This window comes from Loxodonta africana, chromosome 4 (assembly GCF_030014295.1).
Source record: "Loxodonta africana isolate mLoxAfr1 chromosome 4, mLoxAfr1.hap2, whole genome shotgun sequence".
In the NCBI taxonomy this organism is placed as follows: domain Eukaryota; kingdom Metazoa; phylum Chordata; class Mammalia; order Proboscidea; family Elephantidae; genus Loxodonta; species Loxodonta africana.
In genome coordinates this window covers 142,930,738-143,052,917 of record NC_087345.1, presented here as the reverse complement: position 1 = coordinate 143,052,917, position 122,180 = coordinate 142,930,738, and the positions used below count along the sequence as shown (strand labels likewise).

Genomic DNA, 122,180 nt, shown 5'->3' with positions numbered 1-122,180 from the left:
AGAAATCAAAGAAACAACTGACAGATCCAATTCCCTGAATATTTAACACTGTGTTTCTTAAATTATCTTAGGCCTTAAGAAATGTTATTAATTTGATATACTTGACCCTCTGAAATGTTTGAAACACAATGCAAGGTGGACTTAGAAAACACAAACTGGTCCTGAGTATTTTGATATCTTATGCAAAACCAATAATAAAATAACTAATACATTTAGTAAATGCAATTCTTAAATTTTCCAACATCTTTTAAAAACAGTGTACACAAAATAGCATACTGCTAACAAAATTTGTTAACATTTAGAAACACATTTCACAAAAATGTACATTTACTTTCTATAATTTTAGGGATGCAAATTTAATCATTAAAAACTGAATTTTCATGTCAGACATTTTGTTGAAAACTTGGGACAAAGTCTTCTGAAGCATTCGCTTGTTCAGGACCAGGGTATACTTCCCAACACTTAAGCTTGTAACTGTTGCTTCTCATGGCCACAGTTGTCTGTCATATCACCTGGGTTTTCTAAGGCCACTGGATGTTTTAGTTAATTAATTAAAGCCCATCTTAGTTTGCTCCCCTGGGAAAGATAGGGATGCATGAGTCGAGGTCTAATTAAAGCAGAAAAAAGATAAGGAGATGTAAGGCTCAAGAGGTTATCCTATCAGACAAATTCAGAACTGATCACAAAATAGGCCCAAATATTTAGGATTCACTCTTTATGTAACTATGTTTAGTATTCAGGCTCTTTTCTTTGTGCATTGCTATCATTCTTAGCTCTTCTATCTGTATTATCCTCCTTCATGAGCACTGATTTCTGCTCCACAGTGGAAATCTCAATCAGGCCAATTCAGGTTTAACCAGACCAATTAATTAATTGAGTCACTTCAGGTTTAAAATTGGTCACATTCAAGAAATTTCCCCACCTAAAAAATATATACAGAGGCAACTGCATGCTCCTTCACTTCTTCCCATGATTTTTTTTTTCTTTTTCTTTTTCTGGCCATATCACCCTGGGAAGGCTGCCAACTCTATTTTTTTTTCCCCCTCTCAGTAAATTTTGTGTTCACCTCAGGACCCACAGAAACTTTTGCATCTTTTCCCATCTTTTTATTTTGAGATATTTCAAATTTATCAAAAATTCAAAAGCAGAGTGCAATGAATGCCCATATACTCTTCACTTTGATTCACCCTTGCAAATATGTCACTATATTTTTTCTCTTTCCATATTTCCTTATAAGCCACCTGAAAATAAGTTACAAAATCGCATGTTGCTCCTATACGCTTCAGCATGAATCTCCCAAGAGCAAGGACGTGACCACAATACCATTATCACACTCAAGAACACAGTAGTATTACTCAGGCTATAGTCCTCATGTCAATGTCTCCAGTAGTTGCAAAAATGTCTGTCTTAGTTTGCATTTTCCCAGAAGCACACCCTGAGATAAGGATTCAAGTGAAAGTAGTTTATTCAAGAGTTTATACCAAAAAACACCAGAAAAGGGGTGAGGAAGTAAGACAGAAAGGGGGAGGGAACTAATAAAGAGAGCATTATCAAGGAAGAGACCACTCAGATAACCAATATAATTCCAATGGGAAATTCTAGGAAAATTTATAGAACATGCAACTCCTCAATACAATGTTTATTCTCTTCCAGGACGACATAGGTATAGGTGACTAAGAGTTTCTCAATTAGATCTGTTCTTAAAGAAAATTTCACTGATATTCTTTTAAACAATTAACTATGAACCTTTGTTTGTAGCATAAGGGTAAAACATCACCATTTTCCAAGACTTGTTATTCTTTCTAATGAAAAGTTGTTGTTCTTAGGTATCTGTCTTAATTATCTAGTACTGATATAACAGAAATACCTCAAGTGGATGGCTTTAACAAAAAAAACAAATTTATTCTCTCACAGTCTAAGATTCTAGAAGTCCGAATTCAGAGTGCCAGCTCCAGTGGAAGGCTTTCTCTCTGTGTCAGCTCTGGGAGAAGGTCCTTGTCATCAATCTTCCCTTGATTTAGGAGCTTCTCAGCACGGTGACCCCAGGTCCAAAGGATGTGCTCCCCTCCTTGTTCTTCAATCTTGGTGTCATGAGGTCCCCTGTCTCTCTGCTTGCTTCTTTCTTTTATATCTCAATAGAGATTGACTCAAGATACAACTTAGTCCTGTAGATTGAGTCCTGCCTCATTAGCATAACTGATGCTAATCCTGCCTCATTAACACCATAGAGGCAGGATTTATAACACATAGGATTACCACATCAGGTAACAAAATGGTGGACAATCACACAATTCTGGGAATCATGGCCTAGGCAAGTTGACACACATAATGGGGGATACAATTCAATCCATAACATTCCGTCCTTGGGCTCCCAAAAATTCATGGGCTCGTCACATGTAAAACACATTCATCCCATCATAGCACAGCAAAAGTCTTAATTCAATTCCAAGGGCCAAATCCAAAAATTCCTCTTCATCTGTGGAATATAGAATAGAACAGAATAGATTAGAAATCTGCTTCTAAAGTACAATGGTGGAACAGACAGAAGGTAGACGTTTCCATTATAAATTGAGGGAAAAGAAGTGATAACAGGCACTAAGCAAGTCAGCAGAACACATTACATTGGCTCTCAAGACTTGAGAATAATCTCTGTTCTCTGAGACCATTTTGGAAATGGCCCTGCATTCCAGACTCTGGGTGTTGGCCACACTCTCCAGATTCTGGGTGGAAGCTCCTTGGTCCTGGGCTTCAGCTCCATCTTCCAGGTCCAGTGGAATGGCAACCCTGTTCCCTCAGCTTTTGGTGGCACCATTCTCCTAGTCCATCTGAGTGGTGATCCTACCCCCTCAACCCCAGCAGGCCCTGTTCTTCTGCCCCTTGAGCATGGCAGCCTCACCCCCTCAGCTTTGGGCAGAAGATCCAGCCCCATCCCACTGGCACGCGTGACTGGCAGCCCCACACTCCAAAACCAAGTTGGTGAAGACCTGACTCTTTGAAATCTAAGAGACTGTGGCCCCACCCTTTGAAATCCCAGAGGCCATGGTTCCACCCTTAAAGACCCCAGAAATCATGGCCCTACGCTTTGAGACTGAGGCAGCTCTGCTTCCTGTGTTCTTTGTCTCTTAAGCTTCTGCTTCCTGGTTCCTTGGCCTCTTGGCCACTGAGGTCTTGCCATCCTCATCTGCACTGATCAGGCAAGTGTTCCATAGCCCTTTAGCTCTACTGATAAGTGCCTAAATTCACCCCACTCTACCAGTAAACCTCGGCCAGAAGGCAATCAGCTCTCTTGCTCCATGGGTTAGCAAATCTAGCTCCACCAATAATTCCTGGAGGCACCCTACTGTAGCAGGAAGCCTCCTGTGCAAAGACACTCAGCTTTCTTGCTCCATGGGTCAAGTCCAGCACTGTCCATGTTGGTCTCCTGGTTTTGCTGCCACCATTTTTCTGCTGCTGCTTTGTCTGCTTAGCCTCCGGTATTACAACTCTCCTCACTTCTTTCTGGGTTCTCAAAAGAATTGTCTTTGATGCCCATAATTCCACCAACAGTCTCTTCAAAGCAATCTAGGCCTTTACTATTAGGCACTTTAAAACTCTTCCAGCCTCTACCCATTCACAGTTTCAAAACCACTTCCACATTTTAGGTATCTATTAGAACAACATCCCACCCTCTCGGTGCCAAATTCTTAGTTTCTAGTGCTGCTACAAAAGAAATACCACAAGTGGATGACTTTAACAAAGAGAAATTTATTCTCTCACAGCCTAAGAGGCTAGAAGTCCAAATTCAGGGTGCCAGTCCCAGGGCAAGTCTTTCTCTCTCTGGTTGATTTTTATCTATCTTCCTTTGGTCTAGGAGTTTCTCAGTGCAGAGGCCCCAGATCCAAAGATGCACTCCCTTCCTGGTTCTTCGTTCTTGGTGGCAGGAGGTCCCCTTGTCTCTCTGCTCACTTCTTTCTTTTATATCTCAAAAGAGATATAAAAGATACAACCTAATCCTGTACATTCAATCTTGTCTCATTAACATAACTGCCTCTAATTCTGCCTTATTAACATCATAGAGGCAGGATTTAAAACATATAGGATAATCACAACAGATGTCAAAATGGTGGACAATCACACAATACTGGGAATCATGGCAAAGCCAGTTTGACACATATTTTGGGGGGACACAATTCAATCTGTAACAGTACCATCAAGTCGGCTCTATTCACAGGGACCTTATGGATAACAGAATGAGATGTGGCAGAGCCCTGTGCCATCTTCATGATTGTTGCTACGTTTGAGTCCATTGTTTCTGCTATTGTGTCAATTCATCTCACTGAAGGATTCTCTCATTTTCGCTGACACTCTACCAACCATGATGTCCTTTTCTACTGATCGTTCTATCCTGATGACATGTTTAAAGTAAGCAAGCCAAAGTCTCACCATCCTTCCTTTTAAGAAGCGTCCTGATTATATTGCTTCTAAAACTGATCTGTTCATTCTCTGGAAAGCAATAGTCCTTTGCAAACACCACAGTTCAAATGAGAAGTTGGGGTAGTATTTATCAAGGTTTGCTACTATTCTGGGTTAATTGTCCACCCCTCAAAATTAGATGTTAAAGTCCTAACTCCAAAACTTCTGGATGTGACATTATTTGGAAATAGGGTCATTGTAGGTGTAATTAGTTCAGGTGAGGTCACTGTGGTTTGCTCTTATCTCTTTAAGAGTGGTATCTTTATAAGAAGAAGAGAAGAGAGAGAGACACACACAGACACTGAGAGAAGACAGCCATGTGGAGGTATTCTGTCACAAGCCTAGCAATGCCTGAGGCTAGGAGAAACTGCAATACACAGGAAGCCATTGCCCCTAGAGTCTTTGGAGAGAGTAAGGCCCTACCAACAACCTGAATTCAGACTTCCAGCCCTCAGAACTGTGAGAAAATTAATTTGTAGTTTTAAGCACTCAGTTTCTGGTAATTTGTTAGGATACCCTCCTAAAACAAATACACTAGCCTAATGCCATCTTAAGGAGCCCTGCTAGTTCAATGATTAAGCACTCAGCAGCTAACCAAAAGGTTGACAATCCAAATCCAACCAGTGGCTCCATGGGAGAAAGACTTAGTGATCAGCTCCCATAAAGATTAAAACCAAAAACCAAACCCAGTGCCATCGAGTCAATTCCGACTCATAGTGACGCCATAGGGCAGAGTAGAACTGCCCCAAAGAGTTTCCAAGAAGCGCTTGGTGGATTCGAACTGCCAACCCTTTGGTTAGCAGCCGTAACACTTAACCATTATGCCACCACGGTTTCCCCCATAAAGATTACAGTCTGGAGAACCCAATGGGCAATTCTACTCTGTCACATGGTGTCCCTAGAAGTTGAAATCGACTCAACAGGACCTAATAACAAAAACAACAACGCCATCTTAACCCCAAACCCAAAACCCACTGCCATCAAGTGAAATCTGACTCATAGCCACCCTATAGGACAGAGTAGAACTACCCCACAGAGTTTCCAAGGAGTGCCTGGTGGATTCAAACTGCCAACCTCTTGGTTAGCAGCTATAGCACTTAACCACTAAGCCACCAGGGTTTCCCATCTTAACCTGGAAGCCACAAAATCACCTACCTGGCAAAGACCTAAATGACCTCAAAACCTAAATGACTTAAAACCTCTTTTGAAGCAGAAGAAAGGAGGACTGAATGGTGAGGGGGCTAACTGCTGTAATGGGAAGAGGAAGCAGGTGACGTCCATGTTTCCTCAAAATGTTATAAGGAAATCTAGGTAGTGATGGCTTTAGATCACAGACTATGAATTTCTCAATCTCATGAAATCATAGCCTCTGTTGATAAAAGAATCACATCCAAAGGTACAATTCTAAACCCCCATGATTCAAGAACTCAGTCTGACTCAGGTATGACTCCTGAACTTAAAATGCTTACAAGCCAAGTGTATCTAAATAGGACTGTTGACATTCCGGTACACTGCAATCCAGTTAATGGAACAAGATAAGTTTTTCACTAGAATACTAGGAATCATGGTACCTGTAGCCCATGTGATCTGCACTTCAGCTTGACCTTGAAAATATGAGCGTGCCTGGGAGAGTATTGCACATATGAGCATGACATATTGCTGGGAAAAACAAAAAATTACTTCTCTAGCCACCTCTACTTTTTAAAATGACTGTCTAAAGAGCATATATTATATAGGTTGATTCCCCTACTTATTTTGCCAAACAGAGCAAGACCTGGGGAATCCAAAAGCTCTCCATCCCAACCTACCATAATCCATTGTCACATTCTTGGAGGGAAGAAAGAGAAAATGAAAGCAGGATGGGAAGGCTTTTCAAAGGATTTGCTCCTCTTGGGGGCTAGGGATGAAAAATTAACTTGTTTTTCTCACCATTCATGCACTTATTTCATGTTATAGCCTGAATTGTGTCCCCCAAAAAGATGTTGAAATCCTAAATGGTTGGTTCCTGTGAATGTGACCTTATTTGGATATAGGGTCTTTGCAGATATAATTCCCAAGCATGAGCTCATACTGGAGTTGAGTGGGCCCTAATTCAATATGGCAGGTGTCCGTCCCTTTGAGAGGAAGAGAAGAGACACAGACAAACAGACATTAAAAAAAAAAAAAAGACGTCAGCTATGTGAAGAATGAGGTGGAGATTAGAGTTTGCACTCACAAGCCAAGGAACATCTGGAGCTAACAGAAGCTGGAAGAGATAAGAAGGATCTCTCCCTAGAACCTTCAGAGAGAGAGCATGTCCTTGCAATATCCTGAATTCAGATTTCTAGCCTCCAAAAGAATAAATTTCTGTCGTTTGAAGCCACTAAATTTGTGGCATTATTCACAATAGCCTAAAAGTAGAAACAACCCAGTGTCCACCAACAGATGAATAAATAAAGGGCAGCCTACACATACAATGGAATACTGTTCATCCGTAAAAAGAAATCAAGTTCTGATACATGCTAAGACATGGATGAACCTTGAAAATATTATACTGTGTGAAATAAGTCAGACACAAAGGGACTAATATTATATGATCCCACTTGTATAAAATATCTAGATAGGCAAATACATACAGATTGAAGCTTATTAGTGGTTACCATGGGCTGGAGAAAGAAGGAAATGGGAAGTTATTACTCAAGAGATACTGAGTTTTTATTTACAGTGATGACAAACATTTAAAAATGGATACTGGTGATGGTTGCACAAGATGGTGCGTGTAATTAGTGTCACTGAATTGTACACTGAAAATAAAATACAGATAGCAAGTGATTTGTTATTTATACACGGGTCAAAATGACCACAGTGGGAAAACTGTGTGACTGCTCACATCCTGGGAGAGGCTAACAGACTTGCTTACAGTTTGCTACAAAATGCAAAGCCCTTAGCCTTAGGTTCTTCACTGAAACCAAATGCATTCCATTCAATACCACCGTGTAGTCCCATCAGAATAACTTAAAAGATGTGAAGACAGTGCCACCATGCTAACATCCCTGATGTTTGCTGAGCCTTGAGTAATAAGCTGCCTTGAACTGATCCACTGAGTCTAGTTCTGTGCTTTAGGCAGTTGTGCTATGAAGTAAAGGTTATTACCCAATGTGGAAAAACAAACGGCATTGATTAGAGATCAAAAGTACAAACAACCATATTTTCTGGAGCAACTTCAAAAGCTTGTAAGCAAATAAGTTAAAATAAATATTCAGTTCACTTACCAACTGTCCTTGATCTGATTGATTTTGAAAGACAAATTTTAGTGTTCATGTTTTGACTTCTTTTAGACACTCACTGAAAGAATATGCCCATCATTCATCTGTAGAATGAGAAAAGGATCTCTGAATTGGGGAGCAGAAAAAAGAAGCAGGGATCAGCAGACAGGAATCAACAAATCAACAACGACTGGTATATAGTAGGAAAATTATTTCCCTATTCATCACTTTTCCACCTCCCAGCCAGGTGGAACTCCAGGTACTGTGAATTGGGGAGGTGGCCCCAGGAAAGGACTAATACTCCACCCTTTTAAGAGTTTATTGCAGAAAATAAAAATAGCACAGGCAAAAACTTCAAATTCTGGGGAGAGCTGACAAAGTTAACACGCTCAAAAATTCCAATACCACCCTCCCCCCTCCAAAAAAAAATGACACACAAAAAGAAATGATGGCCCATCCAAATGAACATGTTAAGGTGACTGAAATTGCATCTATAGAAGTTCCAATAACTAAAAAAAAAAAAAAGGATGACTATAATACAACAATGTTAAACATAATTACAGAGTTAAGGGAAAAGGAAGACAAACATATAAAAGAAATGATAAAAACAGTGCAAAAACAATGCGAAGATCAAAAAAAAGAGAGAGAGATGAAACCAAACATACACGTTACAACTGAAAGAGACAGTAACTGAAAAGTGAAATGCAACGGAATAATTTAACAATGTATTTAATCAGGCAGAAGAAAGAATGAGTGAATTAGAGGATAATAGAGTAAAAATTACAGAGGCTGAAGAGCAACAAGAACAGAAAGTCAAGAAAGCTGAACACAGCTCAATGGAATTATGGGAAAACAACAAGATACCTAATATACACATCATGGGAAATCCAGAAAGTGGTGAGAGAGAAAGGGACAGAAAGTATATGTGAAGAAATAATGCCAGAAAATTTCCCCAACCTAATGAAGGACATGAATCTGCACATCCAAGAAACTCAAAGAACCCCAAGCAAGATAAACTCAGAGACCTACACCAAGACATGCCTTAGTTAGGCTCTCAAAAAGTAAAGATAGAGAATTTCTGAAAGCAGTGACAGAGAAGCAAATATTCACATAAGAAGGATCCCTCATAATATTAAGTGACAATTTCTCCTCAGACAAATTGGAGTCCAAAGACAAATGATGTACTTAGGGTGCTGAAAGAAAAAAAAAAAAAAAACTGTCAACCAAAAATACTATACCATGTGAAACTGTCTTTTAAGAATGAAGTTTAAATTAAAACATTCAGAGACAAACAGAAGGTGAGAGAGTTCATGTCCATCAGACTGGCCTTACAAAAAACACTAACGGGAGTTCTGCAGATGGAAACCTATAACAATTAGTGCCTACATGAAAAAAGATCTCAAATAAACAGCCTAACTCTACAACTTCAGAAACTAGAAGAAGAAAAGGAAACTAAGCTTAAACCTACCAGAAGAAAGGAAATAACAAAAATCAGAACAGAAGTAAATGTAATTGAAAACAGAAAAACAATAGAACCAACAAATCCAGAAGTTGATTCTTTGTAAAGATCAACAAAATTGACAAGCCATTAGCTAGACTGACAAAGAAAACAGAGAAAAGATGCAAATAGCCAAACGAGAAATGAAAGAGGATACATTACAACTGATCCAATAGAAATAAAGAGAATTATGATAGACTGTTATGAACAACTGTACAGCAACACTGAACAACTGTACAGCAACACACTGTTCAACCTAGATGAAATAGACAAATTCTTAGAAGTACACAGCCTATCCTAACTGACTCAAGAAGAAATAGTCTCAACAGACCCAGAACAAGTGAAGAGACTGAATCAGTGCTCAAAAACCTCCCTACCTGGTGGGAAAAAAAAATCCTGGACCAGGTGACTTCACAGAATTCTACCAAATATTTGGAGAAAAATTGACACCAATCCTGCTTAAACTCTTCCAAAATGTAGAAGAGGAAAGAGTACTCCCTAATTCATTCTATGAACCAAACATAACCCTGATACCAAAACAAGTCAAAAATAACACCAGGAAAGAAAGCTACAGGCCAATATCCAGTAGGAATGTAGATGCAAAAAAAATCCTCAAAAAATACTAGTGAATAGAATCCAATAGCATATTAAAAGGGTCATACGACAGGACCAAGTGGATTTATTCCAGGAATGCAGGGATGATTCAACATTAAAATATCAATCAATGAAACAAACCACGTCAATAGAACAAAGGAAATGAACCACATGATCATTTCTATGGACGCAGAAAAAGCATTTGATAAAATCTAACACCCTTTCTTGGTGAAATTCCTCAAGAAGACAGAAATTCTATGCGGGCAGCTCCTGTCTGTAGGGAAGATGAGAAGGCAGAGGGAGACAGGAAGCTGGCTGAATGGACACAGGGAACATAGGGTGGAGAGAAGGAGTATGCTGTCTCATTAGGGAGGGAGCAACTAGGAGTACATAGCAAGGTGTATATAAATTTTTGTATGAGAGACTGACTTGATTTGTAAACTTCCACTTAAAGCACAATAAAAATAAACAAAAAAATAAAATGTTCTACTTCCACTTTGGTGAGCAGCATCTGGGGCCTCAAAAGCTTCTGAGAGGCCATCTAAGATACATCATCTGGTCCCATCCCATCCAAAGCAAAGGAGAATGAAAAAAAAAAGACACAAGAAAAATATTAGCCTAAAGGACTGATAAAAAGGACTGATAGACTACATGAAACACAGCCTCCATCAGACTGACCGCAGAAGAACTAGATGGTGCTGGGCTACCACCACCGACCGCTCTGACAGGGATCACAGTAGACAGTCCCGGACAGAGCGGGAGAAAAATGTAAAACAAAATTCAAATTCACAAAATGTGATCAGACTTACTCATCTGACAGAGCCTGGAGAAGACCCTGAGACTACGGTCCCCAGACACCCTGCTAACTGAGAATTGAATTCACTCCCGAAGTCCACCTTTCAGCCAAAGATTAGACAGGCCTATAAAACAAACGTAACACACGCGAGGAATGTGCTACTTAGTTAAATCAAGTATATGAGAGGAAATGGGCAACATCTGACCAAAAGCAAAAATGAAACTGCAGGAAGGGACAGGAAAACTGGATGAATGGACACAGGAAACCCCAGGTGGAAAGGGGGAGAGTGCTGACATATTGCAGGGATTGCCAGCAGTGTCACAAAACAATTTCTGTATAAATTTTTGAATGAGAAACTAATTTGCACTGTACATTACATTTGTACCTAGCACACAATAAAACAACATTTAAAAAAAAAAGAAGAAGAAGAAGGTCAGTGGTTACCAGGAGCCGGGAAGGACGGGGCAGGAAGGAATGGAGTAGTTAAAAAAAAAAAAAAAAAGAGAGAGAGAGAGACCTTACCAATAAAAAGTAATGAAGGGTAATGATATGAAAAGTAAAAAAAAAGACTGAAATTCTTCAATATGATTTAGGGCATACATGATAAGTCAACAGGCAACATTATACTTAATGGAGAAAAACGGAGAGCTTTCCCCTTGAAATTGGGAACAAGACAAGGGTGCACGCTCTCACTGCTTCTATTCAATATTGTATTAGAACTCCTAGCCAGGGCAATAAGAAAAGAAAAAGAAATAATAGCTATTCAGATTGGAAAAGAAGAAGCAAAATTATCTTTATTTGCAAATGACTTGATGCTATATACAGAAAATCCCAAAGAGCCTGCAAGAAAATTCTAGAACTAATAGAGGACCTTGGCAAAGTTGCAGGGTACAAGGTCAACAAACAAAAATTAGTTGGGTTTCTATACACTAGCAATGACAAATCTGAAAGGGAAATTAAGGAAATGGTTCCATTCACAATAGCATCTATGAGAATAAAACACTTAGGAATAAATTTAGCCAGAGATATGAAGGACTTATAGAATGAAAATTATAAAACACTGGTGAAAGAGATTAAAGAAGACAAACGGAAAGCTGTTCCATGTTCAGGATTAGAAGACTTACTGTTGTTAAGATGTCAATACCACTCAACGCAATCTGTAGATTCAACACAATCCCAATCAAAATTCCATCAGCCTTATTTACAGAAAAGGAAAAACCAGTCATCCATTTTATATGGAATGGTAAAATACAGCAAATAGCTAAAGCAATGTTGAAAGAGAAATAACAAAGTAGGAGGACTCACTCTTCCTGATTTTAAAACATATACAGCTACAGTAATCAAAACAGCCTGTTACTGGTTAACAATAGGCACAGACCAACGGAATAGAATTGGAAGTCCAGACATAAACCCAAACATCTATGGTCAAATGATTTTTACAAGGGTGCTAAGAGCATTTGATGAGAATTAATGTCACTAAATTTTACGTGTAGAAATTGTTGGATGGGGTATATTTGCTGCATATATAAAATGATAACAATAAAATAAATTACATAAAAATCAAAAAGATACAAAAGGAGAAAAAATCCTAAGAATAATAGATAGATACATAAACCCATTATTTTCTTCCCAAAGAAAAACAAACCAAAAATACAGAATAGACACAGAGACACACACCAGGGTAAGACATGTGAGGAAGACTACATAAGCAAAGGAACACCAAGGATTCTGTGCAGACACAGGAAACTAGCAGAGAGGCCTAGAGAAAGAATTGACACAGCTGAAACCCTGATGTGAACATTTATCCTCCAGAATTGTAAAAATAAAATTTTGTTGTTCCAACCCATAGCGACCCTATGTACAACAGAACAAAACACTGCCCAGTCCTGTGCCATCCTCACAATCATTGTTATGCTTGAGTCCATTGTTGCAGCCACTGTATGAATCCATCTCACTGAAGGTCTTCCTTTTATTCACTGACCTACTTTACTAAGCATGATGTCCTTCTTCTGGGATTGGTCCCTCCTGATAACATGTCCAAAGCATGTGAGATGAAGTCTTGCCATCTTTTCTTCTAATGAGCACTGTGGCTGTTCCTCTTCCAATACAGATTTATTCATTCTTCCAGCAGTCCATATTATATTCAATATTCTTCACCAACACCATAATTCAAAGCCTTCAATTCTTCTTCAGACTGTCTTATTCATTGTCCAGCTTTCACATGCATATCAGGTGATGAAAACACCATGGCTTGGGCCAGGCCTTAAAGTGACATCTTTGCTTTTAACACTGTAAAAAGGACTCTTGCAACAGATTCGCATAATGCAACGTGTCATTTTGATTTCTTCACTGCTGTTCCATGGGCATTAGTTGTGGAACCAAGTAAAATGAAATCCTTGATAACGTCAATGTTTTCTCCTTTTATCAGATGTTGCTTACTAGTCCAGTTGTGAGGATTTTTGTTTTCTTTATGTTGAGATGTAATCCATACTACTGAAGGCTGTGGTCTTAGATCTTCATCAGTGAGTTATTCAAGTCCTCTTCACTTTCAGCAAGAAAGTTTCTGTCACCTGCATGTCGCAGGTTGTTGCTGAGTCCTCCTCTAATCCTGATGTCTCATTCTTCTTCATATACTTCAGCTTCTTGGATTATTTGCTCAGCACACAGATTGAATAAGTATGGTGAAAGGTTGCAGCCCTGACGCACATCCTTCCTTAACTTTCAACCATGTTCTGTTCGAACAACTGCCTCTTGGTCTAAGTACAGGTTTCTCAAGAGCACAATTAAGTGTTCTGAAATCCCCATTCTTCACAGTGTTATCCATAATTTATTATGATCCACACAGTCGAATGCCTTTGCATAGTCAGTCAATCACAGGCAAACCTTTTTCTGGTTTTCTCTTCGTTCAGCCAAGATCCATCTGACATCAGCAATGATATCCCTTGTTCCATGTCCTCTTCTGAACCTAGCTTCAATTCTGACAGTTCCCTGTCGATGTACTGCTACAACCATTTTTGAATCATCCTCAGCCTATTTTTTATATCATTTTTTTAAATAATATTTTATTGTGTTTTTGGTGAAAGTTTACACAGCAATTTAGCTTACTGTCCAACAATTTATACACAAAGTTTTCAGTGCCATTGGTTACATTCTTCGCAATGGGTGAACATTCTAAATATTTCCATTCTGGTTGTTTCCTTTCCTTTAATTTTGTTTCCCTGCCCCATTACATTCTCATCTTTGTTTTAAAGTAGTAGTTGACTTTTTGTCTCATACAGATAATTTTTTTAAAGAAGCACAGTACTCATGGATGGTATTCTTTATTTTGTGAGATAATCTGTTATTTAGCTACAAGGCAACCTCAGGGACTAGTTTCCTTTCAAGGTTTAAAGAGTTTAGGGCAATAGTATCAGGGAGTCCTCCAATTTCGGCTGGTTGTGTAATGGTTTTATTTTTTTAAGAATTAGAGGTTCTGTTCCACATTTTTCTCTCATTCTGTTAGGGTCCATCTATTGTATTGTGGTTCTGATCAGAATGGTTGGCAGGGGTAGCTGAGCACCATTTAGTTCTCCTGATCTCAGTGTGGATAATAGCGTGGTTCATGTAGACTACTAGTCCTGTAGACTAGTTTCTTCATTGAGTCTTTGGTTTCTTTCTTTCTCTTTTGCTCTGGATGAGTAGAGACCAAAAGTTATATGAGACCAAAAGTTATATTTTAGATGGCTGCTTGCAAGAGTTTTTTTCCTTTTTTTTTTGTTGTTGAACTTTAGATGAGGGTTTACAGAACAAACTAGTTTCTCACCAAACAGTTATACACACATTGTTGTAGGATATTGGTTAACAACCCTATGACATGTCAACACTCTCCCATCTCAACACTGGATTCCCTATTACCAGCTTTCCTGTTCCCTCCTACCTTCCAGTCCCTGCCCCAGGGCTGGTGCACCCCTTTACTCTTGTTTCGTTCCATGGGCCAGTTCGATCTTTGGCTGAAAGGTGAACCTCAGGAGTGACCTCATTACTGAGCTGAAAGGGTGTCCAGGGGCCATACTCTCACGGTTTGTCCAGTCTCTGTCAGGCCACCAAGTCTTGTCTTTCTTTTTAGTTAGAATTTTGCTCTACATTTTTCTCCAGCTCAGTCTCTGTCAGGCCACCAGGTCTTGTCTTTCTTTTTAGTTAGAATTTTGTTCTACATTTTTCTCCAGCTCAGTCTCTGTCAGGCCACCAGGTCTTGTCTTTCTTTTTAGTTAGAATTTTGTTCTACATTTCTCTCCAGCTCTGTCCTGTACCCTGTATTGTGATCCCTGTCAGAACAGTCAGTGGTGATAGCCAGGCACCATCTCATTGTACTGGATTCAGTCTGTCGGAGGCTGTGGTAGATGTGGTCCATCAGTCCTTTGGACTAATCTTTCCCTTGTATCTTTAGTTTTCTTCATTCTTCCTTGCTCCCAAGGGGGTGGGACCAGTGGAATATACTAGATGGTCACTCACAGGCTTTTAGGAACCCAGACACAACTCACCAAAGTAGAATGCAGAACATTTTCTTTAGAAACCATGTTATGCCAATTGAGCTAGATATTCCCCAAGACCATCGTCCCCACAGCCCTCAGCCCAGCAGTTTGGTCCCTCAGGGAGTTTGGATGTGTCTATGGAGTTACCATGACCTTGCCTTGTACAGGTTGTGCTGGCTTCCCCAGTATTGGGCACTGTCTTACCCTTCAACAAAGTTACCACTTATCTATTTTCTATTAAGTGTTCTTCCATCTCCACCCCTCCCTCGTAACCATCAAAGGTTGGTTCTTTTTGTATGTAAACCTTTTCATGAGTTTTTATGGTAGTGGTCTCATACAATATTTGTCCTTTTGTGATTGACTTATTTCACTCAGCATAATGCCCTCCAGATTCATCCATGTTATAAGATGGTTCACAGATTCACTGTTGCTCCTTATCATTGCATAATACTCCATTGTGTGTATGTACCACAGTTTGTTTATCCGTTCATCTGTTGATGGGCATCTAGGTTGTTTCCATCTTATGCTACTGGGAACAAAGCTGCAGTGAACATGGGTGTGCGTACATCTATTAGTTTGGAGGCTCTTATTCCTCTAGGATATATTCCTAGAAGTGGGATTGCTGGATCATATGGTATTTCTATTTCTAGCTTTCTAAGGAAGAGCCGTATCTTTTTCAAAATGGTTGTACCATTTTGCATTCCCACCAAGAGTGCATCTGAGTTCTGACCTCCCCACAGTGTTTCCAACATTTGTTATTTCCCTTTTTATTGATTCGTGCCAATAATGCCACGGTGAGATGGTATCTCACTGTGGTTTTGATTTGCATTTCTCTAATGGCTAGAGATCACAAGCATTTCCTCATGAGTCTGTTGGTCACTTGAATGTCTTCTTTGGCGAAGTGTCTGTTCATTTCCTTTGCCCATTTTTCAATTGGATTATTTGTCTTTTTGTTTCAGAGGTGTTGGATTTTCTTATAGATATTAGAGATTAGATCTTTGTCTGATGCGTAGTAGCCAAAAATTTTTTCTGGTCTGTAGGTTCTCTTTTCACTCTTTTGATGAAGTCTTTTGAGCATAAGAGTTTAATTTTTAGAAGACCCTAGTAATCTAGCTTATCCTGTGGAGCTTGTGCATTGTTGGTTGTGGTTTGTATCCTGTTAATGCCATGTATTAGGGCCTCTAATGTTGATCTTATTTTTTTGTCTGTGAACTTCATGGTTTTGGGCTTAATATTTAGGTCTTTGATCCATTTTGTGTTAGTTTTTGTATATGGTGTGAGATATGGGTCCTGTTTCATTTTCTTGCAGATGGACATCTTGTTTTGCCAGCACCATTTGTTAAAAAGACTGCCTTTTCCCCCATTTAATGGACTTTGGGCCCTTGTTGAAGATCAGGTGACCATAGGTGGATGGATTTAAATCTGGGTTCTCAATTCTTTTCCAGTGGTCAGTGTATCTGTCATTGTATCCATGCCCGGCTGTTTTGACTACCATAGCTGTATAGTAGGTTATGAGGTCAAGTAGTGTGAGCCCTCCTACTTTATTCTTCTTCTTCAATAGTGTTTTACTTATCTGGGGCTTCTCCCCTTTCCATACAAAGTTAGTGGTAAGTTCTTCCATCATTTTAAAGAATGTTGTTGGTATTTGGATCTGTATGGCATTGTATTTGTAAATCACTTTGGGTAGAATAGTCGTTTTCACAACATTCAGTCTACTGATCCATGAGCATAGTATGTTTTTCCATTTATGCAGATGTTTTTTGGTTTCTCGCAGTAGCGTGTTGTAGTTTTCTTTGTATAGGACTTTCCATCCCTGGTTAGATTTATTCCCAAGTGTTTTATTTCTCAGGGGCTATTATAAATGGTATTGTTTTCATGATTTCCTTTTCATCCTTCTCTTTATTGGTGTATAGGAATCCAACTGATTTTTTTATGTTTATCTTGTATCCTGCTACTCTGCTGAATCTATTAGTCTAGTAGTTTTCTTGTGGAGTCTTCTGAGTTTTCTAAGTATAGTATCATATTATTTGCAAATAGGGACACTTTAACTTCTTCATTGCCAATTTGGATACCGTTTATTTCTGTTTCTTGCCTTATTGCTTTAGCTAGGACTTCCTACACAATGTTAAATAGGAGTGGTGATAAAAGGCATCCTTGTCTTGTTCCTGTTCTCAAGGGGAATGTTTTCAGCCTCTGTCCATTAAGAATGATGCTGACCATTTGTATTGCACAGATACCCTTTATTATGTTGAGAAATTTCCCTTCTATACCTAATTTATTGAGAATCTTTATCAGGAATTAGTGTTAGACTTTGTCAAATGCCTTTTCTGCATCGATTGAGATGATCATGTGATTCTTTGCTTTCATTTTATTTATATGGTGGATTACCTTGATTGATTTTCTAATGTTGAACCATCCTTGCATAACTGGTATGAATCCTACTTGGTCATGGTATATTATTTTTTTGATACGACGCTGAATTCTATCAGCTAGAATTTTGTTGAGAATTTTTGCATGTATATTCATGACAGATATTGGTCTATAATTTTCTTTTTTTGTGGTATCTTTGCCTGGTTTTGGTATCAGGATTATGCTGGCTTCATAGGATGAATTCAGAAGTATCCCTTCCTTTTCTATGTTCTGAAATAATTTGAGTAGTAAGCTTTTCTCTGAATGTTTGGTAGAATTTACCAGTGAAGCCATATGGACCAGGACTTTTTTTTGGGGGGGGGATTATTTTTTATTACCTTTTCAATCTTTTCTCTTGTTATGGGTCTGTTGAGATTTTCAAGGTCATTTTGTGTTAATTTGGGTAGGTAGTGTGTCTCTAGAAATTTGTCCATTTCCTCTAGGTGTTCAAATTTGTTGCAGTATAGTTTTTCATAATATTCTGTATCTAAGTCATCTAGTGGTGCTATAACAGAAATACCTCAAGTGGATGACTTTAACAAAGTCCAGCAGGCTAGAAGTCCGAATTCAGGGCACCAGCTCCAAGGGAAGGCTTTCTCTCTCTGTCGCCTCTGGACGAATGTCCTTGTCATCAGTCTTCCCTTGGTCTGGGAACATCTCAGCACAGGAACCTTAGGTCTAAAGGAAGCACTCTGCTCCTGGCACTGCTTTCTTGGTGGTATGAAGTTCCCACATCTGTCTGCTTATTTCTCTCTTTTATATCTCAAAAGAGATTGGCCTAAGACACAATCTAATCTTTTAGACCTCATCAGGATAACTGCCACTAATCCACCTTATTACATCATAGTGATAGGATTTACAACACATAGGGCAATCACATCAGAAGGTAAAATGGTAGACAATCATACAAAGGAATTATGACCTTGTCAAGTTTACAGATATTTTGGGGGGACACAATTCAATCCATGACACTCTGTTATGATCCTTTTTATTTCAGTTGGGTCTGTTGTAATGTCCCCCATTTCATTTCTTATTTGGGTTATTTGTGTCCTCTCCTGTTTTTCTTTCGTCAGTTTGGCTAGTGGTTTGTCGATTTTGTTGATCCTTTCAAAGAACCAACTTCTGGTTTTGTTGATTCTATTTTGTTTATTTCTGCCCTGATCTTTATTATTTCCTTTCTTCTGGTGGCTGTCGGTTTCTTTTGCTATTCTCTATTTGTTCAAGTTGTGTAACTAAAGTTTTGATTGTCGCTTTCTTCTTTTTTAATGTGTGCATCTATTGCTGTAAATTGACCCCTGAGGACTGCCTTTGCTGTTTGCCTAAGGTTTTGGTATGATGCGTTTTCATTCTCATGTGATTCTAGAAATTTTTTTATTCCATCTCTGATTTCTTCTATTACCCAGGAGTTTTTAAGCAGGGTGTTATTCAGTTTCCATGTAATTGATTTTTTTTTTTTCCTTACTCTTCCTGTTGTTAATTTCTACTTTAATGGCGTTGTGGTCAGAGAAGACACTTTGTTTTGGATTTTGGATACACTTTGTTTTGGATTTTGTTGAGAGTTTCCCTGTGGCCTAAGATGTGGTCTATTCTGTAGAATATTCCATGTATTTTGGAAAAGAATGTGTATTTCACAGCTGTTGGGTGGAGTGTTCTATATATGCCTGTGAGGTCAAGTTGGCTGACTGTGCCCTTTACAGAAGAGCTAAATGGTCACTGTGTTGAGGTTCATTCTAGATGTTCTGTCCTTTGCCAAGAGTGGTGCGTTGAAGTCTCCCACTATTATTGTGGAACTGTCAATTTCTGTTTTCAGTGCTGTTAGAGTTTGTTTTATGTATTACGGAGCCCTGTCATTGGGAGTGTAGATATTTATTATGGTTAAGTCTTCCTGCTGGATTATCCCTTTAATCATTATGTCATGCCCTTCTTTGTTGTTTATGTTGAATTTCATTTTAAAATCTATTTTATCTGAGATTGGTATTGCCACTCCTGTCTTTTTTTGGTAGTTATTTACTTGATATATTTTTTCCATCCTTTGATTTTTAATAAATTTACATCTTTGTTTCTAAGGTGTGTCTCTTGTAGACAGCATATTGATGGATCCTGTTTTTTATCCATTCTGTCACTCTGTGTCTTTTTATGGGTGCATTTCAGCCACTCACATTCATTGTAATTATTGATAGCTATGAGTTTATTGCTGTCATTTTGTAATGCTTTTTTTGTGGTGCTAACATTTTCTTTGTTCCTCTTAATCTTCTGTGCTCAGTTTCTTTTGTTTGTGGATTTTTTTTCATTTCTTTTTGTTTTTGTAGATTTTGTTTTTATTGAGACTTTATGTTTTTCTTCTACATTTTGATCAGTAGGTTTGTTACCATTCTTTGTGGTTACCTTGAAATTTATCCTTATCTTCCTAGGTTTGAACCAGTCTATTATTACTTGGTTTCACCTTGCCTTCCACTCCATTAGAAAGTTTTATGCCTACACCATTTAGTCCCTTTTTATTGTTCTGATGTTGTCATTTACAGATTAACCTCTCTGGTTCCTTGTAATTCTTTTCTCTTTGGATAGTTCTTGAGAGTTCATTTCCTACCTTGGTATCTGGCTGGTACAATCTTGCATCCTAGATTCAGGCTGTGGTCTGATGTTGTTTGTTCTCAGGCAGAAGAACTCCCTTTAATAATTTTTGTAAATTTGGTTTGGATTTTACATATTCCCTTAATTTCTGTTTATATGGAAATGTCCTAATTTCACCATCATATTTGAATAAAAGTTTTGAAGGGTATATTATTCTTGTTGGCAGTTTTTCCCTTTCCAGGTTTTATATGTGTCATCCCATTGCCTTCTTGCCTGCATGCTTTCTACTGAATAATCAGAGCATAGTCTTATTCTTTCTCCTCTGTATGTGACTTTTTGTTTTTTTTTTAGTTGCTCACAGGATTTTTTCTTTGTTTTTGGTTCTAACGAGTGTGATTATGATATGCCTTGGTATTTTTCTTTTGGGGTCTATCCTATATGGGATTCATTGAGCTTCTTGGACTGTCAGTTTTCATCATTCATGATATTAGGGAAGTTTTCTGTGAGCAACTCTTCAATGATCTTCTCTGTGTTTTCCATTTTGTCTCCATGTTCTGGAATTCCAATCACTAGCAAATTTTTGCTTTTGATTTTCTCCCACGTAATTCTCAGGGTTTCTTTATTTTTCTTCATTTTTTTTTTTTTTTTTTTGATTTTTCCTGAAACAGTTGTAGCCAAGTGTTTGTCTTCAATTCTGCTGATCCTGTCTTCCATCATTTCAAACATGCCCCTCAAACCTTCTGTGACAACTGTCCATTTCTGAAATCTTGTTGTTTATCTTTTTGATTTCTAATTGTTGTTTGTGTATAATTTCTAGTTGTGAATTTATTTTGGCATTTTATCTCTGTATTAGTTTCCTGAATTATTCCATTTTTTGCCTGTATTTTCCATGAATTCGTCTGCCTTTTCCATGAATTTGTCTATTTTTTCCTTATTTTGTCTGCTTTTTGCTTCGACTCTTGGATTGCTCTGAACTTTAGAGATTTGAATTCCCTGTCAGGTAGTTCTGGTGTCTTTTCTTCTACTGGAAAGTCATCTGGTGTTTTATTTTGGACATCTACTGGACCCATCCTGTCCTATTTTTTTTTTATATGTTTTGATATTGTCTGCTTTCTTCAGGACATTTAGTAGTTACTTTTTTTCTTGATTGTAGATTTGTTTCTTTTGTCCTGCTTTTTTGTTTTATTTGGTTATGTATGAGGAGGGCTGTGCATTCTTTGTTGTTTGCTCATCTATAGTCACAATGGTTTTCACCTCCTTGTCCAATGAGTAGGGCCAGTCACTCAGCTGCAATGTAGTAGGGCAGGTCCAGCTGAAGGGGAGGGGCTGGGATGATTTGTTTGTGGCACATACTAGAGCTGAGAGGGTGGACTAGGAATCAGTCCTGAGCAGATTTCAGTAGGCCGTGCCTGTGCTGCTCGGGAGTGTGATTTCAGTACATGGCACAGGTTGGCAAGAAAGAGGGAGGAGGTTGTGACGTGAGAAGCTAATAAGAGTATGGGAAACACAAGAGAGAGGAGAGAGAAACAGGAGCCAAAAACAAATAAACAAACAAGGAAAAAAAGAAAAGAATGCTAAGGGAGTTTGCCATTGGAATGGAGACATGAGAAGCCAAGAAATGGAGAAAAGCAAAAAGAAAAGGGGGGAAAAAATAACTAGATAAAAATTTGGAAAAGAAAAGCCCCCAGGAGCCCCACCGGTGGGAACACGAAGACAGGAGAAGTAGCTCCCAGGTTGTGCAGTATAGCCTGGCTAGATGGTGTATAAATGTTACACAGCACCAGGTATTCAGGAGACAGGAAAAGAAGGTAAATATAGAGAGATGAGAGCTGAGAAATGAAGAAAGACAGAAATAAGAGAGGGAAAAGAAGAAAGAAAAAAAGGAATGCTCCCAGGGATCCCACCTATGCAGCTGTACAAATTGGGGGAATGGCTCCTAATCCATGCAGTGTAGCCCAGCTAGAAGGTGCTCCCAAGCCTTGAAAAGAAAAAGAAAACAAACAAAACAAGCAAATAAATAAATAAAAACTTCAGGGATCCCACCAATGTGGTGTCAAAGGCCAGGGGAGTGTTTCCCTGCAGTTCCACAGCCTTTCAAGAAGAAGAAAGATAGCACACAGAGCCAGGTGTTCAAGAGAAAGGAGGGGAAGGTAGTGGGAGGCATGGAAGAAACTAAAAGAAACAAAGAACCAACACCAGCTGGCGGGGAGGCGGGGCAGCCAGTGTGGGCAGGGCAAATCTAAGCGGCCTGAGGCCAAAGCACTTGCCTCTGAGCCAAGAGACTCCAGCTGGCAGGAAACAGAGGAGGCTGAAGCGGGGAGGGGAAGAAGGGTGTGGGTTAGGAAAGCATATATCTCTTGTTACCAGATGCTCTGTCTCCTGCTGGGAACTTCATGCAGCTGTTTTCCCATACTCCCTGTCCGCTGATCTCCGCTGTGGTTGGGGCAAATCCAAGCAGCATGGGCACTGCACTTCCTAGCCATGGGAGCCACGGCAGCAGCCAGGAGGCTCAGAGCTAAAGCTGCAGAGAGAAGATGTGGGGTGGGAAAGCATTTTTCGCTGGTTACTGGGTGCTTGGTCTCCTGCCAGGAGCTCTGTGAAGCTGCTTTCCCATGTTCACTGTCCGCCCATCTCTGAAAGGAGCCCAGGATGGTGGATCCGTGCCACTTTAGCTGATAGGGGCCTTCCGCACATATCTTTCCTCACTCTCTGTACTCTGTCAGTTTCTCATTCTATTCGGTGTTTGGCTGCATTCTTTATCTCTTCACTTGACACTTCAGGATCCTGGAATGATGTTTGTCTCTGCTTTACTTTGTTTTTTGGGTCTTTGTTGAGGAGGGACGGTGTGGTGCTTCTGTCTATGGTGCCATGTCAGCCAGAAGTTTGGCTAAATTTTAGCTGCGTGTGATATTAATGATACTGTTTGATAATTTCTACATTCTGTTCAATCACTTTTCTTTGGGATGGGCACAAATATGGATCTCTTCCAGTTGATTGGCTAAGTAGCTGTCTTCCAAATTTCTTGGCATAGATGAGTGACCTCCCTGTAGTGCTGCATCAGTTTGTTGAAACATTTTAATTGATATTCAGTCAATTCCCTGAGATTTGTTTTTCACCAATGTATTCAGTGCAGCTTGAACTTCTTCCCTTCAATACCATCGGTTCTTTATGACATGGTACCTTACTTTATACCAAGTTGAATTTGTCAGTGGAACTTTGGATTTTTTCACTGGGAGAGTTTGGTTTATCTAGAGAAAACATTTCGAGCTATCAGGGTAGCACACAATCTTATGGTGAAATTCCTCTTACTGAAAAAAAAATTACCCTCACTGAGCAGAGGCTGGATGAATACCCAACCTATGTTTGTAATGCATTTTAGTCACAGATGAGTCCTTCAGCATTTATCTTTTGAGAATCTGAGAATTTTCCTTAAAGAATAATGTAACTACATTTCCAGTAAAGGTTTTTTTCATTGTCATAACAATGTATGTCATCTGATGTTTTCACTTATTCTGTGCTTTGAATTGGCCTTCAAGCTACCCCTTAAGGTTGAGAATTTATAATTCCTGCTCCAAGACTTCATTCTTCCTGGAATCACGGCAGCGATGGAGGATGGGATTATATATCTGAAATGGGGGACAGGGTAGAAATGAAGAAAGTGGGGAAATATCCAAGACAATTCATGAGAGCTGCTCGTAGGACTAAGGATCACTCTGCTCACAGAGTCACTACAGTTTTTTGCGTTGCAGTCTATGGGAAATTAGAGTCACATAAAAATCAGAGGAGAAGCAGAGACCTCTACTGAAGGCTATTGAGAGACATCCCAGAATTGCTACGTGTGATATGTGGAAGTAGGTAATTCTGGTCCTAAGGCCAAGCCATTCCAACAGAAATTTTGACAATCTGAATATCCAGCTAGGCCAGTTGGGAGGCACCAGGATTTGGATCTTTTCAAACCTTAAATCCAAAGCTGTCAAAATAATTATTAGTTCAAGAGAGAAAAGAGAGGTGGCAGTGTCCAGGATATAGTTCAAGAGAGAAAAGAGAGGTGGCAGTGTCCAGGACATAGTTCAAGCGAGAAAAGAGACGTGGCAGTGTCCAGGAATTTCAACCCAGGTCAATGCCAGGAAACTTCTGAAACTCAAATTTTGTATTAAATCAGCAGTGATAATCAGAAATTTAATTATGGATGGACAAGCAACAAATAAGAAAGAAGAGCAGCAAGTGAGATCTGTGTCATGTGAAGAAAGGCAGTTTGAGAAAAAAGTTAGAGAGGAGCATCTGCAAGGAAATTCCTTGTATTCAGTTGTTCCGGTGTAGGTATTTTCTTTCTTTACAAGTAAACATTATTTTGTAACTAAAAATGTGATACACGGTAATTATAGAGAGGCGGGGCCAAGATGGCAGAATAGACAGACAGTTCTGGCCAGCCCTCTTACAATAAAGACCTGAAAAAACAAGTGAAACAATTATATTTATGACAAGCTAGGAGCCCTGAACATCAAAGGCAAAGTTACACAATGGGCTGAGCAGCAGGGGAAGAAGAGATGGTTCGGAACAGAAGAGGTTACCAGACCTGAAACACCAGGAGCCCTCAGACACCATTCACTGGAGCAGCTGCAGTGGGCTGGTACTAGCTTTCAGCCACAGTTTCCTCAGGGAGAAGCAGCCAGCCGCACGGCCTACTCCCACCTCAAGAATCAGAGAAGAATGGTGCTCTCGGCAAAAGCTACTTGCGTATATTTTACCACGACCCACCCCAAAGCTGGCTTCAGTGGCTGTTGATTTCTCTGGGCCTGAGATAGGCCCTGTTGAGTGCCTAGAGCCATCCTCCAGGTCTTTGAAAAGGCATAAATTCACAGTTTGGGGGAAAAGATAATTTGCAGCTCCACTAACCTGAGGAGCTCAGGACAGAAGCGGCTCCTGTCCAGGCATAAACAGTCCATGGACTTTGAGTACTTTCCCCTCTGCATGTACCTGTGTGGGTCTATTTCAGGAGAATAGGCCCTTGTTGACAGACTACACCTGTCTCAGCTGTGTGGTAGAGAGGTGGGTGTTTGACATTTGACATTGCTTTGCCTATTAAACAGGGTCCTCACCTACCCACATCAGGGGCCTAAGGACTGGTGGCTCCACTCTGGTCACCCAGAAAACTGCTACAGAGGTCCAAGGATAACTGGTACCTCCCAGTTCTTAAAATCAAAAAATTTGGTTGGCAATAGTCCATCTGCAGAACCCACCCATGCTCTAGGGAAGCGGGACACACTTTCCTCAGAGACAGATGGGGGAATATTCTCAGCCCCCGTCTTGTTTATAGCATGATGCCTGCTGCAACCAGTTACCAGTACTTACACCAACCTACCCTGCCCCGCTAAGGCTGTAGGACAGAGCCTGTACCGCACACTTGATGATCAGCTACCTGGACACCTAAGCTGAATTCATACAAGAAAAGTGAATAGACTCCTAGACTGATATACCTGATAACAACTTTACCCATCTAGAGACAGGACATCAGGGCTTCAAAGCTGAAAATAATCAAGATAGTTCACTCAAGCAACGCATTTGGGCATAACAAAACAAAACAAAAAGCTAGGATACAGTTACCAAACATAAAATTAACTAATACAATAACTTATACATGGCTCAGAGACAACAGTTAATATCGAATCACATAAAGGAACAGACCATGATTGCTTCAACAAGCTCTCAAAACAAAGAATCAAGGGATCTTCTAGATGAAAGTGCCTTCCTGGAATTACCAGATGCAGAGTACAAAAGATTACTATAGAAGACCCTTCAAGACATCAGGAAGGAGATCAGGCAATATACATAACAAACCAAAGAACACACAGATAAAGCAGTTGAAGAAATTAAAGAGGTTATTTAGGAACATAATGAAAAACTTAATAAGCTGGAAAAATCCATAGACAGATGGTGGTACAATCAGAAATTCAGAAGATTAACAATAAAATTACAGAAGTAGACAACTCAACAGAAAGACAGAGGAGCAGAACTGAGAATTAAGCAAGTGGAAGGCAGAATTTCTGAAGCTGAAGATAAAGCACTTGGCTCCAACCTATTTAGAGAAAAATCAGATAAAAGAATTTAAAAAAATGAAGAACACTTAAGAATCACGTGGACTCTATCAAGAGAAATAACCTACAAGTGATTGGAGTACCAGAACAAGGAGGGAAAACAGAAAATATGGGGAGAATTGTTGGAGATTTGTGGGCAGAAAACTTCCCTAATATCGTGAAAGCTGAGAAGATATCAATCAAAGATGCTCATCAAACTCCACATGAGATACATTTTAAAATAAATTCAATAAGACATATTATAATCAAACTTGCCAAAACCAAAGATAAAGAGAGAATTTTAAGGGCAGCTAGGGATAAACAAAAAGTCACCTACAAAGGACAGTCAATAAGAATAAGCTCGGACTACACGGCAGAAACCATACAGGCATAAAGGCAATGAGATGACTTATATATACAGCATCAAAGGAAAACAATTGCCAGCCAAGAATCACATATCCAGCAAAACTGTCTCTGAAATAAGAAGGCGAAATTAGGATATTTTCAGATAAACAGAAGTTTAGAGATTTTGTAAAAACCAAACCAAAACCACAAGAAATACTAAAGGGAGTTCTTTGGTTGGAAAAACAATAACGTCAGGTATCAACCCAAGAGTAGAACACTGACTGGACAGAGCAATCAGGTGTCAATACAGACAGGGAAATCACAAAAATAAATCAAGATTAAAAACCCTCAAAACAGGGAAACAGCGATGCTGTTATGCAAAAGAAGACAGCATTAAAACAATAAAGAGGGACTAAGGAATGTAGCCATAGATCTTCCATATGGCGAGGAAGACAAGGAGATATAAAGAAATAAAGGCTGGATTTAAATTTAGAAAAATAGGGGTAAATATTAAGGTAACCACAAAGAAGATGCACTAACCTACGCATTAAAATAATATGCAAGAACAAAATAGGGACTCAGCAGAAACAAAATCAACATCACTGAATAAGAGGAAAAGACAATATATAATCTACTCAGCACAAAAAATTAAGTAGGGAAAAAGAAACTGTCAATATCACACAAAAAAAGACATCAAAATGACAGCACTAAATTCATACCTATCCATAATTACGCTGTATGTAAATGGATTAAATGCACCAATAAAAAGAAAGAGAGTGGCAGAATGGATTGAAAAACACGATCTGTCTATATGCTGCCTACAAGAGACACACCTTAGACTTAGAGAAACAAACTAAAACTAAAAGGATGGAAAAAATATATACCAAGCAAATGACAGTCAAAAAAGAGCAGGCAGGGCTATATTAATTTCTGAGAAAATAGACTTAAAAGTTAAATCCACCACAAAGGAGAAGGAAGGACACTATATAATGATTAAAGGGATAATATGCCAAGAAGATATAACCATATTAAATATGCACCAAATGACAGGGCTGCAAGATACATAAAACAAACTCTAACAGCATTGAAAAGTGAGATAGACAGCTCCACAATTATAGTAGTAGACTCCAACACACCACTTTTGGTGAAGGACAGGACATCCAGAAAGAAGCTCAATAAAGACACGGAAGATCTAAATGCCACAATCAACCAACTTGACCTCATAGACATATACAGAACACTCCACCCAACAGCAACCAAGTATACTTTCTTTTCTAGTGCACATGGAACATTCTCTAGAATAGATCACATATTAGGTCATAAAACAAGCCTTAGCAGAATCCAAAACATTGAAATATTACAAAGCATCTTCTCTGACCATAAGACCATAAAAGTAGAAATCAATAACAGAAAAACCAGGGAAAAGAAATCAAACACTTGAAAACTGAACAATACCCTGCTCAAAAAAGACTGGGTTATAGAAGACATTAAGGATGAAATAAAGAAATTCATAGAATACAATGAGAATGAAAACACTTCCTATCAGAACCTTTGGGACACAGTGAAAGCAGTGCTCAGAAGTCAATTTATATCAATAAATGCACACATCCAAAAAGAAGAAAGGTCGAAAATCAAAGAATTATCCCAACAACTTGAAGAAATAGAAAGAGAGCAAAAAAAAGTAACCCTCAGGCACCGGAAGAGAGTAAATAATAAAATTAGAGGAGAATTAAATGAAATAGAAAACAGAAAAACAGTTGAAAGACTGAACAAGACTGAAGGTGATTCTTTGAAAAAATTAACTAAATTGATAAACCGTTGGCCAAACTGACAAAAGAAAAACAGGAGAGGAAGCAAATAACCCGAATAAGAAATGAGATGGGCAATATTACAACAGGCTCAACAAAAATTAAAAGAATCATATCAGATTATTATGAAAAATTGTACTCTAACAAATTTGAATACCTAGAAGAAATGGATGAATGCCTAGAAACACACTACCTATCTAAACTAACACAAACAGAGGTAGAACCACTAAATAGACACATAACGAAAGAAGAGATTGAAAGTAAATCAACAAACTCCCCCCCTCCCCCCGCAACAAAAAGCCCTGGCCTGGATAGTTTCCCTGGAGAGTTCTACCAAACTTTCAGAGAAGAGTTAACACCGCTACTACTAAAGGTATTTCAGAGCAGAGAAGGGGATGGAATACTCCCAAACTCATTCTATGAAGCCACCATATCCCTGATACCAAAACCAGCTAAAGGCACCACAAAAAAAGGAAAATTACAGACCTATATCCCTCACGAACTTAGATGCAAAAATCCCCAACAAAATTCTAGCCAATAGAATTCAACAACATATCAAAAAAAATAATTCAACATGACCAGGTGGGATTCATACCAGGTATGCAGGGATGGTTCAACATTAGAAAAACAATTAATGTAATCCATCGTATAAATAAAACAAAAGAATCACATGATTTTATCAATTGATACAGAAAAGGCATTTGACAAAGTTCAACATCCATTCATGATAAAAACAGCAAAATAGGAATAGAAGGAAAATTCCTCAACATAATAAAAAAAAAACTTTTTTTTTTTTAAAGGGCATATATTTTTTTTTTTTTATATTAAAGCCAATAGCCAATATCATCTGAAATGGAGAGTCTGAAAGTGTTCCCCCTGAACACAGGAACCAGACAAGGATGCCCTTTATCACCTCTCTTATTCAACATTGTACTGGATGTCCTAGCCAGAGGAATTAGGCTCGAAAAGAAATAAAGGGCATCCAGACTGGCAAGGAAGAAGTAAAAGTATCTTTATTTGCAAATGACATGATCTTATACACAGAAAACACTAACGAATCCTCAAAAAAAACTACTGAAGCTAATATAAGAGTTCAGCAGATTATCAGGATACAAGTCAGTTGGATTCCTCTACACCAACAAAAATAACATTGAAGAGGAAATCACCAAATCAATACCATTTACAGTAGCCCCCAAGAAGATAAAATACTTAGGAATAAATCTTACCAGAGATATAAAAGACTCACACAAAGAAAACTACATGACACTACTGCAAGACACCAAAAGAGACCTACATAAGCGGAAAAACATTCCTTGCTCATGGATTAGAAGACTTCAGATTGTAAAAATGTCTATTCTACCAAAACAATCTGTAGATACAAGGCAATTTCGGTCCAAATTCCAACGGCATTTTTAATGAGATGGAGAAACAAATCACCAACTTCATATGGAAGGGAAAGAGGCCCCGGATGAGTAAAGCATTACTGAAAAAAGAAGAACAAAGTGGGAGGCCTCACTCTACCTGATCTTAAAACCTATTATACCACAGTAGTCAAAACAGCCTGGTACTGGTACAACAACTGATACATAGACCAATGGAACAGAATTGAGAATACAGACATAAATCCATCCACATATGAGCAGCTGATATTTGACAAAGACCTAAAGTCAGTTAAATGGGAAATGACAGTCTCTTTAACAAATGGTGCTTGCATAACTGGATATCCATATGCAAAACAGTGAAACAAGACCCATACCTCATACCATGCACAAAAACGAACTCAAAATGGATCAAAGACCTAAGTATAAAATCTAAAATGATAAAGATCATGGAAGAAAAAATAGAGACAACACTAGGAGCCCTAACACATGGCATAAACAATATATGAAATGTTACTAACAATACAGAAGACAAACTTGATAACTGGGAGCTCCTAAAAATCAAACACCTATGCTCATCCAAAGACTTCACCAAAAGCGTAAAAAGATTACCTACAGATTGGGAAAAAGTTTTTAGCTATGACATTTCTGATCAGCTCCTGATCTCTAAAATCTACATGATACTGCAAAAACTCAACCACAAAAAGACAAATAACTCAATTAAAAAATGGGCAAAAGATATGAACAGGCACTTCACTAAAGAAGTCATTCAGGTAGCTAACAGATACGTGAGGAAACGCCCACGGTCATTAGCCATTAGAGAAAGGCAAATCAAAACTACAATGAGATTCCATCTCACTCCAATAAGGCTGGCATTAATCGAAAAAATACAAAATAATAAATGTTGGAGAGGTTGTGGAGAGACTGGTACACTTATACACTGCTAGTGGGAATGTAAAATGGACCACTTTGGAAATCGATTTGGCACTTTTAAAAAAAGCTAGAAATAGAACTACCACATGATCTAGCAATCTCGCTCCTTGGAATATATCCTAGAGAAATAAGAGCCTTTACAAGAACAGATATATACACACCTATGTTCATTGTAACACTGTTTACAATAGCAAAAAGATGGACGCAACCAAGGTGCCCATTAACGGATGAGTGGATAAATAAATGATAGTATATTCACACAATGAAATACTGCCCTTTGATAAAGAACAGTGGTGAGTCTATGAAACATTACATAACGTGGAGGAATCTGGAAGGCATTATGCTGAGTGAAATTAGTCACTCGCAAAATGACAAATATTGTATATGATCACTATTATAAGATCTCGAGAAATAGTTTAAACAAAGAAGAAAATATTTTTTGATGGCTACCAGAGGGCGGAGGGAGGGAGGGAGGGAAGAAGAGGGACGTTCACTAATTAAATAGTAGATAACTATTTTAGGTGAAGGGAAAGGTGACATACAGTATGGGAGAGGTTAGCACAACTGTACTAAACCAAAAGCAAAGAAGTTTCCTGGATAAACTGAACACTTCGAAGGCCAGCGTAGCAGGGGCGGGGTTTTGGGGACCATGGTTTCGGGGGATATCTGAGTCAATTGGCATAATAAAATCTATTAAGAAAACATTCGGCATCCTACTTTGGAGAGTGGCACCTGGGGTCTTCAACACTAGCAAGCAGCCATCTAAGATGCATCAATTGGTCTCAACGCACGTGGAGCAAAGGAGAACGAAGAACACCAAAGACACAAGGTAATTATGAGCCCAAGAGATAGAAGGGGCCATATAAACCAGAGACTACATTAGCCTGAGACCAGAAGAACTAGATGGTGCCGGGCTACAACTGATGACTGCCCTGACAGAGAACACAACAGAGAACCCCTGAGGGGGCAGGAGAGCAGTGGGATGCAGACCCCAAATTCTGGTAAAAAGACCAGACTTAATGGTCTGGCTGAGACTAGAAGGACCCCGGAGGTCATGGTCCCCAGACCCTGTTGGCCGAATACAGGAACCATTTGCAAAGCCAACTCTTTAGATAGGGGCTAGACTGAACAATGGGATAGAAAATGATAATGGTGAAGAATGAGCTTCTTGGATCAAGTAGACATATGAGACTATGTTGGCAACTCCTGTCTGGAGGGGAGATAAGAGGGCAGAGGGTGACAGAAGCTGGCCAAATGGACACGAAAAGAGAGAGTGGAGGGAAGTAGTGAGCTGTCTCATTAGGAGAGCAATCAGGAGCCTATAGCAAGGTGTATATAAATTTTTGTATGAGAGACTGACTTGATTTGTAAACTTTCGCTTAAAGCACAATAAAAATAATAAAAAAAAAAGATTAAAAAAATAATTATAGAAAACTTTGATAGTAACCGTAGGAGAATAAAAAATCACACATAGTCTTACACTCAGATGTAATTGCTGCTAACAGTTTGGGGCCTTGCCTGCCCATTAATACACGTTACTTCACCAGTTAGACATTATTCATACGCATAATACATACTCTGCTTTTCTAATCAATATATTAATATCCTTTCATTTTTAAATTTATCTGAAATACATTATTTATGTGTTCAATTTTTAGTAGTTTCATGATATTTCCTTGTATCAGTGCATCTTAATGGCCCTTGTTGTTGTTGTTGTGTGCCCTCATCCAGTCCTTTCCAACTCATAGCAACTGTATAGGACAGAGAACTGTCCCCATAGGGTTTCCCAGGAGTGTCTGTGGATTCTAGCTGCCAACCAGGGCTCTAGCATTTTCAAATTCATAGCAATATCAGTAGATTCTGATTTTTTTTTTTCATTTGTAAATACTGCAAAGCAAGTTCATAAATTATATACGATATTTGTCTTCATTTTTGGCTGCTTTATGGTACTTTTCCAGAAGCTGTGTAACTGGGTGAAAGGTATAAACCAACTGTGTTTGCATATTGCAAGACGGTGTTGAAAAACTGCTAATTATTTACACTCCAGAAAGCACCATGCCAGACTGCCTTTCTTTGTTGAAGCTTTACCAAGACTGGATATTTTTATTACAGAATAAAGAAAGCAGAAAGAAATATAACTTTGTAGATGGGAAAATTAAAATGATAATTTTTCTTTTAATTTCTGCTTTTGATTCTTTACTGAGAGTCTGCTTTTTGAAAATAGCTCATGAACCATTTGTTTAAATTGTTTGTGTGCATGTGCTTGTACTGGTGTGTGTGTGCGTGTGGTTCAAGGCATTTAAATGTTTCAGATGATGCACGCACAATCAAGAAGGGGCATCACCATCAGCAAAAACAAAAGAGAGTTAGTATATGGAGGTTTCTAGCATTGCTGTGAGTCAGATGCTACTCGAAGACAACGGGTGTTCTTTTTTTTTTTTGGTCTAACAAATGGTCAGTGCTTATTCAATGAATATCTTCTAATAATTTCGGATAATGTGTGGTAGATTCTAAAGAGAAAATTTGTTAATCCAAGATATTAGTGACCTCTTTATGATTATAGAATTATTAAGAATTCTCTTTGAAAAACAAATTAGTCCAGCGGGGACAATTCTATTTGTATTCTATGGAGTGCTGCTTTAACCTTGGCCCCTCGTACACCCCAAGAGGTAAGAGATGACCAGGGCAGTTGGAGTGTTGCCTTCCTGTTGCTCATCATTCTGGGGAAAGTGGCGGTGGGGGGGAGTCTCTGCTTAGTCAGGACAGTGGCAGGAGATGGATCTCAATTCAAAAATCAGTGTGTGAAACTAAATGATGGTCACTTCATCCCTGTCCTGGGATTTGGTACCTATGCACCAGAAGAGGTAAGGATAGGGGTCTTGGAGTTGAAGATTCAAATACAAACAGCCACAGGACAAGTGGGAGCCGACCTGGATTGTCACATCCCTGGCTCCTGGTTGACTCTGGGGGATTCACTGGGGTCTCAGTTTCACCAAGCTACAGATAATCCATGGGCAAAGTGGTAAGGTAGACCGGCTTCATTCAGTGCTTCTGCGTCTGATGTGTGGTCACCTACAGATTATCTGGGCATTGGTTTTTCCTCCTACTTCCATGGACATTACAGCTTGTCAGAAGAGATGAACCTCAGCAGTGAAGCACACTGCCTGCCAGCTGCTTTGCATTGAGACGGTTTGCAATGAGAGGAGTTTCTCTGTATAGTTCTGTAACCCAAGAAACCTTTCTTCCTACCAAGGAGACATGATGCACAGCAACCTTTGAGGTAAAGCATCTTGGAAACGAAGGTGCCTGAGAAATTGCGGGGAAGAATTGCAGTTTTAGTGCTGAGCACCAGACGATAAATGGTGCACCTGGACTGAGCCGAGTTTCCCTGATATTTCTTTCACTGCTGGGAAACTCATCCTGGAAGGAAAGATGACCCCTTTTTAGGGGAAATGCTACAGTCTTAAAAGACCAAGCCTTTAATTCTTGGTCCTTGTTAATGTACCTTAGATTTGAAGCAAATAGGAAGAGTTGGTCCCCTCACAGAAGAAGGAGCAAAAGGGACAAGTCACTAGACTAGAAGCCAGACAGTTTGCATTCCAGATTTGTCTTTCAGACCACTTAGCTTTGTGACAAGGGACTAGGGCTTAACTTTTGGGTCTCATTTTTCTGGTCTGTAATATAGAAGGAAATATAGAAGAAACACTGTGACGGACATGTAACATATTTCCTACTTAGTAGTACAAAGGACGATGAGGGAGAGGGAGGGTTCAAGGATAGCCCTGAGGCTTCAGACTTGGTAACTTCCTCAAGCTTGTACACCTAAGGAAGGAACAGGGCTGAGAGCTGTCAGAGGGCAGTAAGGACTGAGTATCTAGTTCCTGGTGATTAGGTTGAGAAATAAAGCTTCTGTAATACTTAAAAAGACATTAAAAACATTTTGTTTTATTTTTCTTTTCATCCTTTATCAAATACACTCTAAAATCAGTGTCCAATTTTTAGTAGACAAGTTATAATTTTAAATTTGACTGTTATCATGCCCTCCCTAATTTAATTGGCCTTGGCTTTCTGGGCAGACACCTACTTTATTAATCCCTTAAGTCTACAGTTAATTTCTTATGTATGGATCTATATTCCACACTATGCATTTTACACCTACTATTTAGCTCTTTTATACATATTGAGTGGCTGTGTACAGATGGGAAGCCCTGGTGGTGTAGTGGTACAAAAGAATAAATAGTAGACTTCCAGTGATGGAAAATTTCGCTTTCAAGTTTGGCCCTGACTGGCATCTAGAACTCATCATTCTCTTCTTGATAAGGGTGTTTGTGTCTAACTGCTTGCGCAAACAATGAAGTTTAGGCTGAATAGCTGCTGGGAGTCTGGCATTTTGGTATGTGCTAGGCAAAGAGTGCCTGTGTGACCAGCCCCAGTAAAAGCTTGGACGTTGAGTCTCTAATGAACTTCCATCAGACATCATTCCCCACATGTTGCCAAACTTCCATCCTGGAGGAATCAAGTGTAGTCTGTGTGACTCCACTATAAACTCTTGGAAGCTCATGCATGGTTTCCTCTGTACTTCCCCCCTATACCTTGTCCCTTTGCTGGCTTTGCTTCATGTCACTTCCCTCTAATAAATCATACTCCTGAAAACAATCATATGCTGTAAGTTATTTAGCCAATCTCCGACCAAAGAGTGGCCTTGGGGACTTCCAATGCCAGGGAAAAACTATCCCAGTTTCCTTAAACTGAAGGAATTCCTGGGATGCCCACCTTCATTTCTAAAAATAGAAAAGTTCCAAGCAAACTGGTGGATACCTTACATGCAGAACTACTACAAGATCTGAGGGAAGGGTTTATTCTGGTGAAGGTCATTGTTCGTTGCACCAGCTACCTCTCAGTTGAGTAGATACCTGAATACCATTTTCTGTTTCTTCTTAGGTGCCTAAGAGCGAAGCTGAGGAGGCAACTGAATTAGCTATTGATGCTGGGTTTAATCATATTGATTCAGCTTATGTGTATGAAAATGAAGGGGAATTTAGACAAGCCATCTGAAACAAGATTGCTGATGGCATTGTGAAGAGGGAAGACATATTCTACACTTCAAAAGTGATAAGCGTATGATTGTGTGAACATTTATGAAGTGATTGTGTATGGAAATTAGTTATATGATTGACTGAGTGCTTTACTGAACTATCCTTAAATTTTTTTCACACAAATTTATGTACTCAAACTAGCATCAAAAGAGGAGAGCGGTGATGACTTTCTAGTCATTGCTATACTCAAATTTCGTGATTTTAGCATGTTTTCTGGGCCTCATTCTAAAGCATTGTGATTTTATATGGAGACAGAATCACACAGATCCTTGGTCATATTACAGCTTTTCTTATTATCAGTGTGACAAAGCATAATTTCTTAACATTCTGAATCTCAGGACTCAATACTGATATTATATATACAATATAAGAGAGCTATTTGAATATTAAACAAGATACAGCTGATATTCTTGATTTGTGTCCGGCACATATTAATGAGTTCAAAATATTTTTTCCTTCAGTAAACTACATGAAAGAGATATTAATTCTTCTTTTATAGGGTTGAACTGGAGATAGAATTGGACAACATTTGTGAAAGTGTTTTGCATACTTTATTAAACATAATTCAGATGATGGGCATAATTATTATTTGATAATGATTTTTATCTCTCTAGTTATTTCCTTCTATTTTTCAGTAGATGTATATTGAATGTACTCAATATACTTTAATAATAGCCTTTAAGTGAGTAGGTCAGATAAGAAGAATATCTAAAAAGAAAGGGAATTTTTACCCCTGTGGTCATCTAGTTTTTAACCAATAGAAAAATATCTAAATATTAGGAGAAGCAAGACAATAACTTTCTACAAGTTGAGCACTAAAGTCCTTGCAAAGTAGATGGAGGCCACCTCTTTGTCTGTTACCTGAAATGGGGCCCCCCCAGCACAGCTATTTTTCAGTGTTCTCCACTGTATTCAATCCATACAAGTAATTCCAATACTTTAAGCTAGTTTAATAGGGCAGGGTTTCTATCTCTTTTAGGTATACTCATCATATTTTTCTATTACATTTCAAAATGCACCCTATATATTTTAAAATATCACAATAAATGACCAACAGTCAAAAAAAACTTAAATATTATATTTATTCCTACTGATTACAGTCCAGGAATGACCTAAGTTTAGCTTATGTTGGCAAACAAATTTTAGCTTTGAATTTGATAAACAAGTAACAATTCCCATGTCATCTGTTTCTATATTTCTCCATTATATGGCCTAAAACATTAATCAAACAAAACTCCCTTCTTGCTCTGCAGCTTTGGGCCACTTTCCTTCGGCCAGAATTGGTTCAATCAGTCTTGGAAAAGTCACTGAAAAAACTTTAGCTGGACTATGTTGATCTCTACATTATTCATTCCCCAATGGCTCTGAAGGTTAGAAATTTGTATAATTAAACCTATTTCACTTCCACTGTCAGTATGAACATCATCTTGCATGGATGGTTGAATTATGTTTTTGTTTGGAAGGCATATGGATTATTATACTGGGGAAGAACCTAAAATAGTAATTCCTGATTCTACATTGACCCCATTTGGTTCATGTGCCTACCTTTGGACCGTTGTGTATTTAGAGGGATAAGGAACTCTGATTACAGAGTTATAGCTCAGTCTGGCTTTATACTGCAATCCATTGTTATGAAGATTAAAGGCATGTGACTTATTGCCTTTCCAGGTGAAAGAAAAGAATTTGATAAATATATATATATATATACTGGTCAGACAAAAGTAATATAAGTCAAACACGCTGTTGTGTTCTGTGCTGTCAGTTTCTACCATAGAGACCCTGTGTACAACAGAACGAAACACTGTCCCATCCTGTGCCATCCTCACAATCATTTATATGGTTGGCACTATTGTTACAACCATTGTCAGTCCATCTCATTGAGGATCTTCCTCTTTTCCACTGACCCTCTACTTTACCAAGCATGATGTCCTTCTCCAGAGACTGATCCCTCCTGATAACATGTCCAAAGTATGTGATACGTAGTCTCGTCATCCTTGCTTCTAATGAGCATTCTGGTATTACTTCTTCCAAGACAGATATGTTCGTTCTTTTGGCAGTCCATGGTATATTAGATATTCTTTGCCAATACCACAATTCAAAGGCATCAATTCTTTAGTCTTCCTTATTCATTGTCCAGCTTTATCATGCATATGAGGCTATTGAAAACACCACAGTTTGGGTCAGGCGCACCTTAGTCTTCAAGGTGACATCTTGGCTTTTCAACACTTTAGAAGGGTCTTTTGCAGCAGATACGCCCAACGCAATGTCTTTTGATTTCTTGACTGCTGGCATTGATTGTGAATCCAAGTAAAATGAAATTCTTGACAACTCCAATATTTTCACCTTTCATCATGATGTTGCTTATTGGTCCAGTTGTGAAGATTTTTGTTTTCTTTATGTTGAGGTGTAATCCATGCTGAAGGCTATGGTCTTCGATCTTCATCAGTAAGTACTTCAAGTCCTCTTGAAGTATGTGGGTTATTAATATGTCTTCCTCCAGTCCTGATGCTCTGTTCTTCTTCATACAGTCCAGCTTCTCATATTATTTGCTCACAATACAGATGGAGTAAGTATGGTGGAAGGATATAACCCTGACCCACACCTTTTCTGACTTTAAACCACGCAGTATCCCCTTGTTCTGTTTGAAAGACTGCATCTTGACCTGTGTATAGGTTCCTTATGCGTACAATTAAGTGTTCCTGGAATTTTGATTCTTTGTAATGTTATCCATACTTTCTTATGATCCACACAGTCAAATGCCTTTGCATAGTCAATAAAACACGGATAAACATCTTTTTGGCTTTCTCTGCTTTCAGCCAGGATCCATCTGATATCAGTAATCATATCTCTTGTTCCATGTCCTTTTCTGAGTCTGGGTTGAATTTCTGGCTGTTCCCTGTCAGTGTACTGCTGCAGCTACTTTTGAATGATCTTCTGCAAAATTTTACTTAAGTGTGATATTGAAGATATTGTTCGATAATTTACACATTCGATTGGATCATCTTTCTTTGAAATAGGCATAAATGTGAATCTCTTCCAGTCAGTTGGCCAGATAGGTGTCTTCCAAATTTCTTGGCAAAGATGAGTGAGCACTTCCAGGGCTTCAACCATTTGCTGAAATATCTCAATTGGTATTCCATCAATTCCTAAAGCCTTATTTTTTACTAATGCCTTCCGTACAGCTTGGACCTCTTCCTTCAGTACCAAGGGTTCCTGATCATATGCTACCTCCTGAAATGGTTGAGTGTCGACCAATTCTTTTTGGTATAGTGACTTTGTGTATTCCTTCCATCTTCTTTTAGTGCTTCCATAAACCAAGAGGAAAAAAGAAAAACCCGTTGCTGTCGAGTTGATTCCAACTCGTAGTGACCCTATAGGACAGAGTACAACTGCCGCATAGGGTTTCCAAGGAGTGCCTGGTGGATTCAAACTGCCACCCTTTTGATTAGCATCCATAGGTCTTAACCACTACACTACTGGGGTTTCCATTGTCCCCATAGAATCCTTCAGTATTCAAACTCGGGCCTTGAATTTTTTCTTCAGTTCTCTCAGCTTGAGAAATGCCAAGGGTGTTCTTCCCTTTCGGTTTTCTATCTCCAGATTTTTGCACACGTCACTATAATATTTTGCTTTGTCTTCTTGAGCCACCCTTTGAAATCTTCTGTTCAGCTCTTTTGCTTCATCATTTCCTCCTTTCGCTTAAAATACCGGATGTTCAAGACAACTTTCAGAGTCTCTTCTGACACTTATTCTGGTATTTTCTTTCTTTCCTGTCTTTTTTATGACTTTTGCTTTCTCCATGTATGATGTCCCTTCAGGTCATTCCACAACTCATCTGATCTTCAGTAATTAGTATTCAACCTGTCAAATCTGTTCTTAAGATGGTCTCTAAATTCAGGTGGGATATACTCAAGGTTGTACTTTGATTTTCGTGAACTTGTTTTAATTTTCTTCAGATTCAGCTTGGACTTGCATAGGAGCAATTGATGGTCTGTTCCACAGTCAGCCCCTGGCCTTGTTTTGACTGATGATATTGAGCTTTTCCATCATCTCTTTCCACAAAACACTCTGCAAGTATTAGCACCTGAAGAGTTGTTCCACCTACCTTATGGAGCCTTAGTGTCCCAGCTCTAGATGTACCTCAAAGCATGGCTAAGGGTACAGACAGTATTTTGTGACATCACTGTAATGACTGCTTTTATTTCAGCTCAGGGAGGAGATGCTATCAAAAGATGAACATGGAAAAGTAATGTTTGACACAGTGGATCTCTGTGCCACATGGGCGGTGAGTGCTTCGAGGAGACAGCAAAGATGAGAAAGCTAGGAGAGGGTAAACCTGGTTCACATCTTGCTCATGTGTGAACCTCCAAAAGTCAATAGGTGGCCCTTGACCTCAATTTTCTCAACTTTCAAGTAAGAAATTTCTACAAATTATGTCAAAGTTCTGTTGGAGTTCTTGAGTTCTACTTGTTCCTTAAATAGCATTTTCCTGGTCATACTAGAATGGAACCTATATTCTGAAAGGAACCTGACCCAATCCTAAGGTTACTGGCACAGTAAGCCAGTAAAGCTACTCTTAGAGGATGAAAAGAGAAAAATTTTCGAGCTTATCTAGTAAAACCCCCACTGCCGACAAGTAGGATACAGGAAATTGAATAACAAATTTAAAGTTTATTTATATAACCATTTCTATTAATCATGTATTCCCAAAACTGATTGGACCAAATTTCAGAAAAGTGTAGATATTTGGAACATCAAGTACAGTCCTATCTCCACCCTAAAGCTCTCGTAGAAAGGACAGTAAGGTATTTATAAATTTTATGGCCTTTTTCATAGGCTTTGAGGAACCGAAATTTAATTTTTCTAAAATATCTTATTCTGTTTAATAAATATGAATACTGGATTATCTATTACTCTAACTAGGTAGCAGTGTCATGTCTGGCACAGACTTTCATTAATAAGCTTAATCTACCAGAACAACGTGTGATGTTAACTCAGTAACTTCCAATACCTTACCTTCCCCCTAGTGTGCCATGCAATGCGTCTGACAAGTGAAACTCTTCACCTATCATGGCAGGAGATTAGAGAGATATTTCCCATAAGTTTCCTCACTGGTCTGACTACCTGCCTGATGCCTGACAGGGAATTTGGTGTGTTGTGTGATGAATTAATTTATGTCTTACCGCTTCTCAACCTATTTCCTTTTGGAATCCAGCTGATGACATTCTGACAACCTTGCTGTATTTTATTTACCTTATATTGACTTGGGAATCCTGGTGGCGTAGTGGTTAAGAGTTCACCTGCTAACCAAAAAGCTGGCAGTTCAAATCCACCATGCACCCCTTGGAAACCCTATGGGGCAGTTCTACTCTGTCCTATAGGGTTGCTATGAGTTGGAATTGACTCGATGGCAATGGGTTTGGTTTTTGGTTTTTTTATATGGACTAAGGATTGTGATATTCATTTATTAATAAAAAATTTATGAAGAAACTTTTGTGGGGGGAGGGCAGGGGCATAGTAAAAAAAAGTACCTGCCCTCAGAGATCATATGTCTAAGTGAAAGGAGACGAAAAATAGGTAACCACAAAAAAAAAAAAATAAAAAAGTAAAAAGCTAACTATATAATTTGTCGATGGTGATAAGTCCATGGGAAAAAATTAAGCAGCTATGGTGAGAGGGGTGGGGAATGTTGTGGGGGAAGTGTGTGGGTGTTGGTATTTATGTAGTAAAGGCTTCTAAAGAACTTTCATTGATATGAGGACAGTTGAACCCAAATCTGTAGTAAGAAGTGACTTATGGGATTTCTAGGGGAAGAGTATCTGGACAGAGAGGACAGCAAGTGAAAACCCCTTCATACGATATAGTGCTTTTGTGTCCAAGGAACACCAGAGTCTCTCATAAAGCTGGAGGAGAGTGAGAAAAGATGAGTTCAGAAGGCAAACGGATGTCAGATTATGGCAAGCCTTATATGAATGACATTGGCTTTGACTCAGTGCAACCTTGAAAGCCATTAGAAGAGTTTTATCTGATTTACTTTATAAACGCATCACTCTATATTTGCACTAATATGTGAGATGCTTGCCATATATAAGTATTTTAATTTAAATTAATTAAAAATCAATAAAACTTAAAATTCAGTTCCTCAGTCACATAATTCAATAGCTCTATAGTAACATGTGGCTAGTGGGTACCCTATGGTACAGTGTGCTGTTATCATTAGGCACTATAGAGTTGGTTCTCACTCATAATGACCTTATGTACAACAGAACAGAACACTACCTGGTCCCGAGCCATCTTCACAATTTTTCTTTGTTTGAGCCCATTGTTACAGCCACCATGTCAGTCCATCTCGTTGAGGGTCTTCTTTTTCACAGACTCTTTACCAAGTGTGATGTCCTTCTCCAGGGACTGGTTCCTCCTGATAACATATCACCAAAGAACATGAGACAAAGTCTCACCATCCTCACTTCTAAGGAACATTTTGGCTAAACTTCTGTACAGTATAGACATGCACTATTTATATCATCACAGGAAGCTCTACTGGATAGCATGTACCCAAATGCTGTGTGCATGCTGAACTGGGGGGATTAAGAGCAGAATCAGAAAAGCCAGAGAGTAAGTTTATAAAATAATTCCGATGAGAAATGTTGGGATAAAACTGTAAAGGTTGTAAGATCTATTCTGGATCTATTCGAAAGCAAAGATGACATGATACTCTGGTGGACTGAAGGAGGTATGTGAAACAAAGAGAGCACTAGTTTGAGTCTGAGGTCCTTGTCCTAAAAAAATTACTGGTGGTGTTCGCTTTGAATGAAACAAAGACTGCAGGAGAAAAGGGGTGGGAGGGAGACCAGAAGCTCAGTCTTTGACATGTTGACTTTACAATGCCTAATCAGACATTTACAGGGATGACGAGTAAGCAGTTGAATCTGGGAGTCTATTGATATATAGGTAATGGGGTAAGTCTAGGATATAGATATCAATTTGTGAGACTTAGTAATGTAGATAGTATTTAAAGTCATAAATATAAACAGATCATTAGGGAGTGAGATGAGATAAAGAAGCAATGAGGTCTAAGGACTGAGCCCTGGAACTCTTAAATATTAGCAACCAGGCAGATGATGGGATTCTTGCAAGAGGAGCAGCCTGGGAAGGAAGAAGAGACTCAAGAGAGATCAGTATTTAAAAGCCACATGAGAAAAATTTTCTCAAGGGAAAAGTTAATCAACTCTGTCTAAGTCTGCTGCTGAGCCAAAGGAAATATACCCAGTTGGCTTTAGAAATTCATGACCCTGACTAGGGGTGTTTTGATGGATTAGCCTGGAGGGGAGCCTTACTGGAGTACGACACAGAGAAGAAGAAGAGAAAATTGAGGAGAGTATACGATACTGTCTCTTATTTTCCTAAGTATGAAATACTAATTTTATTTTTGTTGTCATCATCTTCTTCCAATTTTCTCTGTATAACTTTTGCACTTCATGATAATCAATGCCAGCCAGTTTCGTGGTCATTTCTAGAAAGTGATTTCTATTAATGGGGTTCTATCTCACATTTGTTCTATGGCCAAATCACACAAATTCTTCCTCACAACACCTTCCTCCCCAGGCCTTGGAGAAGTGTAAGGATGCAGGGTTGGCCAAGTCCATTGGAATGTCCAACTTCAACCGCAGGCAGCTAGAGATGATCCTGAACAAGCCAGGGCTCAAGTACAAGCCTGTCTGCAACCAGGTGAGCCTCCTCTGCCCACCAGGGCTTCCTCTGCTTTCTGTTCTTTACATCCTTTTATCTATAATTATGTCTGATATCCTCTCCTCCTGTTCTTCTCACCTTTTTGAACCAGAAGTTTCAATAGAGTAGAACCTCTGTCTAGTAGAGCATTGATAGGATCAGACAGGTGTAAAGGGTTTGTGTGGTTTGGATGCCTGAATTCTTTTTCTTAATATGTCTATTTTCAGAGGTTCTTAACCTATAAAGCACACACACACACACAAACGATAACCAGAAACTATTAAAGTCCTCTGGGTTAAAGGGATGAAGTTACTAGTTTACACTGATGGTAAGACAGAGGAAATCAACTCTAAGGAACATTTAGCAATATGATGGGGTAGAGCTAGGAACTGACTAAATCTTGGTCTTGTTCTCCTTGACTTCCATTTTTCTGTTTTTCCAGACACTTGCCACATACATACCTGTCTTTGCTATCTAGTGCTGCTGTAACAGAAATACCACAACTGGGTAGTCATAAAGAACAGAAATTTACTTTCTCACAGTTCAGGAGGCTAGAAGTTGAAATTCAGAGCATGCCTCTAGGGGCAAGCCTTCCCTGTCTATTTCAGCTTCTAGTATCTGCTGTAATTCTTGATGTTCCTGGCCCTGCAGATGCATCTGTCTCTGTTATCTGCCTTTGTCTTCCCTCTTGGTGTGTCTGTGCCTATTTTGACCTTTTGTAACACAGAAATGATTATGTTTAGGATCCACCCTATACTGCAAGAGTCTCATTAACATAATAAATGGAAACCCCAATTTTCTAAACAAGACCATATTTATAAGTACAACCTTTAGGTTTCCAACACATATTTTGGGGGGACACAATTCAATCCGTAACAAGACCTCAGCATACATCTCAAAGGATGAAAATATTCACTTGGACACTCACATTTCATTACTATTTCTAAGCAGATTGATGGTAATTTTCTAGTATAAAATATCCACTCAATATTCAAATTTCCCCATTTTTTTCTAAAAATCTTATACATTATTTGTTTTAATTGGGGTCCAATAATATCTCACATATTACTTTTCATTATTTTTCTCAAGCTTTTTTAATCTGCAACAGTCTCTCAGCTCTTTTGTATCCCATAATATCCAAAAGGGGTTATTATCAAATATTCTGGATTTACCAGATTATTGCCTTGTGATATTAGGTAACTTGCTTCTCCAGTCCCAGTTTCTGTAAACTAGAAGTTAGAGCTGAAGACTTAATTAGGTTCAAGTTAGATGTTTTTGGCAATAAAATCTCATAAGGTGTTGTGTCCTTCAAATTGCTACCTACTAGGAAGGACTTGGAAACCCTTGTGGCATAGTGGTTAAGAGCTATGGCTGCTAACTAAGAGGTCGGCAGTTCGAATCCACCAGGCACTCCTTGGAAACACTATGGAGCTATTCTACTCTATCCTCTAGGGCCGCTATGAGTTGGAATGGACTCGACAGCAACAGGTTCGGTTTTAGTTTTAGGAAGCATGTGTTGGCAGATGGTCCCACTATTAGTGATGTTAGATTTCATCACTTGATTAAGAATGTGGTAGCCAGATCTCTTCTTTGTAAACATATGTTTTCCTTTTGAAATTAGCTAATAATATGCTGGTTGATAATTTGACAACAAAGAAAATCACCTTCCCAACAAATTTACACTTAATGGTGTAGTGTCCATTGAGGATTTTTGCCTAAATCAGTTATTTTGATTAGATCTATAAATAATGATTTTCTATTTTTCTCATTCTTTGCGCTTTCTTACCTGATATTTTTCTATAAAACAAGAATATTTTCTATCAACTCAGATAAACTACAATTATTTCTATAGGATACAGTAAATATGTAATTCTTACCCTTTAATTATCGATATTCATAGAAAGCAATTACTCTGGTAATCTTCTTCAGTAGGAACAAATTGTTCTCAGTCTCTTTCTTTCTCTTGCTCTCACTCTCACTCTTTTTCTCTCTCTTTCTCTACCTTTCTGTCTGTCTGCCGTTCATATGAATTTAGAGATTTTCTTTTTTTATTCAGTGTATTAGAAATTACTTTATTCTTTATTCCTCTTGATGCTCAAACCTACCCACCAAAGTTTTTTCCTTTGTCCTTCGAACATGCACTTGTAAGTCTTTGAGTACTTTCATGCTTCTGGCACAATTTGATGTCCACAGCTAAGAAATTCTTTCCTCATTCAGATCCATTATTACCCTTCTCTCTTGTCTTGGAAATCTACAGGTGGAATGTCACCCTTATCTCAACCAGAGCAAATTGCTGGATTTCTGCAGGTAGAAAGATACTATTCTGGTTGCCTACAGTGCTCTGGGATCCCACCGAGACAAAAGGTGGTAATGAGGAAAACTGCAAGATCAACCAAAACACCATTACTGAAGAAATCTTTTTATTTATACCATATCCTATATCCTGGTGTTAAATCTCAACTGCTTGGGGAAAGTAGGGTGAGCAACTTCAGAAGTACTTTTTTATAATCCCATTACCCAGTCCAATGTTTTTGCATTATATGTCTGGTTATAGATAGCCAATATAAAAAAATTTCTGAGAATGAAAACAAAATTAAAAACAATACTAAAGATTTATTATTCTATTAATGATTTGAGACTAATCTGCATGTTCCAAAGAAATCTGGCAGTATTGGGGCTAACGTAGTCAGAGAGGAACAAAGAGAGTCCCAGAAGTGCAGGTGGTTTCAGCCCGTTTCCTAGAGGTTCACTACAAGTCTTTGAGATCCTTTCTCCTCTGAAATGTCAGTTTACTTTAAAAGACTAATGTTGCAGTGTTTCAGTAAAGGAAAGGTGGAGGAGGGGGTCCATGCCTCCTGAGGGGCTGCAGATAGCAGGGCTGGGTGTCTGTTTGTCTGGAATGTGGGCTAAGGACTCAGGTTGTTAGTTTACACTTAAATCTAAAGAAGCGACCTAGTTCATTACCTCTAAGGGCTAGGTTACTGATTAAATTAAACTATGTCCTGTGAGACCCAGGCATTCAGCCAAATTCTCCTGGCTTGGCATATGTGTCTCTAATTTGTAGTTTCCACATCAATAATACATGTCTACATTAAAATCTATACATAATTAAAAAACTGAGACAAAAGACATAAGTTCAAGTCATGATTGTGACACTTTCTTACTGATTAAAATATTTCAAGTAGTGTCTTCCAGAAGGTTCAGTCATATTTAAAATCAGGAAAATAATAATTAACTCCTAGGTCTATGAGGATAGAAACAAATTATTATCTGAAAACATTTGGAAACTTCTGTGCAAATGTTACACACTATGATTAAGGATGAGAATGAATAGTGCCCATTTGGGGCCTACTCAGTTTTCACCAATATCTTAGAAAAATTAGAATAAAAACTATCCAAGCCTTCCCACTCTCATTCCCCTTCCTCTGGGGCTATACCCAGAGAAGAAAAACACCCAATGAGAAGTAAAAGGGGAAATCCAAGGACCTAGGACCATTGTTTCCAAACTAAACCTATTGCTATCCAATCGATTCCAACTATTACAACCCTCCAGGACCAAGTACAATTGTCCCCATAGAGTTTCCAAGGCTATAAATTTTCAGGGAAGCAGACTGCCACATCTTTCTCCCAAAGAGTGGCTTAGAACCACCAGCCTTCTGATTAGCAGCTAAGCACTTTAACCACTGTGCAACCAGGGCTCTTTCTTTCAAACTCAAGAGAACATCAGAATGGCCTGGAAGACTTTTTGAAACACAGAATGCTGAATCCCCTTCAGCTCTGTTCAACACATCTGGGTGAAACCCTATAATTTGCATTTCTATCAAGTTCCCAGGTGATGCAGGTGATGCTGGTTCAGGGACCACAACTGGAAAACCATTCGTCCAAAGGAGATCACCTTAGTTTTAGAAGACTCCTGACGAACCGAAAACTCAGCTTCATGTGTTCAGCATTTCTGCATTTCCATCCAGGATGGACCAGAGCTTCTCCGTTCTCTTGGATGATCCAGTTCTTGGTGCTCTGGCTAAAAAGCACAAATGGACCCCAGCATTGATTGCCCTTTGCTATCAGCTACAGCGTGGGGTCGTGGTCCTGGCCAAGAGTTACAATGAGAAGAGGATCAAAGAGAACATGCAGGTGATGAGCAAGGCTGCGGTGTCATGGCGCCTAAGTTATAACCTTCACAGATGTTCTTCTTTGTAAGGCTCAAGGCAACTTAGGGCATGTTGGTTTCCCATGCACATATGCCTTATGTGCATTAACTAGGGTTTTTCTCCTTCTTGTAAAACAACCAGAGAGGCAGCATGTCTGGATGGAAAAGAATTGGACAGAAATCAGGAATTTTCACTCTAGCTTTCACTGCAATGTATTTGTAACTGCCCCACCTGCCTACCTACCCCCAACCCCTTGCATGAGGCATATTATTTTCTTCATTTTTAAAGAGAGGTAGTTGTATTAGGTGATTTTTCAGTCTCCATTACTCTAGGATTCTTTTGCCAGGAACCAGTTGAAGGCTCTGAGTCACTCTCTCCCCATACGTGTGCGCCTAACCAGATGCAATGGATGATCCCATCTTACCTACAGGGCCTTTAAATTGCAAAGACCAAGGTCCTGATGACAATCTCTTCCTCCCTGACTGCAGGCAGAAAGAGACCCCATTCCTGGGACAACAAAAATGTTATTATCTGGTGTATAAAACTTTTTGAATTTTATATTACATAAAAGATAAAAGGGAAAAGTAAGTCTCCCAATCCATTCCCCAGTACCCAATCGCCCAGCCTTCTTCTCCATACCAATCTCTTTTTTACTTTTCCTGTACAGCTTCCCAGATATTCCCTGCATATAAAGGTATATATGCTCTTTAAAAATTGCAGCAAACTACACAGACTGGCATAATATTACTCTTAAATGTTGATTTCAGAGACACAAGTTTTAACTTTGACCTGAGAAGATGCACAATTGCAAAGTCAAGCCTGTGCTGTCAATTTGAGAATTGTGTCAATTGAGCCATCTTGCTTGCCACACCTTTCTAAAATGTACAATGTTTCACAAACACAAGAGTATATAAAATGATATCTCTAGTTAAAACTATAACAATAAACTGAACACCTGAGGGTCATTTAGGTTATGAAAGAGCACATCATGCCCACCTGAAGCTCACTGATTGTATCTCCCTCCACTGTCGGTGTCCATTCTTCTAACTCTTGTAATAATCAATTGTTCCTTTGGCTGTTATTACAGTTTTGCTACTTAAGGGTATATCACTTCACATCCTTTTCAATCTACCTGTTATAAAACATTATGTAGAGAGGCGGGGCCAAGATGGCGGACTAGGTGGACGCTACCGCCGATCCCTCTTGCAACAAAGACTCGGAAAAACAAGTGAATCGATCACATATATAACAATCTACGAACTCTGAACAACAAACACAGACTTAAAGATGGAGAACGAACAAATACGGGCAGACAGCGATTGTTTTCAGAACTAAGAGCCAGCGTACCAGGCAAGTGACCTTCGGAGCCCGGGCTGGGGCAGAGCCCAGGGGGGCAGACGGCACAGTAAAGGGGCCCAGCCCTACCCCCCCGAACCCATCCCAGGAGGGAGTCTAGCTGGTTGGCACGGGCGGCGTAGCGGCGCAGCCAGCAGGAGAAGCACCCAGGAGGCAGTGACTGATCTTGGAGCGGGGAGAGCAGCGTCCCAGCCGGGAAGCCATACCGCCGGGAGTTTGGCGGGAGGCGGGTGAGGCGCGAGCGTGGGGATCACCTATATTTCCCTGAAGCGACCCCGGGGGGGCGCCCAGACGTTCGTGAGGGCCACATCCACCCAGTTCGCACGAGCGGTGCAGCGCACCAGAGGGAGAAATCCACGGGAGGAGGTGACTGGTCTTGGAGTGGGGAGAGCAGCGTCCCAGCCGGGGAGCCGTCCTGCTGGGATCTTGGCGAGAGCGGGTGGGGTGTGAGCGCATTCCCCTGAATAGACCCCGGGGGCGGGCCCAGCTGTTCGTGAGGGCCACGCCCACTCAGTTCGTGTGAGCGGTGCGGCGCACCGGAGGGAGAAATCCCTGGGAGGAAGTGACAGATCTTGGAGCTGGAAGAGTAGCGTCCCAGCCGGGGAGCCGTCCTGCCGGAATTCTGGCGGATGGGGGCGGAGCGTGAACGCGGGGATCAGCTCTATATTCTGTGGTGCTACACGCCTAGCTCTCTGATCCCTCCCCCACCCTCCCCAGGCGGCTCCATTAACATCCGAATACCCTGAGCCAGAAGGAGAATTCCGATAGGGATCTGACTGCATTTTTTTTTTTAGCTGATTACCTGGAAAATCTAGTTTCCCAGTGATGGCTTATTCAACATCGTACTTGAAGTCCTAGCCAGGGCAATTAGGCTAGACAAAGAAATAAAGGGTATCCAGATTGGCAAGGAGGAAGTAAAGCTATCACTATTTGCAGATGACATGATCGTATACATGGAAAACCCTAAGGAATCCTCCAGAAAACTACTGAAACTAATAGAAGAGTTTGGAAGAGTCTCAGGTTATAAAATAAACATACAAAAATCACTTGGATTCCTCTACATCAACAAAAAGAACACCAAAGAGGAAATAACCAAATCAATACCATTCAAGTAGCCCCCAAGAAGATAAAATACTTAGGAATAAATCTTACCAAGGATGTGAAAGACCTATACAAAGAAAACTATAAAACTTTGCTACAAGAAATTCAAAAGGACATACTTAAGTGGAAGAACATACCCTGCTCATGGATAGGAAGACTTAACATAGTAAAAATGTCTATTCTACCAAAAGCCATCTATACATATAATGCACTTCCAATACAAATACCAATGTCGTATTTTAAGGGGATAGAGAAACAAATCACTAATTTCATATGGAAGGGAAAGAACCCCCGGATAAGCAAAGCATTACTGAAAAAGAAGAAGAAAGTGGGAGGCCTCACTCTACCTGAGTTCAGAACCTATTATACAGCTACAGTAGTCAAAACAGCCTGGTACTGCTACAACAACAGGCACATAGACCAATGGAACAGAATTGAGAACCCAGATATAAATCCATCCATGTATGAGCAGCTGATATTTGACAAAGGACCAGTGTCAGTCAATTGGGGAAATGATAGTCTTTTTAACAAATGGTGCTGGCGTAACTGGATATCCATTTGCAAAAGAATGAAACAGGACCCATACCTCACACCATGCACAAAAACTAACTCCAAGTGGATCAAAGACCTAAACATATAGACTAAAACGATAAAGATCATGGAAGAAAAAATAGGGACAACCCTAGGAGCCCTAATACAGGGCATAAACAGAATACAAAACATTACCAAAAATGATGAAGAGAAACCAGATAACTGGGAGCTCCTAAAAATCAAACACCTATGCTCATCTAAAGACTTCACCAAAAGAGTAAAAAGACCACCTACAGACTGGGAAAGAATTTTCAGCTATGACACCTCAGACCAGTGCCTGATCTCTAAAATCTACATGATTCTGTCAAAACTCAACCACAAAAAGACAAACAACCCAATCAAGAAGTGGGCAAAGGATATGAACACACATTTCACTAAAGAAGATATTCAGGCAGCCAACAGATACATGAGAAAATGCTCCCGATCATTAGCCATTAGAGAAATGCAAATTAAAACTACGATGAGATTCCATCTCACATCAACTAGACTGGCATTAATCCAAAAAACACAAAATAATAAATGTTGGAGAGGCTGCGGAGAGATTGGAACTCTCATACACTGCTGGTGGGATAGTAAAATGGTACAACCACTTTGGAAATCCATCTGGCGTTATCTTAAACAGTTAGAAATAGAACTACCATACAACCCAGAAATCCCACTCCTCGGAATATACCCTAGAGATACAAGGGCCTTCACACAAACAGACATATGCACACCCATGTTTATTGCAGCTCTGTTTACAATAGCAAAAAGGTGGAAGCAACCAAGATGTCCGTCAACGGATGAATGGGTAAATAAATTGTGGTATATTCACACAATGGAATACTACGCATCGATAAAGAACAATGACGAATCTCTGAAACATTTCATAACATGGAGGAATCTGGAAGGCATTATGCTGAGCGAAATGAGTCAGAGGCAAAAGGACAAATATTGTATAAGACCACTATTATAAGATCTTGAGAAATAGAAAAAACGGAGAAGAACACATACTTTTGTGGTTACAAAGGGGGGAGGGAGGGAGGGAGAGGGTTTTCTATTGATCAATCAGTAGATAAGAACTGCTTTGGGTGAAGGGAAAGACAACACACAATACAAGGAAGGTCAGCCTAATTGGACTGGACTAAAAGCAAAGAGGTTTCCAGGATAAAATGAAAACTTCAAAGGTCAGCGGAGCAGGGGCTGGGGTCTGGGGAACGTGGTTTGAGGAGACTTCTAAGTCAACGGGCAAAATAATTCTATTATGAAAACATTCTGCATCCCACTTTGAATTGTGGCGCCTGGGGTCCTAAATGCCAACAAGCGGCCATCTAAGATACATCAATTGGTCTCAACCCACTTGGAGCAAAGGCAAAGGAAGAACACCAAGGCCACACGACAACTAAGAACCCAAGAGACAGAAAGGGCCACATGAACCAGAGACCTACATTATCCTGAGACCAGAAGAACTAGTTGGTGCCCGGCCACGATCGATGTCTGCCCTGCTAGGGAGCACAACGGACAACTCCTGAGGGAGCAGGAGACCAATGGGATACAGACCCCAAATTCTCATAAAAAGACCATACCTAATGGTATGACTGCGACTAGAGGAATCCCAGAGACAATGCTCCCCAGAACTTCTGATGGCACAGGACAGGAACCATCCCCGAAGACAACTCATCAGGCATGAAAAGGACTGGTCAGTGGGGGGGGGAGAGAGATGCTGATGAAGAGTGAGCTAATTAAATCAAGTGGACACAGGAGAGTGTGTTGGCAACTCTTGTCTGGAGGAGTGATGGGAAGATAGAGAGAGAGGGAAGATGGCAAAATTGGCACAAAACAAGAGACTGAAAGGGTTGACTCAATAGGGGGAGAGCAAGTGGGAGAAAGGAGTAAGATGTATGTAAACCTACATGTGAGAGACTGATTGGAATGGTAAATGTTCACCTGAAGCTTAATAAAAATTAATTAAAAAAAAAAACATTATGTAAGTAGAATCACACTGCATTTCTCATTTACTTCATTTGGCCAATGTTAAGTTTGTGAGATTCATTCACGTGATGCATGCAGCTGTAGTTTATTCATTTTCACTTCTGCAGAGTATTACATTTTGTGACTATGTAATTATTTATCCAACTACTGTTCAGGGCATTTGTGTTGTTTGAAGATTGCTTGTTTGTTTTTGCCGTTTGAATAATCGTGCTAGGGACATTCTTATACATGGGTGCTGGTGTACACATAGCAAAGCATCCGTAGGATATATTCCTAGATATAGGAATGAAACTGATCGGTAATAGGAGCTAGTAGGTTCACATTTATTGTTGGTGTTATTAGGTGCTGTTGAGTCAGTTACAACTTGTAATGACCTTAGGTACAAGGGAAAGAAACACTGCCTGGTCCTGCGCTCTCCTCACAATTGTTATGCCTTCAGCCCATTGTTACAGCCAGTGTGTCAATCCATTTCGTCGAGGGTCTTCCTCTTTTTCCTTCCACTCTCTACACTTTACCAAGGATGATGTCCTTCTACAGGGACTGGTCCCTCCTGATAACATGTCCAAAATATGTGAGACAAAGTCTCACCATCCTAGCTTCTAATGAGCATTCTGACTGTACTTCTTCCAAGACGGATATGTTCATTCTTTTTGCAGCCCAGGGTATATTCACTATTCTTCACCAGCACCATAATTCGAAGGCATCAATTCTTCTTAGGTCTTCCTTATTCATTGTCCACCATTCATTCGCATATGAGGCAATTGAAAACACCATGGCTTGGGTCAGGTGCACCTTAGTCCTTAAAGTGACATCTTTGCTTTTTAACACTTTAAGTAGATCTTTTGTAGCAGATTTGCCCAATGCAATGCATGTTTGGATTTCTTGACTGCTGCTTCCATGGGTGTTGATTGCAGAGCCAAGTTGTAAGATGAAATTCTTGACAACTTCAATCTTTTCTCTGTTTATCATGATGTTGCTTATTGGTCCAGTTGTGAGGATTTTTGTTTTCTTTATGTTGAGGTGTAAACCATCCTAAAGGCTGTGTTCTTTGATCTTCATCAGCAATTGTTTCAAGTCCTCTTTCAGCAAGCAAGATTCTGTCATCTGCATAACCCAAGTTGTTAATGAGAGTACAGATTGAATAACTGGTGAAAGGATAAAACCCTGGCACACACCTTTCCTGAGACATGTATTTGGTGATATCAAACTCTTTCCAGAATGATTTTACCTACTTATACTCCTATGAACCATATAAGATATTCTGCCTTGTTGCATATTTTAGCCAGTGCTTGACATTTTTAGCCTTTCACCTTCTTGCTAATTTGGAGGATGTCTAAGAGCCCCTCAATCTGATTTTACTTTTCATTGCCCTGATATTAATGTAGTTTGATTTGCATGTATTTATTCACCACAAGTTCCTCTTTTTAAAGTGCCTGTTCAAGTCTTTTGCTAATTTTTTTAGTTGTCTATCTTTTTACTTACTTGTAGGGGATATTTATTGAATTATTAGCTAGAGCAGCATAATAAAGCAGCCTAAAACTTAGAAAGTAATACAGAAACAACTTCACTCATGACTCTTGGATTGACAACTTAGAGCTGAACAGTTCTTCTTCTAGACTGGACTCTCTCTTCTGTTTACACTCAAGAGCAGGAATGAGGCAGCTCTGCCCCTGGAGCTGACTGGGCTGTTTTCCCTTGTGCCTCAACTCTCCTCCACGTAGTTTTCATTCTTTAGCTGACTAGCCCAGGATTCGTCAACTTACAGTGGCAAGTTTTAAAAAGAGTGAGTGGATGCATGCTAAGCCTTTTCAGTTCTAGGCTCAGAACTGGCACATCAATGCTTCTGACAAATTCTACTGGCCAAAACAAGTCTAGGCCAGATTTAATGGATGGGCAAAGAGATACCACCTTAAGGGGAAGAACTGCACAGTCACATTGCAAAGGGTGTGGATATAGGAAGGTGTAAAGAATTGAGAGGTGTTTTTATAATCAATCTGGCATATTTATATATTCTGGATAATAATCATTTGTCACACTTACATTTGTTGAATGTCTTGTATTTCATGCCTTCTTTTTTCTTTCTTGTTAGGGTATTTTTTCATAAACAAACTTTCTTAATCTTAATGTAGTCAAGTTCATCATACCTTTCCTTTGTAGCAGATGATTGTTGTGTCTATTCCTACATTGAGATCTTTACTATACTCTTCCATATTTTCTTGCAAAGAGTTAAAAGTTTTTCCTTCCAAATTTGGGTCTGTAATTCACTTGGAATTGATTTTTTAGTACTATGTGAAATAAGAGTGCAAATCTATATGTATATTATTAAAATGGATGTTCAACATCCCAGAACCAATTATTTAAATGTCTATATTTGACCAAAGATTTTCATTGCCAACTTTAATCTTAAATCAAATGTCCCTAAGTCTGTGTCTGGCTCCTTTCCTCTATTCAATTGACCTACTTACTACTCTATACTGTCTTAATAAAAACGAAGAAGAGAACTTGCTATCCAGAATGGTATGGATTTCCCTCACTCCTTCTTTAAGAAAGTCTTGGCTATTCTCAATCATTTTGGTCTTTTATGAAATTTAGCATCTTCTTACCAATTCTATAATAAAAAAAAAGTGGCTGCAAAATATAGCACTGAAATTGTAGATCCTTTTAGGAATAATTAACATCATTACAATATTGAAATTTCCAGTCCATAATCATTATATAATGTCAATTATTTGGATGTTTTTACATATTTTTAATTTATTATTCTTTTGATTTAAAAAAATTAAAACATAAATAATTTTAAATTTTTTAATTTTGTTATCTCATTTTTTTATTTAACATTCTCCATGAAAACATTTCCATATTTTGTTAGATTTATTTATAGATGGCTAATAATTTTGGTACTCCATTGGTAAATTTTTTCTAACTTCCTGTTTAGAACTTTTAAAAATGTACAGAAAACTTGGAAAAAAAATGCTGCAATGAACATCCATTACTTTGATTCATCAATTTCTAAAATACAGACACATTTACATATTCTCTCTATGTTCATTTATGTGTCCTTTCTGTAACTATCTCTGAGTTCATTGCTGTTGTTAGGTGCCATTGAGTCAATTCCGACTCATAGCAACCCTATGTACAACAGAAGAAAACACTGTCTGGTCCTACGCCATCCTCATAATAGTTGTCATGCTTGAGCCCATTGTTTCAGCCGCTGTGTCAATCCATCCTGTTGGCCATCTTCCTCTTTTTTCCCTCATGCTTTATTTTACCTCGCATGATGTCCTTCTCCAGGAATTGGTCCCTCCTGAATATATGCGTTTATGGATTTATTTGAGTCAATATTTTACTCATTACTGACATTCCTCATGATGCTTAAAGCCCTAAATATAGTTAGCAAGAAGCTCTTAAAACCAGTTTCTTGAGTCCCTTGAACATGACCCTATTGATATTTGGATACTCCCTTTCTTAAACTATCTCTTAAAAAAAAAAAAAACAGTGAATAGAAGTGAAAAACTTCTATTCAGTAAGTCTGGGCATTTTAAGAACTTGAGTTCTTTTCCACATTTTTCTCCCATTCTATCAGGGTCCTTCTATTGTAGTGGTATGCAGACACCATCTTGTTCTTTTGGTCTCAGGGTAGATGAAGTCATGGTTCTTAGACTATTAGTCCTGTAAACTAGTTTCTTCTGTAAGTCTTTAGTTTCCTTCTTTCCCTCTCTCTTTTTCTTTTTATTCTCCTTTAAGTAAAAGTTCATAGTTCAAGTTAGTTTCTCATACAAAAATTTATACACACATTGTCATGTGACCCTAGTTGCTCTCCCTATACTATGACAGCATACTCCTCCTTTCAACCCCGGATTTCCCATGTCCATTCAACCAGCTCCATCCCCTTTTGCCTTCTCATCTCACCTCTGGACAGGAGCTGCCCATTTAGTCTTATGTATCTACTTGTGCTGAGAAACACTCTCTTCATAAGTGTTTTATGTCTTATAGTCCAGTCTAAGCTTTGTCTGAAAAGTTGGCTTAGGGAATGTCTTCACTACTGGGCTAACAGAGAGTCCAAGGACCCTGTCTTCCAGAGTCCCTCCAGACAGAGACAGATCATTAAGTCAGGTCTTTCTACTAAAATTTGATTTCTGCACCCCACTTTTCTCCTGCTCCATCAGGGACTCTCTGTTGTGTTCCCTGTCAGGGTAGTCATTGGTGGTAGCTGGGTACCATCTAGTTCTTCTGGTGTTGGGCTGTTGGAGTCTATGCTTTATGTGACTCTTTCTTTCTCTTGGGCTCATATTTTCCTTGTGTCTTTGGCATTCTTCCTTCTCCTTTGCTCCAGGTGGGTTGAGACCAATTGATGCATCTTAGATGGCTGCTTGCTAGCTTTTAAGACCCCAGATGCCACTCACCCCTATACTCTGTTATGCCAATTGACCTAGATGTCCCCTGAAACCATGGTCCCCAGACCCCAGCCCCTGCTACTCTGTCCCTCGAAGTGTTTTGCTTTATTCAGGAAACTTCTTAGCTTTTGGTTTAGTCCAGGTGTGCTGACTTCCCCTATATTCTGTTGTCCTTCCTCTAGCCTAAAATAATTCTTGTCTACTATCTAATTAGTGAATACTCACCCTCGTCACCACAACCCCATCAAAGAATATTCTCTTCTGTTTCCTTGAGTTCTTATAATAGTGTTCTCATATAATATTTGCCCTTTTGCGACTGACTAATTTCACTCAGCTTAACACCTTCCAAATTCTTCCACGTTATGAGATGTTTCACGAATTCATCATTGTTCTTTATTGTTGCATAGTATTCCATTGTATGAATATACCATAATTTGTTTACCCTTTCATCCATTGATGGGCAACTTGGAGGTTTCCATCTTTTTGCTATTGTAAACGGTGCTGCAATGAACGTGGGTATTCATATGTCTATTCATGTGATGGCTCTTATTTCTCTAGAATATATTCCTAGAGTGGGACTGCTGGATCATATGGTAGTTCTATTTCTACCTTTTTGAGGAAGCACCAAATCGATTTCCAAAGTGGTTGTACCATTTTACATTACCACCAGCAGTGTATAAGTGTTCCAGTCTCTCCACAACCTCTCCAACATTTATTATTTTTTGCTTTTTTAGATTAATGCCAACCTTGTTGGGGTGAGATGGTATCTCATTGTAGTTTTGATTTGCATTTCTCTAAATGGAAGCCTGGTGGTGTAATGGTTAAGTGCTATGGCTGCTAACCAAAAGTTTAGCAGTCCAAATCCACCACGCACTCCTTGGAAACTGTACGGGGCAGTTCTAATCTGCCTTATAGCGTAACTACGAGTCAGAATCGACAGGGTGACAACAGGTTTGGAAATGCTGGTGGCTTAGTGGTTAAATGCTATGGCTGCTAACCAAGAGGTCAGCATTTCGAATCCACCAGGCGCTCCTTGGAAACTCTATGGGGCAGTTCTACTCTGTCCTATAGGGTCTCTATGATTTGGAATCAACTCAACAGCAGTGAGTTTGGCTTCGGTTTTGGAGATGGCTAATGATCACAAGCATTTCCTCATGTATCTGTTAACTGCCTGAATGTCTTCTTCAGTGAAGTGCCTGTTTTTATCCTTTGCCCATTTTTTAATTGGGCTATTTGTGTTTTCATTGATGAGGTTTTGCAGTATCTTGTAGATTTTAGAGATTAGACACTGATCGGATCTGTCATAGCCAAAAATTTTTTCATAGTCTGTAGGTTGTCTTTTTATTGTTATGGTGAAGTCTTTGGATGAGCATAAGCGTTTGATTTTTGGGAGCACCCAGTTATCTAGTTTCTCTTTTAGTGTTTGTGTATTGTTAGTAATGTTTTTATACTGTTTATGCCATGTATTAGAGCTCCTAGCATTGTCCCTATTTTTTCTTCCATGATTTTTGTCTTTTTAGGTTTGATATTTAGGTCCTTGATCCATTTTGAATTAATTTTTTTGCATGGTGTGAGGTATGGATCTTGTTTCAGTGTTTTGCAGATGGATATCCAGTTATGCCAGCACCATTTGTTAAAGGGACTGTCTTTTCCCCCATTTAACATACTTTGGGCCTTTGTCAAATATCAACTGCTCATATGTGGATGGATTTATGTCTGGATTCTCAATTCTGTTTCATTGGTTTATGCATGTGTTGTACCAGTACCAGGTTTGTTTTTACTACTGTGGTGGTATAATAGGTTCTAAAATCAGGTAGTGTGAGGCCGTACACTTTGTTCTCCTTTTTCAGTAATGCTTTACTTATCTGGGGCCTCTTCCCCTTCCATATAAAGTTGGTGACTTGTTTCTCTATCTCATTAAAAAATGTTTTTGTAATATGGATCGGGATTGCATTGTATGTGTAGATGCTTCAGGTAGAATAGACATTTTCATGATGTTGAGTCTTCCTATCCATGAGCAAGGTATGTTTTTCCACTTACTTAGGTCTCTTGATTTCTTGCAGTAGTGTCTTGTAGTTTTCTTTTTATAGGTATTTTAAGTCTCTGGTTAAATTTGTTCCTAAGTGTTTTATCTTCTTGGGGGCTATTGCAAATGGTATTGATTTGGCAATTTCCTCTTCAACATTCTCTTTGTTGGTGTAGAGGAATCCAACTGATTTTTTTGTATGTTTGTCTTGTATCCTGATTCTGTGCTGAAATATTCTATTAGTTCCAGTATTTTTCTTGTGGATTCTTTAGGGTTTTCTGTATATAAGATCATATCATCGGCAAGCAGAGATACTTTTACTTCTTCCTTACGAATTTGGATGCCCTTTATTTCTTTTTGTAGCCTAATTGCTCTGGCTAGAACCTCCAACACAATGTTAGTAAGAGTGGTGATAAAGGGCATTCTTGTCTGGTTTTCATTCTCAAGCGGAATGCTTTCAGAATCTCTCCATCTAGGATGATGTTGGCTGTTGGCTGTGTATAAACACCTTTTATTATGTTGAGAAATTTCCCTTCTAGGGGTGGTGGGTTATTCTTATTTTGCTAAGAGTTTTTATCATAAATGGACATTGGACTTTGTCAAATGCCTTTTCTGCATCAATTGATAAGATCATGTGGTTCTTGTCTTTTGTTTTATTTATACGGTGGATTACATTAATTGTTTTTCTAATGTTGAACCATCCCTGCATACCTGGTATGAATCCCATTTGGTCAAGTGAATTTTTTTTTTTGATATGTTGTTGAATTCTATCCACTCGACGGCAGTGGCTGGAAGGCAGTGGGTTTGGTAGTGGAGCATTTTGCTGAGGATTTTTGCATCTGCTTTCAAGTGGAATATTGGACCGTAATTTTCTTTTTTTGTGGTGCCTTTACCTGGTTTTGGTATCAGGGATATGCTGACTTCATAGAATGAGTTTGGGAGTGTTCCATCCTTTTCTATGCTCTGAAATACCTTTAGTAGTGGTGGTGTTAACTCTACTCTGAAAGTTTGGTAGAATTCTTCAGTGAAGCCTTCAGGGTCAGGGCTTTTTTGTTGGAAGTTTTTTAATTACCTGTTCAATCTCTTCTTTTGTTATAATTTTATTTAGTTGCTCTACTTCTGTATTGGTTTAAGTAGGTAGTATGTTTCTATAAATTTGCCCATTTCCCCTAGGTTTACAAATTTGTTAGAGTACTGTTTTTCATAGTATTCTGTTGTGATTCTTTTAATTTCAGTTGGGCCTTTTGTGATATCACCAACCTCATTTTTATTCAGGTTAATTGCTTCCTCTTCCTTTTTTCTTTCATCGATTTTGCCAATGGTTTATAGATTTTATTGATCTTTTCAAAGTACCAGCTTTTGGTCTAGTTAACTCTTTCAACTGTTTTTCTATTCTCTATTTCATTTGCTGATGTGGCACTACTCAAAATGAGAAGAAACAGCCGCAAACATCCATTAATAACCAGAATCTGGAATGTACAAAGTATAAATCTAGGAAAATTGGAAATTGTCAAAAATGAAATGGAACACATAAACATCATTATCCTAGGCTTCAGTGAGCTGAAATGGACTGGTATTGGTCATTTTGAATCGGAAAATCATATAGTCTACTATGCTGCAAATGACAGCTTAAAGAGGAATGGTACTGCATTCATTGTCGAAAAGAACATTTCAAGTCTATCCTGAAGTACAACGCTGTCAGTGGTAGGATAATATCCATATGCCCACAAGGAAGACAAGTTCACATGACTACTATTCAAATTTACGCACCAACCACTAGGGCCAAAGATGAAGAAATAGAAGATTTTTATCAGCTGCTACAGTCTGAAATTGATCGAACATGCAATCACAATGCATTGATAATTACTGATGATTGGAATGCAAAAGCTGGAAACAAAGAAGAAGGATTGGTAGTTGGAAAATATGGCCTTGGTGATAGAAACAATGCCAGAGATCAAATGATAGAATTTTGCAAGACCAACAACTTCTTCATTGCAAAATACCTTCTTTTCACCAGCATAAACAGCAACTACACACTTGGACCTCGCCAGATGGAACACACAGAAATCAAATTGACTACATCTGTGGAAATAGACAATGGAAAAGCTCAATATCATCAGTCAGAACAAGGCCAGGGGCTGGCTGTGGAACGGACCATTAAATGCCCATATGCAAGTCCAAGCTGAAACTAAAGAAAATCAGAGCAAGTCCACAAGAGCCAAAATACAACCTTGAGTATATCCCACCTGAATTTAGAGACCATCTGAAGAATAGATTTGATGCATTGAACACTAGTGACTGAAGACCACATGACTTGTGGAATGACATCAAGGACATCATACATGAAGAAAGCAAGAGGTCATTGAAAAGGCAGGAAAGAAAGAAAGGACAAAGATGAATGTCAGAGGAGACTCTGAAACTTGCTCTCGAACGTCAAGCAGCTAAAGCAAAAGGAAGAATTGATGAAGTAAAAGAACTGAACAGAAGATTTCAAAAGACAGCTCGAGAAGACAAAGTAAGGTATTATAATGACATGTGCAAAGAGCTGAAGATGGAAAACGAAAATGGAAGAACACCTTCGGCTTTTCTCAAGCTGAAAGAACCAAAGAAAAATTCAAGCCTCGAGTTACAATAGTGAAGGATTCTATGGGGAAAACATTAAACAACGTAGGAAGCATCAAAAGAAGATGGAGGGAATACACAGAATCATTATACCGAAACGAATTAGTTGATGTTCAACCATTTCAAGAGGTAGTATATGATCAGGACCGATGGTACTGAAGGAAAAGTCCAAGCTGCTCTGAAGGCATTGGCAAAAAATAAGGCTCCAGGATTTGATGGAATATCAATTGAGATGTTTCAACAAACAGATGCAGCGCTGGAGGTCCTCACTCATCTATGCCAAGAAATATGGAAGACAGCTTCCTGGCCAACTGACTAGAAGAGATCCATATTTATGCCTATACCCAAGAAAGGTGATCCAACAAAATGTGGAAATTATAGAGCAATAACATTAATATCACACACAAGCAAAATTTTGCTGAAGATCATTCAAAAATGACTGCAGCAGTATACCGACAGGGAACTGCCAGAAATTCAGGCTGGTTTCAGAAGAGGACGTGGAACCTGGGGTATCATTGCTGATGTCAGATGGATTCTGGCTGAAAGCAGAGAATACTAGAAGGATGTTTACCTGTGTTTTATTGACTATTCAAGGGCATTCGACTGCATGGATCATAACAAATTATGGATAACATTGTGAAGAATGGGAATTCCAGAACACTTAATTGTGCTCATGAGGAACCTTTACATAGATCAAGAGGCAGTTGTTCGGACAGAACAAGGGGATACTAATTGGTTTAAAGTCAGGAAAGGTGTGCATCAGGGTTGTATTCTTTCACCATACCTACTCAATCTGTAGGCTGAACAAATAATCCAGGAAGCTGGACTATATGAAGAAGAATGGGGCATCAGGATTGAAGGAAGAGTCATTAGCAACTTGCATTATGCAGATGACACAACCTTGCTTGCTGAAAGTGAAGAGGACTTGAAGCACTTACTAATGAAGATCAGAGACCACAGCCTTCAGTATGGATTGCACCTCAACATAAAGAAAACAAAAATCCTCACAACTGGACCAATAAGCAACATCATGATAAATGGAGAAAAGACTGAAATTGTCAAAAATTTCATTTTACTTGGGTCCACAATCAACAGCCATGGAAGCAGCAGTCAAGAAATCAAAAGACGCGTTGCATTGGGTAAATCTGCTGCAAAAGACCTCTTTAAAGTGTTGAAGAACAAAGATGTCACCTTGAAGACTAAGGTGCGCCTGACTCAAGCCATGGCATTTTCAATGTAATCATATACATGTGAAAGCTGGGAAATGAATAAGGAAGACCGAAGAAGAATTGACACTTTTGAAATGTGGTGTTGGTGAAGAGTATTGGAGATACCATGGACTGCCAAAAGAATGAACAAACCTGTCTTAGAAGAAGTACAACCAGAATGCTCCTTAGAAGCAAGGATGGCGAGACTGGGTTTAACATATTTTTGACATGTTGTCAGGAGGGTTCAGTCCCTGAAGAAGGATATCATGCTTGGCAGAGTACAGGGTCAGTGGAAAAGAGGAAGACCTTCAAGGAGGCGGATGGACACAGTGGCTGCAGCAATGAGGTCAAGCATAACAAGGATTGTAAGGATGGCGCAGGACCGGACAGTGTTTCATTCTGTTGTGCATAGGGTCGCTATGAGTCGGAAACAACTCGACGGCACCTAACAACAACAAGAACAGACAAAGCATAAGAGTTCCAAACTCCCCACAGCCTCTCCAATATTTGTTTTCTGTTTTTTTTTTAATTCCGGCCAGTAATGTCAGGGTGAAATGGTATCTCATTGTAGTTTTGATTTGCGTTTCTCTAATGGCTAGTGATCAGGAGCATTTCCTCATGTGTTGTTAGCTACGTGAATGTCTTATTTGAAGTATCTCTTCATATCCTTTGCCCAGTTTTTTAATTGTGTGATTTGTCTTTTTATTGTGGAGATTTTCCTATAAATTTTAGAGATTAGAACTTTGCCAGATACGTATTGCCAGAAATTTTTTTCCCAGTCTGTAGGTTCTCTTTTTCCATCTCCTTAAATTATGCTGTTGTTATTTGGACAGGGTTGCTTTGTATTTGTAGATTGCTTTGGGCAGAATTGACATTTTCACAATGTTTAGTCTTCTATCCACAAGCATGGTATGTTTTTCCATTTATATAAGTTTCTTTTGGTTTCTTACAGTGTGTTTTGTATTTTTCTTTCTATAGGTCTTTTACACCCCTGGTTAGATTTATTCCTAAGTATTTTATTTTTTTTAAGGGCTATTGTAAACGCCAGGCATTCCTTGGAAACTCTATGGGGCAGTTCTACTCTGTCCTATAGGGTTGCTATGAGCCAAAATCAACTCGACGGCACTGGGTTTTGGTTTTATTGTAAGTGGTATTGCTTTCTGCAGTTCTCTTTATTGGTATATAGGAATCTAACTGATTTTTCATGTTTAACCTGTATCCGGCTACTCTGCTGGATCTTTCTATTAGTTCCGTAGTTTTCTTGTGGAGTCTTTTGGGCTCTCTATGTATGTGTATATATATATATATATATATATATATATATATATATGTATTTTATGTATATAATCGTATCATCCACGAATAGGGATAGCTTTACTTTTTCCTTACTAATTTTGATGTATTTTATTTTATTTTTCTTGCTTTATTGCTCTAGTTAGGACTTCCAGCATATTGTTAAATATAGGAGTGGCAATAAAGAACATGCTTGTCTTATCCTTATTCTCAGGGGGAAGGTTTTCAGCCTCTCCTTTGAGAATGTTGTTGGCCTTTGGTTTTTGTATGGATGCCCTCTATTAGGCTGAGTAATTTTGCTTCTATATTTATTTTATTGAGTGTTTTTATCAGGAATGGGTGTTGGACTTAAAGAATACCTTTTCTGTGTTGAATGAGATGATCATGTGATATTTTCTTTTATTTATGTGATGGATTACATTGATTGATTTTCTAATGTTGAACCACCCTGATATGAAACCCACTTGGTTGTGGTATATTATTATTATTATTATTGATACGATGCTGAACTCTGTTGGCTGCGATTTTGTTGAGAATTTTTACATCTACAATCATGAAAGATATTGGTACGCAATTTTCTATTTTTGTGATTTCTTTGCCTGGTTTTGGTATCAGGGTTATGCTGGCTTCATACAATGAATTTGGAAGTATCATTTCCTTTTCTACGGTCTAAAAATTTTCGCGTAGTAATGGTGCAAACTCTTCTCTGAATGCTTGGTAGAATTCTCCAGCGAAGCCATCTGGGCCAGGACATTTTTTTGCTGGGAGTTTGTTTTTGTTTTTATCTTTTGCATCCGTTCTCTTGTTATGGGTCTGTTCAGATTTTCAACCTCAGTTTATGTTAGTTTAGGCAGGTAGTGTGTTTCTAGAAATTTGTCCATTTCTTCTAGGTTTTCATATTTGTCAGAGTACAGTTTTTCATAGTACTATATTATGAACCTTTGTATTTCAGTTGGGTCTGTTGTAATGTCCCCCATTTCATTTATTATTTGTGTTATTTGCTTCCTTCCTTGTTTTTCTTTTGTCAGTTTTTCCAAAGGTTTGTAAATTTTGTTGATCCTTTCAAAGAACCAGCTATTGGATTTGTTGATTGTTTTATTGTTTTTGTATTCTCTATTTCATTTCTGCTTTGATCCATATTATTTCCTTTCTTTTGGTGATTGCGGACTTCTTTCTCTGTTCTCTCTCCATTTGTTCAAATTGCATAGCTAGTGTTTTGATTTTGGTCCTTTCTTCTGTTGTAATGAGTGTATCTATTGCTGTAAATTGACTTCTGAGCACTGTTTTTGCACTGTCCCAAAGGTTTTGGTATGATGTGTTTTCATTCTCATTTGATTCTAGGAATTTTTTTATTCCATCTTTGATTTCATCTAATACCCTATGGTTTTTAAGCAAGGTGTTATTTAGTTCCCATGTATTTGATCTTTCCCTTTGCTCTTATTTTTATTAGTTTCTACTTTTATGGCGTTGTGATCAAAGAAGACGCTTTGCATTATTTCAGTGTTTTGGATTTTGTTGAGGGTTGTTTTGTGGTATAAGATATGGTCTATTCTGGAGAACAGTCCATGTGCATTGGAAAAGAATGTGTACTTTCCTATTGTTGGGTGGAGTGTTCTGTATATGTCTATGTGGTCAAGAAAATTGATGCGGTCTTAAGATTTTCTGTATCTTTGCTGAGTTTCTTTCTAGATGTTCTGTACTTTACTGAGAGTGGTGTGGTGAAACCTCCTACTATTATTGTGGAACTGTCAATTTCTCTTTTTGTTAATGTTAGAGTTGGTTTTTTGTATTTTGGAGCCTTGCAACTGGATGCGTAGATATTTATTATGGTTATGTCCTTATGGTGGATTGTCTTTAATCATTATACGATGCCCTTTCTTGTCTTTTGTGGTGGATTTTGTTTTCAAGTCCTTTGCATCTGAGATTAGCATTGTCATTCCTGCTTTTTTTTTTTTTTGGTTGCTGTTTGCTTGATATATTTTTTTCTGTCTTGATTTTTAATATATTTATGTCTTCATTTCTAAGGTATGTCTCTTCTAGACAGCATATTGATGGGCCAAGTTTTTTTAATCCATTCTCTCACTTTCTGTCTCTTTATGGATACATTTAAGTCATTTACATTCAGTGTGATTATCAATTGGTGTGAGTGCTTTTTTTTTTTTTTTTTGGTGCTGATGTTTTCTTTGTTCCTCATCTTTCTGTGCTGAATTCCTTTTGTTTGTGGATTTTTTTTCCATTTCTTTCATTTTTGTAGATTTCGTGTTTACTGAGAATTTGTGTCTGTCTTCTATATTTTGATGAGTAGGTTTTTTTTTTTTTTTTTTTTTACTTTCTTTGTGGTTATCTTGTAATTTACCACTATCTTCCTAAGTTTAAAACAGTCCTTTATTACTTGATACCACCTTGACTTCCCCTCCATTTGAAAGGTGTATACAACATCATTTATTCTCTCTTTTATTGTTCTGACATTGTTGTCATTTACAGATCAGGCTTTCTGGCTTCCTGTTGTGAATTTTTTAGTTTTGTTTCATCCTTGAGACTTCATTACCTAGGTTGGTATCTGGCTGATACTTTCTTGTGTCCTAGATTCAGGTTTTTGTCTAATGTTGTTGGTTCTTTTATCAAAGGATTTCCTTTAATAATTCTTGTGAGTGTGGTTAAGTTTTTACATATTCTCTTAATTTCTGTTTATCTGGAAATGTCCTAATTTCGCCGTCATATTTGAACAAGAGTTTTTTGCAGGATACATTATTCTTGTTTGGCAGTTTTTTTCTTTCAAGGTTTTGTGCATGTCATTTCATTGCCTTCTTGCGTGCATGGGCCTGCTGAGTAATCAGAGCTTAGTGTATTGTTTCCCCTTTGTAGGTGACTTTTTGTTTTTCTCAAGCTACTCTCAGGATTCTTTCTCTGTCTTTGGCTTTGGTGAGTGTGATTATGCAACGTCTTGGTGACTTTCTTTTAGCGTCTATCCCGTATGGGGTTTGTTAAGCTTCTTGGATGGTCAAGTGTTTCATCTTTCATGATATTAGGGAAGTTTTCTGTAAGCAAATCTTCAATGACCCTCTGTGTATTCCATTTTCTCCCCCGTTCTGGAACTCTGATTGCTTGCAATTTTTGCATTTGATTGTATCCCACATTGTTCTCAGGCTTTCTTCATTTTTCTTCATTCTTTTCTCTGATCTTTCCTCAAACAAATTGGTATGCAAGGATCTGTCTTCAAATCTTTGATCTTGTCTTCCACTGTTTCAAATTTGTTCCTAAAACTTTCTATTTCACTGTCAGTTTTTGCAATTTTGTTTTTTATCCTTTGGATTTCTGATAGCTGTTTTTGTATGATTTCTAGTTGTTTATTTGTCTTGACATCTTGTTCCTGTGTTATTTTCCTGAATCTTCCATTGCTTTGTCTATCTTTTCCATGATTTTGTCTAGTTTTACCTTATTTTTGTCTGTTTTCCTTCATCTCTTTCCTAAACTCTTGCAGAGTCCTGATATTATTAGAGTTTTGGATGCCCTATCAGGTAGTTCCAGTGCCTTTGCTTCCACCAGAAGGTCATCTAGTGTTTATTTTGGTTGCTTTCTGCAGTCACCCTGTCTTATATTTTGATATGTTTTGATATTGTTAACCCTCTCTGGGACATTCAAGAATTATTTTCTTCATTTATTGACAGTAGACTTGTTTGTTGCATTCTGCTTTTTTTGTTTTATTTGGTTATGTCTGAGAAGGCTGGCTGGGCATGTTTTGTTGCTTGCTCATCTGTGAGCACAATATTTCTCACCCCCTTGTCCAAGTCTGCAGGGCTGGGTACTTAGCTATGGTGCAGCAAGGCAGGTCAAGCAGGGGGAAGGGCTGGGAATGGGTCACTTGCAGCATGAACTAGGGCACACTGGTGGGCAGTGTGGGGTGGGGCCCAGAAGTTCAGAGGTCCTCACTTGTGCTGTTCAGGGGCCCTCAGTGCAGATAGGTAGGAGGGAAGGCAGAGTGTGTGGTGTGTGGAGTTAAGCCAGTGAAAGAAGAGAAGCAAGCAAAAAACCAACATGAATTAGAAAAAAGTAAATAAAAAAAGCAGCATGGTGGGATTCAACAGGTGGGAATGGGGCAGAGCCCGGAAAACTCTGTGCCAATGGCTCTCTAGCTGAGCAGTGCAGCTCCATCTGTCAGGAAGGGGCATGGGTGACTCATGAAGTTAGGTAGGCAGAAGAAAGGAAAGAAAAGCAGGGGAAGAGATGGAAGAAACAACAACAAAAAAAAACATAAACCACAACAACGACAAAAATTAACAAATACGCTTAGGGAGCTGGCAATTAGGGGTAGGGTGGAATCAGTGTGGTGGCAAGCTGGTGTCTCTCTTGCCAGGTGGTGCAGCACTGCCCCTCAGAAAGGGGTGGAAGCAGTGCAGGCCCTAAGTGGGAGGGAGAAGGGGAAAGGTACAAATAAAAAATATGGCACTGAGGAAGTTGGTTCAATGCAGACCCAGGGAGGCCATGTGCCAGTAGCTGTCTAGCTGAGTGGTGCAGCATGGCTAATTACAATGGGGTTGTGGTGCACAGGGCTAGGTCAGTGAGGGAAAGGAAAGGAAAGAAGGAATACAGAGAGAGAAGAAAAAAGCAATCAGCAAAAAAAAAAAAAAAAAATGGCATTGAGGCACTGGCCAGTAGAGGTGGCATGGACCTGGAAAAGCCATGTGCCAGTGGCTCTCTAGTCAAGCAATGTGGCACAGCCTTTCAAGAAGAGGGAGGGATGGTGAATGGGGCTAGGTGGGTGGAAGAAAGAAAAGGAAGGAGTAGAGAGAGGAAGAAACAAAAAAATATATATATGGTGCTGAAGGAGCTAGCCACTGAGGGCAGCACGGATTCAGGGAGACCATGTGCCAGTGGATCTCTAGCCATATGGTGCAGTACAGCCCATCGAAAAGTGGCTGGGACAGCACACAGAGCTAGGTGGGTGGAGAAAGGAAAGGAAGGATTGGAATAAAGAGGGAAGAAATAAAAACAAAAAAATATATATGGTGCTAAAGGAGCTGGCCAGTGGGTGTGGCACAGATTCAGAGAGGCCACGTGCCAATGGATCTCTAGCCAAATTGTGCAGCACAACCTGCCAATAAGGGGTGGGGGGAAGCACATGGGGCTAGATGGGTGGGAGAAAGGAAAGGAAAGAAGGGAAAGAGAGAGAAGACACAGAAAGAAAAAAATGGCACTGAGAGAGCTGGCCAGTGAAGGCAGCATGGATACAGGTGGGCTGTATGCCGGTGGCTCTCTAGCTGAGTGGTGTGGCACACAGCCCATAGAGAAGGGGCAGGAGTGGCACACGGGGCTAGCTGGGCAGGGAGAAAGGAAGAAAGAGAGAAAAAAAAAACAGAAAAAAAAAGTGGTGTTGAGGGAATCTGGGAGAGCATGCCAGTGGCTTTCTAGCTAAGCAATGCAGCATAATCCCTCTGGTAGGGGTGGTGATGGCGCACAAGGCTACCTGGGTGGGAGAAAAGAAACAGAGAGGGAGAGAAGAAACAAAAAAAGTAAAAAAAAATCAATAAGAAAAAAATTTTTTTAATATGGCATTCAGGGAACTGGACATTGAGGGTAGAGTTGACCTGGGTGGCAATGAGCTGGTGTCTTTCTGATGGAGTGACCATGGCCCATTGGAAAGTGTCAGAGGCTGCATAGAGAGAAGGATGTGGAGTAGGAAAGCATATATCACTGGTTACTGTCTCCTGTTGGGAGCTCCATAAGTTGCCTTCCCATACTCTGTGTCCATGGTCCTTGGTGGCTGTAGTCTAAGATGGTGAATCCATGCCATGTTAGCTGGTAGGGAACCTCCACTCTGTAGCTTTCCTCATTCTCTGTTCCCTGTCATTTTCTTAATCCATTCAATGCTTGATCAAGTTCTTTATCCCTTTATTTGACACTTAAGTTTCCAGGATTGAGGTTTGTTGTCTGTTTTACTTATTTTTTTAGGTCTTTGCTATAGAGGGACAGCATGGTGCGTCTGTCCATAGTGTCATGTTGGCTCCAGAGTCCCTGTATGTACTACATTTTGTTTATCCATTCATCTATCATTGGGCAATTAGGTTATTTCCATCTTTTTGCTATTGTGAATATCACTGTCCTGTATATAGCTATGCAGATATCTGTCCTTGTTTATTTTATCAGATCTCTAGAGTATATAACCCAAAACCCATGTATAAACATGAGTGGAATTACTGCATCATAAGGTATTTCTATTCCTACTTTTTTGAGTAAGTACCATAAGGTTTTCCATAATGGTTGTACCATTTTACAATCCTACCAGCAGTGGCTAAGTATTCCAGATCTTCCCAAATCTTCAGCAACACTTGTTGTTTTCTGGGTTTTTTATTTTGTTTTTTAATCAATGCCGTTTTTGCAGGGGTGAGATGGTATCTCATTGTAGTTTTGATTAGCATCTCTCTAACGGCTAATGATCACAGGTTTCTTTTCATGTGTTTGTTGGCAACTTCCAATATGTTAATAAAACTACCCTTTGTGTTTTTAATATCAAATTTTCACATCTAAAAAATTCTTTATAATTATTTTAATAATTTTCTTAATCGCTATATAGTTTCTGTTTATGTACATATTTTTAAATATAGCAACACAGTTATTTTACAGTCTATGAATGCCAGCATTAATAATCCTAGTGGATTTGTTTTGCTATCTCTTATAAATAGGTTCCCATTTATGTTGACTTATTTCCATACATGTTTAGCTAGTTTTACCCTTGAGCTCATTTTCATCATAATTTTATTTGTGGTGCTTTTTAACACTATAGGTGAAGGTATGAATCTCCAGAACCCAGAGAAGAGTTATGTCAGGCTCCTAGAGACACCACCTGTCTTAGGCTGGATTCTCTAGAGGAGCAAAACCAGTGAAGCATATATATGCGTAGAGAGAGAGAGAGGGAGATTTATTTTGAGGAAATAGCTCATGCAGTTGTGGAGGCTGGCTAGTCCCAAATCCATGGGTCTGTGGCAGGCTGGAGGCTTCTCTTGACTCACGTAGTAGCAGGGTCTATTGCAACCAAAATATGCAGGTCAAGTAGTACACTGCTGGCTCACAGGGATGCGGGACTGGTGAATCCAAAATCTGCAGATCAGATGGCAGGCTCTGGCTTATATCCTAAGAACTGGAGTTCAAAGGATAGGTCAGATGAAGATTAAGAGAGGGTGAGGTTTGCCAAAACATCCATATATATTGGATGGGAGCCACACCCCCAAGGAAACTCCCCTTTCAACTGATTGGCTGCTAACATCAGACCACAAAATGGAGGATAATTAAATAATATCTGCAAACCATTGAGAATCATGGCCTACCCAAGTTGACACATAAGCTTAACCATCACATGACCAGTCCAGTATCACTCTGGATTAGTTTCAAAATTTAAGAATCTTTCATTGCTCAGACAGTATGTATTTAGGGTGAAAACCAGCACAAGGATTGACTTGCAAATCCAAATCTCAGCAGTGATTTCCATCCCTCTCAGCTCAATGCTAATGTTTGAAAGAGTCAATTTTCTTCCAATTCCCTGACATAGTTCATTCTTTAAAAACCACCAAATTCACTGCTGTCAAGTTGATTCCAACTCATAGCAACCATATAGGACAGAAAAGAAGTGCCCCATAGGGTTTCCAAAGCCATAGTCTTTATGGAAGCAGACTGCCAGATCTTTCTCCTGCAGAGTGGCTAGTGGGTTCAGACCATCAACCTTTCATTTAGCACCCAAGTGCTTTAACCACAGTGCCACCAGACCCCTCAGTTCAGGCTTATTTCAGGGTCTACACTTTATGCTGGTATCATACAACATTTTTTCTTTTGTGATTGACTTATTTCAATCTTATTAAATTTCCAACTTTGAGAACACTCCAGCCTTTGCTCTTTTTCTTTGAACCTTATCCGTCAATCTCTTAAAACAAAACAAAATAAAAACATGTAGCCTTATCGGAGGGTTTGGCAAATGGCTCAAGGATAGGGAGATCATAAGTCTTGACTCACCTGGGAGTGTCCCAGTGTTCACTTATCCCAGGACAACCAGTGCTTCATCTGGTTTAGAGACCTTTTTTCAGTCTCAAAAAAGTTACTGATTTTTTAATTATGATAAAGTAATGCTTAATTTACAACAAATGACACTTTTTATAATACTGAGTCATCCTATACAAGAACAAGATATTTATTCAATCTATTCAACCCTTTTTTATATATTCTCTGATAGTATTTGAAATTTTTCTTCACAAATAGCTAATATTTTCCTGTAAATTTACTTCTAGGCAATATATCTAATTACTGCTAATATAAGTGGAATTTTTTCTTCTATTTCAGGTTCTAACTGCTGTTTTTTAGTATTTAGACAATTCACTGATTTTTGAACCTAGCCATATTTTTGTTTATACTAATGACTCGCTTGGATATTAGTGATTGGGAATTTTATAATCTAAAAATGATTTAATTTTTTTCTCTATCTCTTGATAGGTTTTTGAATTCCAGTTGACATCAGAGGACATGAAGGTCCTAGATGGCCTAAACAGAAATTTTCGCTATATTAACCTTTGACTTCTAAGTGTTTTGGTAAAGATATTAGCTTTAATTAATTTTCAGATGAAGAACGTAGGAGATTTCTTAAAAATTACCTCAGTACCAGAAAGAGAGTGACCAGTTTTAAGAAGGGATAAGACAGGAGTTTACGTGAAACTCTCAGACTGGGTTCATGACAAAGCTTTTTTCACTGAACCAGCAAAAAGAGTGAGAGGGACCAAAGGTCAGCTTGGAGGCTCACCAATATTTTGCTGTCTTCACTCCACATAACTTTTCGGAGAAAATCGACATCATTGATGAATTTATGTCTTCCATGTATGCTTCTCATTTCTACAACAAAGTACTGGACATATACTTTGGATAGTAGTGCTGTCATTTAATGAAATGTTTTCAAAATTGTTTTGTCATTGTCTTCCCCCCAAACTCCTCAGTTCCTCAAATCTGTTCAAAGGCTTCTCCATCAACCCTCTGTTCCAAGCCAGAAATTTCCATTAGCTCCCCCGGACCTTGTAAATTTTAGGTCTCAATAGTTTTCAAATCTCTACCTTCCTTTCCCTTCTGTGTTTGTTCATGGCCCAGTCACTGCACTTGCCTCCTGAAAGAGTGGCCTTTGTATGAGCACCTGTGGCTTTTGTTTTCTGAAATACGGAGCTCTCAATGCAAAGGAGGAAGAAGGTTAAGAGAACAGAGATTAAAACCAAAGAAAGGGTGTGGAAACAAAACCCCTCAATGTTGGAAACCATTTTTAGCCAACAAAATATCTTTATTATTCCTACATGATCTAAATGATAGGATTCTGCAAAAGGACATTCATTATAAATGAGGGAAAGCCAGGAAGTGTTTCCTTCTGCTGTAGGAATTTTAACTCATAGTAGAAATAAAGTGATCATCTGTGAAAGGGATTAGCACAGTGATATATCATTACTACACAAAAATGGGAAGGTATGTTATTATCATTGGTAATATTTTTAACAGTATACTGAAAACTAGGAAAATTGTGCAAAGAAAAAACAGGAAACAGTCATTTCTACCATTAATTAAATATTGTAATCAAAATTAATCATTTTCTATCACTTTCTACTTTGTGGTGTTATTATATTTAGGGATCTCACTACATAGTAAGCCTGTTGGAGATGGGACCATATCTTATACATGTCATTGTATCTATTTCTGAGAAAAAGAATCGATGGTGTGTGGTAGGCAGTTACTAGGACATGAATGAATTAGTGAAGTGGAGTGAAATTGCTCTCAACAATCTGTATTACCCTAAATAAATTTATTAGTGCTGAGCATGAAGATGAACTTACACTTGTTAAACAAGGAAGATAAGTTTTTGCTTTCACTGATAATTCAAATGAAAATGCATAGGATATCTCTTTGCTTTGTTGACAGATGTAGCTAAGGGAGGGCAATATATCTGTACGTTTCATATAGCCCTTCCTGTTAAGTTCCAGGCCTGGGAATATAATATCAATTGTTTAATTATTATTTTCTTAATGCATTTACTAAAAGTCATGCTTATAAACTAAGAAATGCAGACTTTACAAGCAGCCAGTTAATAAAATACTTAATTTTCATCCTAAGGCTAGCTTCATAGAACCACTATTGTTGTTGAAATACTCTTTGAATCTACATTGTGTGCTATTCTTTCTCTTTCTAGTCTTATTGACCACCCGAATTATCCCTTTTCTGACAAGTATTAATGAGGTGGCCTTTGTCATGACTTCTTCCAGAAGGCCCTGCTTGTGGATAGGATGCAGAAAACATCTCAGATGCTGGTGATGAGAGACAACACCTCTGCTTAAATCCATGCTGCTTAGCAACTCACACTCAGCCAGAGGTGTGTCCATAGGTCAGCAAGGAAAGGCACTATTTTTGTCATTTTGGGAAAAACAATAAAGTTTTTTTTCTTCTGCATAAATAGTCTTATCCTCTCTGGTCTCTGTTATTTAACTACTTTGTTTCCTTAACTCATCCAGGCCAAAAATTCTGATTGAAGTAGGTTTCTATTGAAACAGAAGAAAGGAGAAGTGGATGGTGAGGGGGATAACTACTGAAATGGGGAAGAGGAATGCCTTAGTCATCTAGTTCTGCTGTAACAGAAATACTACAAGTGGATGGCTTTAACAAAGAGAAGTTTATTCTCTCCCAATGCAGTAGGCTAGAAGTTCAAATTCAGGGCACCAGCTCCAGGGGAAGGCTTTCTCTCTATGCTGGCTCTGGAAGAAGGCCCTTGTCATCAGTCTTCCCTTGGGCTGGGATCATCTCAGCACAGGAACCTCAGGTCCAAAGGACACGATCTGCTCCCGGCACTGCTTTCTTGGTGGTATTAGGTCCCCCTGAATCTCTGCTTACTTCTTTTTTTTGTATCTCAAAGAGATTGGCTTAACTCACTGTATAATCTTGTATATCTCATCAATATAACTGCCACTAATCCATCTCATTTCATCATAGTGATACGATATTTACAACACATAGGGAAATCACATAAATCGTGGACAATCAGACAATACTGGGTCTCATGGCCCAGCTAAGTTGACAAGATACTCTGGGGGGACACAGTTCAATCCATGACAAGGAGGCAGGTGATATTCATGTTTCCTCACTATGTTATAAGGAAATCCAGGTGGTGAGGACTCTGGATCAGAGAAAACGAATGTCTCAATCTCATAAAATCATGATCTCTTTGGTAAAAGAATCACCTCCAAGAGTACAATTCTAAGTGATTTAGTAACTCACTCTGACTCAGATATGACTCCTAAAATTAAAATGTTTACAAGCGCAGTGTTTTCAGCACAACTTTTTACATTCTGGTCTACTGCAATCCAGTTTCTAGAAGGAGATAATGTTTTCACTAAAATACTAGGCATCATAGCACTTATAGCCCTCGTTATCTGCACTTCAGCTTGACCTTCAAATTCTGGGCATGCTTGGGAGAGTAGTACACATATGAACATGATATATCGTTGGCAAAAAAATAAAAATTATTGCTCTGGCCATCTCTCCTTTGTAAAAAGACTGTCTAGAGAGTGCATATTATATAGGCTGATTCATCCTACTTATTTTGCCAAACAGACTTTCAAGAGTTAGGGAATCCAAAAGCCCTCCATCCCAACCTGCCACAATCCATTGCCACATTTATGAGGGAAGAAAGAGAAAATGAAGGCAGGATAGGAAGTCTCCTCTTGGAGGCTAGGGATGAAAACTTAACCAATGAAATAACTTATTTTTCTCACCACTCATGCGCTTGATTCATGTTATGGGCTCAATTGTGTACCCAAAAAGATATTGAAATTCCAACCCTCAGTTCCTGTGAATGTGACCTTTTTGGGAATAGGGTCTTTGCAGACTTAATTAGTTAGCATGTGCTCGTACTAGAGTCAAGTGGGCCCTGATCCAATATGACAGGTGTCTCTTCAAGAAGAGGAGAAGAGACTCAGACTGTCACAAAAAAGAACATCAGCCATGTGAAGAAGGAGGTGGAGTTTCCTCTCACAAGCCAAAGAACACCTGGAACTACTAGAAGCTGGAATACACAAGGAAGAATTTTTTCCAAGAGCCTTCAGAGAGACAGCGTGCACTTGCAATGCCCTGAATTCAGATTTCTAGCCTCCAAAAGAATAAATTTCTGTTGTTTTAAGCCTCTATATTTGTGGCATTATCCACAGTAGCCACAAGATAGAAACAACCCAGTGTCTATCAACACATGGATGGATAAACAAAAGATACTGCATGCATACAGTGGAATGCTATTTAGCCCTAAAGAGAAATCAAGTTCTGATATATGCTAAGACATGGACAAATATTACACTGTGTGAAATAAGTCAGACACAAAGGAACTGACATTGTATGATCCCCCTTGTACAAAATATCTAGATTGGCAAATACATACAGATTACAGTTTATTAGTGGTTGTCATGGGCTGGATAAAGAGGGAGAAGGGAAGTTACTACTTAAGAGGTACAGAGTTTCTATTTATACTGATGACAAACATTCAAAAATGAATACTGCTGATAGTTGCACAACATGGTGAGTGTAATTAATGTCACTGAATTGTACACTAAAAAGAAATTAAAATGCAAGTGATTTGTTATGCATATACGTTAGCACCTTAAAAATTTTTTAACAAAAAAAAATTTTTTTAAAGATGAACAACTGGAAAAGAAGAAATAAAACTGTCCTTGTTCAAAGATGACATGATTGTCTATGTATAACACACTAAAGATTTGACAAACATATTCCTAGAACTTCAAAGTAATGGTAGCAAGATTTCAGGATAAAAGATTGATATGCAGAAGTCAGCTGGTTTTCTGGATACTAACAATGAACAATGGAAGTATGAAATTAAAACCACAACACTTTCTAAATTAGCATTCAAAAAAATGAATGACTTAGAAACAAGGATGTAATGTACAAAATCTGTATAAGAAAAGCAACAAAACTCTCATGAAATGAACTCAGATCCATACAAATGAAAGATATTCCATACTTTTAGAAGGGATAATAGTTGCTATATTAATTCATTTCTAGAGGGAAGGAAGACCAAAGTTCTCTTTCTCCTCAGCTTCTGTGATACATAAAATTTCTTTGGTACATAAAATGTCCCGTCGCTTTTTTATTATGATGTAAAAATTGATATCCAATGAAAGCAAATAGATTGAGAGTATATTTTGAGGGAATTGTTGGTAGAGGTAATTGCCCTGTCCCTGAGCTCTCAGCATTTCCTTACTGAGCGTGCCAGACTGCAAGATCTAACCTCTGACCCTGAGCCTTTTTCATAGCTAGTCACAAAGGCAAGTATGTGGGTCAAAATGAACAAATTGTGACAACCGTGTGATTGCTCACACCCTGGGAGAGGGGAACAAACTTGCTTACAATTTGCTGCGAAAGTGCAGAACCCATAGCCTTAGGTTCCTCAGTGAAACTATAATGCATTCCATTCAATGCCACCATGTACGCCTGTCTAGATACCTTACAAGACTTGGGAACAGTGCCACCATGCTAACGTCCCTGGTGTTTGTTTATCCTTGAATAATAAGCCTCCTTAAACTGATTCACTGAGTCTAGTTCTGTACTCTAGGCAGTTGTGCTATGAAGTAAGTGTTCTTGCCTGATGTGATAAACAAAGAGCATTGATTAGAGATCAAGAGTACAGACAACCACTTTTTCTGGAGCAACTTCAAAAGCTGGAGAGCAAAGAAGTTACACCAAATATTCAGTTCACTTACCAGCTGTCCTTGATCTGATTGATTCTAATGTCAAATTTTAGTGTTTGTGTTTTGACGTCTATTAGACACTCATTGAGAAAATATGCCCGTTGTCTTTAGAATGATGAAAGAATCTTGTGACGACAGGAGTCTGTTATTTACTGAATTGTGTCCCCCCAAAATTATGTTGAAGCTCTAACCCCTGTACATATACATATGACCATGTTTGGAAATATGTTTTTCTTTCGTCATGTTAAAGAGGGTTTACAAGAGTAATATTAAAGAGGGTTTACAAGAGTAGAGACGGTCATAAACCTGATCACTTCTAAGTGGAGTCATACAAAAAGAGGAGAACAGACACAGAGGATTCTGATGTAAACAGACCATCATTTCAACCCTCCTCCCAGAAAACAATAAGAAATAAAGGAAGGAAACAGTGAACTGCTTTCAGGGAGTCTGAAGGTGGGAACAGAAGAAAATAGCAGGGAACTGTAGACAGGCAGGAATCAACAATGAGTGGCATACAATAGGAAAATTATTTCTCCATTAATCACTTTTCTATTCCCTACCCAGACAGACCACCAGCTACTGTGAGCTGGGAAGGAGGCCCCAGCAAAGAACAAATGCCCCACCCTTCTAAGAGTTTTTTTGCAGAAAGCAGTACAGGCAAAAGCACCAAATACCTCACACCATGCACAAAAACTAACTCCAAGTGGATCAAAGACCTAAACATAAAGACTAAAACAATAAAGATCATGGAAGAAAAAATAGGGACAACCTTAGGAGCCCTAATACAAGGCATAAATAGAATAGAAAACATTACCAAAAATGACGAAGAGAAACCCGATAACTGGGAGCTCCTAAAAATCAAACACCTATGCTCATCTAAAGACTTCACCAGAAGAGTAAAAAGACCACCTACAGATTGGGAAAGAATTTTCAGCTATGACATATCCAGCCAGCACCTGATCTTTAAATTCTATATGATTCTGTTAAAACTCAACCACAAAAAGACAAACAACCCAATCAAGAAGTGGGCAAAGGATATGAACACACACTTCACTAAAGAAAATATTCAGGCAGCTAACAGATACATGAGAAAATGCTCTCGATCATTAGCCATTAGAGAAATGCAAATTAAAACTATGATGAGATTCCATCTCACTCCAACAAGGCTGGCATTAATCCAAAAAACACAAAATAATAAATGTTGGAGAGGCTGCGGAGAGATTGGAACTCTTATACACTGCTGGTGGGAATGTCAAATGGTACAACCACTTTGGAAATCTATCTGGCGTTATCTTAAACAGTTAGAAATAGAACTACCATACAACCCAGAAATCCCCCTCCTCGGAATATACCCTAGAGAAATAAGAGACTTCACACAAACAGGTATATGCACACCCATGTTTATTGCAGCTCTGTTTACAATAGCAAAAAGCTGGAAGCAACCAAGGTGTCCATCAACGGAAGAATGAGTAAATAAAATGTGGTATATTCACACAATGGGATACTATGCATCGATAAAGAACAGTGATGAATCTGTGAAACATTTCATAACATGGAGGAATCTGGAAGGCATTATGCTGAGTGAAATCAGTCAGATGCAAAAGGACAAATATTGTATAAAACCACTATTATAAGATCTTGAGAAATAGTTTAAACTGAGAAGAACACATTCTTTTGTGGTTACGAGAGGGGGGAGAGACGGATGGAGGGTAGGAGAGGGTTATTTACTGATTAGACTGTAGATAAGAACTACTTTCGGTGAAGGGAATGCCAACGCTGAATACAGGGGAGTTCAGCACAACTGGACTGGACCAAAAGCAAAGAAGTTTCCTGAATAAACTGAATGCTTCGAAGGTCAGCAGAGCAGGGGTGGGGGCTTGGGGACTATGGCTTCAGGGGACATCTAAGTCAATTGGTAAAATAAATTCTATTAAGAAAACATTCTGCATCCCACTTTGAAGTGTGGCATCTGGGGTCTTAAACACTAGCAAGCGGCCATCTAAAATGCATCAATGAGTCTCAACCCACCTGGATCAAAGGAGAATGAAGAACACCAAGGTCACCAGGTAATTATGAGCCCAAGAGACAGAAAGGGCTACATGAAATAGAGGCTACATCAGCCTGAGACCAGAAGAACTAGGTGGTGCCCGGCCACAACCGATGACTGCCCTGTCAAAGAGCACAACAGAGAACCCCTGAGGGAACAGCAGAAAGATGGGATGCAGACCCCAAATTCTCATAAAAAGACCAGACTCAATGGTCTGACTAAGACTAGAAGATTCCTGGCGTTCATGGTCCCCAAACCTTCTGTTGGCCCAGGACAGGAACCATTCCTGAAGCCAACTCATCAGACATGGATTGGAATGGACAATGGGTTGGAGAGAGATGCTGGCGAGGAGTGAGCTACTTGCATCAGGTGGACACTTGAGATTATGTTGGCATCTCCTGTCTGGAGGGGAGATGGGAGGGTAGAGGGGGTGAGAAACTGGCAAAATGGTCAAGAAAGGAGAGACTGGAAGGAGGGAGCGGGCTGACTCATTAGGGGAAGAGTAAGTGGGAGTATGTAGTAAGGTGTATGTAAGTTTATATGTGAGAGACTGAATTTATTTGTAAACTTTCACTTAAAGCACAATAAAAATTACTTAAAAATATATATATACATACTCTGAAATCTTCTTAAAACTAAACAATAGTTTAGCTTAACTACTAATGATTGCCTGCCTTGAGGGTTATGGTCTTCCAAGATCTATCTATATGGGATCAAACTGACAACAGAAAAATGAAAGATTGCATGAGAACCATAACAGGGAAATGCGTTTACATTAATAGGGCAGGAACAACTCAGGAAAGGAGGGAGAGAATGGTTGCACAACTCTGAGAATGTTGGCAATGTCACTGAATTTGACGTGTAGAAATTGTTGGATTGGTGTAGGTTTTGCTGTACATACAAAATAATAAAATAAAATAATCGAAAAACAAATTAAAAAGACATTAAAGGAGAAAAACTCCAAAGAATAAATAAATAGATGGTTAAATCCATTATACATATTTTCTGCCGAAAGGAAAAAAAATGGAATAGGCGTACAGTCACACACATAAGGGGAAGATATGTGAGGAAGACCATACAGTGAAATGAACACCAAAGATTCCTTGCAGACGCAGGAAACTAGCAGAGGCCCAGAGAGGGAGCTGACATAACTGAAAGCCTGATTTGGGCTTTTAACATCCAGAATTGAAACAAAAAAATTTTTTTGAAGCCACCCACTTGTGGTATTTTTTCTTAAACAGCACTGTTGTTGTTGTTCAGTGCCCTTGAGTCCATCCCTACCCATTGACATCCTATGTACAACAGAATGAAATATTGCCCAGTCCTGCGCCATGCTCACAATCGTTGTTATGCTTGAGAGCATTATTGGTTGCAGCCACTGTATCAATCCATCTCATTGAGGGCCTTCCTCTTTTTCACTCACCCTCTCTACTTTAGCAAGCATGATGTCCTTCTCCAGGGACTGGTACTACCTGATAACAGGTCCAAAAGTATGTGAGACAAACTCTCCCCATCTTTGCTTCTAATGAGCATTCTGGCTGTACTTCTCCCAAAACAGATTTGTTCATTTTTCTGGCAGTCCATGGTATAGTCAATATTCTTGGCCAAAACCATAATTCAAAGGCATCATTCTTTTGTCTTGCTCATTCATTCTCTAGCTTTCCCATACATATGAGGGGATTGAATACACCATGGCTTAGGTCAGACACACCTTAATCTTCAAGGTGACATCTTTGTATTTCAGCACCTTAAAGAGGTCTTTTGATTTCCTCACTGCTGCTTCCATGGGTGTTGATTGTGCAGCCAAGTAAAATGAAATTCTTCACAACTTCAATATTTTCTCCATTTATCATGACGCTGCTTTGGTCTAGTTGTGAAGATTTTTGTTTTCTTTGTGTTGAGGTGTAATCCATACTGGAAGCTGTGGTCTTTGATCTTCATCAGTAAGTGCTTCAAGTTCTCTTCACTTTCAGAAAGCAAGGTTGTGTCATCTGCATATTGCAAGTTGTTAATGAGTCTTCCTCCAATCCTGATGCCTCGTTCTTCTTCATATACTCCAGCTGTTCCAATTACTTGCTCAGCATACAGATTGAATAAGTATGACAAAAGGATGCAACCCTGATACACACACGTTTTATCTTTAAACTACACAGCGACCCCCTGTACTGTTCAAACAACTACCTTTTGGTCGAAGTACAGGTTCCTCGTGAACACAATTAAGTGTTCTGAAATTCCCACTCTTTGGAATTTACCCATAGTTTGCTATGATCCACACAGACGAATGCCTTTACCTAGTCAATAACACACAGGTAAACATCTCTGGTTTTCTCTGCTTTCAGCCAAGATCCATCTGACATCAGCAATGATATCTCTGTTACATGTCATATTCTGAATCTGGCTTGAATTCTAGCAGTTCCCTATCGAGGCAGTGCTACAACTGTTTTTGAATCATCTTCAGCCAAATTTTTAATTAGATACGATATTAATAATATTGTTCCATAAATTTTGCATTCTGTTGGATCACTTTTCTTTGGAATGGGAACAAATACGGATCTCTTCTAGTTAGCTGGCCAGGTAACTCTCTTCGAAATTTCCTGGAATAGGTGAGTGAGCACCTCCAGTGCTGCATCTGTTGGCTGAAACATCTTACTTGGTATTCAGTCAATTCCTTCAGGTTGTTTTTCACCAACGCATTCAGGGCAACATGGACTTCTTTCAATACCATTGGTTCTTGATAATATGCTACCTTACTTCTTACCCACCTGAAATTCTGGATGGAAAATTGGGGACTTTTTTTTTTTTTTCAGTTTATCTAGCACAAGCATTTCTAGCTATCAGAGGTAGCACAATGCGGTGGTTAGGACAACCACATGATGAAATTACTTTCACTGAGGCCCAGGCCGGATGAACACCAACCTTTGCTTTTAATGTCTTTTAGTCACAGCTGAGTCCTTCAGCATTTACCTTTTGAGAATCTGAGAATTTTCCTTAAAGATTAATATAAATCCATTTCCAATAAAGATTTTATCCATTATCATAACGATGTGTGCCATCCAATGCTTTCATTTATTCTGTGCTTTAAATTGGCCTTCAAACTACCCTGTAAACCCACGGTGTCTGTAATCCCTGCCCCAACATTTCACTTCTCTGGAATCATGGCAGTGATGGAGGAGGGGATTGTATCTCTGAAACGGGGGGTAGGGTAGAAACAGTGAAAGTGGGGAAATAACCAAGACACTTCATGACAGCTCCACATAGGACTAAGGATCACCCTGCCCATAGAATCACTACAGTTATTTGTGATGTAGTCTATAGGAAATTCCAGTCACATAGAAATTAGGCGAGAAGCAGAGGTCACTACTGAAGGTTGTTGAGAGACATCCCATTACTGCCAGGTGTGATGTGGGAAGCAGGTGATTCTGGACCTAAGGCCAGGCCATTCCAACAGAGATTTTGACCAACACTGGTCACCCAGCTAGGCCAGGTGGGAGGCACCAGGATCTGGATCTGTTCAAGCCTTAAATCCAAAGGCTGTCAAAAAAAATTCCTAGTTCAAGACAGAAAAGAGATGGTGGCAGTGTCCAGGAAGCCCAACCCAGATCAATGCCAGGAGACTTCTGAAATTCAAATTTTGTGTTAAAGCCGACATGTGAATCAGAAGTTTAGTTATAGACGGACGAGTAACAAAGAAGACTGAAGAATAGCAAGTGAGGTCTGTGTCAGATGAACAAAGGCAGTTTGAGATAAAAGTTAGAGTGTTGGGCATCAGCCAGGAAACTGCCTTGTATTCCATTGTCCAGGGTAGATATTTCTCTCTTTACACGTAGACACTTTTTTGTAACTAAAAATGTGATACATAATAATTATAGAAAACTTTGACAAGTATTCATAGGAGAAAAAAATCACACAAAGTCCTATATTCAGATATAATTGCTGTTAACAGTTTGGGCCCTTGCCCTCCATTGATCCACGTTATGTTACCATATGACGTTATTCTGCGTGCATAATACATACTCTGCTTTTCTAATCAGCACATTAATATCCTTTTGTTCTACATATTTTAATTTATCCCAAATATAGTATTTATATGTTTATTTTTAAATGGCTTCATGATATTCTCTTGTATTAGTGCATCACGGTGTACCTAAACCAAATCAAACCAAACCCGTTACTGTCCAGCAATCCTATTGGAAAGGGTGGAACTGTTCAATAGGGTTTCCGAAGAGCACCTGGTGGATTCGAACCACCAACCTTTTGGTTAGCAGTCGTAGCTCTTAACAACTACACCACCAGGGTTCCTAGTGCACCTAGCATGTCCCAAATTCACAGCATTTTAGTTGATTCCAGTTTTTTTTCTTTTGTGAATACTGCAGAGCAAGATCATAAATGATATACAATATCTGTCTCCATCTTTGGCTGCTTTATGCTGCTTTCCCAGAAGCTATGTAACTGGGTGAAAGATATAAACGAACTATTTGCACAATGCAAAATGGTGTTGAAACATCATTAATCATTTACACTCCAGAAAGCACCATGCAAGACTGCCTTTTTTTTCTTGTTGAAGCCTTACCAAGACTGGATATTCTCAGTACAGAATAAAGAAAGGAGGAAGAAATGACTTTGTAGATGGGAAAACTAAAGTGATACTTTTTCCTTTAATCTCTGCTTTTGATTCTTTATTGAGTGTTGACTTTTTAAAAATAGCTCATGAGCCATTTGTATGAATTTTTTGTGTGCATGTGCGTGTACTGGTGTGTGTGTGTCTGTGTGTGTGTATGTTTGTGTGTGTGTGTGTGTGCACTAAGATATTTAAAAGTTTCAAATGACACATGATCAAGAAAGGGCATCACCATCAGCAAAAACAAAATAGAGTATATGGAGGTTTCTAGTCTAACAAATTGTCAATACTTATTCAGTGAATATCTTCAAACAATTTAGGATGATCTGTGGTAAGTCCTGAAGAGTAAATTTACTAACTCAAGATATTAATGATTTCTTTATCATTATAGAATAATTAACAATTCTCTTTGGAAAAAAAACTGAGTCAAGCTGGGACAATCCTGTTTCTACCCGTGGAATATGCCTTTAACTGTGACCCCTCCTACATGCTGTTAGATAACAGTTGACCAGGGCAGTTGGGGCGTTGCCTTCTTGTTGTTCTGGGGAAAGGAGAACAAAGTAAACAGGCTCTGCTTAGTCAGGAGAGTGACAGAAGATGGATCTCAAACATCAGTGTGTGAAACTAAATGATGGTCATTTCATTCCTGTCCTGGGATTTGGAACTTATGCACCACAAGAGGTAAGGATAGGGGTCTTGGAGTTGAAGATTCAAATGAAAATAGCTCCAGGGTGAGTGGGAGCCAACCAGGGTTGTCACATGCTTCTTCCACGTTGACTCTGGGGGATTCACTGGAGTCTCAGTTTCACCAGGCTACAGATAACTCGTGGTTAAAGACAGAAGGTAGACAGGCTTCACTCAGTGATTCTGCATCTGATGTGTGGTCACGTACAGATTATCTGGGCATTGGTATTTCCTCCTATTCCCATCAATGTCACAGCTTGTCAGAAGAGATGAATCTTGGCAGTTAAGAGCATTGTCCGTCAGCTGCCTTATCTTCAGACTGATTGCAGTGTGAGGGTTTTCTCTGTATAGTTCTATAATCCAAGAAACCTTTCCTCCTACCTAGGAGATATGATGAACCGCAAACTTTGAGGTAATCATTTTGGAAACGACCGTGTCTGAGGAATTGTGGGGGATAATTTCAGTTTTGGTGCTGAGCACCAGGTGATAAATGGTGCACCCGGCCTGAGCTGAGTTTTACTCATATGTATCTCACACCTGAGAAATTCATCCTGCAAGAAAAAAGGACACCTTTTTAGGGGAAATGCTACAGTCTTAAAGACCAGTCTTTGAATCTAGGTCCTTGTTACTGTACCCTAGATTTGAAGCAAATAGGTGGAGTTGGTCTCGTCACGGAAGAGGAAGTAAAGGGAACAAGTCACTGGGTTGGAAACCAGATATTCCATATTCCAAATTTGTTTTTCAGACTACTTAGCTGTGTGACAAGGGACTAGTGACTGAACAGCCCTGGTGGCACAGTAGTTAATAGCTCAACTGCTAACCAGGAAGTTAGCAGTTTGAATCCACAAGCTGGTCCGTGGAAACCCTATGGGGCATTTGTACTCTGTCCGATAGGGTCACTATGAGTCAGAATAGACTTGATGGTAATCGGTTTTTTATACAAATAGAGTGGCTGTGTACAAAAGAATTAATAGGAGACTACTATCCTTGGAAAGTTTTTCTTTCAAGGTTGGCCCTGAATGACATCCAGAAATAAGATTTCAGGAGGAATGTCATCATTCTCTGCTTGATAAGGCTATTTGTGTCTAAACTGCTTGCAAAAACAATGAGGTTTAGGATGAACAGCTGCTTTCTTTCTGGTTTTTGCATTTTGGTGTGTGCTAGAGTTGCCTGATGAGGGTCCATGCCCTGGGGCACTTGAGCCAATGAAACTGTACTCCAAGTCAGAAAGAGTGAGAAAGTTTACTTAGGAGGTGTCCACCACCAGGCATCTGACAGGGACACAGACTATCTCTATGGAGTATTACTCTATGGAGTAATGTAAAAAAAATTTACATTAGAGCTTATATATATAGGATTTTTACCAGGGTCAGAAGTGTCTTTATAGCACACACATGGCATGGCCAAGGGAGTTATTCATTACACGATAATGACAAGAGACTCTTTATCAGACTAAAGAGATACATGTAAGACATCACTTTATCAGGCTAAAGATATTCATGTCAGGCACCTGGGGCTTAAGTCACAGGTGGTTAGACAGAACAAAACAAAGTTTTGAGCATCAGATCAAAACAAAGAACAAAGTTATTTGCAACAGATCAAAACAAAGTCATTAACAGGTATGTGGAAAGGAGAAGGCAGGCAGAGGAAGGAGAAAAATTAGAGGTTCATCATGGCGTTAGTTAAGTCAAGCTTTCAGTTGCCCATTTTGAAAAGAAGAAAACGTGCTGGGGAGTATTAGGGCATTGCTAGGCAGAGAGGGCCTATGTGACCAGCCCCCACATTCCCCACATCTTATCAAAATTCCACCCTGGAGGAATCAAGTATATTCTGTGTGACTCCACTACAAACTCTTGGAAGCTTGTGCGTGTTTTCCTCTGTACATCCCCCTATACACCTTCCTCCTTTGCTGATTTTGCCTTGTGTCACTTCACTCTAATAAATCATATCCATGAAAACAGCCATACGCTGCAAATTATTTAGCCAATCCCTCACCTAGCTGTGGCCTTGAGACTTCCAATGCCAGTGAAAAACCACCCCAGTTTTCTTGAACTGAAGGAATTCCTGGGATGCCCACTTTCATTTCTAAAAGTAGAAAAGTTCCAAGCAAACCGGTGGGTACCTTACATGCGGAACTAACACAAGATCTGAGGGAATAGTTCATTCTGGTGAAGGTCAGTGTTTGTGGCAACAACAACCTCTCAGTTGAGTAGATACCTGAATACTATCTTTTGTTTTCCCTTAGGTACCTAAGAGTGACGCTGAGGAGGCAACCAAACTAGCTATTGATGCTGGGTTTCGTCATATTGATTCAGCTTATCTGTACGAAAATGAAGACAAAGTTGGACAAGCCATCCGAAGCAAGATTGCTGATGGCATTGTGAAGAGAGAAGACATATTCTACACTTCAAAGGTGAAATGTCTATGATGTTTGTGTGACTATTTATGAAGTGAGTGTATGGAAATTGGTTGAGTGGTTTGCTGAACTATGCATAGTAAGAAAAATTTTATTCACACATACTAATGTACTAACACTAGTATCAACAGAGGAGAGAGGTGATGAATTTCTAATCATTCTTATGCTCAGTTTTTATGATTTTAAAGTATTTTATTTTCTGAGCCTCAGCCTAAAGCACAGTGATTTTGCATGGATGATAGAATCACACAGATCTGTGACTCTTCTCTCATAAGATTGAGTTAGACAAAACTTGTGAAATTGCTTTGTATACTCTATTAAACATAGTTCAGATGATGGGTGTACTTGTTACTTAATAAAGATTTTTATCTCTCAAGTCATTTCCTTCTATTGTTTAGTAGTTGTACTGACAGCATACTCAAACTGATAACAGCGTTTATATGAGTAGGTCATATAAAAGGGAAGCCCAAGAAAAAAAGGGAATTTTTGCCCCTGCAGTCACCTAGATTTCAACCAGTAGAAAAATATCTAAATATTAGGAGCAGCCAGACAATAACTTTCCAGTAGGTGAGTATGGCAGTTCTTGCAAAGTGAGTGGAGGCCACCTCCTTACATATTACCTGCAATGGGACCCTCCCAGCTCAGTTATTTTTCAGTGTTCTCCACTGTATTCAATACATGTAAGTAATCTCATTCATTTAAGCTGTTTATAGGGCAGGGCTTCTATCTCTTTTAGATATATTCATCATTTTTCTCTATTACGTTTCAAAATGAAACCCACATATTTTAAGTTATCACAATAAATGACTGAGAGTCTGAAAAAACCCTGAATATTACATCTATTCCTACTGATTACAGTCCAGGTTCACATTTGCTCTGTCTACATTAATAATTCAAGTTTAGCTTAATTTCAATGATGTTGGCAAAAAAATTTCAACTTTGAACTTGCTAAACAAGTCACAATCCCTGTGTCATCTGTTTCTATATCTCTTCATTAAATTGCCTAAAGTACTAATCAAACACAACTCCCTTCTTAATCTCTGCAGCTCTGGGTCACTTTCCTTCGACCAGAGTTGGTTCGGCCAGGCTTGGAAAAGTCACTGAAAAAACTTCAGCTGGACTATGTCGATCTCTACATTATTCATAACCCAATGGCTCTGAAGGTTAGAAATTTGCATAATTAAAACTATTTCATTTTCACTGTCAGTATGACCATCGTCTTGCATGGATGTTGAATTAAGTTTTTCTTTGGAGGGAATATGGATTATTATACTGGGAAAGGATCTAAAATAATAATTCAAGTTTCTGGATTGGCCCTGTTTAGTTCATGTGCCTACCCTTAGGCCATTGTGTGTTCAGAAGGATAAGGAATTCTGATTGTACAGTTATAGCTGAGTCTGAGTTTATATTGCACTAAATTGGTATGAAAATTAAGGTCATGTGACTTATTGCCTTTCCAGGTAAAAGAGAACCATTTGATAAAAAACAAAATATCCTGGGCAGACAAAAGTAACGTAAGTCAAATACTAGTCCCCATTACTATCTAGGAAAGTGACATTTATTAAAGCATAAAGTAGATAAAACATTATAGAGAGGCTGTCTCTCAAAAGACATTCTTAACAACTCTAGACATAAAACACTTTGCAAATCTTAATATTTGGAGAGTTGTTCCACCTACCTTATGGAGGCTTAGTGTCCCAGGCATACATGTACCTCACAGCATGGCTTAGAGTGGAGACAGTATTTTGTGATATCACTATAATGACTGCTTCTATTCCAGCCTGGAGAGGAGCTGCTACCAAAAGATGAACATGGGAAACTAATATTTGACACTGTGGATCTCTGTGCCACATGGGAGGTGAGTGCTTGGAGCAGACAGCAAAGATGAGAAAGCCAGGAGAAGGGAAACTGGTTCACATCTTGCACCTATGTGAACTTAAGAAAACACGTATGTAGTCCTCAATCTCACTTTTCTCTTCTTTACCATCAGGAATTGGACAAATGATCTCAAAATTCTCTTGGAGTTCTAGAATTCTACTTATTCCTTTAACAGCATTTTCCGGGTCATAGCAGAGTGTGACCTCCCTTCTGAAAGGACGGTGACACAATCCTAAGGTTATTGGCACTATAAGTCCATAAAGCTGCTCTTGGAGGGTGAAAGGAGAAAATGTTTCTATCTTATCTAGTAGAATACAGGAAATTGAATGATAAATAAAGATTATTTATATAACCGTTTTCACTAATCATATGTTCCTACGACTGATGGAGCCAAATGTCAGGAAGGTGTAGATATTTGCAACATCAAGTACAGTCCTATCTCTAACATAAAGCTCCCCTGAAAATGAGTGTAAGATACATGTAACTTTCATGGCCTTTTTCACAATCTTTGAGGGCCTGAAATTTAATTTTTCTAAAATTTCTTTTCTTTAGTAAATATGAATCCTGGAATATATAGTAACGTACTTTCATTAATAAGCTTAATCAACCAGAACAACATGCGATGTTAACTCAGTAACTCCCAATACCTTACTCTCCCTGTAGTGTCCCGTGCTCTGCATCTGACAAATGACTCTCTTCGCCTGTCATGGCAGGAAATGAGAACTCTGCCCCACAGGTTTCCTCATCGCTCTGACTCCCTGCCTGGTGCCCGGCTTAGAATTTGGTGTGTTGTGTGATGTGTTCATTTATGTTTTACCATTTCTCTACCTACTTCCTTCTGAAATCTAGCTGAAGACATTCTAACAATCTTGCTATATTTTACCTACCTTATATAGAATTTTTTTTTATTATGATATTCATCTATTAATAAAAAATTTATGAAGAAACTGTTGTGGGGGGTGGTGACATAATGAAGCAATATACTGGCCCTCATAGTTCATTTATCTAAATGAGAGAAGATGAATAAAAGGTAACCACAAAAAGATAAAAAAGTAAACAGTTAACTGTATGATTTGGCAGATGGTGATAAGTCCAGGGAAAAAAATAAAGCTGTTATGTTTAGAGGAGTGGAGAGTGTTGTGGGGGAAGTGGATGGGTGTGGGTACGAATGTAATAAAGGTATCTAAGGAAAATCTTCATTGATATGAGGACAAAAGAACCCAGGTCTGTAGTAAGGTGTGACTCATGGGATTTCTAGGGGAAGAGTGTTTAGGCAGAGAAGGCAGCCAGTGAACTGCCCTTTATGAGGTAGAGTGTTTTCGCGTCCAAGAAAAATCAGGCCTCTCATGAAGCTGAAAGAGAAAAGAGAGAGAAGAGATGAGCTCTGAGGGCAAAGGAGGTCAGATCACAGCAGGTCTCATAAGAATGACTTTGGCTTTGACTCAGCATGAGCTTGAAAGCCATTAGAGGAGTTTTATCTGATTTATTTTATTAAAGGGTCATTCTAAATTTGCACTAATAAGTGAGATGCTTGCCACATATGCCTATTGAAATTTAAATTAATTAAAAATCAAAAAATTTAAAATTCAGTTCCTCAGTCACATATTTCAATGGCTCCACAGCAACATGGGGCTAGTGGCTACCAAATTGTACTGTGTGCTGTTTCTGTTAGGTGCTGTAGAGTTGGTTCCCACTCATAGTGACCTTATGTACAACAGAACAAAACACTGCCCAGTCCTGAGTCAGCCTCACAATTTTTGCTTTGCTTGAACCCATTGTTGTAGGCACTGTGTCAATTCAACTCATCGAGTGTCTTTCTCTTCTTTGCTGACCCTTTATTTACCAAGTATGATCTCTTCCTCTGGGGACTGGTCCCTCCTGATGACATAAGTCCAAAGTACATGAGACAAAGTCTCAGCATCCTCACTTCTAAGGAGCATTCTGGCTGTACTTCTGTACAGTGTAGACGTACACTATTTATATCATCACAGGAAGCTCTCCTGGATAGCATGTATCCAAATGCTGTGTGCATGATAAACTGCAGGGGTTAAGAGTGGAATTAGAAAAGCCATGTAGGAAGTTCATAAAATAATCCAGAGGAGAAATGATGGGATAAAACTGTGAAAGTTGTAAGATCCATTCTGAATCTATTCTGAGAGCGGAGATGACATGATGCTTTGGTGGACTGAAGGAAGTGTGTGAGACAGAGACAGCACTAGTCTGAGTCTGAGGTCCTTGTCCTGAACAAATTGTTAGTGGTGTTTGCTTTGAATGAAACAAAGACTGCAGGAGGAACAGATTGGGAGGAAGACTGGAAGCTCAGTTTTTGACTTGTTCACTTTCTGATGACTAATCAGACATTTATAGGATGATTGAGCAAGCAGTTGAATCTGGGAGTCTATTATATGGGTACTGGAGTAATTCTAGGACAGAGATATCAATTTGTAAGACTTAGTCATGTAGCTAGTATTTAAAATCATAAATATAAATAGATTATTTGGGAGCGAGATGAGATAAAGAAGCAATGATGTCTAAGGACTGAGTCCTTTAAGTATTAGAGGCCAGGCAGATGATGAGATTCTTGCAAAGAGAGCAGTCAGGGAAGGAAGAAGAGACTCAAAAGAGATCAGTGTTTAAAAGCCACATGAGAAAAATGTCTCAAGGGAAAAGTTAATCGACTGTGTCTAACTCTGCTGCTGAGCCAAAGGCAATATGCACAACTGGCTTTAGAAATTCGTGACCCTGACTAGGGGTGTTCTGATAGATTAGCCTGGAGGGGAGCCTCATTGGAATATGACACAGAAAAAGAGAAAAGAAAATTGAGGGTATTGTACCATACTGACTCCTATTTTCCTAAGAATGAAATACTAATTTCATTTTTGTTGTCATCATCTTCCTCCAATTTTCTCTATTTTCACTTCATGATTATCAATGCCAGCCAGTTTCGTGGTCATTTCTAGAAAGTTGTTTCTATTAACAGGGCTATAGATCCCATTTTTTCTATGGCCAAATCACACACATTCTTCCTCACAACACCTTCCTCCCCAGGCCTTGGAGAAGTGTAAGGATGCAGGGTTGGCCAAGTCCATTGGAGTGTCCAACTTTAACCGCAGGCAGCTAGAGATGATCCTGAACAAGCCAGGGCTCAAGTACAAGCCAGTCTGCAACCAGGTGAGCCTGCTCTGCCCATCAGGGCTTCCTCTGCTTTCTGTTCTTCACATCCTTTTTTTCTATAATTATGTCTGATATCCTCTCCTCCTGTTCTTCTCACCTTTTTGAACCAGAAGTTTCAATAGAGTAGAACCTCTGTCTAGTAGGTCATTGATAGGATCAGACAGGTGTAAAGGGTTTGTGTGGTTTGGATGCCTGAATTCTTTCTCTTAATATGTCTATATTCAGAGGTTCTTAACCTATAAAGCACACACACACACAAACAATAACCAGAAACTATTAAAGTCCTCTGGGTTAAAGGGATGAAGTTACTAGTTTACACTGATGGTAAGACAGAGGAAATCATCTCTAAGGAACATTTAGCAATATGACTGGGTAGAGCTAGGAACTGACTAAATCTTGGTCTTGTTCTCCTTGACTTCTATTTTTCTGTTTTTCCAGACACTTGCGACATGCATACCTGTCTTTGCTGTCTAGTGCTGCTGTAACAGAAATACCACAACTGGGTAGTCATAAAGAACAGAAATTTATTTTCTCACAGTTCAGGAGGCTAGCAGTTGAAATTCAGAGCATGCCTCTAGGGGCAAGCCTTCCCTGTCTATTTCAGCTTCTAGTATCTGCTGTAATTCTTGATGTTCCTGGCCCTGCAGATGCATCTGTCTCTGTTATCTGCCTTTGTCTTCCCTCTTGGTGTGTCTGTGCCTATTTTGACCTTTTGTAACACAGAAATGATTATGCTTAGGATCCACCCTATACTGCAAGAGTCTCATTAACATAATAAATGGAAACCCCAATTTTCTAAACTGGCCATATTTATAAGTACAACCTTTAGGTTTCCAACACATATTTTGGGGGGACACAATTCAATCCGTAACAAGACCTCAGCATACATCTCAAAGGATGAAAATATTCCCTCAGACGCTCACATTTCGTTACTGTTTCTAAGCAAATTCGTAATTTTCTAGTATCATCCACTATCCAGTCAATATGCAAATTTCTCCATTTTTTCCAAAAATCTTTTATACATTATTTGTTTTAGTTGGGACCCAATAATGGCTCACATATTACTTTTCACTATTTTTCTCAAGCTTTTTTAATCTGCAACAGTCTCTCAGCTCTTTTGTATCCCATAATATCCAAAAGGGGTTATTATCAAATATTCTGGATTTACCAGATTATTGCCTTGTGATATTAGGTAACTTGCTTCTCCAGTCCCAGTTTCTGTAAACTAGAAGTTAGAGCTGAAGACTTAATTAGGTTCAAGTTAGACGTTTTTGGCAATAAAATCTCATAAGGTTGTTGTGTCCTTCAAATTGCACCCTACTTTTTATTTTTTTTTTAGGAGAAAGTGTGCGTGGAAACCCTTATGGCATAGTGGTTAAGAGCTATGGCTGCTAACTAAAAGGTCGGCGGTTCGAATCCACCAGACACCCTTGGAAACCCTATGGAGCTGTTCTAGTCTGTCCTCTATGAGTCGCAATTGACTGCAAAGCAATGGGTTTGATTTTGGTTTTAGGAAGCACATGATGACAGATGGTCCCACTATTAGTGATGTTAGATTTCATCACTTGGTTAAGCATGTGTGTAGCCAGATCTCTTCTTTGTAAACATATGTTTTCCTTTTGCAATTAGCTAATAATATGCTGGTTCATAACTTGGCAACAAAGAAAATAATGTTCCCAACAAATTTACACTTAATGGTGTAGTGTCCATTGAGAATTTTTGCCTAAATCAGTTATTTTGATTAGATCTATAAGTAATGATTTTCTATTTTTCTCACTCTTTGTACTTTCTTACCTGATATTTTTCTATAAAACAAGGATATTTTCTATCAACTCAAATAAACTACAATTATTTCTATAGGAGAGAATAAATATGTAATTCTTACCCTTTAATTATCAATATTCAGAGAAAGCAATTACTGTGGTAATCATCTTCAGTAGGAACAAATTGTCCTCAGTCTCTCCCTTTTTCTCTCTTGCTCTCGCTCTCACTCTTTTTCTCTCTCTTTATCTTTCTGTCTGTCTCTCATTCATATGAATTTAGAGTTTTGTTTTTTATTCAATGTATTAGGAATTACTTTATTCTTTATTCATCTTGATGCTCAAATCTACCCACTAAAGTTTTTTCCTTTGTTTTCGAACATGCTCTTATAAGTCTTTGAGTACTTTCATGCTTCTGGCACAATTTGATGTCCACAGCTAAAAAGATCTTTCCTCTCTCAGATCCATTATTACCCTTCTTTCTTGTCTTGGAAATCTACAGGTGGAATGTCACCCTTATCTCAACCAGAGCAAATTGCTGAATTTCTGCAAGTCGAAAGATATTGTTCTGGTTGCCTACAGTGCTCTGGGATCCCACCGAGACAAAAAGTGGTAATGAGGAAAACTGGGAGATCATCCAAAACACCATTACTGAAGAAATCTTTTTATTTATACCATATCCTATATCCTGGTGTTAAATCTCAACTGCTTGGGGGAAAGTAGGGAGAGCAACTTCAGAAGTACTTCTTTATAATCCCACTACCCAGCCCAATGCTTGTGCATTATGTCTGGTTATATTTTTTTTTATATAGATAGTTAACTTAAAAAAATATCTGAGAATGAAAACAAAATTAAGAACAATACTAAAGACTTATTTTTCTATTAATGATTTGAGGATAAAACAGACTAATCTGCATGTTCCAAAGAAATGCTGCAGCATTGGGGCTTACGTAGTCAGACAGGAACAAAGAGAGTCCCAGAAGTGCAGGTGGTTTCAGCCCGTTTCCTAGAGGTTCACTACAAGTCTTTTGAGATCCTTTCTCCTCTGAAATGTCAGTTTACTTTAAAAGACTAATGTTGCAGTGTTTCAGCAAAGGAAAGGTGGAGGAGGGGGTCCATGCCTCCTGAGGGGCTGCAGATAGCAGGGCTGGGTGTCTATTTGTCTGGAACATTGGCTAAGGACTCAGGTTGTTAGTTTACACCTAAATCTAAAGAAGCGACCTAGTTCATTACCTCTAAGGGCTAGGTTACTGATTAAATTAAACTATGTCCTGTGAGACTCAGGCATTCGGCCATATTCTCCTGGCTTGGCATATGTGTCTCTAATTTGTAGTTTCCACATCAATAATACATGTCTACATTAAAATCTATACATAATTAAAAAACTGAGACAAAAGACATCAGCCCAAGTCATGACTGTGACACTTTTTAAACGATTAACATGTTTCAAGCAATATCTTCCATAAGATGCAGTTATGTCTAAAATCAGGAAAATAATAATTAACTCCCAGGTCTATGAGGACAGAAAGAAATTACCATTCTAAAACATTTGGAAACTTCTGTACAAATGTTACACACTATGACTAAGGATGAGAATGAACAGTTCCCATTTTGGGCCTACTCAGTTTTCACCAATATCTTAGAAAAATTAGAATAAAAACTATCCAAGCCTTCCCACTTCTCTTCCCACTCTCCTGCCCCTTCTCTAGGGCTATATCCAGAGGAAAAAACAGCCAATGAGAAGGAAAGGAGGAAATCCAAGGACCTAGGACCATTGTTTCCAAACTAAACCTATTGCTATCCAGTCGATTCCAACAATTACAGCCCTCCAGGAGAAAGTAAAATTGTCCCATAGTGTTTCCAAGGCTGTGAATTTTCAGGGAAGCAGACTGCCACATCTTTTTCCCAAAGAGTGGCTTAGAACCACCAGCCTTCTGATTAGGAACTGAGCACTTTAACCACTGTGCAACCAGGGCTCTTTCTTTCAAACTCAAGAGAGCATCAAAATGGCCTGGAAGGCTTTTTGAAACACAGAATGCTGAATCCCCTTCAGCTCTGTTCAATACATCTGGGTGAAGCCCTAGAATTTGCATTTCTATCAAGTTCCCAGGTGATGCAGGTGATGCTGGTCCAGGACCACAATTGGAAAACCACTAATCCAAAGGAGACCACCTTAGTCAGTTTTAGAAGCCTCCTGACAAAGTGAAAACTCAGCTTCCTGTGTTCAGTATTTCTACATTTCCTTCCAGGGTGGACCAGAGCTCCCCCATTCTCTTGGATGATCCAGTTCTTGGTGCCCTGGCTAAAAAGCACAAGCGGACCCCAGCATTGATTGCCCTTCGCTATCAGCTACAGCGTGGGGTCGTGGTCCTGGCCAAGAGTTACAATGAGAAGAGGATCAAAGAGAACATGCAGGTGATGAGCAAGGCTGTGGTACCATGGCGCCTAAGTTATAACCTTCACAGATGTTCTTCTTTATAAGGTTCAAGGCAACTTAGGGCATGTTGGTTTCCCATGCACATATGCCTTATGTGCATTAACTAGGGTTTTTCTCCTTCTTGTAAAACAACCTTCTTTCTCTTTATTCTGAACAAGAAGAGACCAATAGATGTATCTTAGATGGCCACTCACAAGCTTTTATTAACCCAAATACTACTGACCACAGTAGGACATAGGACAACATTTTATGAACTATATTATCTTGTTCTACAAGACTGTATTTCTAAGCCTTCAAACCAAATCAATTTTTCTAGGGGTTTGGCTATGTTTAAGGAGTATTCATAACTGTGCCTCTTATGTGGTTTATTACAAATACGAATGTACATGCATGCACATGCATATGTATATGTACATATACCTATAGATAAATGTATCCATGCACACATATGAACTGACATATTCATACCCATACACACATACGTTTATATACATATTTGATAACCACACACATATTTTTTGGTTTTTGTTGCAAAACTATATTTGTCATATCCTTTACAAATAACACCCTTTTCTCTTGTGCACTTCACTGACAACATTAACTTTTGTCAAATTGTGCGCACTTCACCCACATTCAACGTCATCATTACCATCACCCAAAATAACAATGTCTACTATCTTGAGAGTGCTTTCATCTACCTCCCCTCCACTCATCCCTGGTAATCACCAGTGAGCATTGATATTTGTGTGTGTGTGTGTAGACATGCCTTTTATATAAGTGCAATTAAACAATATTTGTTCTTTCGGGGTTGATATCACTCATCATAATGCCCTCCATATTCATCCATGATATAAGACATGAGAAGACTCATCATTCTTCTTTATGGTTGTGTTGTTGTTGTTAGATGCCATCAGGTTGGTTCCACCTCATAGTAACCATACGCACAACAGAACAAAATGGGGCCCGGTCCTATGCCATCCTTAAAATCGTTGTTATGCTTCAGCCCATTGTTGCAGCCACTGTGTCAATCCATCTCGTTGAGGGTCTTCCCCTTTTCCACTGACCTGTACTTTACCAAGCGTGACATCCTTCTCCAGGGACTGATCTCTCCTGACAACATGTCCAAATTATGTGAGACCCAGTCTCACCATGCTTGCTTCTAAAGAACATTCTGTTTGTACTTCTTCCAAGACAGATTTGTTTGTTCTTTCAGCGGTTTATGGTATATTCAATATTCTTCACCAACATCACAATTCAAAGCCATCAATTCTTCTTGTCTTCCTTATTCATTGACCAGCTTTCTCATGCATATCATGTGATTGAAAATACCATGGCTTGAGTCATGGGTACTTTAGTCTTTACAGTGACATCTTTGTTTTCAACCCTTTAAAGAGGTCCTTTGCAGCAGATTTGCCCAATGCAACGTATCTTTTGATTTCTTGACCGCTACTTCCATGGGTGTTGATTGTGGATCCAAGTAAAATGAAATCCTTGACAACTTCAATCTTACCTCTGTTTATCATGATGTTGCTTATTGGTCCAGTTGTGAGGACTTTTGTTGTCTTTATGTTGGGGTACAATCCGTACTGAAGGCTGTATTCTTTGATATTCATCTGTAAGTGCTTCAACTCCTCTTTCAGCAAGCACGGTTTTGTCATCTGCATAATGCAGGTTGTTAATTAGTCTTCCTCCAATTCTCATGCCCCATTCTTCTTCATATAGTCCAGCTTCTTGGATTATTTGCTCAGCATACCAGTTGAATAGGTATGGTGAAAGGATACAACCCTGATGTACACCTTTCCTGACTTTAAGCCACTCAGTATCTCCCTGCTCTGTCCAAATAACTGCCTCCTGATTTATTTATAGGTTTCTCATGAGCACAATTAAGTGTTCTGGAATTCCTATTTCTCATAATGTTATCCATAACTTGTTATGATCCTGACAGTCGAATGCCTTTGCGTAGTTAATAAAACACAGGTAAACATCCTTCTGGTATTCTCTTCTTTCAGCCAGGATCCATCTGACATCAGCAATGATATGCCTAGTTCCACCTGCTCTTCTTAATCCAGACTTAATTTCAGGCAGCTCCTTTTTGATATACTGCTGCAGTGGCTTTGGAATAGTCTTCACCAAAATTTTGCTTGTGAGTGATATTGTTCGATAATTTCCACATACGGTTGGATAATGTTTCTTGGGAATAGGCATAAATATGGGTTTCTTCCAGTAAGTTGGCCAGGAAGCTGTCTTCCATATTTCTTGGCATAGATGAGTGAGCACTTCCAGTGCCAAATCCATTTGTTGAAACGTTTCAATTGATATTCCATCAATTCCTGGAGCCTTGTTGTTTGCCAGTTCCTTCAGTGAAGCTTGGACTTCTTCCTTCAGCACCATCAGCTCCTGATCATGTATGTGCTCCCTCTCAAAATGGTTGAACATTGACCAATTCTTTTTCGTATAATGACTCTCTGTATTCCTACCATCTTCTTTTGATACTTTCTGCGTCGTTTAATATTTTCCCCGTAGAATCCTTCACTATTGTAAGTCGAGGCTTGAGTTTTTTCTTCAGTTCTTTTCAGCTTGAAAAAAGCTGAGCGTGTTCTTCCCTTTTGGTTTTCAATCTCCAGCTCTTTGCACATGTCGTTATACTTTACTTTGTCTTCTTGGGCTGCCCTTTGAAATCTTCAGTTCTTTTACTTCATCATTTCTTCCTTTTGCTTTAGCTGCTTGACGTTCAGGAGCAAGTTTCAGAGTCTCCTCTGACATCCATCTTGGTCCTTTCTTTCTTTCCTGTCTTTCCAATGACCTCCTGCTTTCTTCATGTATGATGTCCTCGATGTCATTCCACAACTTGTCTGGTCTTCTGTCATTAGCGTTCAACGAGTCAAATCTGTTCTTGAGATGGCCTCTAAATTCAGGTGGGATATACTCAAGATCGTATTTTGGCTATCTTGGACTTGCTCTGATTTTCTTTAGTTTCAGCTTGAACTTGCATATGAGCAATTGATGGTCTGTTCCACAGTCGGCTCCCGGCCTTGTTCTGACTGATGACCTTGAGCTTTTCCATTGTCTCCACAGATGTAGTCGATTTGATTCCTGGCGAGGTCCATGTGTATAGCTGCCATTTAAATTGGTGGAAAAAGGTATTTGCAATGAAGAAGTTGTTGGTCTTGCAAAATTCTATCATTCGATCTCTGGCATTGTTTCTGTCACCGCGGCCACATTTTCCAACTACCAATCCTTCTTCTTTGTTTCCGACTTTCTCATTCCAATCACCAGTAATTATCAATGCATTCTGATTGCATGTTCGATCAATTTCAGACTGCAGAAGCTGATAAAAATCTTCAATTTCTTCATTTTTCGCCTTAGTGGTTGGTGCATAAATTTCAATAATAGTTGTATTAACTGATTTTCCTTGTAGGCGTATGGATATTATCCTATCTCTGACAGCATTGTACTTTAGGAAAGATCTTGACATGTTCTTTTTGACGATGAATGCAACACCACTCCTCTTCAAGCTGTCATTCCCAGCATAGTACACTTGAGGATTGTCCAATTCAAAATGGCCAATACCAGTCCATTTCAGCCCATTAATGCCTAGGATATCAATGTTTGTATGTTCCATTTCATTTTTGATGATTTCCAATTTTCCTAGATTCATACTTTGTACATTCCAGGTTCTGATTTTTAATGGGTGTTTGTACCTGTTTCTTCTCATTTTGAGTCATGCCACATCAGCAAATGAAGGTCCTGAAAGCCTTACTCCATCCACATCATTAAGGTCATCTCTACGTTGAAGAGGAAGCTCTTCCCCAGTTGTCTTCTGAGTTCCTTCCAACCTGGGGGGCTCATCTTCCTGCACTATATCAGACAATGTTCTGTTGCTATTCATAAGGTTTGCACTGGCTAATTCTTTTCAGAAGTAGACTGCCAGGTCCTTCCTTCACAAATACACACACACACACACACACACACACACTATGGTTTTGTAATATTCCATTTTATGTATGTTCTACTTTTTTTATTAAGCTTTAGGTGAAGGTTTACAGAGCAAATTAGTTTCTCATTAAACAATTAATACACCTATTGTTTTGTAAAACTGGTTGCCAATACTGCAACATGTCAACACTCTCCCCTTCTCGAATTTGGGTTCCCCGTTTTCATTTCTCCAGATTTTCTTTCTTCTCCTGCTTTCTTGTCCTTGCCCCTGGGCTAGTGTGACCATTTAGTCTTGTATACATGGTTGAGCAGATATATTATTGTTTGTTTTATGGGCCTGTCTAATCTATGTCTGAAGAGTGAACATCGGGAGTGACTTCAGTATTGAGTTAAAAGGGTGTCCAGGAGCCATGCTCTCGGGTTTCTCCAGTCTCTGTCAGACCAGTAAGTCTGGACTTTTTTTTTTTTTAAGTTATAATTTTGTTCTACATCTTCCTCCAGCTCTGTCCAGGAGCCTCTCTTGTGGTGGTAGCCAGGCATCGTCTAGTTGTGCTGACTCAGGCTGGTGGAGGCTCTGTTGGTTGTGACCCATTTGTCCTTGGAATAATCTTTCCTTTGTGTCTTTGGTTTTCTTCCTTCCCCCTTGTTCGAGTCAGGATAGAACCAGAGAAGTATCTTAGATGGCCGATCACAAGCTTTAAAGACCTCAGATGCTACTCACCAAAGTAAGATGTAGAATATTTTCTTTATAAAATATTTTATGCCTATTGAGCTAGATGTCCCCCGAGACCATGGCCCCCATTCCTCAGCCCAGTAGCTAGGCCCCTCAGGAAGTTTGGATGTGCCTTTGAATCTTCTTTGACTTTGCACTGGTCAGGTTTTGCTGACTTCCCAGTATTGTGTACTGTCTTACCCTTCATCAAAATTACCACTTATCTATTGTCTAGTTAGAGTTTTTCCCTCCTCTACCTTGTAACCATCAATGATTGTTTCTTTCTGTGTGTAAATCAATTCATGAGTTTTTTATAATACTTGTATCGCACAATATTTGTACTTTTGTGATTGACTGATTTCACTCAGCATAACGCCCTCTAGATTCATCCATGTTGTGAGATGTTTCACAGATTCATCATTGTTCTTTATCATTGTGTGGTAGGTATTCCATTGTATGTATGTACCATGTTTGTTTATCCATTCATATGTTCATGGGCACTTAGATTGTTTCCATCTTTTTGCTGTTGTCAATAATGTTATAATGAACATGGGTGTGCATATGTCTATTTGTGTGATGGCTATTATTTCTCCAAGATGTGTTCCTAGGTGTGGAATTGCTGGATTGTATGGTTTTTCTATTTCTACCTTTTTAAGGAAGCTCCATAACATTTTCCAAAATGGTTGTGCCATTTTACATTCCCACAGGGAATGCTTAAGAGTTCCAAACTCCCACAGCCTCTCCAACATTTGTTATTTTCTGTTTTTTTCTTTGTTTTGATTCCTACCAGTAATGTCAGGGTGAAATGGTAGCTCATCATAGTTTTGGTTTGCATTTCTCTAATGGCTAGTGATCACAAGCATTTCCTCATGTGTCTCTGAGCCACCTGAATGTCTTCTTTGGTGAAATGTCTGTTCATCTCCTTTGCCCATTTTTTAATTGCACAATTTGTCTTTTTTTTGTAGAGATGTTGGATTTTCCTATAGATTTTAGAGATTAGGACTTCGCCAGATATGTCCTAGCCAAAAACTTTTTTCCCAGTCTATAGGTTCTCTTTTTCCATCTTCTCAAATTATGCTGTTGGTATTCAGACAGGGCTGCTTTGTTTTTGTAGATTGCTTTGGGTAGAACTGACAATTTCACAATGTTGAGTCTTCTATTCATGAGTGTGGTATCTTTTTTCTATTTATATAGGTTTCTTGCAGTAGTGTTTTTTTTTTTGTTTTTCTTTTTTTGTTTTTTTTTGGTACAGGCCTTTTTTTACATCCCTGGTTAGATTTATTCCTAAGTACTTTAATTTTTTTAGGGGGCTATTATAACTGGTATTGCTTTCTGCAGTTCTCTTTATTGGTATGTAGGAATCTAACTGATTTTTGCATGTTTATCTTGTATCCTGCCACTCTGCTGGATCTTTCTATTAGTTCCATAGTTTTCTTGTGGAGTCTTCCGGGTTCTCTATGTATAATATCATATTATCTGCAAATAGAGATAGATTTACTCCTTTCTTACTGATTTTGATGCACTTTATTATTTTTGCTTCTTGCTTTATTGCTCTAGTTAGGACTTCCTGCATAATGTTAAATAGGAGCGGTGATAAAGAGCATGCTTGTCTTATTCCTATTCCCAGGGAGAAGGTTTTCGGCCACTCTCCATTAAGAATGATGTTGGTCGTTGGTTTTGTATAGATGCCCTTTTTTAGGTTCAGGAATTTCACTTCCATATTTGTTTTATTGAGTGTTTTTATCAGGAATGGGTGTTGGACTTAGAGAATAACTTCTCTGTGTTGAATGAGATGATCATGTGATATTTTGTTTTATTTATGTGGTGGATTATGTTGTTTGATTTTCTCATGTTGAACCATCTTGGCATACTTGATATGAAACCCACTTGGTCGTGGTATATTATTTTTTTGATATGACGCTGAATTCTATTGTCTAGAATTTGGATGAGAATTTTTGCATCTATCATCTTGAAACAGATTGGTTTGCAATTTGGGTGTTTTTTTATTATCATTTATTATCATTTCAATCTGTTCTCTTGTTACGAGTCTGTTCAGATTTTCGACCTCAGTTTATGTTAGTTTAGGTAGGTAGTGTGTTTATAGAAATTTGTCCATTTCTTCTCGGTTTTCATATTTGTCGAAGTATAGTTTTTCATACTACTGTGTTATGATCCTTTGTATTTCAGTTGGGTCTGTTTTAATGTCCCCCATTTCATTTCTTATTTGTGCTATTTGCTTCCCCTCCTGTTTTTCTTTTGTCAGTTTTGCCAGTGGTTTGTAAATTTTGTTGATCCTTTCAAAGAACCAACTTTTGGCTTTGTTGGTTCTTTTATTGTTTTTGTATTCTCTATTTCATTTATTTTGGCTCTGATCTTTATTATTTCCATTCTTTTCGTGGTTGTGGGCTTCTTTCTTTGTTCTCTATTTCTTCAAATTGCATAGCTAATGTTTTGATTTTCTTCCTTTCTTCTGTTACAGTGAGTGTATCTATTGCTATAAATTGACTTCTGAGCACTGTTTTTGCTGTGTCCCAAAGGTTTTCCTTTGATGTGTTTTCATTCTCATCTGCTTACAGAAACTTTTTTATTCCATCTTTGATTTCTTCTGTTACCCAGTGGTTTCTAAGCAAGGTGTTATTTAGTTTCCATGCATGTGATTTTTTCCGTTGTGCTTGTTTTTATTAATTTCTATTTTTATGGCATTGTGATTAAAGAAGACTCTTTGCATTATCTCAGCATTTTAGATCTTGTTGAGAGTTGCTTTGTGGTCTAAGATATGGTCTATTCTGGAGAACATTCCTTTTGTGATTGACTTATTTCAATCTTATTAAATTTCCAACTTTGAGAACACTCCAGCCTTTGCTCTTCTTCTTTGAGCCTTATCCATCAATCTCTTAAAACAAAACAAAATAAAACATGTAGCCTTATCGGAGGGTTTGGCAAATGGCTCAAGGATAGGGAGATCATAAGTCTTGACTCACCTGGGAATGTCCCAGTGTTTAACTATCCCAGGGTAACCAGTGTCTCATCTGGTTTAGAGCCCTTTTTTCAGTCTCAAAAAAGTAACTGATTTTTTAATTATGATAAAGCAATGATTAATTTACAACAAATAACACTTTTATAATACTGTCTCCCTATGTAAGAAAAAGATAGTTATTCAATCTATTTAACCCTTTTTTAAATATTCTCTGAGAGTATTTTAAAATTTTCTTCACAAATAGCTAATATTTTCCTATAAATTTACTTCTAGGCAATATATCTAATTACCACCAATATAAGTGGAATTTTTCTTCTATTTTAGTTTCTAACTGCTGTTTGTTAGGATTCAGACAATTCACTGATTTTTGTTCATTGATTTCTGAACCTAGACATATTTTTGTCTATATTAATGACTCTCCTGTGTATTAGTGATTGGGAATTTTACAGTCTAAAAATAATTTAAGTTTTTTTCTCTACCTCTTGAAAGGTTTTTGAATTCCAGTTGACTTCAGAAGACATGAAGGTCCTAGACAACCTAAACAGAAATTTTCGCTATGTTACCTTTGACACGTACGTATTTGGTAGAGATATTAGCTTTAATTAATTTTCAGGTGAGGAAAGTAGGAGAGTCCTTAACATTTACCTCAGTACCGGAAAGACATAAGACAGGAGCTTACACGAAACTCTCAGACTGGGTTCATGCCAAAGCTTTGTTCACTGAACTAGCAAAAGAGTGAGAGGGACCAAAGGTCAGCTTGGAAGCTCACCAGTATTCTGCTCTCTCTACTCCATATAATTTTCCAGAGAAAACCAACATCATTGGTGAATTGAACTCTTCCATGTATGCTTCTCATCTCTACAACAAAGTACTAGACATATGCTTTGGATATTAGTGTTGTCACTTAATGAAATGTTTCCAAAATTGTTTTTATCATTGTCTTCCCCAAAACCTGCTCAGTTCCTCAAACCTCTTCAAAGGCATCTCCATTAGCTTTCTGTTCCAAGCCAGAAATTTCCATCAACTCCCTTAGATTTTGTGAATTTTACTTCTCAGTAGTTTTCAAATCTCTGCGTTCCTTTCCCTTCTGTGTTTGTTCATGGCCCAGACACCGCACTTGAGTCCTGAAAGAGTGGCCTTTGTATGAACACCTGTGGCTTTTGTTTTCTGAAATACGGAGCTCTCAATGCAAAGGAGGAAGAAGGTTAAGAGAACAGAGATTAAAACCAAAGAAAGGGTGTGGAAACAAAACCCCTCAATGTCAGAGACCACTTTTAGCCAACAAAATATCTTTACTATTCCTACATGATCTAAATGATAGGACTCTGAAAAGGACATTCATTATAAATGAGGGAAAGCCAGGAAGTGTTTCCTTCTGCTGTAGGAATTTTAACTCATAGTAGAAATAAAGTGATCATCTGTGAAAGGGATTAGCACAGTGACATATCATTACTACACAAAAATGGGTATGTATATTATTATCGTTGGTAATATTTTTAACAGTATACTGAAAACTAGGAAAATGGTGCAAAGAAAAAGCAGGAAACAGTCATTTCTACCATTAATTAAATATTGTAATTGCAATTAATCATTTTCTATCACTTTCTACTTTGTGGTGTTATTATATTTAGGGATCTCACTATATAGTAAACTTGTTGGAGATGCAACCATATCTTACACATGTCATTGTATCTATTTCTGAAAAAAGGAATAGACATTGTGTGGTAGGCAGTTACTAGGAGATGAATGAATTAGTGAAGTAGAGAGAAATTGCTCTCAACAATCTGTATTATCCTAAAATATTTATTAGTGCTGAGCATGAACATGGACTTGCACTTGTTAAAACAAGGAAGATAAGTTTCTGCTTTCAGTCATAATTCAAGTGAAAACACACAGGATGTCTCTTTGCTTTTTTGAGAGACATAGCTAAGGGAGGGCAATATGTTTGTACATTTCGTATGTCCCTTCCTGTTAAGTTCCAGGCCTGGGAATATAATTTTAATTGTTTAATTATTATTTTCTAAATCTATTTACTAAAAAGTCATGCTTATAAACTAAGAAATGCAGACTTTACAAGCAGCCAGTTAATAAAAAACTTTCATCCTAAGGCTAGGTTCATAGAACCACTGTTGTTGTTGAAATAGTCTTTGAATCTACATTGTGTGCTATTCTTTCTCTTTCTAGTGTTATTGACCACCCGAATTATCCCTTTTCTGACGAGTATTAATGAGGTGGCCTTTGTCATGACTTCTTCCAGAAGGCCCTGCTTGTGGATAGGATGCAGAAAACATCTCAGATGCTGGTGATGAGAGACAGCACCTCTGCTTAAATCCATGCTGCTTAGCAACTCACACTCAGCCAGAGATGTGTCCATAGGTCATCAAGGAAAGGCACTATTTTTGTCATTTTGGAAAAAACAATAAAGCTTTTTTTTTTCCTGCATAAATAGTCTTATCCTCTTCGGTCTCTGTTATTTACCTTCTTTGTTTCCTTAACTCAACCAGGCCAAAAATTCTGACTGAAGTAGATTTCTACTGAAGCAGAAGAAAGAAGAAGTAGATGGTGAGGGAGATAACTACTGTAATGGGAAAGAGGAATGCCTTAGTCATCTAGAGCTTCTTTAACAGAAATACCACAAGTGGATGGCTTTAACAAAGAGAAGTTTATTCTCTCACAATGCAGTAGGCTAGAATTACAAACGCTGGGCGTCAGCTCCAGGGGAAGGCTTTCTCTCTATGCTGGCTCTGGAGGAAGGTCCTTGTCATCAGTCTTACCTTGGTCTGGGATCATCTCAGCACAAGAACCTCAGGTCCAAAGGACATGATCTGCTCCTGGCACTGTTTTCTTGGTGATATGAGGTCCCCCTGAATCTCTGCTCACTTCTCTGTTTTGTATCTCAAAGAGATTGGCTTAACACACTGTATAATCTTGCCTATCTCATCAATATGACTGCCATTAATCCATCTCATTTCATCATACTGATAGGATATGTACAACACACGGGGAAATCACATAAACGGTGGACAATCACAAAATACTGGGACTCATGGCCCAGCTAAGTTGACAAGATACTTTGGGGGGACACAATTCAATCCATGACAAAGAGGCAGGTGATATTCATGTTTCCTGACTATGTTATAAGGAAATCCAGGTGGTGAGGGCTCTGGATCATAGACAATGAATTTCTCAATCTCATAAAATCATGATTTCTTTGGTAAAAGAATCACATCCCAGAGTATAATTCTAAACCCCCATGATTCAGTAACTCACTCTGACTTAGGAATGACTTCTAAAATAAAAATATTTATAAGTGCAGTGTTTTCAACACGACTTTTGACATTCTTGTACACTGCAAGCCAGTTTCTAGAAGGAGATAATATTTTCACTGAAATACTAGGCATCATAGCACCTATAGTGATCTGCACTTCAGCTTGACCTTCAAATTCTGGGCGTCCTTGGGAGAGTAGTGCACATATGAACATGACATGTTGTTGGAAAAAAATAAAGACTATTGCTCTAGCCATCTCTCCTTTGTAGTGTGACTGAAGAATGCATATCAGATAGGCTGATTCATCCTACTTATTTTGCCTAACAGTCTTTCAAGACTTAGGGAATCCAAAAGCCCTCCATCCCAATCTGTCACAGTCCATTGCCACATTTATGAGGGAAGAAAGTGAAAGTGAGGGTAGGCTAGGAAGCCTCCTCTTGGGGACTAGTGATGAAAAGTTAGCCAATGAAATAACATTTTTCTCACCATTCATGCACTTGATTCATGTTATGGGCTCAATTGTGTACCCAAAAAAGATGGTGAAATTTCAACCCTCAGTTCCTGTGAATGTGACCTTTTTGGGAATAGTGTCTTTGCAGACATAATTAGTTAGCATGTGCTCGTACTAGAGTAGAGTGGGCCCTAATCCAATATGACAGATGTCTCTTCAAAAAAAGAAAGAGACACAGACAGTAACGAAAAACAATGTCAGCCATGTGAAGATGGTAGAGTTTCCTCTCACAAGCCAAAGAACACCTGGAACTACCAGAAGCTGCAAAACACAAGGAAGAATTTTTTCCTAGAGCCTTCAGAGAGACAGTGTGCACTTGCAATGCCCTGAATTCAGATTTCTAGCCTCCAAAAGAATAAATTTCTGTTGTTTTAAGCCTCTATATTTGTGGCATTATCCACAGTAGCCAAAAGATAGAAACAACCCAGTGTCCATCGACACATCAATGGATAAACAAAAGATACTGCATACATACAGTGGAATACTATTTAGCCCTAAAGAGAAATCAAGTTCTGATATATGCTAAGACATGGACCAATATTACGTTGTGTGAAATACGTCAGACACAAAGGAACTGACATTGTGTGATCCCCCTCGTACAAAATATCTAGATTGGCAACTACATACAGATTACAGTTTATTAGTGGTTGCCATGGGCTGGATAAAGAGGGAGAAGGGAAGTTACTACTTAAGAGGTACGGAGTTTCTATTTATACTGATGACAAACATTCAAAAAGGAGTACTGCTGATAGTTGCAAAACATGGTGAGTGTAATTAATGTCACAGAATTGTACACTCGAAAGAAATTCAAATGCAAGTATTTGTTACATATATATGTTAGCACCTTAAAAATTTTTTAACAAAAAAAAATTTTTTGAAAGGTGAACAACTGGAAAAGAAGAAATAAAACTGTCTTTGTTCAAAGATGACATGATTGTCTATGTATAAAACACCAAAGATTTGACAAACATATTCCGAGAACTTCAAGGTAATGGTAGGAAGGTTGAAGGATAAAAGATTGATATGCAGAAGTCAGCTGGTTTTCTGGATACTAACAATGAACAACTGAAGTATGAAATTAAAACCACAACACCTTCTAAATTAGCATTCAAAAAATGAATGACTTAGAAACAAGGATGTAATGTACAAAATCTGTATAAGAAAAGCAACAAAACTCTCATGAAATAAATCAAACTAAGATCCATATATAAGTGAAAGATATTCCATGCTTTCAGAAGGGATAATAGTTGCTATATTAATTCATTTCTAGAGGGAAGGAAGATCAAAGTTCTCTTTCTCCTCAGCTTCTGCGATACATAAAATTTCTTTGGTACATAAAGTGTCCCGTCACTTTTTTATTGTGATGTAAAAATTGATATCCAATGAAAGCAAATAGATTGAGAATAGATTTGGAGGGAGTTGTTGGTAGAGGTAATCTGCCCTGTCCCTGAGCTCCCAGCATTTCCTTACCGAGTGTGCCAGGCTGCAAAACCTAACGTCTGACCCTGAGCCATTTTTGTAGCTAGTAACAAAGGCAAGTATGTGGGTCAAAATGAAGAAATCGTGACAACTGTGTGATTACTCACACCCCGGGAGAGGGAACAAACTTGCTTATAATTTCCTACAAAAGTGCAGAACCCATAGCCTTAGGTTCCTCAGTGAAACTATAGTGCATTCCATTCAATGCCACCATGTACGCCTGTCTAGATACCTTACAAGACTTAGGAACAGTGCCACCATGCTAACGTCCCTGGTGTTTTTTGAGCTTGAGTAATAAGCTGTCTTGAACTGATTCACTGAGTCTAGATCTATACTCCGGGTAGTTGTGCTATGAAGTAAATGGTCTTACCTGATGTGGAAAACAAACAGCATCGATTAGAGTTCAACAGTACAGACAACCACTTTTTCTGGAGCAACTTCAAAAGCTTGCAAGCAAAGAAGTTACACCAAATATTCAGTTCACTTACCAACTGTCCTTGATCTAATTGATTCTAATGTCAAATTTTAGGGTTCGTGTTTTGACTTCTATTAGACACTCATTGAGGAAATATGCCCATTGTCTTTAGAATGATGAAAGACCCTTCTGATGATAGGATGCTGTTATGTACTGAGTTGTGCCCCCCAAAAATTATGTTGAAGCTCTAACCCCTGTACCTATACGTATGAAGCTGTTCGGAAATGCTTTTCTTTTATCATGTTAAAGGGGGTTCTCGAGAGTAGGGAGGGTCATAAACCTGATTACTTCTGAGTGGTGTCATATAAAAAGAGCAGAATAGGCACAGGGGATTCTGGGAAGATGACAGCATAAACAGACCATCATTTAAACCTTCCCCCCAAAGGACAACAAGAAATAAAGAAACAGTGAACTGCTTTGAGGGACTCTGAACTGGGGAACAGAAGAAAATAGTGGGGAACTGCAGACAGGCAGGAATCAACAAATCAACAATGAGTGGCATATAACAGGAAAATTATATCTCCATTAGTCACTTTTCTACCCTCTAATCAGGCAGACCAGCAGCTACTGTGAGCTGGGGAAGTGGCCCCAGCAAAGAACGAATGCCCCACCCTTCTAAGAGTTTTTTGCAGAAAGCAGTACAGGCAAAAACACCAAATACCGGGGAAAAATGAGAAAATTAATACCCTTAAAAATACCAGTACTGAACAATAACAACAACAAAAAAGCCATAATGCACGATGAAAAGAGAAACAGTAGCCCAAACAAATGAACACTTTGGAGGGTGTCGGCCTGCATCTATACAAATTTTGATAACAAAAAAAAAAAATGTTAAATGTAATTTAAGTGTTAAGTGAAAACAATACAAAGATACAAGAGAAATAAGGAAAATAATGCAAGTACAAACAGCATTACAAAAAGAGATAAACAGAAATATTGCAAACGAAAGGGAAAATAACTGAAAAGAGAAACACATGGAATGTTTTAACAATAGATTTAGTCAGACAGAAAAAAGAATCAGTGAATTAGAGGATAAGATAGTAAAAAATACAAAGTCTGAAGAGCAACAAGAACAGAAGCTCAAGAAAGCTAAACCCAGTTAAATGAAATTATGGGACACCACCAAGAGACCTAACATACACATCATGGGAAATCCAGAAGGTGGTAAGACACAGGAAGGGACGGAAAAAATATGTGAAGAAATAATGACAACAACTTTCTCCAGTCTGATGAAAGACACAAATCTACATATTCAAGAAACTCAAAGAATCTCAAGTTTGATCACTCAAAGAGATCTACATCAAGACACGTCATAGCTAGGCTCTGAAAAAGTAGCCATAAAGACAAAATCCTGAAAGCAGTGACAGAGAAGCAAACAGTCACATACAAAAGATTCCCAATAAGATTAAGTGCTCATTTCTCCTCAGAAATATTGAAGTCCAAATAAGAATGATACATTTAAAGTTCTGGGAAAAAAAAAAAAAAATGTCAACTAAAATGCCATACCACATGAAACTGTCATTCAAGAATGAGAGTTAAATTAAAATAAACCGAGACAAATAGAAGCTGAGAGAGTTCATATCCACCAGACTGATCCTAGAAAAATTACTAATGGAAATTCTGCAGATGGAAGGGAAAAGACACTAGAAAGTAACTCAAAGCCATAGGGAATTGCATGATCAAGTATAAGGGCTACTTATAAGGTATTCATAATTGACAAATCTAAGTGTTTTGACTTTAATGCTTTTTAATAACACATGACTAAAAAGCAAAGATAAAATTAAGTTACACGACACATGAAATAGAAACACATGGTGATAACAACAACAAAATGAAGATGGAAAGAAATGGCACGGGTATAGAATTTCTTGTACGTCACTGAAGTTAAGTTGGTACCAACTTATCATAAACCAAAAAATCAAACTGATTTCTGTTGAGTTGATCCTGGCTGATAGCAACCCTACAGGACAGAGGAGAACTGTGCCATAAGGTTTCCAAGGCTGTAGCTCTTTATCAAAGCAGACTACCACATCTTTCTCCCACAGACTGGCTGGTGTGTTCGAACTGCCAGCCTTTCGGTAAGCAAACAAACTGACTTAACCACTACACACTGAAACTCCTACCAACGTAGCATAGAATGTTACAAATTCAATATGGTAAATGGAATATTCAGGGGAACCACTAAGAAAGTACCTTAAAAGACACAAAATGAGAAAGGAGAAGGAAACCAAAATGTCTCACCATAATAAACCAATAAAACACAGAATCAAGCAGCAGTAAAAGATAAAGACAAAGGAGGTTTAAGACACACAAAAAACAATAGAGTGGCAGAAGAGAGTCATTATTATTGGTAAATACACTGAATATAAATGGAGTAAATTCTCCACTCAGAAGAATGAAAGTGGAAGAAGGAACTTAAAAAACATGATTTAACTCTGTGCTCTTACAAGACACACACATTAACCCAAGAACACAAATAGGTAGAAAGTGAAAGGATGGAAAAAAGCATTCCATGCAAGTGATAACAAAAGGAGATTTGGAGTGAGAATCTCATATCAGACAAACTGAATGTTAAGACAAAATCTGCTAGAAGTGATAAACATGGATAATACGTAGTGACAAAAGGGTCAATCCATCAAGAGGATTTAACAGTCATAAACATATATGCAGCCAACTTCAGAGCACCTAAATAGATAAAGCAAACACTAGTGGGACTGAGGGGAGAAATAGTTAATGCTATAATAATAGTTGGAGACCTCAACATACCACTTCTTTTTTGAACAGAACATCTAGAAAGATCAACAAAGAAACAGACGACCTGAATGACACTATAAATCAACTAGACTTAACGCACATATATAGAACACTTCACACAACAACAGCACAATATACATTCTACTCCAGTGCACATGGATCATTCTCCGAGATACACCACAGGTTAGGTCACAAAGCAAATGTTGATAACTTTAAAAAGATTGACATTACACAAAGTATTTTTTTTGACCACAACAGACGGAAGCTAGAAATCAATAAAAGAAAAAGATTAGAAAATATATAAACATGGAATTTAAACAACACACTATTCATCTACCAACAGGTCAAGGAAGAAATCAAAAGAGAAATGGCAAATTTCTTAGAGTCAAATGAAAATGAAAACACAACACTCCGCAATGTTTAAGATGCAGCAAAGACAATACTCAAAGGAAGACTTATAATAAATGCCTACAAGAAAAAGGAAAGATCTCAAATCAACAGCCTAACTCAACAATTTCAGGAACTAGAAGGAGAAGAGGAAAGTAAGCTTAAATCTATCAGAGGAAAGGAAAGAAAAAGATCAGAGCTGAAACAAATATAATTAAGACAGAAAAACAATAAAGAGAATCAACAAATCCAGAAGTCGGTTCTTTGAAAAGATCAAAAAATTGACAAACCATTAGCTAGACTAACAAAGGAAAAGAGAGAAAGGATGCAAATAACCCAGATAAGAAATGAAAGAGGACATATTACAACTGAACCAATAGAAATAAAGAGAATTATGATACAATATTATGAACAACTATATGGCAACAAACTGGATAACCTAGATGAAATGGGCAAACTCTGAGAAGAACACGACCTGTCCGAACTGACTCCAGAGGAATAGAAAGTCTCAACAGACCCGAAACAAGGAAAGAGATTGAATCAGCAATCAAAAATCTCCCAACAAAAAAAAGGTCCAGGACCAGGTGGCTTCACAGAATTCTACCAAATATTTAGAGAAAAATTGACATCGATCCTGTTTAAACTCTTCCAGAATGTTGAGAAGGAAAGAATAAAACCTAATTCACTCTATGAAGCAAACATAACCCTAACACCAAAACAAGGCAAACATACCACAAGAAAAGAAATTCAAAGGCCAATATCTATTATAAATATAGACACAACCAATCCTCAAAAAATACCAGCAAATAGAATCCAACAGCATATTAAAAGAGTTATACAACATGGTCAAGTCAATTTATTCCAGGAATTCAGGGATGGTTCAACAGTAGAATATCAATCAATGTAATAGGCCACATCAATAGAACAAAGGAAATAAGCCACGTGATCATCTTTACGATGAAGAAAAATCATTTGATAAAATCCAACACTCTTTCTTGATAAAATCCCTCAAGAAGATTGAATTTCCTCAATATGATTCAGGCCATATATAAAAAGTCAACAGGAAACATTATATTTAATGGAGAAAGACTGAGAACTTTCTCCTGGAAGTCGGGAACAAGACAAGGGTGCATGCTCTCACCACTTCTACTCAATATTGTATTAGAAGTCCTAGTCAGTGTAATAAGAAAAGAAAAAGAAAGGAAAATGCTATCCACGTTGGAAAAGAAGTAAAATTCTCTCTATAGTAGATGACATGATCCTATATACAGAAAATCCCAAAGAGTCTGCAAGAAAATTCTAGAGCTAATAGAGGAATCTGGCAAAGTTGCAGGATACAAAAAGAACAAACAAAAATTGGTTGGGTTCCTATAGATCACCAAAGAGAAATCTGAAAAGGAAATTAAGGAAAGGATTCCATTCACACTAGCATCCAAGAGAATAAAATACTTAGGAATAAATTTAGCCAGAGATATGAAGGATTTATACAATGAAAATTATAAAACACTGCTGAAAGAGATTGAAGAAGACTTAAATAAATGGGAAGCTGTCTCATATTCACAGACGGAAAGATTTACTATTGTTAAGATGTCAAGAGTACGACAAGTGATCTATAGATTCAATGCAATCCCAATCAAAACTCCATCAGCCTTCTTTACAGAAATGGAAAAACCAATCTTCAACTTTTTATGGAATGGTAAAAGACCCCAAATAGCTAAAACGATGTTGAAAGAGAGAAACAAAGTAGGAGGACTCACTCTTCTTGATTTTAAAACATATTATAAAGCTATTTTACAGTAATCAAAACAGCCTGGTACTGGTTAACAATAGGCACATAGACAAATGGAAAACAATTGAGAGCCCAGATATGAACCCACACATCTATGATCAAATAATTTTGACAAGGGTGCTATATCCATTTGATGGGAAAAAAGGAAACCAAAACAAATACAAACCCAGTGCCATCGAGTCGATAGCAACTCATAGCGACCCTATAGGACAGGGTAGAACCGCCCCATAGAGTTTCCAAGGAGCTCCTGGTGGATTCGAACTGCCGACCCTTTGATTAGCAGCCGTAGCATTTAACCACTATGCCACCAGGGTGTCCAAGAAAAAAGAGTCTCTTCAAAAATGGCGCTGGGAAAATTGGATTTTCATGTACAGTAAAATAAAAACAAGAGCTATGCCTCACACCATATACAAAAACAAATTCAAAATGGATTAAGGACCTGTCTCAGTTATCTATTGCTGCTATAACAGAAATATCACAAGTGGATGGTTTTAACAAAGAGAAATTTATTTTCTCACAGTTTAGTAGTCTAGAAGTCCAAATTCATGGTGTCAACTCCAGGGAAAGGTTTCCTCTCTCTATTAGCTCTGGAGAAAGATCCTTGTCGTCAATCTCCCCCAGGACTAGGAGCTTCTTTGCGCAACAGCCCCAGGTCCAAGGGACACACTCTGCTCCAGGCACTGCTTTCTTGATGGTATGAGGTCCCCCTCTCTTCTAGCTTCCATCTCCTTTTATCTCTTGAGAGATAAAAGGTGGTGTAGGCCACACCCCAGGGAAACTGCCTTTACATTAGATCAGGGATGTGACCTGGTAAGGTGTTACAATCCCACCCTAATCCTCTTTAACGTAAAACTACAATCACAAAATGGTGGACAACCACAGAATACTGGGAATCACGGCCTAACCAAGTTGATACACACAGTTTTGGGGAGCCATAATTCAATCCATGACAGGACCTAAACGTGGAAACTAATACCATAAAATTCTTAGAAGAAAATGCAGGGCAAGATGATTGCGCCTAGCTTTTATCTAATATAACAACAAAAACACAAAAAACAAAAAGAAAAGAAAAAAGAAATAAATGGGACCTCATAAAAATAAAACTCTTGTTCATCAAAAGACGTTACCAAAAAAGTAACAAGACAAACTCCTGATTGTGACTAAATCTTTGGAAACCATATATCCAATAAGAACCTAATAACCAAAATATATATAAAACTTCAACAACTTAACAACAAAAGACAAATAACCCAATCGTAAAACAGGCAAAAGGCTGGAATAGACACTTCACCAAAGAGGACATTCGAATGGCCACCAAACATAAAAAAGATGCTCAACTTCATTAGCCATCACAGAGATGCACGTCAAAACCACGATGAGATAACATTGTACTCCCACTGGATGGCTAAGATTAAAAAGACAGAAAATAAAACATGTTGGTGAGGATGTGAGGAAATTGAAACCCTTAACCATTGCTGGTGGGAATACAAAATGGTACGACTGTTGTGGAAAACAGGGTGGCATTTCCTCAAAAAACTAAAAATGGAACTACCATGAACAAAAACAAAAACAAACCCAGTGCCGTCCAGTCGATTCCGACTCATAACTACCATAGAACACAGCAAATCCACTCCTAGGTCTATGCCCAAAGACTCCAAAGCAGAGGCTCAAACAGATAGCTGTACGCCAATGCTCATTATACCTCTATTCACTATAGCCAAAAGGCAGAAACAAACTAAATGCCCACCAATGGCTGAATGAATAAACAAAATGTGCTACATACATCCAGTACAGTACAACTCAGCCAGTAAAAGAAATGAAGCCTTAACACATGCTACAATATGGATGGAGCTTGAGGACATCACGCTATCTGAAGTAAGACAATCACAAAAGGACAAATGCTGTATGACCTCACATATACAAAGAGAACAACAGGAAAATGTGTAGAGACCAACATTTATTGGTGGTTATTAGGGGCAGGTGGGAGGGGGAAAGGGGGTTATTGCATATGTACCACTGAGTTTCAGTCTACAGTGATGGAAAAAACACATTGCTTAAGGGTAGGTTTGCACAGCTAATTAATTGCTATCAATAATTTGTACACCTGCAAAAAGTGGAATTGGCAAAACCTGAGTAATAGATATATTTACAAGGATGACAAAGAAAAATAGAGTAGTTGCTGAGGCTGTTGTGTAACACCACACACCTCTGGAATTTGGTTCCTTGGTTTGGAGGTTTAAGGTCATGGTTTCATGGGACATCCCTATTAATTGGCTTAAGAATATGTTTAGGGATTCTGTTCTACCTCCTAGTTCATTTCATAGTGCTTAGGATCTTAAACACTTGCAGGCAGCCAGCCAAGGCACAATAATTGGTCACGATTTGCCTGAAACAACAGAGAAAGAAGAGGAGTCAGGAATAGGAGAAAGAAATAAAAGGTGTGGCTAACTGCCTCAGTGAACAACTGCCTCCTTTGCCACGAGACCAGAAGAACCGGATGGTGCTTGGCTATCATTACTGAAAATTTTGATCAAGGATTCTATTGCAGAATCCTGATCAAAAGGGAGGGAAAGGCAGAATCGAATTTCACCTTCTCACGGAATCCAGTCTTTAGGAGCCATCGAAGCTGGATGAAACCCTGAAACTATTGCCCTGAGACTATTTAAACCTTAAAAATATACTCTGAAATCTTCTTAAAACTAAACAATAGTTTAGCTTAACTAGTAATGATTGCCTGTCTTGAGGGTTATGGTCTTCCAAGATCTATCTATATGGGATCAAACTGACAATAGAAAAATGAAAGATTGCATAAGAACCATAACAGGGAAATGCATTTACATTAATAGGGCAGGAACGACTCAGGAAAGGAGGGAGAGAATGGTTGCACAACTCCGAGAATGTTGGCAATGTCACTGAATTTGATGTGTAGAAATTGTTGGATTGGTGTAGGTTTTGCTGTACATATAAAATAATAAAATAAAATAATCGATAAACAAATTAGAAAGATATTAAAGGAGAAAAAATCCAAAGAATGAATAAATGGATGGTTAAATCCATTGTACATATTTTCTGCTGAAAGGAAAAAAATGGAATAGGCATACAGTCACACACGTAAGGGGAAGACATGTGAGGAAGACAATACAGTGAAATGAACACCAAAGATTTCCTTGCAGACGCAGGAAACTAGCAGAGAGGCGCAGAGAAGGAATTGACATGACTGAAACCCTGATTTGGGCTTTTAACTTCCAGAATCGAAACAAAAAAAAATTTTTGAAGCCACCCACTTGTGGTAATTTTTCTTAAACAGCACTGTTGTTGTTAAGTGCCCTTGAGTCCATTCCTACCCATTGACATCCTATGTACAACAGAATGAAATATTGCCCAGTCCTGCGCCATGCTCACAATCGTTGTTATGCTTGAGAGCATTATTGGTTGCAGCCACTGTTATCAATCCATCTCGTTGAGGGCCTTCCTCTTTTTCACTCACCCTCTCTACTTTAGCAAGCATGATGTCCTTCTTCAGGGACTGGTACTACCTGATAACATGTCCAAAAGTATGTGAGACAAACTCTCCCCATCTTTGCTTCTAATGAGCATTCTGACTGTACTTCTTCCAAAACAGATTTGTTCATTCTTCTGGCAGTCCATGGTGTTTGTATAGTCAATATTCTTGGCCAAAACCGTAATTCAAAGGCATCATCCTTTTTTCTTTCTCATTCATTCTCTAGCTTTCCCATACATATGAGGGGATTGAAAACACCATGGCTTAGGTCAGACACACCTTAGTCTTCAAGGTGACATCTTTTTGTATTTCAGCACTTTAAAGAGGTCTTTTGATTTCTTCACTGCTGCTTCCATGGGTGTGGATTCTGGAGCCAGGTAAATGAAATTCTTCACAACTTCAATATTTTCTCCATTTATCATGACGATGCTTTGGTCTAGTTGTGAAGATTTTTGTTTTCTTTGTGTTGAGGTGTAATCCATACTGAAAGCTGTGGTCTTTGATCTTCATCAGTAAGTTCTTTAAGTTCTCTTCACTTTCAGAAAGCAAGGTTATGTCATCTGCATATTGCAAGTTGTTAATGAGTCTTCCTTCAATCCTGATGCCTCGTTCTTCTTCATATACTCCAGCTTCTCCAATTACTTGCTCAGCATACAGATTGAATAAGTATGACAAAAGGATGCAACCCTGATACACACACATCTTATCTTTAAACCACACAGCGACCCCTGTACTGTTCAAACAACTACCTTTTGGTCGAAGTACAGGTTCCTCACGAACACAATTAAGTGTTCTGGAATTCCCACTCTTTGGAATTTACCCATAATTTGCTCTGATCCACACAGGCAATGCCTTTACCTAGTCAATAACACACAGGTAAACATCTCTGGTTTTCTCTCTTTTCAGCCAAGATCCATCTGACATCAGCAATGATATCTCTGTTACATGTCATATTCTGAATCTGGCTTGAATTCTAGCAGTTCCCTATCGAAGTAGTGCTACAACTGTTTTTGAATCATCTTCAGCCAAATTTTTTAATTAGATATGATATTAATAATATTGTTCCATAATATCTGCATTCTGTTGGATCACTTTTCTTTAGAATGGGCACAAATATGGATCTCTTCTAGTTAGCTGGCCAGGTAACTGTCTTCGAAATTTCCTGGAATAGGTGAGTGAGTACCTCCAGTGCTGCATCTGTTGGCTGAAACATCTTACTTGGTATTCAGTCAATTCCTTCAGGTTGTTTTTCACCAACGCATTCAGGGCAACATGGACTTCTTTCAATACCATTGGTTCTTGATAATATGCTACCTTACTTCTCACCCACCTGAAATTCTGGATGGAAAATTGGGGACCTTTTTTTTTTTTTTTTCAGTTTATCTAGCACAAGCATTTCTAGCTATCAGAGGTAGCACAATGGAGTGGTTAGGGCAACCACATGATGTAATTGCTCCAGCTGAGGCCCAGGCCGGATGAATCCCAACTTTGTTTGTAACGCCTTTTAGTCACAGATGAGTCCTTCAGCATTTAACTTTTGAGAATCTGAGAATTTTCCTTAAAGCTTAATATAAATACATTTCCAGTAAAGATTTTAACCCTTAACATAACAATGTGTGCCATCCGATGCTTTCACTCATTCTGTACTTTAAATTGGACTTCAAACTACCCTGTAAACCCACAGAGTCTGTAATCCCTGCCCCAACATTTCACTTCTCTGGAATCATGGCAGTGATGGAGGAGGGGATTGTATCTCTGAAACGGGGGGTAGGGTAGAAACAGTGAAAGTGGGGAAATAACCAAGACACTTCATGACAGCTCCACATAGGACTAAGGATCACCCTGCCCATAGAATCACTACAGTTATTTGTGATGCAGTCTATAGGAAATTCCACTCACATAGAAATTAGGAGAGAAGCAGAGGTCACTACTGAAGGTTGTTGAGAGACATCCCATTACTGCCAGGTGTGATGTGGGAAGCAGGTGATTCTGGACCTAAGGCCAGGCCATTCCAACAGAGATTTTGACCAACACTGGTCACCCAGCTAGGCCAGGTGGGAGGCACCAGGATCTGGATCTGTTCAAGCCTTAAATCCAAAGGCTGTCAAAAAAAATTCCTAGTTCAAGACAGAAAAGAGATGGTGGCAGTGTCCAGGAAGCCCAACCCAGATCAATGCCAGGAGACTTCTGAAATTCAAATTTTGTGTTAAATCCGACATGTGAATCAGAAGATTAGTTATAGACGGACGAGTAACAAAGAAGACTGAAGAATAGCAAGTGAGGTCTGTGTCAGGTGAACAAAGGCAGTTTGAGATAAAAGTTAAGAGTGGTGGGCATCAGCCAGGAAACTGCCTTGTATTCCATTGTCCAGGGTAGATATTTCTCTCTTTACACGTAGACACTTTTTTGTAACTAAAAATGTGATACATAATAATTATAGAAAACTTTGACAAGTATTCATAGGAGAAAAAAAATCACACAAAGTCCTATATTCAGATATAATTGCTGTTAACAGTTTGAGCCCTTGCCCTCCATTGATCCACGTTATGTTACCATATGACGTTATTCTGCGTGCATAATACATACTCTGCTTTTCTAATCAGCACATTAATATCCTTTTGTTCTACATATTTTAATTTATCCCAAATATAATATTTATATGTTTATTTTTAAATGGCTTCATGATATTCTCTTGTATTAGTGCGTCATAGTGTACCTAAACCAAACCAAACCCGTTACTGTCCAGCAATCCTCATAGCAATCCTACTGGAAAGGATAGAACTGTCCAATAGGGTTTCCAAAGAGCACCTGGTGGATTCGAACAACCAACCTTTTGGTTAGCAGCCGTAGCTCTTCACAGCTATGCCACCAGGGTTTCTAGTGCACCTATCATGTCCCAAATTCATAGCATTTTAGTTGATTCCAGTTTTTTTTCTTTTGTGAATACTGCAGAGCAAGATCATAAATGATGTACAATATTTGTCTCCATCTTTGGTTGCTTTACGGTGCTTTCCCAGAAGCTATGTAACTGGGTGAAAGATATAAACGAACTATTTGCACAATGCAAAATGGTGTTGAAACATCATTAATCATTTACACTCCAGAAAGCACCATGCAAGACTGCCTTTTTTTTCTTGTTGAAGCCTTACCAAGACTGGATATTCTCATTACAGAATAAAGGAGGAAGAAATATCACTTTGTAGATGGGAAAATTAAAACGATAATTTTTCCTTTAATCTCCGCTTTTGATTCTTTATTGAGTGTTGACTTTTTAAAAATAGCTCCTGAGCCATTTGTATAAATTTTTTGTGTGCATGTGCGCATACTGGTGTGTGTGTCTGTGTGTGTGTGTGTGTGTGTGGTCTAAGATATTTAAATGTCTCAAATGACTCACAATCAAGAAAGGGCATCACCATCAGCAAAAACAAAATAGAGTATATGGAGGTTTCTCGTCTAACAAATTGTCAGTA

General features: G+C 38.7%; 1 protein-coding gene and 1 pseudogene across 5 annotated transcripts; both read left to right on the top strand.

Annotated features, from left to right (window-relative positions):
- Nucleotides 1–10,440: 10,440 nt before the first annotated feature.
- Nucleotides 10,441–79,278, top strand: LOC100660196 (prostaglandin-E(2) 9-reductase-like; annotated as a pseudogene).
- Nucleotides 79,279–85,114: 5,836 nt separating this feature from the next.
- Nucleotides 85,115–107,002, top strand: LOC100660861 (aldo-keto reductase family 1 member C1-like). Of its 5 annotated transcripts, none has more exons than XM_064284818.1 (9): nucleotides 85,118–85,252; nucleotides 87,501–87,668; nucleotides 88,718–88,834; nucleotides 89,452–89,529; nucleotides 92,598–92,720; nucleotides 94,986–95,095; nucleotides 96,733–96,898; nucleotides 101,513–101,581; nucleotides 105,035–105,104. In XM_064284818.1, exons 1-8 carry the CDS (start codon nucleotides 85,169–85,171, stop codon nucleotides 101,534–101,536), a joined length of 870 nt encoding a protein of 289 aa, XP_064140888.1. In that variant the 5' UTR covers nucleotides 85,118–85,168; the 3' UTR covers nucleotides 101,537–101,581; nucleotides 105,035–105,104. The 5 variants fall into 5 exon arrangements, with proteins under 5 accessions (XP_023404733.2, XP_023404729.2, XP_023404730.2 ...); XM_003410604.3 differs by lacking the exon at nucleotides 101,513–101,581 and adding an exon at nucleotides 106,730–106,998 and having other exon boundaries at nucleotides 85,121–85,252; nucleotides 105,035–105,117; XM_023548961.2 differs by lacking the exons at nucleotides 88,718–88,834; nucleotides 101,513–101,581 and adding an exon at nucleotides 106,730–107,002 and having other exon boundaries at nucleotides 85,116–85,252; nucleotides 105,035–105,117.
- The last annotated feature ends 15,178 nt before the right edge of the window (nucleotides 107,003–122,180 follow it).

Coding starts and splice junctions, on each gene's coding strand:
- LOC100660861 (XM_003410604.3), top strand. CDS start 85,169: ATGGATCTCAAACATCAGTGTGTGAAACTAAATGATGGTCATTTCATT. Junction 95,096..96,732: donor TCCCACCGAGACAAAAAGTG/GTAATGAGGAAA, acceptor ATTTCCTTCCAG/GGTGGACCAGAGCTCCCCCA. Junction 105,118..106,729: donor CGCTATGTTACCTTTGACAC/GTACGTATTTGG, acceptor TTCTCTTTCTAG/TGTTATTGACCACCCGAATT.